General features: G+C 43.0%; 3 protein-coding genes across 3 annotated transcripts; all 3 read left to right on the top strand.

Moving 5' to 3' along the window:
* The first annotated feature begins 21257 nt into the window (after positions 1-21257).
* Positions 21258-32674, top strand: TMED7 (transmembrane p24 trafficking protein 7). Its single transcript, XM_006927554.5, has 3 exons — positions 21258-21752; positions 27102-27347; positions 31255-32674. Exons 1-3 carry the CDS (start codon positions 21561-21563, stop codon positions 31489-31491), a joined length of 675 nt encoding a protein of 224 aa, XP_006927616.3. The 5' UTR covers positions 21258-21560; the 3' UTR covers positions 31492-32674.
* A 16283-nt stretch (positions 32675-48957) lies between these two features.
* Positions 48958-66075, top strand: LOC101090324 (TIR domain-containing adapter molecule 2). Its single transcript, XM_006927535.3, has 3 exons — positions 48958-49120; positions 53053-53177; positions 63393-66075. The coding sequence occupies exon 3, from the start codon at positions 63442-63444 to the stop codon at positions 64153-64155; it is 714 nt and encodes a 237-aa protein (XP_006927597.1). The 5' UTR covers positions 48958-49120; positions 53053-53177; positions 63393-63441; the 3' UTR covers positions 64156-66075.
* A 26901-nt stretch (positions 66076-92976) lies between these two features.
* On the top strand, positions 92977-120531 carry FEM1C (fem-1 homolog C). Its single transcript, XM_023254280.2, has 3 exons — positions 92977-93311; positions 94165-94904; positions 115815-120531. The coding sequence occupies exons 2-3, from the start codon at positions 94361-94363 to the stop codon at positions 117122-117124; spliced, it is 1854 nt and encodes a 617-aa protein (XP_023110048.1). The 5' UTR covers positions 92977-93311; positions 94165-94360; the 3' UTR covers positions 117125-120531.
* The last annotated feature ends 23648 nt before the right edge of the window (positions 120532-144179 follow it).

Below are 144179 nucleotides of genomic sequence, written 5' to 3'. Positions count from 1 at the left end.
TATTTTTTAAATGTTTATTTATTTTTGAGAGAGAGCTGGGGAGGGACAGAGAGAGGGGGAACAGGGGATCTGAAGTGGGCTCTGCACTGAGAGCACAGAGCCCAATGTGGGGCTCAAACTCACAAAACGTGAGACCAGGACCTGAGCCAGAGTCAGATGACTGACCAATTGAACCACCCAGGCACCCTTCTATTTACATATTTTAATTAACTGTTATATTTACCAATGAAATAGGAGGGAAAAAAGAGAATTGTTATTTCTATTGAAAACTAAATGCAATCTTTTAGAAAGATTCAATGAAGACAAGTCACTAAAAAATTGGTTTTGAAAGAGCGAGCTGAGTAGTAAACATCCACTGATTTGCCCTCAGTCTGCTTCACCAAAGCCTTTGAGTGTTCATTCCACTTCAAATCTGGAGATTATCAAAAATGGATGGTTTTAGGTGAGAAATATGAAGCAGAACACCAAGCAATGATTCTACATATTTTTTAAAGAGGCCCTGGACCAGGGAGCCTGGGTGGCTCAGTAGGTTAAGCGTCCGACTTTGGCTCACGTCACGATCTCACGGTTTGTGGGTTCGAGCCCCGCATCGGCTCTGTGCTGACAGTTCGGAGCCTGGAGTCTGCTTCAGATTCTGTGTCTCCCTCTCTCTGCTCCTCCCCTGTTCATGCTCTGTCTCAATCTCTCTCTCTTAAAAATAAACATTAAAAAAATTTTAAAAAGGCCTTGGACCCACATCAAAAGATTTGCAGATAAAAATACAGTGATGTGATTTAAGTTAAAATAAAATGTACATGGTACGTATGTACTGTTTTTTGTAATTTCCCATGTAACTAATATTTTGCCTCCATTAATTGGCAAATTTTTGGCCCGCATTCTGTGGGCGAGAGAGCTTCTCTTGGATACAATTTTTTAAATCAAGTTTATTTATTTATTTTAAGAGGGAGAGAGAAGGAATCCTAAGCCAGCTCTGTGCTATCAGCATAGAGCCCATTGCGGGACTCCATCTCACAAAGCACAAGATCATGACCTGAGCCCAACTCAACAGTCAGACACTTAACCATCCGAACCACCTGGTGCCTCGTCCCTTGGATACAATTTAAACCCTGATCGAAGATTACCATCTAGAGCGTGGGATCTGGCATAGTATCTCCTGATTGCTGTTTCTCTCAGTCTCGACTCATTAAAGAAGGTTGGGTCTGTCCTCTTCGCTTCTACTCTTCTGTTTCTAAACCAAGATGACACCATGGTTAAACGTCTATGCCCTTGAGCAGTTGTTGCTAGGGGCATGATTAATGGTAATACCTGGGACATGTCCTGGAGTCCATTTATTAAGCCCAGTGGCAGATCAGTGTGTAGCTTGGACTTTAGCCAGAAAATTATTGTCCTCCCAAGGGGTACAGAAGCTCAAAGGACAGAGTAGGCAAAAGGAAGTGGTGGCAGGAAACCTTTCACCCCCACGCCATCAGAGAAACCATTCGCCCCAGAGAGAGAAGCCATTGTTCTCCCCATCCCAAGGCTCCTCCTCAAAGAACCTTCCCTCACCTCCTTCTCAGATATTTGGCCCCCATGTTGGCCCGCTCCGATGTAAATACATTAGACTGGGGGTGGAAACCTAATTTCCACTGATCAGTCTCTTCACTTTCCTGCAAATATGGAGGAAATATTTGTCATGTACAGCATTAAATCGTCGCCAACTGAATGAATTGGAAGGGATGTACAACTTGGGCTGGTGAGGTGGCAGTATTCTCCCGTGTGCTGGAAGAAGCAGAAAGAGCAATCCCAGAAGAGAGAGAAGGAAGCACGTGCACAAAGAGAAGCAGCAACGAGCGATCATGTAAACATGGACAGAATACTCTTGGCTGGAGACTTTCCATCTCCTGCTTCCAGTCCAAGTCAAGAACCCCGGCTGTACTCCTGTACTTCGCGATCATCAACTACCCTGCTTCTTTCTACTAAACTGCCTCGTTTTCTTCCCTGAAGCTCATTTCAGTAGGCCTCTGGGCCTTGCCTGATTCTCCTCCTGGAGCAAAAAGTACTTGATGTCTGGCATCTTCATGAGCACATTGAAAACAAACATTGGCAACTCCATGATGATGACTCTGTTGTTTAAAATCTGAACTTTAAGCAATTAGAGATAGAGGTAGTTTACTGATTAGTAATAAGGGCCCTGACACAGAAACATGACATTCCGGTATGAAATGGGAACAGCCTGAGTATCATAAAAAAAAAAAAAAAGATAAGCAGACTTTGGTCAACATATTACGGAAGAGACATTTGGACTAGAGCTGAAGAGAAGCTATTCTGTCTGCCATTCCCAGCCAAGGCATTTTTATTCATTCTATTTATTTTTAAGTTTTTAAAAAATGTTTGTTTACTTTTGAGAGAGAGAAACAGCACAAGCAGGGGAGGAGAGAGAGAGAGGGAGACATGGAATCCAAAGCAGGCTCCAGGCTCTGAGCTGTCAGGACAGAGCCCAACACGGGGCTCGAACTCACCAACCGTGAGATCATGACCTGAGCAGAAGTTGGACGCTCAACCGACTGAGCCACCCAGGCGCCCCTATTTAATTTATTTTTTAAAGTTTTATTTATTTATTTATTTTGAGAGAGGGACAGTGCAAGTGGGGAAGGAGCAGAGAGAGAGAGAATCTTAAGCAGGCTCTGTGCTGTCAGCACAGGACCTTGACGCAGGGCTCGAACCCACAAAACCATGGGATCATGACCTGAGCTGAGGCCAAGAGTCAGACAATTAACTGACTGAGCCACCCAGGCGCCCCACCAAAGGCACTTTTAAAACAATTCTTTATTGATAGAGGAATTAGAAATTAATATCAGAAGCATTGTATAGCGTTTGTGTATTGCACATAATTATGGTTAAATTAGTTCTTATTCTGCAGTGTGGATTCAGTAGGTTCTCACAGACCCTGCTGGTATTTTAATGAAATCTTGAGTTAGAGAACCTTCCCACCCTTTTCACCCCCTCACCCCAGAGGACTATGGAATATGGACATAGTCACGGGCCCTACCTGCCTAATATGGTCAAGACTCAGGTGCCCAGAATGGCAATATCAGGTGAACAGCCCCTCTCGCTGAATACTCCCTTTTTTTTCCAGTTTATTTATTTTGAGAGAGAGAGAGAGAGCATGCATGCACGAAGGGGGGCAGAAAGAGAGGTAGAGAGAGAATCCAAAGCACGCTCCATGCTGTCAGCACAGAGCCCGACTCTGGGCTCAATCTCATGAACCATAAGATCATGACCTGAGCTGAAAACAAGTCAGAGGCTGAACCGACTGAGCCACCCAGGCGCCGCTTGCTGAAAACTCTTTCAACAAGACGTATTTCTATCTGGGAGTGTGACATACTCTTGAGATCCTTCTAAATGTAGCAAAGGTTTCCTCCTGCACCCCTTTCCTTGTGTTCCTTCCTAACCTCTTTAGGAAAAGAAAACAGATGACGAAGGTATGCCCGGAAGGACCCAAAGGAAGAGAGAGGGTAGGCTACAATTCAGAAGAAAACAACACTAAGATTCCTCTGGGCGTCTCTGACTATGGGCTGGAGAGGGGCTTTGGGAAGGACGCAAGAAGGCTGCTGGGGAGACAAGGATCCCCAGATACAGATAAATGGGTGCATGACCTGATGGCAGGGGGCAGAGGAAGGCTCTTTTCTCTTACCCCCACCGCCATCACTGGGGGCTTTGTCTTTGGGAAAGGAGAGGAGTAAGAGTGGGGTTCAGGTGAAAGGGGTGTGAGTAGCTGAGCTGAGGCAGAACCTGATGGAAGGGAAGTAAAGGAAAACACACAATAAAAGGGAAAAGATAAAGAATTCACTCCTAGTTTGATGTGGTGGATGTGTACACAAGTCAGTAAGAGCCAGGTGTGTGTGTGTGTGTGTGTGTGTGTGTGTGTATGTGTGCGTGTACATACACCAAGGAATAGACTTTTAGTGTAACGGTTTCAGTGGAAACAGAGCACCTCCATTTCGCCTTCTTGTTTGCTTTCTAAGAAGACATTTCACAAAAAATTAAATTAAAAAAAAGAAAACATTTAAAAATTTTAAAAAGATGTAAAGGTTGTGTAAAATCTGGTGTTAGATGTGGTTACAAAAAGAGGCTTTGCCACTAATTAGCTGCATGACCTCAGTTAACTTGGTTAATTTACTTAACCTCTCTATTAATAGAGGTTTATTAATAGTAAATCACAGTAACGCCCATGTAATAGAACTGCCCTGAGAAAGAAACAAGATAATGTACGTAAAGCAATTGATCGTGTATTGAGACCTGTTTTTTGCCAGCTCCTGTTCACATCTTTAATGTTTGTTTGTTTATTTATTTATTTATTTATTTATTTATTTATTTTCAACGTTTTTATTTATTTCTGGGACAGAGAGAGACAGAGCATGAACGGGGGAGGGGCAGAGAGAGAGGGAGACACAGAATCAGAAACAGGCTCCAGGCTCCGAGCCATCAGCCCAGAGCCTGACGCGGGGCTCGAACTCATGGACCGCGAGATCGTGACCTGGCTGAAGTCGGAGGCTTAACCAACTGCGCCACCCAGGCGCCCCAATGTTTATTTATTTTTGAGAGAGACAGAGAGTGAGTAGGGGAGGGGCAGAGAGAGGGGGAGACACAGAATCTTTTTTTAAAATTTTTTTTAATGTTTATTTATTTATTTATTTATTTATTTATTTATTTTTGAGAGAGAGAGACGGAGTGTGAGAGGGGGAGGGGCAGAGAGAGAGAGGGAGACACAGAATCCAAAGCAGGCTCCAGGCTCCGAGCTGTCAGTACAGAGCCTGATGCGGGGCCTGAACTCACAAGCTGTGAGATCACGACCTGAGCTGAAGTCAGACGCTTAACCAACTGAGCCACCCAGGCTCCCCTCCTGTTCACATCTTTCATACCTTGATGCATTTAAAGCTACCATTAATTATGGTGTTGACACCAAGATTTATACTTACCCCCTGTATTCTGTTTCCTTAGGATTTTTTTTTTTAATGTTTATTTATTTTTGAGACAGAGAGAGACAGAGCATGAATAGGGAAGGGACATAGAGAGAGGGAGACACAGAATCCGAAGCAGGCTCCAGGCTCTGAGCTGTCAACACAGAGCTAGACGCAGGGCTCGAACCCATGAACTGCAAGATGGTGACCTGAGCCAAAGTCGGACGCTCAACCGACTGAGCCCCTGTTTCCTTAGGAATTTTAATCATCTTCAGAGTTGACGTGAATACCATGGATGTATTCTGTATGAATCGAGTGCATAAAGTCTGTAGTCCAAATTGAAATTAGTTACATTTCCTGTTTGAAGAACAACTTGGTTATGCTACATAAATGTTTGAGTAGATGTGCATGCCACACGGAAACATACATAGATGAGTCATATAATGTAATTATTTTTTATGCTCACCACAAATGTAGCCACCACCTGTCAGCATACAACACTGTTAGAATACCATTGACTGTATTCCCTATGCTATACAATGTAATTATTTTCAGAGAAATTTGTCAGGGGCGCCTGGGTTGCTCAGTTGGTTAAGCGTCCCATTCTCAGTTTTGGCTCATAGTTCTGTGAGTTCAAGCCTTGCTTCCGGCTTTGTGCTGACAGTGTGGAGTCCGCTTGGGATTCTGTCTCCCTCTCTTTCTGCCTGTCTCTTGCTCTCTCTCTCAAAATAAATAAACATTAAAAAAGAAAAGAAAAGAAATGTTCCAAAAGGTGCAAGAAAATAAGTTTCATTATTTTATAATCTCCTTTCCTTTTCCCCTTCTTCCAAAAAAAAAAAAAAAAAAAGGTAATACCTACCTCAATTATTCACATCCCATTCCAATGATATTTGGTTATTTCTTAAAATAATCTCCTTCCTTAAACTTAAAAGTTTTTCCTGCCAGGATAGTCATTAAGACCATGATATGGGCAATAACAAAGAAGCAAAGGCGGAGCCCAAGAGAATCTTTTGTACCCTAGAGCTCTGGCTCTTTCGGCCACAACCTTGAGGGTGGAGAGGACCACACTTACGTTTGGCACATGAGTTAAATCTGGCAAGGCCACTTCAAGGTTGCTCTTCATTCATATTCTTTGGTTTGCCTTCCATACCCAAACCGAATTCTCCAGTCCGCCTTCCCCAAAGGTTTACAATTCTCTTTGCTCTTTGTAGTTCTGTGTCGTTTTTGTGGCAGGACCACACATGGTGACGGAAATTCCTCAGAAAGAGTTTCCTGGTTTGGTTTCTATAACCCAGCTCATCTACCTACTGTAGTATTTATTCTTGCATTTAGACCCTGGAAACATGTTTTTTGTTTTTTGTTTTTTGTTTTAGAAATAAGTATAAAGTATCATTATGGGTGGGCTTGGGGGAGACACGGTACTGAATAGTACCATAGAGAGACAGCAGTACATTGTCTAGCCCAGAGCTATATAAAAACAATATATTGTCTTATATTGTTGCATAATAAGAAAGCTCATGGGAGATTACTATCCGGACCCTAGGCTTTTCTCTTGTATCTTCGCCTTTGACACATTATCTTGCTTCTGCTGTTGTTTTCTCCCTTGTCCTATTTCTGAAGTGAATATTGGAACAAAATATATGCTCATGTATGGTAGAGCCTAATTCAGAAACTGCATCCTATTCTATTTTAAGAGCCATTTGAGGAGTGCTTGGCTGGCTCAGTTGGTGGAGGGTGCGACTCTTGATCTTGGGGCTGTGAGTTTGAGCCCCATGTTGGGTATAGAGACTATTTGTAAAATAAAATCTTTAGGGGCGCCTGGGTGGTTCAGTCAGTGAAGTGTCCAACTTTGGCTCATGTCCTGATCTCACCACCCTGAGTTTGAGCCCTGCATCGGGCTCTGTGCTGACAGCTCAGAGCCTGGAGCCTGCTTTGGATTTTGTGTCTCCCTCTCTCTTTGCCCCTCTCCTGCTTGCTCTTTGTCTCTCTCTCAAATAAATAAATAAATAAACATTAAAAAATAAAATCTCAAAAAAAAAAAAACACCTCACTATGGCTTAGCATTAGGGAAGCTCAGTAAATTCACCCACTCTCAAGATTAACATCATCACATGTAACCAGTGAGTGAGGAATGAGGATTGAGTTAATTTTCATCACAGATAATATAACTTCAGAATAAAACTTTACCCTATTCTCCATCCAGATTAAGAAAATATATAAAATATGAAACATGAACTCAATATTATGTGTAACATTTGTGAAACTACTGCTGTATATTTTTCTTCTTCTTGCTTAGTCAACTGTCAGGTGAAGAATTTCTGTATTGGACACATAGCCATTGTTTGCCATCCGGGCATGACCAAAAAGCGAATTGTTTTGTTTTGTTTCGTTTTGTTTTATCTCTGTAGAAAGGTCAGTGTGCAATTTGTTTAATCATATTTACCTTCTGAATGTGATTATGTGACGTACGTTACATAACCCTTCTGTGCCTTTTCATGATGGGGATCAGACTCTACATCACACAAGTCACAGAAATTGAATAAGCTATCCAGTGTAAAGCTAAAAGTAACAAAAGTATGAGTCATGAGTTATCAGAGTTCTTTTTAACTCATGAGAGTCATACTCTAAGGTGAAATGAATATCCACTTCCCAGTACATGTTATCACATGGCCTAATGAGCAATATTCTCAGAGGGGTGGCCTGTTATCGTTTCTCGTTAAGACCTTTGGAGACAAGTTCAAGAGCTCACATATAATCAGCATGAACATCAAAATGGCCAATAATATGTTATTTTATTCATCTGTATGTGTATTTTTTTAAGAATGCTTCACACCCAGCCCAACATGGGGCTTGAGCTCACAACCCTGGGCTCAAGACCTGAGCTGAGATTAAGAGTCGGGTGTTTAACCAGCTGAGCCACCCCGGTGCTCTCTGTTCATTTGTTTTCAATCATAAGCTACAGCCAACCCAAATGATTACTAAAGTATATTTCATACATATTTCCTAAAAAGTCCCACTGAATAAATGACAAAAGTTCAGATTCCAGGGTATGAGGCCAATCACCCATGGAATGCAGTGGTGAGATGACTAATCTTTGGGGCAGATCTTTGGGGTACCAGGAAGTAGAATTAATTGTTCCTGAAAGCACCAGATAACAAAGCTGGGAGTGGCATTCACATCTCGAAATGTTTTCCTCAAAGCACCACGTGAAACTCTAAACTCTTCCAGTGACTGATGAAACCTGAAATCTCTGAAAACCAAACCCAGAGATTAATTCTTGGGCTGCCTCATTATGATGTTAGTGGAAACTAGAAAACCAATTATCAGGATGCGCTTAGGACCTGGAGAATCCAGAACCCCCAAAATCTTCTGAAACATTCAGCCCTGCTTGCTTTTGCTGGGGAAGCTCATCTTGGTTGCTAGAGAAACCTTCCGACATCCGCTGGAAGTCTCACTGTGGCCTGGCTGGCGGCCAGAATGCAAACTCAAATGTAGTGAAATATAGAACCAGAGTAGGGAAAACGAGAATGACGTTACAAAGAATGGTAGGAATTTGCTAACTCACGTCATCAAAAGTTTGGAGACTATTAGTGGAAATGGCTTTTGAAGGTGATCAGTTGAGGAGGTAATGTTTTCCGATACCATATATATATATATATATATATATATTTGTTTTAATTTTTTAATGTTTATTTCTTTTTGAGAGAGAGAGTGTGAGCGGGGGAGGGGGAGAGAGAGAGGGAGACACAGAATCCGAAGCAGGCTCCAGGCTCTGAGCTGTCAGCATAGAACCCCATGTGCGGCTTGAACTCACGAACCGTGAGATCATGACCTGAGCTGCAGTCGGATGCTTAACCGACTGAGCCACCCAGGTGCCCCTCCGCTCCTCCCCCATAGTTTATATTTTGATGTAGGTGTTACCCTTCTTTGAACTGGCTCAGGAAATCAAATGTGACTCTGAAAATGTGCTGGCTGGACCAGCAGCTTCCAGCCTGCAACAAATGAATGTGTTAAACTCCATCAAAGGCAACATATTCCTTTACACGCGGCTGTGGAATGAATTCAGAGATTTCAGAGGACCTCCATGTTGGATTCGATATGAAAGCATCCCTCCAAAATATCCTGTTACCACTGCAGACTTGAAGATTTTCGCCTCTGCCGTGATGGATCGGGGAGATCCATCGTGATGGTCGGGGAGAAGAGTGTCAGCCCCATTAAAGCATGTTTTAGTGGCTATCCTTAGTCAGCTGGGAAGGCTGGTAGGAAGAGCTGAGTGAAAGTGAGCTCCCTAAGCTCAGTGAGGTCAGGACGATCCCGAAAGACAGTGCCCTACAGAAAACGGTTCTGCTCATTGTAATAGCCACCACATGGCTCAGTCGGTTGAGCTTACGACTCGATGTCGGTTCAGGTCATGATCTCATGGTTCATGGGTTTGAGGCTTACATCGGGTTCTGTGCTGCGAGCGCAGAGCCTGCTTCAGATTCTCTCTCTCTCCCTCTCTCTCTCTCTCTCTGTGCCCCTGCTCTGCTTGTGCACGTGCTCTCTCAAAATAATTAAATTGGAAACAAAATTTACAAAAAAAAAAAAGTAAAAGAAAAAAAATAATAGCCACCAGTTTGTTGATCACACTTAAAGTAGTGTGTAATATGCACAGATTTCTGGTGTGGTTAATTCATGGGGTCCACAGGGGACCTGAGTCTGTTCCTACCCCTAGAATGTTTTGAGTAAGATGTTGGATAGCCTTAACAAGGTTCCTTTCCATGATCATATTCCTGGGACCTTGGCCATTAACCTTGCATAAACATACACTTGGAGAAATCATTTTAATTTTGAGGATTATTAAATGCTAGCGAGCTAACATTAATTCTGGGGACTCCAGACATCACTATGATTCATCACTCAGAGCAGGGGGTTATGGGACCAGGTAATATAGGATTTTGATTCAAGGGTGCCTTGCTCTAAGCCCATTTGGGTCCAAGATACATTCCACAGTCATTTTCTCAGGTCCCAATTATAGGGTTGGTGAAGCAGTAACAGTTGATAACATTTCCAGGCTGGCTCATCCTCAGAGTAAGGAGTATTGGTGACATGGTAAGAAGCATCAGATGGAAGTTATCAGAGCTCCTTTTCAATGTCGAAACACTAAATCAAAGCAATACCGTGGAAAACAGGGAAACCACGGATCATTCCTAGAGTTGTACATAAATAGACATGACAACAATAGGATGAGACTATTGCTCAGGGACGGACCAGCATTCTTTTTTCTATTTAATGTATTTTATATGGCAGTATAATCCAGAATAATTTGTAGTTTATAGGCTCATAGAGGGTGACCTTATCAAAAGATATTCTGACAAGGCTCTTCTCATTTAATACTGTGTTGTCTGCCTCATTCAGCAAGGCCTTGGCCAATGCTGCTTTCCAAGTGCCAACGTTAAGCTAAATGACATTGTTTTATTTTTAGTTCTTTATATAGAACTAATGATATAATATGATATAAAGGACATTGCATGTTGTAAGCCTCGCCAGTTAAGCACGATGCAAATGAACAAAGATTCTCTCCAATTGCTTCCTGCCCTAACCACCCATCTGGAACAGTTCCTTTGCATTTGTCAATGTAACTTTGTTTCCAACCATGATATTCCCCTGAATGAAAAAGATGCTCATATCTGATGAATGATAACCCAGTGAATATAGTTGTTTGAAAATGTCATGCTCTAGAATCCTAGTACTTTCCAGTAGTTAAAACAAGATTGCCATAAGTAACAATACAAAAGGAAAGAACTGGGCTCTGAATCGTGGGTGCTGTACATCCAAACACTTACCATTCTTATTCTCCATCCATCCATCCATCCATCCATCCATCCTTTAACACCTGTTACATACCTAATAACCGCAGCAAAGACAAGACAGTTCTCTGTATCGTGATGTGCTTTTTTAAAGAAGGAAATTATAATAACAATAAGGATGCTTGACTTCTTGGTATTTCAAACCAGTATTTCCCTACTCTGTGGGTCAGGAGCCAACTGGAAATGTTATCAGTTGTTGCTCTAGCAACCCTATAATCAGGCACCTAGCACAGTGTCTAGAAAACAGAGGTTCTCATGCACAGGACGCCACCTTGCAGATTTCTCAGAAATGTTTGCTGTCTGCTCTCTACTGCCAGGCTGCTTTTAGCATCATCAGGATGTCTCTGAATACCTGAGTAAGTTGGCTTCAGTGAGGGGGAACATTTCCTCAACTTCAGGAAAAGTCAATCAATCAAATCTCTCTCTCAGTCAATCTCCCTCCCTCTCTCCTTCCCTCTCCCCTCCCCTTCCATTTTTGTCCCACAGTATCTTCTTTATATTTTGTTTATTTATTCTGAAAGAGAGAGAGAGCAGGGGAGGGGCAGAGAGAGAGAGACTCCCAAGCAGGCTCTGCACTATCAGAGCAGAGCCCGAGGCAGGGCTCGAACCCACGAACCGGGAGATGGTAACCTGAGCTAAAATCAAGAGTCAGACGCTCAACCGACTGAGCCGCCCAGACACCCTTGTCCCCATAGTATCTTCTATATTCTACTCAGTCATTACTGACCAGTATCTTTTCACCTCCTACCGTATTGACTCATATCCTCTCCCATCCTAAACCCCTCCCAACGGATGCTAGTGAGCCATCAGAGGACATACTATTTTATTTCTGGTCGTCACCATCTTTTTTTTCCGGGATACTGTAACGGTCTTTCAGTTGGTGATATTTTCATCTCCCTAATCCAGTCTTCATATGGCAACCAGATGTTCTTTTACAATACAACCCTCATGGCATTCTCTCATGCTTAAAACTTTTTCAACCATTCTGTGCTGCCCTGGGAAAAGGTCCAAATCTATTTTTAAAAAATTTTTAATGTTTATTTTTGAGCGAGAGACAGAGACACAGCACGAGTGGGGGAGGGGCGGAGAGAGAGGGAGACCCAGAATCTGAAGCAGGGTCCAGGCTCTGAGCTGTCAGCACAGGGCCCGAGGCGGGCTCGAACCCATCAACCGCCAGATCAGGACCTGAGCTGAAGCCAGCCGCTTAACCGACTGAGCCACCCAGGTGCTGCTGTCCAAACCTATTAACATGACTTTCCAGAAGCTTTGTGATCCATTCACTAAGCACTTTTCATCCTAATCTCCATTTTGTTATCCTGGTCCTTTACCAAAGTTTAGCTTAAATATTTCAGCTGTGCTGCTGCTGCAAATCCCCCATGAAAAAGGAACAATTTTGGTGGTTTGTGCCCGGGCAGAAATATTAGAAAGCCAGCAGCACCCCCTAGTGGCCAGGATGGTGTTAGTGGGGCCGAATAAAAAGAGAGAAAGGGAAGACCCGAAACCGAAAGCCTAGTGTGTTCACAGCGCCACCTGCCCACTTAACAGGTAGGGCCTCTTCCTCCGCTGCTTCCTGCATTTTGGAGAAGGCAAAATTGACCTTCTCAGGGAAGGTGGTGTGTTTGTTACCGTCTCCAACTTCATTTTTTAAAAACACGGTAACATTTTTCATGTGTACGTAAAATAATGGGGCGCCTGGGGGCTCAGTGGCTTCACTGTCCAACTTCGGCTCAGGTCATGATCAGTACATGATCAGTCAGTACATGAATTCGAGCCCGGCCTCGAGCTCTTTGCTGACAGCTCCGAGCCCGGAGCCTGCTTCGGATTCTGTGTCTCCCTCTCTCTCTGCCTCTCTCCAACACACACACACACACACACACACACACACTCTCTCTCTCTCTCTCTCTCTCTCTCAAAAATAAATGAAACACAGAGAGAGACCGAGACAGAGCATGCGCAGGGGAGGGACAGAGAGAGACGGAAACAGAGAATTTGAAGTGGGCTCCAGGCTCTGAGCTGTCAACACAGAGCCTGCCTGGGGGCTCGAACTCATGAACCATGAGATCATGACCTGAGCCAAAGTCGGATGCTTAACCAACTGAGCCACCCAGGCTCCCCAAAACGTAAATAAATAAATAAATAAATAAATAAATAAATAAATAATGCACCTTAATATTATGCTCAAAACCTCAAATAGTAAGTCCACCATGTGTAGAAATTTATTTGGAGAGGGGAAAACAGTGCCTTATGAACAGGGACAGTGGGGTGGAGTGGATCCCTGGCTTCCACAGAGTTCGTGTTTCCATTTCCACTGGTGAGTGGCTTCTGAATATCTGTCCTTTCCTTGAGACACACATGTGATTGCATGAACTTGCATAATTGATTGGTCAACGTCAGGGTTGTTCCCCTGTGGCTTTGTCCTTTGCTCACTATCAAGTAGGCAGTCACACCCAGCAACTTTCTGAAGAGGTCACATCAATTTTTGAACTTCAAATTTAGCACCACTTTGGAAAAAGGATACGCCGCCATGAGTCCTGACAGACTCGGATACTCCCAAGGGTCTGAATATGTGTCCTTTGTGCATACCTGTGGCTATCTCTTCAAATAGATTAGGAACTGTAAAGAATAACGAGTCAGTGTGCCCATTTGACTTTTTCTTAAATAACAGAGATAGCAGATAAGCCTTTACCAGGGAGCCCTCTGTGGGGGCTGGGCAAAAAAATGCGGGTATCCCTCACCTCCCGAATTTTCACTATCTGAAGACTGCAAACCGTTTTACTCCAAATTCACTCTAAATCAAAACTCACCTAACAGATCTGTAGGGATCTGTCACCCGAAATATGTATGTTAGCTTACACATCTGGAGGAGAGGATGCACAGTGGTCTGCAGACCCGGCTCAGAACCCTTCCGGATATAACGGTGTTTATGTTACGTTTATGTGGACTATACATTATAGACATCATCTTCACATTATTCAGTGCTATAATCTGAATGTTTCTGTCTCCCCCTTTCAAAAAATATTCTTACCTTGGGGCCCCTGGGTGGCTCAGTCGGTTAAGCATCAGACTTTGGCTCAGGTCATGATCTTATGGTTTGTGAGTTTGAGCCCCACGTCGGGCTCTGTGCTGACAGCTCAGAGCCTGGAGCCTGCTTGAGATTCTCTCTCTCTCTCTCTCTCTCTCTCTCTGCCCCCCCCCACTCGTGCTCTCTCTTTCTCTCAAAAATAAATAAATGTAAAAAAAATTTTTTTTAAACTCTTATGTTGAAATCCTAAGCTCCAAAAGTGATGGTATTAATGGAAATTGAAATTCTAACCTCTAAAAGTGGTGGTATTAGGAAGTCGGGGCTTTGGGAAATGATTAGGTCATGAGGGGTGGAGTCAGCATGAATGACATTAGTACTCTCATAAAACAGACCCCACAGAGCTCCCTCCTTCACCCCTTCCACCTTGTTGAGGACAAAGTGAGAAAGCACGGGCTATAAACAGGAAAAGGGCCTCCACCAGAAGGCAACTGTGCTATATACTTGATCTTGGACTTCCCACCCTCCAGAACTGTGAGAAATAAATTTCTTGTATTTTGTGGTAGCAACCCAACGACTAAGACATTAAATAAGAAATGTCTTCTAGGAAACTGATCCTGCCATTTCGTTGGGGGAAGGGATCATCTCAAAGCAAAAAGTCACAGATGGGGGCACCTGGGCGGCTCAGTCGGTTAAACATCTGACTTCAACTCAAGTCATGGTCTTACAGCTACTGGGTTCGAGCCCCATGTCAGGCTCTATGCTGACAGCTCAGAGCCTGGAGCCTGCTTCAGATTCTGTGTCTCCCTCTCTCTCTGCCTCTCCCCCACTCATGTTCTGTCTCTTTCTCTCTCAAAAATAAATAAACATTAAACAAAAAATTTTTTTAAAGTCACAGATGTTGCTAAGGTTATAGTCCTGTGAATTCAAACATAAATGTAAATATAGACATGGCTATAATTACATAGGGAAAATGTTGAAGAATCTAAAGAGAAACCTGTTCACAGCGACGCTCACTGTTGCTCAGAAGAAGAGGAAGAAGAGTACATCTGAATACTCAATGCCAAGTGTTTAAAAGGTATTTTCGGTCATGCACGGGAAGTGATCGTTGGTATAAACAACAGCGATTATGACATGAGCAGAAGTATCACATTCAAAACTGCATTTCCAGGTGCCATTTTATTACTGGGCGCTATAGAGCAGCAAGGTAAGGGAATGCTCTTGGTTTTGAGGAGCTGTTACTTTTTTTTTAATTTTTTTTAAATTTTTAATGTTTATTTATTATCGAGAGACAGAGACAGAGTGCAAGTGTGGGAGGGGCAGAGAGAGAGAGGGAGACACAGAATCCAAGGCAGGCTCCGAGAGAGAGAGAGAGAGAGAGAGAGAGAGAGAGAAAGAGAGAGAGAGGGAGACACAGAATCCAAGGCAGGCTCTGAGAGAGAGAGAGAGAGAGAGAGAGAGAGAGAGAGAGAGAGAGAGAGAATCCAAGGCAGGCTCCAGGCTCTGAGCCGTCAGCATGGAGCCCAACACTGGGCTGGAACTCATGAACCATGAGATTATAACCTGAGCCGAAGTCGGACACTGAGCCCCCTGGGGAACTGTTTCATTGGCTGTTTTGGGTTTTGTCCTCTTGTTTCAAGTGGGGCTTCTCAGTCACTGACTGAGCCTTGATTGCCAAGTTGAGAAGAATGTCTATCCATTCCTTGATTTTAGACCTGGACAAATCTCCGGCAGGTCCTGAGTCAACTGACATTTCACTAGTTCATTCTCCCTCAAACCCCACCAGTTGCCAAACATCTACCAAGCCCACGGTCCTCCTCCCCTCCCACCCCACTCATCCTGGGGGCAATTAGAAAGTAACCATTTTTTAACTGCCTCTCTTTACCAAATTTTAGTTTCCTAAGTGTCGTTATGTATCCTCAGCAGGGTATGGCCTTTATTTACCCTGCACAGCATGTTCATTGCAGTGGAAAAAGAAACCATAATTCATATCTCATGGTGTATAGTCAGTCTCCTTGAGGCTGTGCAGAAACATACTGTTGGTGAGCTCAGGAAGTTGTCAAATAACTGAATGATAAGTATTTTAAATGCTTAAATCGTGCACTAAAAAATTGTTACAGGAGTCAAAGAGCAACGTTCATGACATTTGGGAAAATTGGCTGGATTTTTTGTAGGAATATAGAATGCATGATTATTTTCCCCATTTAAAATACTAGCATGTAGACCACCTCTAAAAATACTAAGAAAGAGTCTAACTCTAGCGCCTAAATTGTTACCCGTCGTGTTTTCGGGAATAGCTTAGACTTAGATAAAGAGGCATTGCAGCGAAGATGCTGACATTTCTGGTCCCCACTGCCTTGTGTCAGGGGCTGCCCAAACCATCTTGAGCTCTGCATGGGCAAATGCTTCGTTTCAGAGCTTCCCTGATCCGCATGTGATGCTGACACCATGCGGTCACAGCAGTGTCTCCCCACCCCCATTCCTGAGCCCCTCAGTATGAAACTGCTTTGATTCTATATTTACATTAATTTTAATCTGATTACTTAATCTGAATCTCCTACTGTAACATAAGGAAGTGAAGAGGCAACCCCATATCAATAAGGACTCATAAGGGGGTCCTGGGTGGCTCAGTCAACTAAGTTTCTACCTCTTGATCTCAGCTCAGGTCTTGATCTCAGGGTCTTGAGTTCAAGTTCCGCGTTGGGGTCTGTGCTGGGCATGAAGCCTGATTAAAAAAAAAAAAGACTCATAAGAAATATAACTTTAAACAAAATAGTGGTCTTTGGGTTTTTTTTTCAATACTTATTTCTTCATTTTGAGAGAGGGGAGAGAGAGAGAGAACGAGTGTGTGTGTGTGTGTGTGTGTGTGTGTGTGCGTGTGCTGAAGAGGGGCAGAGAGAGAAGGAGACAGAGAATCCCAAGTAAGCTCTGAGCTGTCAGCACAGAACCTGATGCGGGGCTTGATCCCACAAATTGTGAGATCATGACCTGAGCTGAAACCAAGTCTGAGGCTTAACCAACTGAGCCACCCAGACACCATACCCCCCCCAAAATAGTAGTCTTTTGAAGGAGAATTACAGAGTTTCTACTGCATTCTGAGCAGTTTCAAGTGTGCTATTTGGATCTTATGTATTTCAATCCTCTCAGCCACCTTCAAAACAGGTATTATTATTTCCCTCTTATAGCTGAAGAAACTGGGCTTCAGAAAGGTTTAAGTAACTTGTCCCACATTACACCATACGTCCTCCATTAGGAAGGAATTTAAGACTACCGAGGCTCAAAGACGGTTCGGGTCAAAATTTCCATTGCTGTGTTCACTACAAGCTGAGCAGATCACAGTTTATTTGTTCCTTGTTATATTTTGTAGTCTCTAGGAAGAGTGTGTACCTGACATAGAGATCATATCAATTTGTGTATTTTGTAAAGATATTTCACATATGCCTTCACTGATTCTTATAATAATTCTGAGAAATGAGGGGAAAACTCAAAATATGGAACAAAATTAAATGGATATTTTCTAGATTATGAACACTCCAAGGGCAAGAATCTGGTTTTATTCATTTTCTGCTTTTATTTAGAGGGGTAGATTGATTGGCAAAAATAAACACAATTCTTCCCCATATACCCACTTCCCACTTTTGCTATTAATCTTTTCTTCTTTGATTGTGAAATATAATTTACAGAAAAGTATATAAAATATATAAGTTTAACAAGGAATTATAAAATGCAAATACTAAAATAAAATGAAAATACAGGTCAGGGCTGCCTGGGTGACTCAGGTTAAGCGGCTGACTTTTTTATTTTTTTTAACGTTTATTTATTTTTGAGACAGAGAGAGACAGAGCATGAACAGGGGAGGGTCAGAGAGAGGGAGACACAGAATCTGAAACAGGCTCCAGGCTCTGAACTGTCAGCACAGAGCCCGACACGGGGCTCGAACTCACGGACCGCGAAATCATGACCTGAGTCGAAGTCAGCCGCTTAACCGACTCAGCCACCCAGGTGCCCCAGCATCCGACTTTTGATTTTGGCTCAGATCATGATCTCAAGGTTGGTGAGATCAAGCCCGGAGTCGTGCTCTGAGCTGACAGCACAGAGTCTGCTTGGGATTCTCTGTCTCCCTCTCTCTCTGCCTCTCCCTTGCTCACTCTCTTTTTCTCAAAATAAATAAACATTAGAAAAAGCCACCCCCTACATCAAGGAAAAGAGTATTGCCAGCACAGAGGAAGCCCCCCACCTTCCCCATCTAATGTTGCTTCCCACTTACCACCCCCTGACTATCTATCCTGACATTTGAGATAATCATTCCCTTGATACCTTGGATAGCTTCACCATATATCAGGGAAAGCCATATCCTTCAGTCTTGACTATTGTCAGCCTTTATATTGCGTATGATTTTCTTTTAGCCTAGCTTATTTTGCATTATGTTTATAAGATCTCCCCCCCCCATACCCCCTTATTGTCCTAGGTAACTATAATCTGTTCACTTTTATTGTTACATAATGTCTCATCTTATGAATATACCCCAGATTAAGGATATTTGGAGTATTTCCAGTTTAGAACTATGACTAGGCTTTGATTTCATTCTTATATAAGTATCCTAGTATACTTGTGCGGGAATTTCTCTAAAGCAACTCTGGATCCCGAAATCTTACAATTTAAAAAGTAAATAAATTACATTTAATTAATTAATTAATTTTTTAAAATTTTAAATTTTAAATTACTGAGATCCAAGACACTTACAAATTCATATTGAATAATTCATTTAAAATAACAATAAAAGGGGCACCTGGGTGGCTCAGTCGGTTAAGCATCAGGCTTCAGCTCAGGTCATGATCTCACAGTTTGTGAGTTCAAGCCCCATGTCCAGCTCTGTGCTGACAGCTCAGAGCCTGGGGCCTGCTTCTGATTCTGTGTCTCCCTCTCTCTCTGGCCCTCCCCCCTCTCAAAAGTAAATAAACATTTTAAAAAGTAAGTAAAATAACAATAACAATAATAAACCCATTACATGTTCTATTTGTTTCCTGAGACCACCATGACAAGTTGCCACAAATGTGGTGGACTAAAACAATAGAAATTTGTTCTCTCAGAGTTGTGGAGGCCAGAAGTTCCTTCTGGAGGCTCTGAGGGAGAATGTTCCAGGCTTTTCTCCTAGCTGCTGGTGGCTGTGGGTGATCCTTGGCATCCTTAGCTTGTAGACATATCACTCCAATCTCTGCTTTTGACTTCACGTGACATCTTCCCTATATGTCTGTGTTTGTGTGTTTCTATGTACCTCTCTTTTCTAAGGACACCAGTCACTGGATTTAGGGACCAGCCTAGATCCAGGGTGATCTCAAGTCAAGATCCTTAACTTAATTACTTCTGCAAAAAACCCTATTTCCGAGTAAGGTCTCATTCACTGGGATGTGGAGTGAGGACTTGGACAAGTTTTTTGGGGGGACACAATTCAACCCATTATACATGTCAACATAACATTCTAAATGAAAAAGAGCTTTGTATTTATTTATATTATATATTTTATTTATATATATTAAATATGTAGTTATTTACATATAACTATATTTACATATTAGAAAATTTATATTTTCCAAATAAAAATTTAGTGATGAGTGACGTTGCTATACGTTTTTGTAAATCTCTTTAAAAATTTTTTTTTCAACGTTTTTATTTATTTTGGGGACAGAGAGAGATAGAGCATGAACGGGGGAGGGGCAGAGAGAGAGGGAGACACAGGATCTGAAACAGGCTCCAGGCTCTGAGCCATCAGCCCAGAGCCCGACGCGGGGCTCGAACTCCCGGACCGCGAGATCGTGACCTGGCTGAAGTCGGACGCTTAACCGACTGCACCACCCTAGGCGCCCCTGTAAATCTCTTTAATATCTCGATTCATACAAGAAGCTGGGTGCTCATCTGCTTTTACATTCAATCCATTATTTGTTGTTTTGGTTGGAAAATATGATGAATAAAAGCCTCTTGCAGGTAATCTCAGACCCCCTGGGAGGGGTTGGGGGGTGGTTCTTTGGAGAACACTCTGAGAAGCACTGCTCTAAAGTATACATTGTAAAGTAGAAGCAAAGTGGAATTTCTAGGCATATGTATGTATCTTCTGCTTTATTAGATAATGCCACACTGTTTTTTAGTGGTTTGTATCACGTCACATGGTGTGTACGTGTGCAAACTCACGAGTCAGAAAATAGAACCCACCTTTCCTACTTTGAAATTCATTCCTCCTTCCACTCACAGACACAAATAAGCTTTCTGTTTCTGGCCCAGTTCTCAGGAAAGTGCAGTCTCCCCCAGATCTTATCTCCTTAGAGCTCCTTTTCCGCATGCGGAGGGTTTGGGCCCCCAAAGGCCCCAGGAGTTACTGCGTCCTCCCCTCACCCCTTAACAATATCCCTCACCCCTACCTGACCTCCGCACCCACCTCCCTCACTTCCCCGCCTGGCTCCTACCACCGAATCTGTATTTACTTCTCATCAAACCCTCTACCACCCTCTGCTGATCATCTTAAAGTGCACGAGCCTCACCATGGTCACTTATTAAAAAATGGAATGATACCTAATTTGTGTTTTTATGCACAAGAAAATGTATAATTTAAGAAATCAACACCTGTTAATTACCTACTATTTTTTTAAGCACTCCAACACAAACCAGTGTGTGATCTTAGGTAAGTTACTCAACTTTTTGGATCTTCGATTTCCTTACCGGTAAAACAGGAGTCATAATACACGGGAGAAGGATCAAAAGACCTGGGTAATAGGCTTAGCATAGTGCCTACTGATAATGAAGCCTCAGCTGATGTTTATTTTTATTTAACAAAAGCTTACTGAGTGCCTACTATATGATGATCATTCTCCTGGGTACTCTTTGCAAATATTAAGGTCTTGTAATAATCGTCTGGGTTAGGTAGTATTATCCTCACTTTACAGTTGCGAAGACTGAATTAGAGAGGTTAAGCAACTGGCCCAAGGTCACACAGCCAGTAAGTAGCAGAACAGGGATTAAAAGTCCTGTAGGGTAGTGGTCCCAGTATTCAAGCTCCTGGCTAAACGGCTTCCCCCAAATATTTGTTATTATTTATGAGAAAACTCTCAGCAAGTTGCAAAGTGCTCTACTACCAGTTATTAGCCCCGTAGGGTAAAATGAGCTCCTCATAACTCCTTCGGAGACCCCCCCCCCAGCGATCAGTTCTCACAGGAACAAGAAAAACTGTAGTTTATGCTCGCTGAGCTGTACCAGCCGGCCACAAGCCCTATCTAGACACCGGTTGGACACACCCTTTTTTCTGGGCCCGCCCTGCCACGCTCATTACGCTGGCCCCGCCCCTCGCCTCTGGCGCCGACGGAGACCACGCAGACGTCTCGCGAGCTTCCACGTACACACTCCAAGGCCTCTCCCCACTGCCCGGGCCGAGCACATCCGGGTTGCTGGAGCAGGTGCCTCAAGCCCCGCCCCCTTTTGCCAGGCGCTAGCCCCACTTCCGGCCATCTCAGGCCTTTTCCGCCAGTGCTGTGCCGGCTTTATCTCTGCTCTGTAGGTCGTTCCCGGCCCCAGTCCCGGGTCTCTCGCGCCCTTCCCTCGCTCCCAGCGGCTCGTCGCTCATCGCGAATCTCTCCGTGGCCCGGAGCGACTCCCGTGCGTCTTCGCGGGCGGCCCGGACCGAGGCCTGCCGCTCGTGGTGAGTCCGCGCAGACGTGACCCCGAGTCTCCCCGCAGCTCGGTTGAGGCCGCCTCCGTCGCCTCGGGATGCCGGGGCCGGGGTCCGCGCAGCGCTGGGCGGCCGCCGCGGGCCGTTGGAGCTGCAGGCTGCTCGCGCTGCTGCTGCTGGTGCCGGGGCCCGGCGGCGCCTCCGAGATCACCTTCGAGCTGCCGGACAATGCCAAGCAGTGTTTCTACGAGGACATCACGCAGGGCACCAAGTGCACCCTCGAGTTCCAGGTACGACGAGCTCTGAAAGTCCAGGGGCCCCAGCTCACGGTTCTGGGGTCGGGGGCTGCATCCTGCTTGGTGACTCGTTCCTGTCTGGGTTTCTCCACTCTTGGGCTGAGTCAAGAATCACCTCTAGGTAGCTGATGCAGGGCATTTGCCTTTCCTGTTATACATCTTGGGCGAGAGCCATTTTAGACGAAATATGAAGATACAGGAGTTCCAGAAATGGTTCCTGTGACTTTTCCTTCTATGCTCCAAAATGTTCTTCGTTTTAAGGCCTATTGAACTTTCCCCCTTAAAGCACTTCTTTTAAACAGAACTTCTTCCTGTTGTATAGTGCTCAGTGACCGGTCCCCTGCTCTCTGATTGACACCTCCACTTGAATCAGTTTTGAAGTCCTGCCAATATCTAATTCCGTTGTTTTTCAGTTTTTCCATTGATGTTAGGACTTTTGGTTAATGCTGTCCCTGTCACAGGAGGAACTCCTTTCGAGGCTAGAAGACCATCTGCCAAAGGCATTGAACGAATAGCTGTGATAAATGAGAGGACCCTTTTCATCTTTGGGATCTTAATAGGAAAGAAACTTTATTTAACAGAATGTACTTTCTTAAGTTTGCTACAGCAATCTTTATTTCTTTTTTTTTTTTTTTACTTTATTTATTTTGACAGAGAGAGGGGGAGAAAGCAGATGTGTGGGGGGAGGGGCAGAGAGAGAGACTCCCAAGCAGGCTCCATGTGGTCAGCACAGAGCCCGTCATGGGGCTCAGTCCCACCAGCCATGAAATCATGACCTGAGCAGAGATCAAGGGTCAGACCTTAATCAACTGAGCTACCCAGGCACCCCAACAGTCTTTATTTCTGTTTTGTTGGTAGACTCGTTTAGCTTATTTGAGCAGCTATTGAGTGCTAGGTGCTGGTGATAGGAAGTGGTACAAATAGATTGTTTCGCTTACATCATTCTCGATTCCTTCTGCATCCAACCCTTTTCTTAATTAGTACCTGCTCATTCATCAAAACTACCTTAAGAGCAGAAAATCTGGGTGTCTCAGTCGGTTGAGTGTCTGTCTGACTCTTGATCCCGGCTCCAGTCGTGATCTTACGGTTCGTAGTTCAAGCCCCCTTATCAGGCTCCTCGCTGACAGTGCAGGGTCTGCTGTGGATTCTGTGTCTCACTCTTTCTGCTTCTCTCCTGCTTCCGCTCTCAAAATAAAGAAATAATTTTTTTTTAATTTTTTTTTAACATTTATTTATTTTTGAGACAGAGAGAGACAGAGCATGAACGGGGGAGGGTCAGAGAGAGAGGGAGACACAGAATCTGAAACAGGCTCCAGGCTCTGAGCAGCACAGCACAGAGCCCAACGCGGGGCTCGAACTCACGGACCGCGAGATCGTGACCTGAGCCGAAGTCGGACGCTTAACCGACTGAGCCAGCCAGGCGCCCCAGAAATAATTTTTTTAAAAAGGCAGAAAATAGGGGATAAACGGTCTAATCTTTGGGATCTATGAGAGCTTCCTTTAGGAAGTGATTTTAGGCTGAACTGTAAAGGATTAGTTGTACATACTTTGGTAAGGGGAGTGGTGAGGGAATAGAATAGCCTTTGCAAAAGCGTTAAGAGTGGCTGGGAATTTGAGGTCTATCGTGAGATCCAATGTACTTGGGAATAAGGAGCCAGAGGAAGAGAGGTCAGGGGTGAGACCATGTGCCTTGCTGGCCTAGTTAAGGATTTTAGTTTTTCCTCAGAGTATGGGAAAGCCATCAGAGCGTTGTGAGCAGTGCAGTGATATGATTCACGCAGTTTTGGTAACTGTATGTTCACTTGTGCAGGTAGAGAAAGTATTAGGGTGTTGGAGAGATGGCTATAGGAGACTATTATAGTGGTCCAGGCTTCAAGGGTGGTAGCTGTAGAGGAGGAGACAAGTGAAAGGATTGGAGAGAAGCCAGTAGGTGAAATCAACAGGACTTGATGATGTTTGGCTACCGCGAGTAAGGGAAGGGAGGCTAAGGATCACCCTTTGGTTTGTTTAACTTCATGGGTTAGAACGAGGGGACTGAAAAGAAGATAGCAGGAATCGTAATATAAAAATGTCTGTGTATTTCAGGTATCAGCGTCAGACACCGTGCTTGGTGCCGAGAATACCACCACTACTGTTATGGGCTGTTATGTCTGTTAGGTAGCAGACAGCACGCCAAGCATTTCAGGCGTGTTACTTAATTCTCAGGATACCTCCATAGGAAATGGGTAGAGTTCTTACTTCTTCCTTACTTAGGAAGCTAAGGCTTTGAAAGCTTTAAGCCCAAGGTTGCAAAACGTAGCACGTGGCAGAATGAGTATGCAGTTCCAGGTTAAGTTCTTAACTCCTATACACTGCCTCCCAAAGGTCAGTGAGACTGACCTTGACCTCAGGGAGCTTACATGGATACATGCAGTCATACAGTGTTAAATGCAACAGTGAAGGTACACACTAGGTACAGTGCTGGGCAGAAGGAGAGGGCTCATCCAGGGAAATGTCACCGGAGGGGCTGATGTTTGAATTGTGTCTAGGAGAAAGAGGAGCTACTCTACAAGATGGCATAGGGGAACGGACATCCTAGGCAGGTAGATTGTGTTTGTGAGACTCAGTTCCTGAAATTAGCTTGAGCCCACACTGAAGTACAGTGAGTAATAGTGTTGCTTTGTAACTGTGGGTCCAAGGGCTTCAGGGGTGATTTGTCCCAGTTTGTCAGCATTGTTTGTTGGTAATAGTGGGATTGATGATTTGTACCTGGTCTTGGTGAGATATCCCCCAGCCCCCCAAAAGGCTGTGCTGTTGAGACTGGTAATATAGCAGGGATGTGCCTGTGTGACCAGTGACAGGCCTCTTTTTGGGACTCACTGGTTGCAAGGTGTTCCTTGCACACTTGTGTGGTTCCTAGTCGAGAGTCCTTGTTTGGCTACAGTCCTCACAGAGGGAGGGCAAAGGAGCCCATGCCTCACCTCACCGACCCCCTTCTGGTGGACACTTTGACTGTGATGTTTTATATTCTGTTCTTTCCCCGTAATAAGCCGTAGATCTGTAAGTATCGTCGTTTTGGGTCCTGTGATTGTTGAGCAAACAGGACCTGTTTAACTCACCACTGTTTGAGCAGATGTAAAACAAAGATCTGTTCAGAGAACTTCTGGCAGTCTGCTATTTTTGGAACACAGAGAAAGGGTTGTTGAGGCCACCTTGACGAGACACAGAGGAGTGGTATGGCACTGTTAACAGGTTGGGATTTTTCTGAATTTATCACAAGGTTTTAAGCGAACGGGTGATGGGGAGGCCAGGAGACGTGGGAGGGGCGACTCTACTGGCGTCTGGTGAACGGAAACCAGAGATGGTTGTAAACATGCCACGGTGCCCCGGGCAACGCAACCCCCTGCCACAAACAATTATCCATCCCTAAACCAACTGAGACTGAGAACCCCTGGGTTTCGAGGGAAGAGAGATTGGGTTACGGGAAGACCTTTTAGGAAGTTGTGGCTTCAGTCCTGTCTAGACTCTGGATTAGGAGTGGAAGAGGCCGGATGAATTTGAGGGAGGAAGCAACGTCAAGAAATTTGTGTGACTAACCGGACAAGTAGGGAGACTTCGTTTGGGATGATTCCCAGTTTCTACATTATGTGACCGGACAGATTCTAAAGGGGTATTTTTTATCTGAAATAAGATGATTTGTTTGGAAGTTTGCTGGAGGAAGAGTGGCATGGTGATCTGTTCTGGTCCTGTTCAGTTTTGTTGTATTTGACCATTCACAGCACAACGGCCAAGTACGAATAATCAGGTACATAAAAATGAAGTCATGACTTTCACCTGGAGGAAAAGTTGTTGACATTGGAGAGGCAGTAAATGCCCAGTTGATAAGACACTTTTTAAGTCGAAACATCGTACCTGTATGTTAATATTTACATATTAACAGTTTCCTTAGCAGTTTCCTCAGTACATAGTTATATTACATTTATTTGTCAAAGTGATCTTGTAACATAGTTCAGTTATTCATCGTATTTCCTAAGTGACAAAAGGTCACATTAGCAGCTGATCCTTCTTTGAAGTGCGAGGTTTGATCTCTGTTCTGCAGATCTAGAATGGCAACATTGTGCTCACCGGGAGAGTTCACACTTGAAAGTACAGGCTTGTGTCACCTGCTCTCATGGGGGTTGGGAACCCTCAAACCCGCATCTCTTCTTCCTCACTTCTTTCCCATTCTTTCAGCCTGCACCCTTTGTTTCTTACATCTCCCCTCCCTCTTTCTTCCTACTTAATTCTTTGTCCTCTAAGGAGGCCTTTCTCCTCTTTAATCCTTTTCTCCTTTTCCTCTCTCATTATGCTTGTCTACTTACCTCAGGAAGAATCTCCCTCCCCTTCATTTGTACGACCCAAATGGGCCTTTAAATTGTAACTGATGAAGCACAAGCCCTTGAAAATAACTCCAAAGTCCTCTTCAGAACTTTTCATTTACCCCCCTGGCTTTCCTTTCAAATATGCTTGCCCTTTAATACGGGCTTCCAGATAAGCAGAAGATTTGTTTGCTTTTGTTTTGTTTTTGCTTTAATCACAAGTGTATAAACAGGATAGTTTAATCATTGATATTTCTCTGGGAAACAAATTTGCAAAATGAGGCTATACTGTTAGAATCAGTAGCCCACGGGTCTGTTCAGTCCATAATGCTGTTCAAAACAAAAGGTGTATCAAATTCCATATAACTGATGTAGAGAAGCACTTAAGAAACAAACCTAAATTTGGCATTAAAGTGAATTTAAGTTCTATAATAGATACATGCTTGGGGTGTTACGCTAAGGACTGGTCTACTTTCCTCCTGCACTACACTATCCGTGTGTGTGCTTGGATGGTGCACATAGGAAATGAGGGGAGAACATTTAGGGAAGGAAAATACTACATGGCAGTGAGCTTAACGGTCAAGAGTGTGACTTTGGGGTTCAGATTCTGTCTCTGCCTTTTACTAGATGAGCAATCTTGGGTAGGTTGCTTATCTTAACTCAGTTTCTCAGTTTGTCAAATGGAGGGCAGAAACCCCCTCTTGTAGGTTTGTTGGGAGATTCAAATGATTTAAGAGGCCTGCGTTAATTAGAATGGTTATTTGGCTGGTTAGGTAGTTGCTCTCTCCCATCATGGGGAAATTTGTTCAGTGTCTGTAAAGCTTTGGTTGAACTGAAATCTGCCTCCCAAATTCCATCCACTGCTGGGAATTAAAAAATGTGAAATTGCCCTTGATAGTAAAAGTCCACTGCCAGGAGTCTTATCCTTTTAACAGGAAGTCTGGTTGCTTTGTCAGACTTGTGAGTTGCAGTGATATCTTTCTTCCCTTTTTCTCTGTCTTCGTAGGTGATTACTGGTGGACACTATGATGTAGACTGTCGATTAGAAGATCCTGATGGTAACGTGTTATACAAAGAGATGAAGAAACAGTATGATAGTTTTACCTTCACCGCCTCCAAAAACGGGACATACAAGTTTTGTTTCAGCAATGAATTTTCCACGTTCACACACAAAACCGTGTATTTTGATTTTCAAGTTGGAGAAGACCCGCCTTTGTTTCCTAGTGAGAACCGAGTCAGTGCTCTTACCCAGGTAAATGAAAAGCAACAGAATGGTGTGTTGATGGAGGGAAAGCATAATTTCACACGCATTCACCCACTGATGAACACGGAGTTTGAGACTTTCACACAGTCTTTCAGATCCATCTTAATTCTTATAGTAGATTAGACATTTCAGGGAACTTCAGACATTTTTGGTGGAGACCACTGTGAAAGGATTTGATGAACTTTGAAGTGTAAGGAGGAGGATCCCTTCAGTGGGAAAGGAAATTTAGGAAGACTGGACAGTGCTCCAGCATTCGGAAGCATTTTTTGTGGTTCATGAGGAATATGGCTTCCATAACCCGGCAGGTTGGTATAACTGGAAACAAAATGATGCCTTCGTTAATCTATAATCAATATGCCACCTGGTAGTGTTCTCCCAGTGTTTAGTGTTCATTCAGGCTGCTCTTAGAATGTTTGCTAGAACTTAGGGCAAAATATTAAAGATCAGTGGTAAGCCATCTAACAAAAATAGTTAAGGAAGGCAGGTTGGACTTTATGTTGAAGAAGAGCTTAACGAGAGACAGAGAAGGAAAGAGATTTAAAGTCTGTGAACAGATGCGGCTCAGGTGGTGAGAAGGGCCATTTTCGTTCCAGCTTGAACAGAATGTGAGCTTAGATCTTATCTAAAAGGTACTCAATTAGGTATCCGAAGGAATTATTTGTTAATTCTACTTGTTAAGCCCTTAAAGTGGTATTTCATTGTTCCCAGGTTCTAGTTAGGTTGTTGGCCCAAGTCATGTGGTGACAGAAGCCATTTTTATTTGTTACTTATTATTTTTTAAATTTTTTGAAATGTTTATTTATTTTTAATGTATATTTATTTTATCTTTATTTTTTAGTATAATTTATTGTGAAATTGGCTAACATACGGTGTGTAAAGAGTGCTTTTGGTTTTTGGGGTAGATTCCCGTGATTCCTCACTTACATCCAACACCCAGTGCTCATGCCAACAAGTGCCCTCCTCAATAATAACGTACAGGAGCCTTAACTCATAATCCTACTGTGAGCATTAACAGGATGTATTCATACACTCTTACTTTTAGAAATGTTCTCTTATTTTACCATGCCGTGTGAATGCGCTTTGCTTTGTAAAAAGGTTTTTCTCTGGGGCCCTTGTTTGTAACATAAGCTTCATGAATTCTAATTTGTATAAGGTAGCTTGCTCTACAAGCCAGATACATAAATATAACACGTGAGTGGTAATAAAGCAGTTCATAGTTGTTAATCTCCTTTATTTGTATCACATTTTTTATCTTAATCTTATTTTTCTACTTTTGAAAAGCTAATGAGTCCCTCATACCTCCTACGGTTGGTGACACTCACAACGCAGTTGTTCACATCTTAGAATAGAAAAATGTACCAGCTGGTAAATGCAGAATAAGTTACCGAGTTGTAGTAAATCACCATTTTTCACCTATTAGTAAAATGATGGATCTGGAGTAGACAGTGTTACCAGTCACTGCTAAAGCCAGTGGTGGAAAGCTGTGGGGGAATTGTACCATGGCTCGATCACACTGATAGCACCAAATCCAATGGCCATTTCCAGATGGAGAGGTAACTGGGCATTGTGTGTCTTCTGATAATATGCGTTAATGAAGTGCACAACATTGGAAGTTAGAAGGAAGTTGGAAATGCTGCAGGACAGAGAACCCAGTTTCTTCAAGTGGGAAGGGAAGACAGGAAGAGAACCAAAAGATTCAAGAACCCTTGAAGGACACATCAGCCAGACGATTGGGGTCGGAGCTGTTTGGATTCTGATTTGGAAACAACTTTTGAGATATTTAGGGAAATTTGAATACCGAGTTTATATTGAAAACTCTAAGGAACCATTTTTCAATTGTTTTACGTGTGCTAATGTTACCAGCGTTGTAGCTTTTAGTGTAGTGTTGCCTTGCAGAAATGAATATAAAGTATAAAAGTATAGTTAAAATGATAACAGCTAAGGGATTTGCCTCAAATTAATTGGAGTGGGGAGAAAAATAGGTGAGGAATACGTACATATTGGTGAAGCAAGATTAGCCACGTGTTAATGATTGACCTGGGGGCTCACTGTACCACGTTCTTTGGAATATGAACTTTTTGAACATGGACTTAGATCTGAACACTTCTCCTTATTAGAAGAGGTAGGGAAAAAAGGGAAACCTCTCAAAAATTATACGAATCCGTGCGGTTAGTCCCTTTATTTCTGTGATGTTCTTTCATCCAGCGCTTCTTAACCCTTACTCCGTGTCAGGCTTCCAGGAATCCTTAAACATTCTGAATTTGTATCAGATCCTCGCTTTTGTGCATGCTTCCCAGGATTAGCCTCCATCCCGCTTTGAGAACGCCTGAGAAGGAGAGAGAGTCTAGAAGCGCCTCCGGAGCCTCCTACCACAGATCAGAACATGTGATTATTCATTTTAGCACCGTTTTGCTAATCTTTGATTCTTAGGGCCCTCGACAAAACAGGAACAGGAAAAACGTTTGAGTGTCCATCTAACAGGTACATGCAATTTGTGGACCATGTAATCTCTCGTACATCGTGGACCACGTAATTTCTCGTACTTTGTAGAAGCACCTTTAATGGAATATTTTTATAAGTGATTTCTTTCATCTTACTTTGGCGAAAACTTTATTAAATGTTTGAATTCTTTTCTAGTTCTCTATTCCTTCACAAAAAGTAAGACCGGAAAAAAGAAATCCCAGAATCTTTTGAGAGATTCTGTGGATTTATTAGTGAAAGGAGGGAAGAAGTTATACAAGTCGTAAACACTGTAGTAGAGAGGAGCCCAAATAACTTTGTGACATGGGGGTATTCTAGTGACTGAGTTAGCTTGACAGTTTTGGGGTCTAAAGGAGAGAGAGAAGCAGAAAGGAAAATGGGAAGGTTGCTAAGATAAACTTCATTTATTGGAGAATTTTCCAGAATACAGGAAGGTAGTAATGTTCGCCATCTTCCTCCCTCTGCTTCCCATACTCTGTGGCCCTCATCACTGTCCTATATCATAAAGATATTTTTCCTTTGTGTGGCTGTGCACAGTATATATCAACAGTTCCTTCCTTAGCAATAAGGGCGAGAAAACCCTCAGATTGTTTGTAACATTCTTAATACATGGTTTGTGATGTAGAATAAGTATAATAATAACGCAGGTATTTCATCACTAGGGTTAAGTTTTCAGCAGTAGAAAAATATTAAACTCTGCTGTACAAACAAAAAATTTAGACACTTACCCTTTCTCAAAGCAGATAGTGTGATGAATGTATAGAAAGGTAAGGTGTCATCAGATGAAGGCTGGCAAATGGATTACACAGTGGAACTGAAACTTCCTCCCACTGAGAACGTATGTGTTGGTTGACTGGCAGGAGGGAGGACACATGTTTAGCAAATTGATAAATTAAAGAAAGACACTGACGCCCTGACCTATCACTTTCAGACTCACCTGCTTTTAAGATGGTTAACTTTGTCTGGTGTTTGGTTTATTTTTGTATCTATTTGGACTTTGTACTCATTATTGATCAAATTTTCTGCCCTGCCATTCTCTTCCTCCTAATTCATCCTCCTGGGGGAGCCTGAACTTGAAATTCTGTAACCACGCACTGTCACTGATAAGTATTTCTGCTGCTGTCAGCTTAGCATTCTGTCTAGCACATGGCAGGTACCATCGCTGTGACTTTCCAATTTGGGGCAAGCCGCTGCCTCACCGAATCTCCGGCCTCACCAGTTGTCCTAGTGGGGATGAAGGGAAGGGCCGGTTGCATTGCCGGAACCAGTGGCGTAAATGAGCGGGTGAATGAGTGAGTGCCAGTTCAGTGGTGTGTTAATCAGATGAGGAATTGAGATCTAACTGGAAGATGAATATATTAGATGGATAGGGCAGAAGGTGTCCCACCTACTAACTGCACCTGTCTCTCTTTAGATGGAATCTGCCTGTGTTTCAATTCACGAAGCTCTAAAGTCTGTCATCGACTATCAGACTCATTTCCGCTTGAGAGAAGCCCAAGGCCGAAGCCGAGCAGAAGATCTAAATACGAGAGTGGCCTATTGGTCAGTAGGAGAAGCCCTCATTCTTCTGGTGGTTAGCATAGGGCAGGTATTTCTTCTGAAAAGCTTTTTCTCAGATAAAAGAACCACCACAACTCGTGTTGGATCGTAACTACGTTTTGAGAATTGCTGCACCATTGCCACCATTAATATTGCTGTCCTCTGGTTAATTTTAGGTACCGAAGAACTTACTATTGGCAACATTTTTAAACCTTACTCATACACTTGTTGGGGGGGATTTACAGCACATATCCCCAAACTGTGGAAAGGACACCTTTTTTAATTTGTAAAGGTAGACAAAACTTCGGAACTTATTTTGGGCTATTCATGTTCAATATTCAGCACCAATGATCTTTTCTTGGTTGTTTATATCTTCGCATACTAAACTTTGGTATTTTGATTCCTTTTAGCCATTTAAAAGTACTTTTCTTATAGGTAGTGGATATTTTAAAAACCTTCCATTTAATGTCTGTGTGTTGTGGAGGAAGAAAATTGCCTTTTAATTGTTTATAGTATAGTAAAGTTTTGTTTTCCAGAAAACCAAATGTGATTCACTGTACCAGGCCCTAGTCTGCACTGTTTAATTTGAGCATGGGGGAGCCACCCTGGAAATGTTAGTTAATATTGATATAATTTTAAATCGATGGATCATGGTATAATTTATTTCTTACTAGCTTGGAAACTGTCAGTCTTTTGTTTTTTGTCTCCATTCTGTGATTTTTTGGCCGATACATTCTTTTTTCCACGAAGACGTTCTCACCACAGAGAAAAAAGTAGGTTTCAGCAACATAACAGCATTTATACAGGCCTTAAAAATCAGTCTGTTAAAACAAGTAGAATAATTACAGAATAACTTAAGATCCTACATCGGGAGGCAAATGAAATGAGAAAAGTTTTAGTGAGTTGTCTGCGCCATATTACATTTTCAGTGCTTTTACAGAGAAAAAAGTTCATCTGTTTTACTTTAACATTTTGATGGGCTGGCTCTTGCCCTAATGTGGCTTCACTGTCTGAGTCATTCCCGGCTTAAATTGACCGCTGTAATATTCATATTGTAAAAGTGCCATATCCTGAGGGGGGTGCTGCACTGAGAAGTTGGTTTCTTTGGATTTTATCCTTTCTTTTTTGTGTGTGTTTTGGTTTTTGTTTGTTTTTTGTCTTGCACATGTAATTTGTACATTTCTGGTCAGTGACCCGAAGATGATCTAAAACTTCAGAATGCCGTGTGTTTCTTATTTGATAATCTTCATCAATTGTACTGCATTTAATGAATATTAAACAGCACATATCCTGTACGCTATAGGGTTTAGACTGTGTTTGTATTTTATAACTTGTATAGATCGAGCTGATTGAAATAAGATTTTGTTCAGGTGTTCCAGAATAGAATACAAGACACATGCAAAACTCTGTAGGTGTTTCAAGCTTTTCTGCTGTTAAAAAAAAAAAAAAAAAGAATTGCACCTGCTTTTTGCCATGCCTCCCACCCCCACCCCAGAGTGAGGAGTGCTGAACAAGACTGTCCCGTAGAATGCTAATGGGATGGCAGTTCTAGTCACTTAACCACTGTGGACTAGAAGTTAACTCAGTGCAAAGCTATCTTTAAATGTCTTCAAAAAGTAGAACCGGTTCTGCACGTAAGAGCAAAACAAATTCAAAGGTGTTGTGCTTGCTCATTTCAGATGCTACAGTGCAGTGAGGGATGAACACGTTTCCACCCCTTTCATTCTCAAATCCCCGAAGACCAAATAGCTACTCTTTAAGCTATTCAGCAGCAGACTAGGAACTGAAGTTGACCATTTTGCAGGTTTATCTCTGGGTTTTTGTATCGGGATTGTCCTGCAGCTTTTATAAGTGTCCCTGTACATTTAGATTTGAAACACTAGCGTTAACGTGATTGATCCGCATGGGTGTACGTTATACGTCCTTCTCCGCTTGCCTGTCTGCTCTGTTGTGTTCTGATACTTTCCACCATAATTAATCCCCGTCAGGCAGCATCAGTGCACCTGGTTTGGCTTAGGTGATGCGGTCATTCAGTCTGCACCTCCCAGAACTACACGATACTAGACGATTACTACAAATAACTTCTGATGAAACTATCGAGCTGTCTTGAAATTTTTGAAGTCACCGTTGTTTCCTGTTGTACAAAATAGTACAGGCTTAGTCGACACTCTCTGTAACTGGTTGAAGTTTGACAGCTGTCTATTCTCAACTGGGTATGTATATTGAAATCAGAAAATACCTATCTATCCAGACCTAAATGTTTAAGAACTTTTTTTTCTTCCTCCTGCTGTATAATTTGTAGCTCCTCTCGTTTCTTTAATCCTTTCGTAACTTGTTGGAAGAGTTTGAATTTCCCAAATATTTATGTTTAGACATATGGCTCAGAATATATATTTAACATCCTTAGCTGTATATATTTTTAAAGTAAAATAAATAATGGAAAGGGCCTTGATATACAGGTTTACTACTAAAATATCAACTGTGTGAAGATCCATTTTAAGATCCTACTTTGCTAATTAATCTAAACATGGTTTTTTCTATTAAAGACACAAACGGTTTGTGGTTCACAGCTCTCATCCTGGTTTGATGATAATCAACTTTGAAAATACAGTGGACCGAGGAGCGGTCTTGTTCTTTGGAAGGTTTCATTTAAATCTCTGTACATCCATTTTTGCTTCAGTTTGTGTAACATTTATAGTTCTATAGGACAAAGCAGACCCTATGACTATTGTTTTCAGAAGTTAATATATAAATAATTCAAAGGGGGTTTTCATTTACTTTTGAAAAGAAAAATTTCTCTAAACACATGTGGGTCCTGCAGGATTGCACCAATCAATTCTTGTAGAATAAAAAAAAAATCTTTCAACAAACTGACTTCACTTGTTTCTGTCAGGATTTGTCTTTTTACAGCTTCTTAAAAACTTGCAGCTTGGAGTACAGTTTGTAGCGAGAGAGTGGTTTTTATTGGGTGTTTCATCTAGACATCTCAGGGACTGGCCAAGAAAGAATGATAAAGAAGAAGAATACCACCTCTAAACTACCTCATTTTAAACCTTTTTGCATTTTCTCGCTGGAAGTTTTGGGTGAAAGGGAGTAAAGTCCTCAGTTCCCTAAAAAGCTCTTTGTTTTTAAGTAAATTAGCCTTAGGTTGTATAATGCCAAGTTTCCTCAATTGTTTTCTTACCCTTCATGATGTACTCACAGGGGACATTTGGGTTCCGGGGCGAAATTCTACAAAAGTAGCAGAGACCTAGCAGTAAATACAGGTTGATATGTGCAGTCAGGTGCCGCGCTAAGTATTTTACTTGCATGGACACATTTCATCTTGGCGATAATCCTGTGCACTGAGGATATTCTTCCCATTTCACAGACAAGGAGATGAAGAAGGCATTGAGAGGTTAAGAAACCCCCCTGTATCTCAGTATCATTAGCACAGTCTGAGTGTGAAGCACGGCGCTCTGGCTCCCGAGGCCTCTCCCGCGACCACAGTGCAGTCAGTACTGCCTTACAGACACCAACCAAGGAGAGATCTCAGAAGGCTTAGCTCTCTTGGTTTCCCTATAGCTCAGCAGCAGTTCAGGGCTTTAGCTTTGGAGTCACCGCCAAGTGCAAATTATAGTTGTGTGCCCTCACACAAGTGATTGTGTTAACTTTATTTGTGTCTTCACCTGTCGCTAAGGTAATAGCTGCTATAAAGAGAATAAAATGAGATGTTCACGAAACACTTAGGATCAGTAGCCACCCTATACAAGCCCTTAATAAATGCTGTATTTTCCTCATTGGTCCAGTTCTAGTCTCTTGATCTGTCTGGAGTTTCTGAAGTTTTTACCGCAGCCTGTATTCTTATGGCTCTTAAGTAAATACATAACACGAATATGAAAGTATTTATCATGTGCATGAATGATCTAGAATTCTGGTTTCAGAAATGAGTACGGTACTCTGACCACCAGGAACGTAACTTAGATGGAGAGACAGGATAATGTTGGGGAGCAGCTAATGTTATGTAAATAGTGAAGTGGAATGGACTCAAAGAGGCTTAAGACCTTTCAGGGTGCTAGAAGTAAAAGAATATGTAGGTCAAAAGATTTACTCCCCGAGGAGTTTTAACTTTGTCTCCCCACAGGGGAAGCTCATGGTTGTCTAGGAAGGCCAGTGGTTAAGTGGATTAATCTCTAATTCAGAGATCGGTGGACTATTGGCCAGTCCCCATTGCTGCATATTGAAAAAAACACTTTGTTAACAATAGAAGCGATGTTTTGTCTGACTTCTCTGTCATGGTTGTTTCCGAATCCAGGAAGAAAATACAAGGATGTTATCCCTAACCACCAAATGTGCTGTCTTTCATTCTACATTTCTCCATTTTATCCATAAGATATTATTAGAAATAATCCTATATTACTCGCTGAAATCAAGATCTAGAAGTAACGCTGGTCTGGCACAATCTTTTTAATTAAAGAGAAAAGGCAGCACAAGAATGTGAGAAATAACAATTAGAAGAATAAAGTCCACTCATCCCACTGTCCACTTAGATGTATTTCAGGTGTGTGTGTGTGTGTGTGTATGTGTGTGTGTGTGTGTGTGTGTGTGTGTGTGTGTGTGTGTGTTTAAATGTTTATTTTTGAGAGAGGCACAGAGGGGGACAGAGGATCCAAAGGCGGCTTTGCACTGACAGCAAACTGCAAGGTTATGACCTGAGCCAAAGTTGGACGCTCAACCAACTGAACCACCCAGGTGTCCCTATATTTTAAGAACTGGTATTCTATCGTCTGTAACAAAATTTTAAACTTAAAATGGTAAATAAAAGTGGACATAATAGCAGAAGTTATTAAGGGCGCCTGGGTAGCACAGTAGGTTAAGTGTCTGACTTGATTTTGGCTCAGGTCGTGATCTTGTAAATCATGGGGTCGAGCCCTGCATTGGGCTCAGTGCTGACAGTGCAGAGCCTGCTGGGAATTCTCTCTCTGCCTCTCTCTCCCCTCTCTCTCTCAAAATAAACAAACTTAAAAAAAATAAGCCTGAAAAAAAGTTATTAGATGTATATAAAGAGGAATAATGTAACACACATTCATATCACCAATGCTCAGGTTAAATGCCACCTTGCCAGCACCCTGGAAGGCTTTTGGGTATCCTTTCCTGATCACATCCCTGAATTTCCCCACTAGAGATCAGCAATGTTCTGGTAATGAAAATAATTTCCGAAGCACCTGGGTGGCTCAGTTGGTTGAGTGTCCCGACTGGATTGCAGCTCAGGTCATGATCCCAAGGTCATGGGATCAAGCCCCACATTGGGCTCCATGCTGAGCCTGGAGCCTGCTTAAGCTTCTGCCCTTCTCCCCGACTCGTATTCTCTCTCTCTCTCTCATAAAAAGAAAAAATTCTTGATGTTAGGTAAAGCATCTTTATAACCTTTTTCTCCAAGATTTGGGCTGTCATCTTTGTCATCTATGCTTTGCATTTAAAAAAAATTTTTTTTAATGTTTATTTTTGAGAGAGAGAAAGAGCACGAGCGGGGGAAGGGCAGAGAGAGAGGGAGACAGAATCTGAAGCAGGGCCCAGGCTCCGAACTGTCAGCACAGAGCCCGACGTGGGTCTCAAACCCACAGACCATGAGATCATGACCTGAGCCGAAGTCAGACCCTCAACCACCGAGCCACACAGGTGCCCCTATCCTTTGCATTTTTGTACGAAGTTTGGAATTTGCCCAAGTTTCAACAAAACAAGTCTTAGGATTTTTGTTGGAATTATACTTAATTAATTAATCCTCTCTGTAATAGTGCATTTTCCATTGAATGAACATCTCTCCATTGATAAGGACTTCTTAGATCTTTTGACAACAGTTTTGTGATTTTCTTCATAAAGCATTCCATAAATTTTGTTACATTAATAATTGTTTTCTTTATATTTTAGATGCTATTGTAAATGATGTCTTTAAATTTTGTTTGTTGCTGGTGCACAGAAATTGAAAAAAATTCAATATATATTTGTTTTGAAAGAGAGAGTGAGCAGGGAAGGGGCAGGAGAGAATCCCAAGCAGGCTCCGCACCGTCAGTGCGGAGCCCGATGTGGGGCTCGAAACAATGAACCTTGAGATCATGACCTGAGCTGAAACCAAGAGTTGGACGCTTAACTGACTGAGCCGCTCAGATGCCCCAGAAATAAAATTTTTAAACAGATTTTTCTGTTTGGTAACCTTGCTGCAATTCGCTTATCAATTCTAGTAATTTCTCTATAGATTCATTTGAACTTTCTAAATATGCAAATACATCACCTACAAGTCAGAACAGATTTGCTTTTCTTTCCATTCCTCATAACTTTTGTGGTTTTCTTTCTTTTTCTTGTCTAATTACATTGGCAGACCCCCAGTACGCTGTTGAAGAGACATGGTCATAATAGGCATGCTTGTTTTGGGAATGCACTCCAGGTGTTCTGTAAGCAGTTTATGGTATTTTTATTAAATTGAGAAATATCTATTCTTAGTTTGTGAAGAGCTTTTCATAATCACAGATGTTGCTGAATTTTATCAAAAGCTCTTTCTGGAGGCACCTGGGTGACTCAGGTCATGATCTCACAGTTCGTGAGTTCTAGCCCCACATCAGGCTCACCACTGTCAGTGCAGAGTCTGCTTCAGGTCCTCTGTCCCTATCTCTGCTCCTCCCCTGCTTGTGCTCTCTCTGTTTCAAAAATAAATAAGAAAAAAAAAATTTTTTTTTAAAAAGCTCTTTCTGTATTGCAAAAAATTGTTGTTTTTCCACCCTTAATCATTAACATGATTCGTTACATGGATTGGTTTCGTATTGTTAAAGCAACCTTCCTTTCCTGAAGTAAAACCAACCTGGCCATGATTTGATTGGTTTCTTTTTGATTTGGCTTATTTTAAGATTTTTGCTTAATATCACAATGATATAGCCTTGTAAAATGAGTTGGAGAGTGGCTTTCTTTCCCTGTTTCCTGGAGGAGTGTCTCTAAGATGTGCATTACTCCTGTCATAAATGTTTATTAGAAATCTTAGGTGAAGTATATGTGGGGCCTGGCATCTTTGTGGGATACCAATTCAAATTTCTTTCTGTTTTTTTAAAATAGTTTTTTTTTTTTTTAAGTTTATTTATTTGTCTTGAGAGAGAGAGCACATGAACAGGGGAGGAGCAGAGGGAGAGAGGGAAAGAGAGAAACCCAAGCAGGTTCCACGCTGTCAGCCCAGAGCCTGATGCGGGGCTGCATCCCACAAACCACGAGATCATGACCTGAGCCAGGTCATGGAGATCAGGAGTCAGACGCTTAACCGAGTGAGTCACCCAGGCACTGAAATTTTCTTTCTATTAATAAGAGTATTTCTTCATGTAGAATATTGGCAAATTGAATGTTCCCGAGAATTTGTCCACTTCATCTACATTTTCAAATTTATTAGCACAGTGTTATTCCTGCCCTCTTTTTAACATAGGCCAGATCGGTAATGATGTACCCCCCCCCTTGTCATTCCTGATACTATTATTTGTGGCATACAAATTTATACTATTTCTTTCATCATCTTTCATTTTTACTTGCCCAGCCTTTTTTCAGAGGGGTGTCATCTGTATTATTTTTTTTTCAAAGAACCAATATTTTGGTTTCTTGTTGTTGTCATTGTTTCATTGATTCCAGCTTTTTATGATTTCCTTTTTTCTAGGTTGAGTTTGTCACTTTTCTGTAGTACTGTAATGGATATTTAGCTCAAATGTTCACCTTTCTAGTCAACTATATATTTAAAACTGTAGATCTCCTTCTAAATGCTACTTCAGCTGTATGTTCATTTTCTATGCCCTGTGTCAAGTGACCACGAATTTTCCCATCTAAAACAGCATACCTTTGGGGCACCTGCGTGGCTCAGTCGATTCAGCCTCTGACTCTTGATTTTGGCTCAGGTCTTGAACTCAGAGTCGTGGGATCAAGCCCCACATCAGGCTCCATGCTGGGCGCGGAGCCTGCTTGGGATTCTCTCTCTCCCTCTCCCTCCGCCCCTCCCCTGCTCATGCACAAGCACAGATACGCACGCACTCTCAAAAAAATAAAAATAAAACAGCATACTTTTATTATCTCACAGTATCTATGGGCCAAGAGTCTATGCACAGCTTAGATGGGTCCTCTGTTCAGGGGTTCACAAGGCTGCATCAGTTTCTACCCTGGACTGTGTTCTCAGCTGGAGCTTGCGGTCCTCTTCCAAACTCCTCAGATTGTTGACCACATTCAGTTCCTCGCAGCCCTCTGCCACTAGAGGCTGCCTCTCCAGACCATGTCTCCACTGTATGCTTCGTCAGGGCCAGTAAGAGAGACTCTGCTACTTTGAGTCTTTTTCAGAAAAGGCCAGATGGGATTCACCAGATTAGGTCAAAACTACCCAGAATAAGCTCCCTTTTGACTAACTCTGAGCCAACAGTATAAGAACATTAATTGCATTTCCAAAATCCTTTTACCTGTGCCCTATTCTGTTGGTAAGAAGCAAGTTATATGTTCTGCCCTCACAAGGGTATGGATCTGGGGATGGGGAAGGAATGTAGAGGCTGTTCTGGAGCTGTGCAAACCACAACCTCCATTCTCCAAGCGGAGATATCTAGTTTAGTTACTCGATAATTTCAAAGAATACTCTGCTCTCATTATTACTTATAATTTGACCCACAGATATTATTTGGAGCTATAGTTCTTCATGTTCAAACATAGCTATTTAAGTTATAATTGAACTGTTATTAGAGAATATGTTCTCTGTGTGATTTAAATTATTTGACATTGGATAACAATTGCCTCATGACTCCATTTACCTCCTTCTCAACTTACATGTTGTCATGTATTTTGTATCTCTTTAAAGACAAGTCTTTATTGTCTTGTATAGTCACCATTCATTTAGATTTACCTATATTTGCCATCATTTTTGCTCTCTGTTCCTTGCTGTGTCTTTGAACTACCATCTGGGATAATTTAGTGCAGTTCAGCTGGAGGCAGATTCACTTTTTTTTTTTTTTCCGAAATGTCTTTATGGGGCGCCTGGGTGGTTCAGTTGCTTAAGCGTTTGACTTTGGCTCAGGTCATGATCTTGTGTTCGTGAGTTTAGCTTTGTGTCGAGCTCTGTGCTGATAGCTCAGAGCCTGGAGCCTGCTTCGGATTCTGTGTCTCCCTCTGTCTGTCTCTGTCTCAAAAATAGATTACCCTTGAAAAAAAATTGTTTTAGATATGTATTTATTTGGCCTTCATTTTTAAAGGCGATCAATTTTTTCTGGACATAGAATTCTCTTTGGGTGATGATCTTGAAGATAACCTTCCCATTGTCTTCTGGCTTCCCTATCATTGCCATGAAGAAATCAACTGTTAGTTTCTTACTCCATTGAAACTAGTGGAGTCTTTTTCCTCCGGCTGTTTTCAGGGCTTTTTTCTTTGTATTTGCTTTTCCGCAGTTTTATTATGCTGTGTCTAAGTGAGGATTTCATTTTATTTTTCCACTTGGGTTTTGTTTGGCATCTTAGATATGTGGATTGATACATCAGTTCTGGAAAACTCTCAATTATATTCTTTAGGTATTTCCTCTGCCCAGTATTCTCTGTCCTTGACTTCTGGGTTTCTAAGTAACACATGTTAGACCTTCTTGGTATGTTTCCTCTGTCTTCATTTTTCTGTGTGTATTGTGTTTATTTTTTCTGTGTCATCCTAGATAGTTTCTTCTTATATAGCCTGTAAATCATGAAGTCACTTTTCAGCTATTTTTAGTTTGCCAGGAGACTCATTCACTGAGTTCATAATTTCTGTTTATATATATTTTTTTTATTTTTTTAATGTTTATTTTTGAGAGAGAGAGAGAGAGAGAGCAAGCAGGGGAGGAGCAGAGAGAGAGGGAGACACAGAATCCAAAGCAGGCTGCAGGCTCTGAGCTATCAGCAGAGAGCCCGATGCGGGGCTCAAACTCACGAACAGTGAGATCATGACCTGAGCTGAAGTCAGACGCTCAACTGCCTGAGCCACCTAGCTGCCCCTCTGTTTTTATATTTTTTAATTCTGTTTTTTTGGCAAGGTTCTTTTCCTTAATCTGCACTGGTATGCTATCTGGTTCCTTGCTGCATTTTTTAAATGAGGATTTTATTTCCATGGATTATCCTTTGTGTCTGTTAATTCCACTATCTACAGCCTGCTCCAGTTCTGTTCCTGTCATCTGTAGTTCATGTTGCTTGTAGTTCATGTTGTCTGGCATTATCTTTGATGGTTTGCTTGAAAAACCTGGAAAAGAATACAGAAATAATTTAAGATCTGAGATGATTTCATCTTCCTTAAGAGGTTTTTGTTTCTTGCTGCCAAGTGCCTGAGGTCACTAGCAGTCTGGAACTTAGGGTTTAGATGTTCTGTTCTCCTCCACATGATCCACTGCACCATGTATCCCCACTCCAGGTTACAGCCCTTGGGCTCCAGTCTTTGGGTGGATACCAAACGCAACCTTTGTCTCTCCAACTCTAATTGTTGATGAAAATACAACTCTGCCTCTCCACTGACTCCTCTAGATTGGCAATTCAGCACAAGGACAAACGCAGCACTGGCACTATTTCCTGAACTCTAATCCTCCTTCCTTAGTTTGACCTGGTAGATTCCATCTTTTACATCTTCGAGAGGATGCTTATTGTGTTTCCTCAGTTTTATCTTCGGTGAGAACACTGATCCAAGTGACCTCTTTTCTGGGGCACCTGGGTGGCTCAGTCAGTTAAGTGTCTGACTTCAGTTCAGGTCATGATCTCATGGCTGGTGAGTTCGAGCCCCGCATCGGGTTCTCTGCTGTCAGTGCAGAGTCCTCTTTGGATCCTCTGTCTCCCTTTCTCTCTACCCCTCCCCCATCCCCCTCTCTCAAAAACATACAAAAAGCCCTTTAAAAAAAAAAATGACCTCTTTTCTCATCACCACCTCCAGAAATCCAAGGTTACATCTTGGTCATGAATAAAATGTGCAACATCTGTACTTTGGTTCTCCACCTCACCCCTGGGTCACTCAAGGAGTTTCAGATGACCCTAGATGATATCTTTTTATCCATGAATCACTCATTTATTCATTCAACCAGTATTTATTCAGTGCCAACTATGTTCTATGCTTTTTTTCTTAGAACTAGAGACTCAGTGGTAAACAAGAACTTACTGTTCTGTTCTAGGAGATAGACAAGTCAGTTTTCATATGAGAGGATTTTAACTTGGGGTAAACCCCTTAAAATTATTTGGAAGATTTTACATGTATCTTCAGTCTTCGGGAGGGTTTGTAGTTTTCTTCACATGCTGGAAAGAGTCTGTGACTCAAAGGGTTTTAAAGAATCGGTGCTCTATATGATATTACAGTAAGTTTAGCTTTCTCATATTAATAAAAAGATTTAAATTCTATGTCCAATTTGTTATTTGTTCTACCTTGTAGGACTTGGAGGGTTGGAGGTTGATTAGCTTTAAATAAAATTCTACCACTCAATAGATGTTTGACTACATGTCTACTGTGTGCTAGGCAATGGAGGTACTGATATAAATATGATAGTTTCAGTCCTCAAGGCATCTTGACACAGACACTATACGGAAAATTATAACCTCTTACCCGAAAGTAGTAGTTCTCAAACATTGGTGATATATAAGAATCAACTGATCTATTGTAAAGTATTCCTCTTTCTCAGGTTCCTTCCCCTGACCCTGAGATTTTTATTCCATAGATCTGGAGTGAATCCTGGAAATCTCCCTAAGGATTCTGGCCAAGTGTTATACCCCATTTCAAGAAATGATAATGTAAACTCTTTTGTAATACTATACGCTTGCTCTTCTATGTTCTATATTTATGCTACCGAATCTACTTACTCCTCTTAATACTTTTTTGTCCCATCATATAGATGAAGAAACCAAAGCACAGAGCAGTTAAGTTGACTTGCCCACAGTCACATGGTGCTAGAACCAGGGTTCAAATGCAAAATATCTACAGGGGCAGGCTGTGTCTCCCCTGTGTATACATATATGTAGCCTCCTAGTCATGCAGAGATATGTGAAGAGCTTATCTTGAGCCACTGAAGGTCTCCCTGTTAACTTTCTGGCTAGTCCACTGGTCTGCTGCTTACCTCATATGAGAGCACAAACTTCAGGCTCACAGAGCTATGGGCTTTCCCCATTTATTTCCTCCCAGGTTTGCAATTTTTACTGCCAGCACTGTTAGGTATGGCCTTTATGTCATCCACTCCAACTCAAGTTAGCTCCCTCTAGCAGTGGAGCTCCTGGCTTTGAATGTTGACCTCACCCTGGTGGCAACGTTGCACCAACCCATTTGGGGAGTCTGCTTCTGGCAAGAATGCCACAGACTCCCACTACTCTGGCCCGAAATTCGCAGAGTTTGAAAAAATGAATAAATGATTCGCAATTTGTTTGCCTTCGGTCAATTTCCAGAGCCCTCAAATGATTATTTTGACAAATTTTTCCAGATTACTTTTTTGCGGCAGGGATAGAGTGTGGATTTGATATCTTTACCATCACTAGAATCCTACCTAAGTGCCATCTACACATTTTGTCAAGTCTTGGGTTTGATTTTACCCCACTTACAATCTAATCAATTAACCTGTTACTGTTTCATGGATGCTGGCAGAAAACACAAAACTCCTGGAACAGAGACAAAGGACTTTGTTACCCAATGGCACAGCAACAAGTGCTACTGTCAGCATATTTGCAGGGGTTCTTCTTGCTCACAAGTCCCACGAGGGGTGACACGAAGAGGCTTAGGTAGATGCTACACATGCAGTGGGTTTATGTCATGTCTGAGGAACACTGAACTTGAGGAATCCACCACTTTTATAGCAAGCAGTAAGCAAGCCTGTTCTTTTTCCTGGAGGGAGGCATCACCTCATATCTCAAGGTTACTCACTTGAGATAAACAGGTTAAACGCCAGCCTGGGAAATGGCTCAGGGAAAGAGTAGGCACTGTCTTGCATTTTTGGCATACCCGTCAAGTATTGGAGGAACACAAGAGACACATGACCAATGTGTCTTTCCAGCTCATTTTACCTAGTTTGCTGGAATGAAGTTACCAATAATACCTTCCATCTTTTAGATTTCTTATGACCTGTAGCAATGTTTCCTTTTCACTTCTAGTATTATTTGTGGCTTCTATCCTATTTTTCCAGAGTAGTTTTACCAGTTTATTAATTTTATTAGTCTTTTTGAAGAACCATCGTTTGCTTTTGTTCATCCTCACTTTTTTCTATTTTTCTGGCTTTGTTTTGTGATGTATACTTTTTTTTTTTTTTTTTTGAAAGAGAGACAGACAGACAGAGCCTGAGTGGGGGAGGGGCAGGGAGAGAGGAAAACACAGAATCCAAAGCAGGTTTCAGGCTCTGAGCTGTCAGGACAGAGCCCAACGCAGGGCTTGAACTTGTGAACCGTGAGATCATGACCTGAGCCAAAGGTGGATGCTTAACCGACTGAGCCACCCAGGTACTCCTCTAATATGTACTTTTAAGACTAGAAATTCCCCTCTAGTTATGTTTTTAGTTATGTCCCACAAGTTTTGATATATAGTACTTTTAGTAACAGATCAAAATATTTTATGATTTCTGTTTGTTTTTTGACCCATGGGTTATTTTGAAATGTTTTTTAATTTCCAAATATAGGGGTTTTTCTAGTTATCTTTTTATTTTGTTTTTCACACTAATACCTAGGTTAGAGAACATAGTCTGTATTTCACTCTTGATTTTTTTTATTTTTCTTTGTTGAAATGTGCTCTATGGCCAAAAATATGGTCTAATTTTGTTAATGTTCCACGTGTACTTGATGTCTATGTATGTCGATCAGGTCAGGTTCACTAATCATGTTCATTATTTATATCCTTACTGAGTTATGTGTGTCTGTGCATATGTTAGTTATCCAGGAAAGTTGTAGAGCAAACTAAAAAGGTCAGAGGCCCAAGACCTTGAACATACCAGTATTTAATGCCAAGCGTTTCAGGGGTGTTAAGCCACAGGAAAATATTTTACATGTTGGAAAAGCCATCTCTTCTCTGACTTAATTAGCACTCCTCCCCACTTTGCTTATTTCATTCATTCGTCACCAATGAATATTCTTTAAAAAATTTTTTTTAATGTTTATCTTTGATAGAGCAAGCAAGTGGGGGAGGGACAGAGAGAAAGGAAGACACAGAACCTGAAGCAGGCTCCAGGCTCTGAGCTGTCAGCACAGAGCCCAACGCAGGGCTGGAACCCAGGAACAGTGAGTGAGCTCATGACCTGAGCAGAAGTCAGAGGCTTAACTCACTGAGCCACCCAGGAGCCCCAACAATGAATATTCCTAGTTGTCTTGCTTGTTTACATATCTATTGTGTGTCTTTTGGACTAGACTACAAAATCTCGATGAGGACAGGGACCATGTGTCTTCTTGACAGTATATCCCTCGTGCCTGTACATACATGATACTAAATATTTGTAGCATAAATGGTGCACTTTCTTGAAATGTAACTTTAGATAATTTGGAGAGAAATTTCAAATTATTAAACTCGTGACCAATTAAAAATGTTTTCTTACTACACCACGTGAATATTCGTGAAGAAGAATGCAAAATTTGGAGCAATTTAAAATATAAAATGGGAACAATTCAAGTAAGTTTGACATCGGTGACTCCGGGCTGATTTATGCATGCCTCGTGGATGGTGAATGGGGGAAATCAATGTTTATCTCACTTGTCATCGGTGTTTTTCCGATGAAACATTAAAAAGCAGGGATTGGAAGGGTTGTCAGACGAAGTACAGGCAGGAAACTTTGGGCAGGGAATAGGAATTGACTGAGAATTAAAAGAAATGGAGGTGGAGAGAATTTCTGAACTGGGTTGATAGGGTTATGACTAGGATTGGGAGCTTGAGGAGGACAGAGTGGGATTAGGCATTTGGCTGTATAAGGCTTTTTATGCTTCTTCTTCTTTGCTTTTTTTCTTTTCTCTTCATATTCAGCGTTGTTTCAGTCTGTTTCCGTTGTGGCCAAGGGACCGTAGAGAGGAAACTTTGTGAGGGTGGCTTCTTCGAGGAGGGGGTGATGCGCCGCGCACGGATATAGCTGAAAACAGCACTAGTCAGTGAAAGGGCCCTAAAGGCAAAGGAGAAGCCAGGGGGACCGCGGGAACAGCTGGATATCGGCAAGTTCTAGGGTTTGGGTAAGCCCAGGGTTTCCTTCCTTCTGAGTTTAGGGGCTCCTCCTGTCTGGGAGGCGTGGAGGCAGCGGCTGCGCCCCTCATCCCAGCACCCAGGTCTGTACGGAGCAAACACAACAGCGTCACCCGCATCTAAGCCTCCAAGCCCGGGCGTCCGGGGACATTACAAAGCAGCGCAGAGAACGTGCCCGTTCGCCTCGGTGACATTCCCCCCGCGCCACTGCCGGTCCTCTGCCCGGCTCTTCCTTCTGCGCAGAGACCCAGAAAGGTTCCCGGGACTTGTTCCCGCGGGGCTGACCTCTAGGGACTAGCATCCCAGCGCCTCTGGGGAGAGAAGCTGGCGCGCCGGACACGGACACCTCCCCTTCCCAGAGTCAAGCGGGAACGGTGGGCGTGGGCTCGCGAGGGGCGGAGCCTGCGCGCCTGGCCGGGCACCCTCCCTCCGCGGCGAGTGGGGCCGGTGGGCGTGGACACGCGAGGGGCGGGGCCTGCGCTCCTGGCCGCACACCCTCCTCCCTGCGGCGCGTGGGGAAGTCGCCGCCGGCGGGGTCGCCTAGAGGGAGAGGAAGACTAGGGAGTCGCAGGGCCCCGCGCGGGTCGCCCCCCACATCCAGGCGAGTAGCGGGCGTCCGGGCGGGAGCGGCATCGGGGCGCGGGGCGAGCTTGGGGCTGGCCGGCGCGGCGCCGTCCCTTCGGTGGGTGCTTGCCTACCCTTGCAGGGAGAATCCGCGCAGCCTTCTGCCTTGCTTATAGGTTTCCCTTTGACCAGAAAACCTGTTTCTGGGAAAAACCTCAGAATATAACCAAGTGGCCGAGAGGTTCTCCGTGAGCCTCAACTGGACACACACGGAACCAATGCTGAAGCTTTCGGTTTTGGTTTTCGTATTTGGCTAAAAGCTAATTTGGATAAAAGCAATTTGGGCTGGCAACTGTGATCTAGTTTTTAGGCAGTAAACTAAAAAAATATATATATTTTTACATATATTTTTAAAGAGATATATTTTTATATATATATAAATATATATTTACAGATCTGATACATTTTAACACTTGAAGTAGTGTGTTGATTCCAAAGCTCTCCAACTCCGTATATCTCATTTAAATCGGAAAGTAGATGAGCAGGTATAGAAAACCACCTTATCTCCTTTGAAACACAGTAAATGTCACTCATGTGTCCAGCTATATGGAACTTGAAGTATAAACTGCGTTTAGACTGTTGAATCATTGGCACCTCCTGTCTTGTCATTTGTTCCTCGTGGTGTTATTTATTTATTTAACAAACATCTGCAGATAAATCTCATCCTTAACACCCCCTAGACCGAACATCCCCATTCTAGGTCCTACCCATTTCTCTGCTCCCTTTTTTTAAAGAAAAAAACAAAAAACCAGCTTTTTGAATGAAAGACTTGCTTCCCAAGTTTCTAGGTCCACTCCTGTTTTCCTCCAACCCCCTGTCATCTCAGTCAGGCTGTCTCCCCACCCGTCCTCGGGAAATCTAGGGTCTGTGCCAGTTTTCACCTTATACGGCACAGTTGATTGCTCCCTTCTCCACGTTTTTCCTTCCATTGACTTCTAGGTCACCACATTTTCCTGCATTTCCTCCCATCTCACTGGCCACTCCTTCTGTGTCTCTAGGTTTCTTTTTCCCAACCACTGAGTGTTCAGAGTGCTACAGCACTCAGTACTGGCCATATTCTCTTTCTAGGCATACTTTCTCCCAAGGCAGTTTCTTTCTTTTTATTTAAAAACAATTTTTTTTAAATCTTTATTTATTTTTTGAGAGAGAGAGAGACAGAGCACGAACCAGGGAGGGGCAGAGAGAGACGGAGACACAGAATCTGAAGCAGGCTCCAGGCTCTGAGCTGTTATGACAGTACAGAGCCCGGTGCAGGGTTCAAACCCACCGACCGTGAGATCATGACCTGAGCTGCAGCCCCAGGCTTAACCCACTGAACCACCCAGGCACCCCTCCCAAGGGGCAGTCCATGGCTATAAATAACATCTCTAAGCTGACAACTTCCAAATGTTTATCTTTAACTTTTCTGTCCTGAGTTCCAGATGCTTATCTCCGACTGTTTACTCAGCATCTCCACTTGGAAGTCAGATGGGCATTTAAATGTGTGTCCAGGGGTGTCTGAGTGGCTGAATCGGTTAAGGGTCTGACTTCAGCTCAGGTCATGATCTGCCGGTTCATGAGTTTGAGCCCTGTGTCCGGATCTGTGCTGACAATTCAGAGCCTGGAGCCGGCTTCGGTGTTTCCCTCTCTCTCTGCCCGTCTCCTGCTTGTTCTCTCTCTCTCTTTAAATAAAACGTTAAAAAAAATAAATGTAGTGTGTCCAAACAGAATTGGTAATACCGCACCCACCCAGCCCTCCCTTTAGTTTTTCCCTCATTTACCTTCCTCATCACGGTAAATGTTACTGTCTTTCATCTAGGCTAAAACTCTAGGAATCGTCCTGGACTCATCCTTTTAGTTCTGACCCAACATCCAAGCATCCAGCACATTCTGTCAACTCTACCTTGAAAAGATATCTCAAGTCTGACCATGTATCCCGCCCTCTCTAACAAAAACTACAGTGCCTTCTTGCTTAGATAACTGTAAGTCTCTGATTTGGTCTTCCTGGTTCTGCCCTGGCTCCCCTACAGCCTTTCTCCCAACAGCAGTGATTACAGAAAACCAAAAAACATGTAATCAGAACTTTCACTTCCCTTCAAAACCTGGTAGCTTCTCATCAAAAGCAGAAAAACCGAACTCTTATGATGGCTTCAGCGCCCTATGTGATCTAACCTCTCTCTCTCACCGTTTCCCTCTCACCTTTTCCCTTGCTGATCTCTCTCACCTTTTCCCTTGCTTACTCCGCTAGTGACACTGATCACGCTGCTGTTTTTGCCTGTGGTCGGCCTTGGCTTGACCCTCACAAGCTGTTGCACCTTCACCTTCTCTTGCCTCCCTGTTGAAATACTGTCCCAGGGGTTACTGCCTTTTTTTTTGCTTTTTGAACAGCCCTTTGCTCCTGACCTTTTGTGTGGGTTGCTGTTGGATACTGAATGTTATTCTCCACAATTCCACAAAGCCTGTGGTGGCTCTTAAATCATTGCTGGTTTCGAGGCTCTCTAATATTAAAAACATACCCCCGTGCTTGCCTTGAGCCTCATTTTGATAAGATGTGCAGTTTGCTGTTTTTACATTCAGCAGTTTTAGAAAACGTTCTTCCTGGTTTGGAGAAGATTTGCCCGTTAAGGCCAGTTCTCATTTTTAAATATAGAAAATGAAAGAAAAATAGTTCGTGTATCAAAAAGAATGTACAGTAATTTTTTTTTTTTTGGAACGTCCCTGGTTATCATTAGGAAACAACAGTCCCTCACTTGGAGAGTTTTTGAATGGTACCAGGAATAGGTAGTTTTAATGGGAAGAAGAAACGTGTGGGAACAGGTTCAGAGAATATTACACAAGTTTTTAAGTTGTGTGGTGAGTAAACCACTATCAGAATGTCAAGATTTTATAGCAACATTCTGTTCTCTTTTTACAATAGGTGGGGATGGGAGTGAAAAATAATATTTTTATCTTTATGAAAAGCTGTTGGGGGATAAAAGACTGTTTATAATGTTTATTTCTCATTTTTATCCCAAGGAACTAGTTCTGTGATGTTATCAGTAACAGGTGTACTTATTACCTTCCCCTCTTTCAAAAGAGAAGGAAAAAAATGTTCCATTTCAGCATTGGGATTTCAGATGCGTGAATAAATACGTACAGTAGACGATGAAATAACATTTTAAAATGAGGGCGTTTGGAATAAGGAACAGGGAGAAGATGAGAGTAGGTGAGTTAAGGAGAAGCCAAGAGTGAAGAGGTTAAAACCAGAACACCTGGGGCACCTGGGTGGCTCAGTCGGTTAAGCATCCAGGTCATGGTCTCAGGGTTCATGAGTTCGAGCCCTGCGTCGGGCTCTGTGCTGACAGCTTGGAGCCTGGAGCCTGCTTTGGATTCTATGTGTCTCTCTCTCTGCTCCTCCCCCGCTCCCATTCTGTCTCTCTCTCTGTCAGTCTGTGTCTCCCATAAATAGACATTAAAAAAAAAAGACTCCCAATGTAAAGAAGTCAAAGAAAAGTACACATGTTCCTCACCTGGCTGGCATAGGTCTGTTCTTTTGTATGATGGAGCCTGATGGAGCTTGGCACCCCCGTGTTGTAGTTCAGGGAATTGCTGTAGTTCGGCCAGTTTTTTCCGGAAAGGGCCAGACAGTAAATATCATAGGCTCTACAGGCCATACGGTTTCTGTTGGGACTACTCAACTCTGCCTCTCTAGCATGCAGTCAGCCAGAGACATCACATCAGTGAATGTGCATGGCTTTCTTTCAATAAAACTTTATTTACAAAAACAGGCGGCCGGTTGTGTTTTGCTGCTTACCTCTGCAGTAGCGCTTGGTCGTGAATGTGGATGTCGTGTCCCTCACAGTTTAGTTGCCCAGAACACAACTTACTCCGGCTGGTTGAAGCAGAAAGGCGTGCATTGGAGGCCGTTACAGGATTTACAGTATTGTTGGGAAAGTTGAAGAACTAGACTGTAGGTTGAGTTTCTAAGAACCCCTCATAGCACCGCTGAGCAGAGCTGGTCTGGTGCAACTGGGCTCTTGCCAAATCAGCTGGCTGCCAGCTCCTGAATCACAGCAGCTCTGCCGGAGCCTTAAGCAGCAAAACAGCCCCCTTGTGCTCCGCCTCTGCCTACTTCCCTCCGACGCGTAAGTGCATCTGATCGGCAGAACTTAAGTTACACCTGGAATCTTACCTTGAAGGGAGTCTAGGAAATACAGCTTTTAGCCCTTGTGGTACAGGAAGTACGGAAGGTCCACTAAAAGGAGGTGGGAGGAAATGTTGGATGCGCGCATCTGCAGAGTCTGCTACGGAACACCCCTCTGGCTGCTTATCATCCACACTCTCTGCTGTGTTTCCACACTTGAGCTTCCAGACAGCACTAGCGAAAGCGGCCCGCTGCCTCCAGTGCAATGCAGCTACCCCCTCATGGAAACAAAAGGGCACTTGCTTTGTCCCCACAGGTTCCGTAAGTCACGACATCTTCTGCAGTGTTCATCACGGACGTTGTGCTGGGACCTAGCAGACTCAGGCGTTGGGTGGCCTCTCTCCTTTCCTAGAGCAGGAGGGGGTAGGTAGACGAGGTCAAGCTGCCCAGTGACCAAGAGGCTATCAGGAAGCTCACACCCCTGTTTTTCATCCTTTGTCTCTCTACTAGCACATTCCCTCTATTTGTAAACGTTCCAAGTTTTCTTTATTGAGAGATCTCATTAGAAATCCCCTCTGGACCCTGGGTTCCCTTGTAACTCCTGGCCCCTCCTCTCCTTCTTGGCCAGGCTTGCCCTCACATCCCATATACTCTTGTCTCCTTTGGTGATGCCACCGTGTGTCTGTAATTGCCCCAGTGGACCTCGAGGTGCTAGATGCTGTGGACACTGACCGGATGGTCCCACTCCTGGCACCATCACATGTCTGATTTTTCCGTTCCTCTGTTGCCATTTTCCCCCCTCCTTTTTTTTTTTTTTAAGTTTATTTATTTTGAAGGAGAGTGCATGCGAATGGGGGAGGGGCAGAGCAAGAATCCCAAGCAGGCTCCGTGCTGTCAGCACAGAGCCCGGTGCGAGGCTCAGTCCCATGAAGCGTGAGATCATGACCTGAACCAGAATCGGGAGTCGGAGGCTTAACCATCCCAGCCAGCCAGGTGGCCCTCCTCCCTCTCCGTTACGGCCCCTCCTCCTCCGGATGCCCCTCCCGGCACTGGTTGTGTCTTCAGCTCTCTGCTCTCCTCTTTCTAGCTGTTCTCAGACGCTCAAGATTTGATCTCCTGAGCCTCCTACACGTGTGAGTGCCTGATGGCCAGCTGCTCTTCCAGGTCCCGGGACAAGCTCCCTGTGTCCCAGACTAGATGAATAGGTCATACCCCACCCTCTCCCCCGCCCTGTTCACGACAGCAAATGGCAGCATGACCCGCCCAGTTCCACAGGGCACCCGCTTTGGGGGCATACCTGGTTCTTTCTCTGTGAGCCCCCGTGACTCCCTGCATATCTTCGCGTCCCCTGTCACTTCCTTAGTACAGGGCTCTGCTCCCTCACCTAGGTTATGGCAGCAGCCTCTCAGCTCATCGTTCTCCCAGTCTAGAGCCTTACACATCCCAGCCTGGTCTCCATACCTGCAGCTGTTTTAACCTGTCCTGCACAAGTCAGATCATGTCTCTCCTACTTACCACCTTCCAAGGGCTCTCTGTCTGCCAACACGATCGCATTCAAAGTCCGGAACAGAATGTATTAGGTAGCTCCCTCATTAATCCTGTGTATTTCCATCCCTACCTCTTGCTGGTACTGCTCCCCCCGCCTCCTCCTACTCAGACTCGAGGCATATAAACACCTAGTGCGAAATGATCCTAATGTACTTGGCTCTGTGTTTTTGCACATGCTGTTCCCCCTGCCTGGTAAGTGTCCACGTCCCTCAGCCTTACTCATGCAAGTGTTGTCCGATGCAGGTGTCCCTCCTGAGCGCTTTCGTAGCACGTGGTGTCTTGGACAAAGCAGCAGTGCAGTGATTGTCTACTTATCGTCTACTCATCCCGGCTTCACATCCCGAAAACCCAGTAGGTCTTGGTACAGAGTAAGTTTTCCACAGTACTTATTTGTTAATACCGATGAAACGTAGTAATTGAATGAGGGAAGATTCTATGCGTATTTTATGCGTATTTGCCACAAGATGGTGCTGTTCAGATAGGGAAAACCTTCAGGGCTGAAGGAGTCAAGCACTAGGGGCCTTAATTTTAAATGTATTACATTTCAGGGGCAGTAATCTCAGTAACAAGCTTTTTCTGGGGTAAATACATGGACACCCTGAAAACTGTATATGTTCTCGTATTTTATCAAATTATTGCTGATCATTATTTCACTTATTGCTGTTTTGGGACCCTCTTCCCAGGTGGTCAAACATGGGGGGGAAAATAGTTACAAACAGAGAGGGAGGGAGGCAAACCGTAAGAGACTCTTAAGTACAGAGAACAAACTGAGGGGGGGTGGGGGGTGGGGGAGAGGGGAATGTGGGTGATGGGCATTGAGGAGGGCACTTGTTGGGATGAGCACTGGGTGTTGTATGTAAATGATGAATCATGGGGATCTACCCCTAAAACCAAGAGCACACTTTACACACTGTATGTTAGCCAGTTTGACAATAAATTATATTTTAAAAATAAATAAAAATAAAAAAGGAAAAAAATGCAAAGATGAACTCCTAACTCTAGGGCAACACACCTTTAAGGAAGGTTATGGTAGGGTTCTCTAGAGAAGAAGGACCGGTAGGTTGTATAGAGGGCGGAGGGTGGGGGGCAGGGTGCATTTATTTTAAGGAATTGGCTTGCATGGTTGTGGGGCTCCAGCGCCTGAAGTCTGCAGCGCTGGAAACCCAGGCAGGAGCTGGTGTTGCATCTTGAGTCCAAGGCTGGAAACTCAGGCACAATTTCTGCGTCGCCCATGGAGGCAGAACTCCTTCTTGGTGGAACCTGAGTCCACATCTTCCTGGACTGAACGATCTCGCGTTGCATCCTGATGAACCGATCGTCAGTTGAACGTCTCCTAAGTCAAAAGTGCATTTAATACACCCCACGTACCGAACATCGCAGCTTAGCACGGCCACCCTCTGCATGCTGAGAACACGTACATCAGCCTACAGTTGTGAAAAATCAACTCACACGAAGCCTGTTTCTTTCTCTTTTTTTCTAATTTTTTTTTAATGTTTATCTTTATTTTTGACACAGAGAGAGATAGAGCATGAGCGGGGGAGAGGCAGACAGAGAGGGAGACACAGAATCAGAAGCAGGCTCCAGGCTCTGAGCTGTCAGCACAGAGTCTGACGCGGGGCTCGAACTCACAAACTGTGAGATCGTGACATGAGCTGAAGTCAGATGCTCACCCGACTGAGCCACTTAGGCACCCCTCTTTTTTTGTTGTTGTTTTTAATTTCTTTTTTAAGTTTATGCATTTATTTTGAGAGAGAGAGCACCTGCAAGCGGGGAAGGGGCAGGGAGACAGAGAATCCCAAGCAGGCTCTGCCTTGTCAGCGCAGAGCCCGATGCGGAGCTCGAACTCAGGAACCGCGAGATCGTGACCTGAGCCAATATCAAGATTCTTAACTGGCATTGGAGGCCACCCCCGCCTCGCCTACATGGGTCTTCCCTCATTTTTTTCCCTCCTTCCCTCCGGCATCACCAAACTGTACCTCCGCTAGCTCGCTCTCTGGAGCAGTCATCTTTGTAGCAAATCCTCTTAGGGCTCCAGGCCCCCTCCCCCCAGCTCTTACTCCCTTTTCTCCTTTATGGCAGAACTCTTCCACGTCACGCTCTATACTCAGCCTCGAACTTCTTTTCTTTTGTTTTCAACCCTGTCCGGTGAGGCTTCCCCTCCCTCATGTTTGACACAAGCCCACCGAAGCCACTGTTACCGAATCAGTAGGTCCTGCATCCGTGGCTCCTCCGGCAGCCTGTCCCATCTTGCCTTTGGAAGCTCTGGAAGACAGCTGCACGCTGTCTTTCCTTGAACCGCTTCCTCCCCTTAGCTTCTGAGTTAGCGCCACACTCTCCTAGGACTCCTCTGGCCTTCCTAAATGCTCACTTTCTGTCTTTGCTGGTCCTTTCTGTTCTTGACCTTACACTGTTGGAGTGCCCTAGGGCTCGGCCCTTGGACCGTTTCCTTTTTCTATCTCTACTCCTTCCCTTAACCATCTCCTACAGTCTTTAGGTTTTGTTTTTTTTTTAATTTTTTTTAACGTTTATTTATTATGGAGAGACAGAGCATGAGCGGGGGAGGGGCAGAGAGAGAGAGGGAAGCACAGAATCTGAAGCAGGCTCCAGGCTCCCAGCTGTCAGCACAGCATCACCCAAGGCTCAAACACATGAACCAAGAGATCATGACCTGAGCCGAAGTCAGATGCTTAACTGACTCAGCCACCCAGGCGCCTCCCTTCCATTCTTTTCAATGTTTAATTATTTTTTTAGAGAAAGAGACAGAGCACAAGTGGGGGAGGCAGACAGAGAGGGAGACACAGAATCCGAAGCAGGCTCCAGGCTCCACGCTGTCAGCACAGAGCCCAACACGGGGCTCGAACTCACAAACCGAGAGATCCTGACCTGAGCTGAAGTCGGATGCTTAACCGACAGAGCCACCCAGGTGCCCCTACAGTCTTTAGGTTTTAAAAACAGTCTGTATACGTTGGGGCGCCTGGCTGGCTCCGTCGGTTAAGCGTCCAGCTTGATTTCATCCCAGGTCATGATCTCATGGTTTGTGAGTTCAAGCCCCACATCGGGCTCTGCACTGACAGTGTGGAGCCTGCTTGGGATTCTCTCTCCCCCTCTCCCCGCCCCTCCCCAGCTTGTGCTCTCTGTGTCTCTCTCAAATAAATAAATGTACAAACTTCAGATATAGTCAATACACTGATAAAAGCCAAATACACAACTCCTGGCTGGGCCTGTCCCCCAAACTCCTAACTCTGTATTCTCTGCCCACTCAGCATCGTGAGCAAACCCTGCCAGTTCTGCAAAATATACCCCAGATCCAGCACCTGCCCACCACTTCCACTCTGCGCTGGTCCCAGCCACCACCGTTTTCCTCCTGGGTCCTGCAACAGCTTCTGAACAAGTGGTCTTGCTTCTCTCTGTTCTGTTCTCAGAGCAGCAGAGCCGCCCTACAAACACCAAAGTCCGGCCGTGGCATCCCTCTGCTCAAAACCCTCCTCTGACATCCTCTCCCCATTATCTCCTCCTTCTCTACGCTGCACTCTCGAGCCCCACTGTACCCCACCTGCCGTTGCTCATCAGTCATTAGGCACCCTCTGGCCTCAGGGCCAGGATGCTCTTCCTCCACGTACCTGCATGGCTTACTTCCCTCACCGATGTCTTTATTTATTTATTATTATTTTTAAAATATTTATTTATTTATTTTGAGAAAGAGAGCACACACGCATGAGGTGGAGGGACAGAGAGAGAGGGAGACACAGAATCGGAAGCAGGCTCCAGGCTCCGAGCTGTCAGCACAGAGCCTGACGCGGGGCTCGAACTCACAGACTGTGAGATCATGACCTGAGCCGAAGTCGGAGGCTCAACCGACTGAGCCACCCAGGCGCCCCTGTTTGTATTGTTTAGATTCTGCCTCAGCGTATCCTCAAATTATAAATCCTTACTCCACGGTCGTGAGAGGATGGACCCAAGTCTAGTGAGAGGGCAGCCTGACTTGTAACTCATAACTATCTAGAACAGAGCTGTATAAGTACTGTGGATTTTTGAAAACAGAGGGCAAAGCATTTCTCAAGAATGCCATGTGGGACAAGGACTAAATACTATAGGGAAGAGAAGTGTCAAAGCTCCCTCTCCCCTAAGCAGGTCAGAAAGGAATGTTCTCTGTCTCTATAGATCAATTTGAATTCTCTCGATTTTGATATAAATGGAATAAAAATCTGTACTTGTGTTTGGTCTGGCTTCCTTCATACAACATAATTAGTCTGGGATTCATCCACATCCGTGCGTTTATCAGTAGTTCTTCCCTACATGTTGCTGACTGGTATTCTGTGATAATGGGCATGAAACAATTTTTTCTCCATTCCCCTCTTGGTGGACATTTTTCACATCCTCCTTATTTCTGTAAACTGGTAATTATATCCAAAGACTTGGCTAGAGTCGGGCTAAACGTTTTTGGCAAGACTGCTTCATGCATTATGCTGTGTACATCATATGGAATTACACTGGAAGGCACATAATGTCTGATTGGGCTCAGTAAGGCTGAGCGTTTGATTGAGGCTGGTGAATCTGTTACATCTTTGAATTTTGTGTTGACATTCATCGAATTTTCTATTTCAGATGCATTGGTTTTCATTCCATTTGCTTTTTTTTTTTTTCTTTTTCAAATCTCCATAGCTATATCTTTTTTCCTATTGCTTTACTGTCAATGGTCTTTTTTCCATTCTGCATTCTTGGATTTTTTTTTCTTCACACCTTTCCACCACGTTTAACTGATTTGGTTTTGATCCTGTTTATTCCATTTGCCGCCTTTTTTCTGTTTTTTTGTAATGGTGTCAGACCCTTGATTTGTCTGCAGTCTCTCTTTTCAGGGAATTCTGTTCTCTCAGCTTTGATACTTTTGTTTCATTGGTTACCCTTCTCTTTAGCATCTCCTGAGGCAGCACTATTCAGAACGCTGGTCTGGTAATAGAAGAAGCAGGCACTGAAGGTAAACCGTGTGGCTCTCTGCATTGAAAATGTCTTGCTATGAAAAAATGTTAGCTGAACCGAAAAGCATACCTACCTGATGTGGTTGATTTACATCCTGGCACGGTGTCCCCATCTTGAGGTGGACTGGCACCAGACATTTCAGAGACGGCCAGCTTGTCCATGGACTGCTCTTGGAGTAGCCCTGCCCCAGAGCGTAAGCACTGGTTGTGTAAATGAAATGTTCCTTCAGCTTCTTTGTTATGTATGTCATAACCATAATGGCCACTAACACGTAAGGAGTGCTGTGCTCAGCCATTGTGATCTTCATAGAAACCCAAAAGGTGGGTTCTGTGATTATCACCACTCTGCACATGATGAAATTAAAGCACAGAGTTATCAAGTAACTTGTACTAAAGTCACATGGCTTTTTTTATAGCAGGGTGTTGGGATTTACATTTAGGCAGATTCAAGAGCACATAGTCTTTTTTTTTTTTTTTAGTTTATTTATTTTGAGAGAGAGACAGGAGGGGGGAGGGGCAGAGAGAGAGGGAGGGAGAGAGAGAGAATCTCAAGCAGGCTCCACACTGTCAGTGCAGAGCCTGATGCAGGGCTTGAACCCATGAACCATGCGATCATGACTTGAGCCAAAATTGGATGCTTAACCAACTGAGCCACCTAGGCGCCCATCCAGAGCACCTCGTCTTCATGAAAATGGAATTTTTTGCCTTTTAATGTTTATTTATTTTTGAGAGAGAGACAGAGCGTGAGAGGCGGAAGGGCAGAGAGAAAAGGAGTCACAGAATCCGAAGCAGGCTCCAGGCTCTGAGCTGTCAGCACAGAGCCCGATGTGGGGCTCGAACTCACGGACTGTGAGGTCATGACCTGAGCTGAAGTCAGAGGCTTAACCGACCGAGCCACCCAGGCGCCCTGGAATTTTCTGTCTTTTGCCTGCTGTCTTTATATTCTTTTTCACTTTCTGTAGATCTGTATGCCTACTTGCCAAGAAAGCATATTCGTCATTTTGCCCTTTTCACTGTACTCCTGTTTAATGTGGAGGATCCTTTTGGGACCCTCTTTTGCTGGGTACGAGGTGGGTATACTCTGGACCCTCCTTCCTTCTTATCTAGGACCCCCTGATCTCCCCTTCAGAACCTCAGCTTCCCTTCCATTCTGAAGGGTTGAGTTTTTCCACGTAATTGTTGCCCTGAGGGGATGTAATGAGCCCAGTTGGGCTGTTGTCAATGGTAACTGTAGCTTTGATCTTGGATCTTTCATGGGACTAGGGGTGGGGGTAGGGATGTTATTCTATCAGGTTAAAAGCAGACACACAGAAGTTTCCATCTTAGAGTAATTCGGCCAAACTTATTCTTATTACAAATGCATTTGTCCTTTGACAGAGAAATCCCATTTGGGGAAATGATTCTGCAGATGAACTTGCACACATTATGAAATGACTTTTATTCAGAGCTGTTCTCTGCAGCATTGTCCATAATAGGAGCCAACTGGAAACAACTCGCATATCCAAGAACAGAGAACGATTATGGTATATACATGTGGTCAAAAATTTTGTTGTAAACAAGAGTGAGAAATTATGTGCTACGTGTCTCTGCTGCTGTTTTTCAGTGTGTGTGTGTGTGTGTGTGTGTGTGTGTGTTATATACATACATATGCATAAGTGATGACACTTTTTTGTGAAAAGGAAAGAAAAAAAGGATATATATTCATAGAGAAATAATGTGGGAATGCAAACTGGTGCAGCCACTCTGGAAAACAGGATGGAGGTTCCTCAAAAAACTAAAAATAGAACTACTCTACGACCCAGCAATTGCACTAGTAGGTATTTATCCAAGGGATACAGGTATGCTGTTTCGAAGGGACACGTGCACCCCCATGTTTAGAGCAGCACTATCCACAATAGCCAAAGTATGGAAAGAGCCCAAATGTTCATCGATGGATGAATGGATAAAGAAGATGTGGTATATACATGCAATGGAGTATTACTTGGCAATCAAAAAGAAGGAGATCTTGCCATTTGCAACTACGTGACTGGAACTGGAGGGTATGATGCTAAGTGAAATTAGTCAGAGAAAGACAAAAATCATATGACTTCACTCAGATGAGGACTTTAAGAGACAAAACAGATGAACATAAAGGGAAGGGAAACAAAAATAATCTAAAAACAGGGAGGGGGACAAAACAGAAGAGACTCATAAATATGAAGAACAAACTGAGGGTTACTGGAAGGGTTGTGGGGGGGGGGTGGGCTAACTGGGTAAGGGGTACAAAGGAATCTACTCCTGAAATCATTGTTGCAGTATATGCTAACTAACTTGGGTGTAAATTTTAAAAAGTAAAAAACAACAACAACAACAACAATAACAACAAAGAAACAATGGAAGGGTACCGGAGAAACTAATAAAAGTGGTCACCAGTAGGAGGCCATGGGGGGAACAGGATGGATGGGGAAGATAAGGATGAAAGTGAGACTTTTCACTATAAAAACGTCCTCAGAGTCGTCATGTATTTCAGCTACTACCTTTTCTTTAAAAAAGCACAAGTGAAAAAAATGTACACACGGGCATTTTTATTCCTGTGACCGGTGATTTCGTGTGCTTCTCCCCCACGGCTGCCTTCATTCGCCTTCCGTTTCACTGAGGGGAGGAAAATGTTTTCACCCTGTATCTGTCTGTAGCCGATGGGAAGGGGACCTACAAAGGCTTCCCCGGGTTCTTTACCCCACACCTGCCTTGTGTTGTGGGAAGGCCCTCTTATAGGTGGAGTTTGTTGGCTTGGCAAGAGCACAGTCGTGTTCCATCCTTCTTCCTTGAGAACCACAGTCCTGGATGGAGACCATTTGCCTGTCTAGGAATCACTGGGTGGTAGGAAAGGTAGATCTCCCATCTCTCCTCCTGGGCTTTCTCCTTACACCCACCCTCCAGATTAGAAGGTCCCAGTGAAGTTTTCCAGACAGTGTCCCTCGCTTTCTTCTCTCTGGGCTGCTTAGGGTGGGGCTGGGTAGGAGGGCTTGGATGTTGAAACAGCGCCATCATAGATTTCTGGAGGCTTTCCTCTTTTCTGCTGACCGATGTTTAAGAAAACTAAGATACAAAGTCACAGTTCTTGTGTTACTTACTTTTGTTTATGCCAAGAGATTTTTTTGACTCTGGCTTGGCATACCATTTTACCCTAGTTATTTTAGAAGCATTTTATGAATATCTCTTCTGTTCCTCCAAGTGCACTTCTCTGCAGCCACTAGTGATTAAGATAACGGTGTTAAGTTGGTTTCACAAACTTATCTCAGTGAACATAAGTGAAGCTCACTTTGACACCATAAGTAGATTCTTCTAAATGGTTAACAGTTTTTTGAAATTGTAGTGTAATGGGGCACCTGGGTGGCAGTTAAGCATCTGACTCTTGGTTTCGGTCAGGTCGTGATCTCACAGTTCTTGAGTTCAAGCCCCGTGTCTGGCTGTGTGCTGACAGTGCAGACCCTCCTTGGGATTCTCTCTCTCCCTCTCCCTCTGCCCCTCCCGAGAGCTTGATCTCTCTCTGAATGAAATTGCAGTGTAGTTAACCTACAGTCTTGTGTCAGTTTCAGTCAGTTTCAGACTGTATTGATGATATATATACTCAATATAGCAATTCAACAATTATGTACATCACTCAACAATTTTTTTTTTTATACAGGAGAAGCTTTTTGCTGCAACTTTGCAGGGAAACACCTTTTGTTTTTCATTACACAACAACAAAGTCAGCAGTTAATTCTAACCAGCGAAGAGATTCCCAATTCATGTGGTTTTGCTATTTGGGATGGATGCGTGTAGCGTTTTGGAGTTATGCCGTGGAGTACCTCTTGGTAGCTGCCATAACATACTGCCGAGTAGAAGCTAAAGGGTAGACAAAATAAAGGAGAAGCTGTAGCTCGCAATTCCCTCAATTCCCTCACTATTCAGAGACAGTAGCAAACCCTTTCTCTCTTTAAGTACATGAAAAATTTTTCTGTTTTCCCTTATCTTTTCTTCCCAGAACAGTTTTCCACCATTTTTGCTGAATGTTTTTTTTTCTAAACCTAAATTATCTTGGTATATGTTATTTATGTCATTATTATTATAAACGTAATTGCTTTCTTGATTTGAACTCTGGTCTTTGTTCATGAACAATACATTGAAAAGCTTTGGAATAGAGGGGCACCTGGGTGGCTCACTCGGTTAAGCGGCCGACTCTTGATTTCGTCTCAGGTCACGATCTCATGGTTGCTGAGATCAAGCCCCACGTCAGGCTCTGTGCTGACAGTACAGAGCCTGCTTGGGTTGGTCTCTCTCTCTCAAAATAAATACACTTAAAAATATGTATTATTTTTTTTTAACGTTTATTTATTTTTGAGACAGAGAGAGACAGAGCATGAACAGGGGAGGGGCAGAGAGAGAGGGAGACACAGAATCTGAAACAGGCTCCAGGCTCTGAGCAGCCAGCACAGAGCCTGACGCGGGGCTCGAACTCACGGACTGTGAGATCATGACCTGAGCCGAAGTTGGACGCTTCACTGACTGAGCCACCCAGGCACCCCTAAAAATATATATTAAAAAAACCTCTGTAATAGAGCCTCTGGGCCCCTATTTGAAAATATGGAACCTCTATTTATCTGTTGTAAATTTTCTATCTTTTGATAAAAGAATCCTTGAAACTGCCTGTTTGGGAGTCCTGTTCACCACATTGCCAATGTTATCGGAAGATTTGTTTAAACTAGACTCACGTGAAGTACTTTTCTTTTCACAGCTGATCTAATTCTTCCACTCTGAATTTAGAATTTTTAAAACAACAGAATGAGGATGAGACTGTAATGATTCTTTGTTGATTTCACTGGAGAAAATCACTAGGCTTTGTTTCCATATCCCACGCCAAACTGAGATGTTAATTTTTCCCTAGATGAACACTGAGTTTTCAAAGTATTCCCAGGATTAGCTAGAAAAAGGTATTCCTTACTTTTCACAACCTTACTGCAATTTCCCCGCCGGCCCCAACACCAATGCCTGACCCCAGACAGAAAAGTTCCCAGCCGGTGAACCTTAGCCATCACTTCATTTGACGTTTCAGATCTTCTCTTTGTGCCGAGTTAGAGCTGCTGGCTAGTGATCTTTGGGAAATTTGTGTTCTGTTTTGTATTTGTATTTGATGCAAAAATAAGCTTTATATTTAATATTTGAGTATTCTGTTGCTTTCCACTTCTCTGTTTCTAGTTTACACAGTAAGTGGATAATGAAGAAGTTGGATTTAAACTCCATATGGGTAGAGTGGTATGGTACCATCTCAGTAAAACACCAAAGCCATTGACTTTATTCTGGAGGTTTACAGTGCGAACGTAAAACCGTTTAAGATTTCCAAATGTCTCCTGTTACATAAACTGACTATTGAACTTGCCCTTGGCTTAACCTGTGGCGGCCCTCGTGACGCTCATCAAAGACAGGGGGTCTCCTTGCCCCAAGAGCTGTTTGGCATTTCTTTCTCAGGGTCCACGTGTTGTGGTCTTTTTCAGGTTTTCTGGTAGAATGAAGAACATAGTTTCCATTTTTTGTGTTTTGATCACCTTTACAACCTTTCATCTGCTTTGTTGTTTCTTCTCTCTTTAGATGAAAAGAGATGTTGAGGAAGAAGTGAAGCCCTCCTCTCCTGACCTGGATGTTGATAATGGGTGTCGGGAAGTCTAAAATAGACCCCTGCCCTCTCTCTCTGCCCTGGGGTAAAAGTCCCAGTGTGGATATGAGTCAGAGACCTCATGAGGCAGATTCCAAGAAATCCGACGACATCTCCCTGCGTGACATTGCCGAGCATAGCCACGGTGCCCTGACACCCTCTGGAGAGCAGGAGGGCACTGAGGCCACAGAAGAGGTGCCCGAAGAGGATGAAGAGGAGGTGTTCCTCAAGTTTGTGATACTGCACGCAGAAGATGACACAGATGAGGCCCTCAGAGTCCAGAATCTGCTACAAAATGACTTTGGCATCAAACCCGGAATAATCTTCGCCGAGATGCCGTGCGGCAGACAGCACCTGCAGAACCTAGACGACGCCGTAAATGGGTCTGCCTGGACCATCTTACTGTTGACCGAAAACTTTTTAAGAGACACCTGGTGTAAATTCCAGTTCTACACGTCCCTCATGAACTCCGTGAACAGGCAGCACAAGTACAACTCCGTCATACCCCTGCGGCCCCTGAATAATCCCCTGCCCCGAGAAAGGACTCCCTTTGCTCTGCGAACCATCAATGCCCTAGAGGAAGAAAGCCGTGGCTTTCCTACACAAGTGGAAAGGATTTTCCAGGAGTCTGTGTATAAGATACAACAATCTATATGGAAAGAGACCAGAACTACCCTGCAGAGGCAATCGATCGCCTGAGATGGAGCTCCCCACCCACGGCTGGCTCTTGTTTTCTAGAGCAAATGATTCGCCTTCCCTTGAGAAAGCACATTCCTGGCAAGAACGTAAATAAAAGAGAACCTGGCTCTTCCAGAAACCTAGGAGCACCAAGAAAGCCAAGTTTCTGCGGGACCCTGCGCAGACTTGAGGTCCTTTGCGATGTTGTTTTGATAAACCAGAGATCATCAGTTTTAAGAACATTCCCGTCGAGGTTCTCCTAGTTCATGAACATCACAGAGGATTATCCTTAATTCACATTCCTTGCAGCAACCCTTGAACCCAAACTTACAGGGTAGACACTGTAAAAATATGGTAACGCCTGCATTTTGTTCTCCAAGGACACGCAGAAGAAGACGTCCCCGGGAGATGTGAGCACCCTCACTCTTGAGGCACGTCTCAGAAATGTTGCAGCCCAGCCTTACTGGTATCGCCACCCAGAAGGATAGAGAGCCCCTCGAGAACATTTAGAATGTTGAGTGGTGATAAATAGGAAATTAAAAGCAGATATGAGAACGGTGGGGCTTTTTAAAAGAATCCAATCGAATGTATTTTTTCTTTCTGCTGGAATTTGTGGATTTGGACACAGTGCCTACCACTGACTAGTAACGCCATTCGATGGCATCCTGGTTGGGGACTCCAGGGAGCCGTGTCTCCATGTCCCCTGGAGTGTCTTCTGCCAGATGTTCTCCTTAATCTCTCTTAAGGCAGCCTTTAAAAATTCCTGTTGGGGAGCCTGGGTGGCTCAGTCGGTTGAACGTCCGACTTCGGCTCAGGTCATGATCTCATGGTTTGTGGGTTGAGCCCCGTGTGCTGACAGCACAGAGCCTACTTCGGATACGCTGTCTGTCTGTCTCTCTCTCTCTGCCCTTCCCCTGCTCGTGCTGTCTCTCTCTCAAAAATAAATAAACATGAAAAATAATTAAAAAAGAAATTCCTATCACAGTGCTCTACGCAGGAAATATTTCTCAGCTGGGTGTTCAGAGTAGCCATCTGAACAAGAGCCATCGGGTACAGACTGGGGACAGGGTGGAGTGCGAATCACGTCATGTCGTAACGGGGAAGGCACCCCACCTGATTCTAGTCCAGTCTCTGCCACTGAGGCCGAATGTGACCTTACCCTCCTTTATCTGTGAAATGAAAGCGTTGAATTGATGGCTCTCTAAAGGCCTTTGTCCTCTCCCAGAATGTGAACAACTAGGAACCAGAAAAGCGAACAAGCAAAAAAACCCAAAAAACAAAAAACCAACAACACAATTTTGTAATGCGATGTGCAATAATTTGCAGGAGGCTTTAGATACACTTACAGTGAAAGGCTATTCTGATGTGTTGACAGCATAATTGATTTCTAATGCTATCTGTTAACACTTTTATGGTCGCCAAAGAATGACAATCCACGCTTGCTCAGATTCTTTTAAAATACATTTTTTATGGGGACCGTTGAGCAAAGACATTCTGCTCGATTTTTCTTTCTCCTTATCCTCACTTCCCTGTATCTCTTATGAGTACAAGGGGTCTGCCCACATCTTTCTGTTTCCACCTCTTCGTAGCCATGACTGAATGTTCCATGAGGAGCTTTTCCCATAATTCTGCAAGGAAGTCAAACCTGCTTTGCTAGTACTTATTGAGGAAGAGATTGTCTTCATTGCACGGTGCTGTTTTCTTTACTTGAGGCCCCTTTCTTTCATAGTAGCTTGCTTACTCACTTTTTCAGTTTAATTATATATATATATATATGTATATATATATATATATATATATGGATTTTTAACCATGCAGCCTCGTGTATCACCAATTTCATCCACTAAAAAAACCATTAACCACCCACCCTTCATGCTTATTACCAAAGTTGGAGCTCCTGATGCTGGATGGCGTTTTTTAAATAAATGCTTTTATTTTTTACCCATGACTACACTTGATTATTTCCAACTCCAGGGAGGATTGTGGAAAAGTGTTTTGAAGAGAGCCATCAATCTGTGCTCCTCCTCAGAGCACCAGGTACCATGTCTCATTCAGTTTGGAGTTACATATATTTTTTATGGTGAAGGAGAATGTTAAGTACTGAATAACTGTTGAAATTAACAGCTGTAAAAAGAATTACTGGGCACCTGGCTGGCTCAGTCAGTTAGGCACCCAACTCTTGATTTTGACTCAGGTCATGATCTCGAAGTTGTGGGATCAAGCCCCGTGCACACAGCTTGCTTGGGAGTCTCTCCCTCTATCTCTGCCCCTCCCCCACTGGCATGGGAGCGCACACTCTCAAAATAAACTTAAAAAAAAAAAAAGTCATCGAAATAGCTAAAGGGAGAATGAAAAGAATGAAAGATGTGCCCTTAGTTGTACATTCGTGCGTGTGTGTATGTAAATATAGGTTAGATGTACGCACATGCAGGCGCATGCAAAAATTCCGTAACATTTTGCCACATGCTGGAGGGCTTCCGTTTAAGGACTCTCTGGGCCTCATTGCCCACCCTGGAGCTTCACAGAAGAACCTGAATTGTACCTTATAGGCCAATTAGAATTGTTTCAGCTGTAAGACACAGAAAACCCAATGCCCGTGACCTACACCGTAAGGTAAACTTCTTGAACTTAAGAAAGTCCCTTAAGGTACAGTGTCTCCAAGGTGTCTTTAAAAACCCAAGTTCTTGAGTACAATGGAATATTACTCCACCTTAAAAAATTCTGAGGTGCCTGGGTGGCTCAGTTGGTTAAGTGTCCGGCTCTTGATTTAGGCTCGGGTCATGATCCCAGGGTCATGGGATCTAGCCCTGCATCAGGCTGTGTGCTGAGTGTGAAGCCTGCTTAGGATTCTCTCCTTCCACCCCCCGCCTTGCCCCTCCCCTGCTTGTGCTCTCTCTCAAAATAAGTAAATAAACATTTTTTTTAACTTAAAAAAAAAAAAAAAGCCATCCGACTTCTAGTTGGTTTTATTATATTTTAAAGTTTCTCCTTACCTACACCCGGGTGGATGCCATCCCCGCTTCCCCTCCCTCAAGCTGTGGAGTCAGACCACTTGGATGTGAACCCCACCCCTGCCCTGTATATATTATGATTTTAAGCAAGACCCCTAACCTTCCTGGATCGCCGTGTTCTCATCCAAAAATTAAGATAGTAATATCTCCCTGGTAGGATCATTGTGAGGATTAAATGAAATAAAGCCCTTGAAGCCCACAGGAAGTACCTCCCACATAACTGCACCACGACAGCTTTGTTGTTGCTACACGTGTTTAGTCTGTAACATGAAAGGGGAGAGAGGGCAAATGCCATTAGCCACAACCCGACTTTTGGGACCCTTGCAACTTGTAGGGAACAGGTTTTAAAGAGAAAGAAAGAAAGTGAGTCTTGTCTCCCTGTACAGTACGGTTCCCATCCAGGCACTGGAAACTGAGGACAGCCGCTGATGGGAAAGGTGTGTGAGCTGTTCATGGCCGCGGTGGCTGTGGACCAGCTGGTACGGGTTCTGGCAACGTGGGGGGAATAGGGCCATCAATGAGGAGAGCAGGGAAGCTGAGTCTGGGAGTGCCAGTCCTGAAGCCAGTTCAGGGGAATGGATGGCCCAGGGGATGCCAGCCTCTAGCAGAAGAGGGGGATCAATTCCTACACTCCTCTGCCTTGCTACTTCCTGTCCTGACACTATTTCTACCCTGAATTTAAGGCTGCTGGCTGGGCTTACTCCCTTCCAGTGCCAATCAGAGCCATTTCCCACTTCAGTCCTTCATTTTCACAGATCCTAAAGCACTGGGTGAGCCTTGGAAGGCACCCCAACCTCTCATCAAGCACCCCCTCCCCCACTTCATGTATAGGGAAGGGATCCGTACAACTAGCTAACAGGAGTTTCGGAAACCTTCCTTGCGTCTTCTCATGAGCTGAAGCCCGCTCCTAACCCCCAAGGCTGGTTGCTGAGGGTGGGCATGGTTCCAGAGCCTGAACAAGCCCAGTCACTTCATCTTCAAGTAGTAAATGCTAAATTCACATGCAGAGGACATTTTGCCAAGCTATCTCCCCAGCGGAGGACCCCATAAGAGAGGGGTCAAAGTGCTTTTCACAGACTCGTGGAGAAATGGGAGTTGGGATCCAAGGTGTTGAGGATGTAGGGTGGGTCCGTATAAACATCCAGTTCAGTGGCATCGTCGTGGTGCAGGTGAAGAAACCACTGGTCACAGTTCACTGTTGAGTCTGGCTGTTTCTGACTTTAGGCAAAGTCTGTTGACCCACAACTGGGGTGGGGCTGGCCCACGTCATGTGAGCAGGGTGTGCACTGAGGGCAAGGTGGGGTTTAGTGTTGTTGTCCCTGGGCGGCCAGTGCTGCGTCTGTGTCCTTCCTCCTCAGCACAGTCTTGCGTAGCCTGGTCTTACGCCACCTGCTGCTGGGCTGTCCCAGGATGTGACCGTCCCTCTGAATTTGCAGGAAGGGCAGAAGGTCATGGAGGAAATTTCAGAAAGCTGCGGAGCACTTGACGAAATGAAACCATAGCATCTGAAAATCGACATCCTTAAGCCAACAACTAACAGGAATGAACTAACACCAGAGAATCACAGATGTTGCCCTTGAACCTGACGTCCCTGAATCTTGAACCTTGAATCTTCTTGCGAGATTCCAAGCAGAAAACAGCTTTTGATTTTGAGCTTTCGGCGGCTGGATGAGAACAATTTTCTTCTATAAATTTGTACTCCAAGTCGTTGTTAATACATGAAGTTTGAGTTGGAGTAAATAGTTCTTGAAAGTGCCATTAGTTAAAAACTCAGAGCACAGAAAAGTATTTGATCAAAAGGTCAAGTGAAGCTGTAAGGGGGAAATAAAAGATGGTTGCTCTCTTCTCTGCCAGTGCACCGGCTGTCACAACTATTTACTCCAAACTCCATACTCGATTCACACCTCCTTCCCTTTCTGGCAGGAGCAAGAATTGTTCTGGCAGGAAGGTGGGAAATAACTCCTTCATTTGATACAGCACTCCTCCCCTTGTCTTCAAATAGAGTTAGTTCTGAGTCACTTTACTCGAGGTGAATAAATAGGAATGCTTTTTTTAGCAAATAACAGGAAGCTGCATTTAAAGATTTTTTTTTCCTCCCCATAATCTAATTAGGAATGTTCCTTCCAGCTACCTCCTCAAACAGGTTTAAAACAAGGAAATCCGTACCGACTAGTCCCTCCCAAGGGATTCTTGTGGCTACATTGGCCAGGACACATAACCAGCTTTACAGATTTCTTAACTATATTTATAAATAAAAACACTGTCCCATGAATCTAAAATTATATTGTGACGGTTGCACAGTTGTGCAAATATACTAAAGCTGTTGGGTTGTACGCTTTAAATGGGTAGGTTCTACGGTGTGTAAGGTCTAGCTCAATGAAGAAACGAAAAGCAAACCAAGAAACCCCACACAAGCTGCAGCAATCAAACGCGATAGCAATCTGGAACACAACTTGGTAATAGCTAGTGATGATGAAAATGGAGCTATCTCATGAACCTGGCAATTTTTCCCCTGGGGCTGTGAGTTGTACCCTAGTCTATCGCAGTATTCTCTGCAATGGTGAAAGGCTGGAAACAATGTAAATGTCCAACAGCAGGAGAATCCAATTGAATACTACAATTGAATTGAATACTACAGAGCATTTGAAACAACTAACAAAGCCACGTATATCAGCATGTGTAAATCCCCAAAACAGTGCTGGGGAGGGTGCAGCAATCTATAGGATAATACGGGCAAGGGGCGTCTGGGTGGGTCAGGCCGTTAAGCATCTGACTCTTGACTTGGCTCAGGTCATGATCTCATGGTTGTGAGACAGAACCCCACATCGGGCTCTGCGCTGAGCATGGAGACTCCTTAAGATTCTCTCTCTCTCCCTCTGCTCCTCTCCCCTACTCGCGCATGCTCTCTCTAAAGAAAATAAACATTAAACAAGAGAATAATATAGACAAACTGATACCATTTATGTAAAATTTTAAAACACACAAGATGGCACTCTTTGTTAATAGATACATCGGTGACGGTATGTTATTTCCATGCTTTTCTGTATTTTTAAAACATTTTTATTTATTTATTTTGAGAGAGTGTGTGTGTGAGTGCAGGAGAGGGGCAGAGAGAGAGGGAGACAGAGAATCCCAAGCAGGCTCCACACTGCCAGTGCAGAGCCCGATGTGGGGCTCAAAATCAGGAACCATGAGATCATGACCTAAGCAGAAACCAAGAGTCTGATGCTTAACCCACTGAGCCACCCAAGCACCCCAAGGCATTTCTGTATGTTTGAGATAATGATCATTTCTTTGAGATAGCACACACCGTAATTGTGTTAAGCGCTGTGGAATTTCCCTAACACATACAATGATTTGAGGAATGAAAAAAGAAGAGGAAGACTCAACAGATAAACTAGAAAAAAAATACGCTGGTAATAATAGGTTTCATTTTTTATCACCTGTGTCAGGCACTTAACGTACATTATGTGCACTATTCCCTAGATTCTATTTGGTTAGCCCGATCATGTCCTATATGAGTCCCAGGAAACTGAAGCTGGAGACGTAAGTCATAAGCCCCAGAAGCACAGGCTGGAAGATGGTGGCATTAGGATGTCACATGGCCTGGCTCCAAAGCCTTGTGGTTCTTAGGCTCCATCATGCTGTTCTCACAACGGATCTGCCTGCTTTCTCATAGCAGAGAATCTTAGGAGAGGTCAGTAGTGCAAAGAGAAAACCATAGTAATTTCTAGGTTGAAACCCTGTGTCTATGCCCCGTGAGGTTGCCCTATTTTTAGCCTTCTTTGCCTACTGTGAATAACTCATGACTGGGAGTCGGGAAGTACGTGTCTTGACTCCGCGAATCTGTTATGTCGTGAACATTTTCAGTCTTCGGTCTTCATCAGACTGAAGTTTTGCCCTACGTTTTGCTCAGGGCTCGTGTTTTATTTTGCTTTGTTGTATTTGCTTCCTCGGCACATGCTAGATGTTATCAATGGTAAATGAAACAGATTTAGAGAGAGGAAGATAAATGAAAGGAACAGGATAAGTGGAAATCGTGTTCATTTCAGGAAAATTAGTGTTGCAATGCTCCTGGAGCCGTACAACTGCGTGGGTGGTTTCTGTGTATCTTTAGAAGAAAAAGGTGGTTTCACAGTGTTACCAAACATTGACTAAGGGAACGAATACAGACAGTTCACGTGCACTGTCATCTGTGAGTTTCAGGAGGGGCTAGTTCTAACATAAACGCTTGTCTCTCGTGCGTAGATCTTACTATAGATCCAATTACTCTGATGTAGAATGCCATACGTTTTGGTGACAGGACAGGTGCTGCCGCGTTACCTAGGTTCACGTGTAGCTCCACCATTTACTCCTTTGGTGACTGTGGGCAAATGAGTTAAACCTTCCTCGCTTCAGACACCTCATCTGTATGATGGGTAACATTGTCACGAATACCTCTTAGAGTTGCTGTGAAAAGGAAATGAGTTAACACAGGCAAAGTGCTTAAGACAGGGTGGGTAAGGCGGTTTAGGAAGTCCCTTTCATCTTGACCTAGCCCATTATTCATGGCTGACTGCTAAGTGATTAGCTAAGCAGTTAGATCCAGATCTTGGTAGTTGCCCTATTTTTTTCCCTTCCAGACCATATGGGTTCACTTTGCTCTGCAAAGTTTGCCAAAAGCCAAGAAACAATCCATCTGCCGCTTAAACAAGAACAGATTTATTGCTTTTAACTTAAAAAAAAAAAAAAAGATGTCTGTCAAGATGTGCTCCCCCTTATGGTGGGGGCCTCGTCTATCCTACCACGTCTGGGTGGCTGGTGCAGTTGGACATCCAGTCATTGGAGCAGAGCCAAGGGACTCCAATACTTTCTTTGTTTCCCTGGATTTTGTATTCGCTAAAGTCCCGGAAGGCTCCCGGCCATTCATGCATGGGTCAGGCTAAAAGTGTGCTATAGTGGCTTCTCCAGTGCCAGCAAGCAAAGGAGAGGAATGCCAAGGCGGCCCCACGCCTCATTTCAGCTGCCAGGGACCTCCAGGCGTTGGTCAGTGCTGGGCTGTGTGCTTGGCACAGGGAGGAGAGAACTCACACTACCCGACAGTTGGGAACTGAGGGGAACTTTTGGGGCACCTGGCTGGCTCAGTTGGTTGAGAATCCCCTTCTGCCTCTGTTATGGTCTCACAGTTCTCGAGTTCAAGCCCCGCATCAGGCCTGGAGCCCATTTCGGATCCTCTGTCTCCCTCTCTCTGTGTACCTCCCTCACTCGTGCTCTCTGTCTCTCAAAAATAAATAAACATTTTTTTAAAAGGCACATGTACATATCTACATATATTGTGCAGGTATCTATCCATACCTATCAATTAATCTATCTCAGAGGTCATCTCCTATCAATACATGAAGAGCTTCCTCATTCTTTTCTTTTTTATTGACTGTCTAATATTTCATTGTTTCAATGTATCAGCATTTATTTTAGACGGGCCTTATTTTGGGGACTTAAAAAAGCATTTTTTTTATTGTTTATTTATTTTTGAGAGAGAGAGAGACAGAGCATGAACAGGGGAGGAGCAGAGAGAGAAGGAGACAAAGAATCAGAAGCAAGCTCCAGGCTCTGAGCTGTCAGCCCAGAGCCCGAAATGGGGCTCGAATTCACAAACTGTGAGATCATGACCTGAGTTGAAGTCGGACACTTAACCGACTGAGCCACCCAGATGCCCCAGCTTTTATTTTTGTAAGTTTATTTATTTTGAGAGAGGGAGAGAGAGCGTGAGTGGGGGAAGGGCAGAGAGAGAGAGAAAGAGAGAGAGAGAGGATCCCAGGCACTGTCAGCGCAGAGCCCAACTCTGGGGTCGAACCCACGAACTATGGGCTTTTATATTATTTCCAGTCTTTTGCTATTATGATGCCCCTGTAACAACCTTATACGTATAAATTTTGCACATGTATGAATGACTATATCAGTAAGATAAAGGCCTAATAGTAGACTTGCTGAGTTAATGGGCCTGTGCGTGTGATATTTGTATAGATGATGCCAAAGTGCTCTTCACAAAGACTGCATCAATTTATACTCCAACCAACATTATGTGAGAAGGTCTGTTTTTCCAGCTCCTTCTGAGAATGTCCACAAACTTGGATCTTTGCAATCCAATGGATAAAAAACAAAACAAAAACAAAAACAAAAAAAAAAGACTCTTGTCAAAGTGTTAATTGTTTTTTTTTTTAATTTAAAAGTTTTCACTTATTTATTTTGAGAGAGAGAGAGAGAGAACAGGCTTGGGAGGAGCAGAGAGAGAGAATCCCAAGCAGGCTCTGCACAGTCAATGCAGAACCCCACGTGGAACTCAAACTCATGAACCGTGAGATCATGACATGTGCCGAAATCAAGAGTCAGACATTTAACTGAGTCACTCAGGCGCCCCGTTTTGGTATTAAAAAAAAAAAATTTGGCTGGGGACACCTGGGTGGCTCAGTCGGTTAAACATCCGGCTCTTGACTTCGGCTCAGGTCATGATCTCACAGTTCGTGGGACTGAGCCCCTCATTGGGGTTCTTTCTCCCTCTCTCTCTGCCCCTCCACCCCCACACTCTCAAAATTAAAAAAATACAAAAAAATAACTTTAAGAAAGTGTGGCTGAACATCTTTTCATGTTTAAGAGTCTTTGGTATTCCCTTTTCTGTGGACTACCTGTGTAGACCCTCTGCCCAAGTTTCTACTGGATTCTTGGTCTTTCATACAGATTTGTAGAGGCCCTTCATGTGTTGGCTAAATTAGCACTTGCCTGTGATTTAAGTTGAAAATATTTTTCCCCATGTTGGGGCGCCTGGGTGGCTCAGTCGGTTAAGCATTCGACTTTGACTCAGGTCATGATCTCTCAGTCCATGGGTTTGAGCCCCATGTCGGGCTCTGTGCTGACAGCTCAGAGCCTGGACCCTGCTTTGGATTCTGTTTCCCTCTCTCCTTCTGCCCCTCCCCTGCTCACACTGTCTCTCTCTCTCTCAAAAATAAATAAACATTAAAAAGAATTAAAAAAAAATATTTTCCCCATGTAAACATTTTTTACTTGTTACTAATAGAATTTATCAATTTTTTTCTTTTATCTGAGTTTTTTTTCTTCCTAAGTTTTTAATTTTATTTTTTCATTCTTAGGAAGAACTTACCCATGTGAAGGTTATTAAAATTATCTTTTTAACCCACTGTCCTTTGTGGGTATCTGCCTGGCTGGCTCCCTCAGTAGAATGTGTGACTCTTAATCTTGGGGTTGTAAGATTGAGCCCCTACAATGGGTGTAGAAATTACTTAAAAATAAAGTCTTTAAAAAATAAATAAAATAGAATAATCCTTCCTCTGGTTTCTTGTAGTCCCTTTATGGTTTTATCATTCACATTGAAGTCTTTGACCCTTGTGAAATTTATTTTGGTGTAAAGTGTGAAATGTTGGTGTAATAACATTTATGCTGGTTGCTCTAATATTCTTTTGTGGTAATATGTCTTTTCCCAATGGTTTTATTTATTTTTTTAAGGTTTTATTTTTTAGTAATCTCTACACCCAACATGGGGCTCGAACCTACAACCCTAAGATCAAGAGTCCCGTTCTCCACTGACTGAGTCAGCTGGATGCCCCAGTTTCTCCAATAGTTTTAAATGCCACCCGTTTACCTACTAAGTGCTCACAGGTATGTTGTGGGCCTATTCCTAGTCTCCATAGTATTTCTTGTTAATCTGTCAATTTATTCATTCGTACTTATCACAGTCTTTTTATTACCGTCACCTTATAATATGCTTTAACATCTGAGAAAGCTAACCCACCCTTATTGGTTTTCATGTTCAGAATTTTCTCCTACACTTCCTTGTTTACTATTTCATATGAGCATGAAACATCAATTTTAACAGATTACTGTTAACATATGCCTATATTGCTGCAAAATTCCCTTTGTTACTTTTACTGGGACCACCTTACATCTATGGCTTAGCTTAAGGAGATTTGATATCTTAATGATGTGTATCTTCCCATCTAAGAACATCTTATGCCAAGGAGCAACACAGGTGTGGCTTCATGAGAGCTTTTAACAAAAACGCCAAGGATTTGTATGTACTTTGTGTGCCAAGGGTTTATTTAAAAAAATTTTTTTTAATGTTTTTTAATTTATTTTTGAGACAGAGAGAGACAGAGCATGAACGGGGGAGGGTCAGAGAGAGAGGGAGACACAGAATCCGAAGCAGGCTCCAGGCTCTGAGCTGACAGCACAGAGCCCGACGCGGGGCTCGAACTCACGGACCGCGAGATCGTGACCTGAGCCGAAGTTGGACGCTCAACCGACTGAGCCACCCAGGCGCCCCATGTGCCAAGGGTTTAAAGCAGGTCTGGTCTGGCACTAGTGAACCAAACATTTTTACCTTAGGACTTGGGCACAGCATTTCAAATCCACGTTTTGTAGTTATGTCTCTAAAATTAATAATGATCATTAAAATTTTTTTAATGTTTATTCATTTTTGAGAGAGAGAGGGAGAGAGTGGGGGAGGGGCAAAGAGAGAGAGGGATACACAGTATTTGAAGCAGGCTCCAGGCTCTGAGCTGTCAGCACAGAGCCCAATGCAGGGCTGGAACCCACGAACTGCAAGATCATGACCTGAGCCAAAGTTGGATGCTTAACCCACTGAGCCACCCAGGTGCCCCAATAGTAATTATTTTAATTTAAAAATGTGTATTCGGGACCTCAAAATCTCACATTCTAATAATTATGTCCCAAAGCAAGAAAATAGAGATATATAGAAAACATTGTGTATAAGAACACTTATTACAGTATTTTTATAGTAACAAAAATTAGAAATTATGTAAATGCACATCGGTAGAGGTTTGATTAAATTATGGTAATTCTTATCTTGAAAATCCATTCAGTGATTCAAAAATTTTTCTTCTCATAAATATTTATTAACATAAAAATCCCAGTTATAATTTTAAGTGAAAAAGCAAGAAACCAAAGTATATTTAGTATGGTTCCAATTTGTTCCAAAAAGTTGACTGTGGGGGAAAAATATGTTGACTGTGTATATATTATGTGTACTTTGAAAAAAGACAAGAATTTAGTAAACCAAATGTTAACATGAGCCATCTACAAGGTTGGATTGTGGGTAGTTTTAATTTTTTTCTTTGTGTTTTGTTGTATTTTCTACAAGAGGCAGTGTAATTTTATACATGATGTAATTCTTTTTTTTTTTTAATGTTTTTAAATGTTTGCTTATTTGAGAGAGAGACAGAGCACAAGCGGGGGAGGGGCAGACAGAAAGGGAGAAACAGAATCCGAAGCAGGCTCCGGGCTCCAGCCTGACACGGGGCTCGAACTCATGAGCTGCAAGATCATGACCTGAGCTGAAGTCGGACACTTAATCGACTGAGCCACCCAGGCACCCCGTGATGGTACTTTAATACAAAGGGAAAAAAAATGCTGTTTTTTTTTCTATTAATTGTTCATGTTGGGGAAATTCTAGAATTCTTGTTGGCTGATTTAAGGAGGTTAGATTCGGAATACACCAAAAAGAGCAGACCCCCCAAAATAGCAGAAAAGTATTTCCTCTGATGGGTACAGTCTCAGGCCATATCCTTCATCTTGGTACAAAAAATAAAAAAGGAATTTCTATTTTGTGCTTTATTCATCCACACTTATTTTTTGGCAGTTGAATCTCAGTTGTCATTCTTAGTAAAAAAAAAAAAATCCAGTATTAATTTTCTGAAAAAATTTTGACCCTCCTTGGTTTCTCTTCGTATATTTATTCTTATTTATATATTTAACAGAAGATGACAAAAGATCACAGGAATAGCTTGTTAATTAATGTACAGGGAATGGTATTATAAGTTACAGACAAGCTTCAGTTAATGTGGATTCAGTTCTCAGTTCTAGAAATATTCACATGGCCAGTTGCAAATGGATGATAAACCATAAAGACATAGGGGTAATAATAATAATAAAAGTTGCAATTTGATTCTGGATTGCAAGTTAGGAAATACATTCCGTAGGAAATATTCACCCTTAATAAAAGCATTTTAGTAAATGTCACTTCTGAAAAAAATTTTTAAGATCGTGCTTAGATAATTAAGGGAAATTGCTGAATAAATGTTTACAAAGTAGGCACCAAACAGTCTGTCTCACACACATACAACACTCCTAATATATGTGATTTTAACTTAAACAGGATTTCATTTATGTTGCAAAAACCATTCTGAAGAACCAAGCACTCGTATTATAAATGTTTTTTGTTTTTCGTGCGAGAGATCTCCAGGGTAAGGATTACCTTCGAGCCTTCTCATGGCTTTGCTTTTTTGTTGTGTACCTGGCTATAGTACATTACTAATTGCTCATTTTCTCCCCCTCTCTTCTGGATCGTATTCTACTTAGACTTGTTCCTGCAGTAATAATTTGTAATCCCTTAGAAACCTGTCTTGAATTAATATGCATACATGCAGCTTGGCACCGATCTGCTTTAGGCCATGCCCAAGATGACAAGCAAAATGAATAGCATTTGACTGCTGCCTTCCCCTTCCACAGGTCCTGGCAGAAGGGCTTTGGTGGGTAAACAGAGGAAGCCAGCGAATGAGGAAAGAGGAAGCTAGGCTAATGGCTTGGCTCTGTGGACCTCAAGTTAATTGTCGCCGAAGACACTGTCATCGTGTCTTTCTCAAACTTTACTGAGCATCTAAATGCCCCAGGGGGTATGTTAAAATGCCCAATGGGGAGCCCTACACCCAAGAGCTTCTGATTCCTTAGGTCTCAGGTAGCCCTGGAGAATGTGCATTTCCAACCTGTTCCCCAGTGATGCTGAGACCTGCTAAGACAGGAACCACCCTTTAAAAACCTTCACTCTCATGGGGCGTCTAGTTGCTTCAGTGAGTTGAGTGTCCAGCTCTCGATTTCGGCTCAGGTCATGATCTCACGGTTCATGAATTCGAGCCCCTCATCGGGCTCTGTGCTGACAGTGCGGCATCAGCTTGGAGTTCTCTCTCTCTCCCTCTCTCTCTGCCTTTTCCCTACTCGCTCTCTTGCGCTCTCTGTCAAAATAAATAAATAAGCATTTAAAAAAACCCTTCACTCTCTTGGTAAATCTTTATCTCTTGAAACCCCCAGCTGGGTGGGCTAGATGTTCCTCCTTTCAGATCTAACCTTCCACCGTGATGAGATCACTTCAGGATGGCTCCATCTCAAGTCTCCTCTTGTGGCAGTCAGCTTCCTGGACCTCCTGTCTAGAGCCTGAGTCTTGGATCCCATTCTTCATAGGCTCATTCCTGACCAGTTTTGCAGGCTCTTTGTTCATGTCCCTGACCCTTTGTTTCTCTAATCTCTTGGATGGGGCTCTGGATCCCCAAAGCATCTTCTCTTGGCCTTACCTCTACCCTGCCTCCCGCACCCACGTGACTTGCACTGCCTGCCACCCCTCTTCTGTTGGTATCAACCATTCATGGCCTGCTGTGTTCTGTTATCACCCAAGTCCTTCTCGAAACTTCTCACCTCTTGGAGTGCCCAGATGGCTCAGTCGGTTAAGCGTCCGACTTCGGCTCAGGTGGCTCGTGAGTTTGAGCCCGGCGTCGGGCTCTGTGCTGACAGCCCAGAGCCTGGAGCCTGCTTCGGATTCTGTGTCTCCCTCTCCCTCTGTCCCTCCCCTGCTCATGCGCTCTCTCTCTCTCTCTCTCTCTCTCTCAAAAATAAATAAACATTTAAAAAATATAGGAAAAGAAACTTGTCATCTCTAGAATTCTGACTCAGTTCAGCTCTACTGCTGGGATTAATATCATGAGTTAGAATTTCCTTTGGGGATAGAAGGCAAATAGTTGTGTGATTTGATTGAGTTTGGAAATGGGGACATGTGATTGTTAGCTGTCGAATCACCATAACCGCAGGACAATGAGCAATGGGTGATCTGAGCAAGCACTGACTTCAGTTCCACAAAGGCAAATTTACTTACACTGAATAGAGTCAAGGCTCATTGAAGAATTGTATTAGTTTTCTCTTGCTGCCTAATAAATGGCCACAAACTTAGTGTCTTAAAGTAACACCCACCTGGGGCACCTGGGAAGCTCAGTCGATTAATGTCTGACTTCAGCTTAGGTCACGATCTCGAGGTTTGTGAGTTCAGGCCCCGCGTCAGACTCTGTGCTGACAGCTCAGAGCCTGGGACCTGCTTCAGATCTCCCTCTCTCTCTGCCCCCTCCCCACTCATGCTCTGACTCTCTCTCAAAAATAAATAAATATTAAAAAAAATTTTAAAAAGAACACAGATACAGTGATAAACATAATACAACCCAAATGTTTATAGAGCGAATAGAATGATGGTATCCCAGTTTTTTAAGCACAGGGTTATTAACCACCACGTGTCAGATTCTGAGTCATTCCCCCAGCAGTGAGCTCACACTCCTAAGATGATAACTTTTTGAAGTATCCACTGGATACTTTGGATGTCCAAAGGAGCATCCATTGGGGATGGTCATTAGATAGATGATTATCTCAATAATGAAAGATGAGGAAATCAAAGAACTTAGAAAAAAAGATTACAATAAATGCTTTAAACAAAGTTCACTTGCATTTCCTTAACCCAAGATTTCTCAAGAACAGTCAAATCCCATCAGTAAAAAAAAGCCAACTGTGGGTGCCTGGGTGGCTCAGTCGGTCAAGCGTCTGACTTTGGCTCCGGTCATGATCTCATGGTTCATGGGTTCGAGCCCCGCATTGGGCTGTCTGCTGTCAGCACAGTGCCCAGATCTTCTGTACCCCTCTCTCTGCCCCAATTTACACATTCTCTCTCTCAAAATATAAACATTAAAAAAAGAAAAGGCCAAATGAATCTCATTTGCATTTGGGTAGTTAACATTTTTTTTTTTTTTTTATGCTTGTTTTTGAGAGAAAGACAGAGTGTGAGCAGGAGAGGGGCAGAGAGAGAGGGAGACACAGAATCCGAAGCAGGCTCTAGGCTCCCGGCTCCAAGCTGTCATCACAGAACCTGATGCAGGGCTTGAACTCATGAACTGCAAGATCGCAACCTGAGCCGAGGTCTGACACTTGACCCACTGAGCCACCCAGATGCCCTTAGGTAGTTAACTTCTTAATATAAAAGAAGTCACCAAGACCTGAACTAGGCACAGCGTCTAGTACATGGAAGGCATTAATTTAAAACCTGTGAGGTTGGAGACCACTTCCATGCAAAGCTGCCTTGAGCGGGACCCTTGGACAAAGTCCCGAGAACTTTGGGCAAAAAAGAGAGAAGATCGTTAGTCTCATGATTTGGAGCAGAGTAAAGGTAAGGAGCACCTAGTAAATGAAACCTAGAACTTAATTATGAGTCTGATTCTGATTCAGAGGGAATCTTTGAGATTCCTAAACAGAGGAAGTAGACGGGTTAATGGCATTGAAACAGCAGCCCAGAGATAGCAATAAAGCAGAACGTGAACTAGTGGACAGAGTGAGGCCAGGATGGGGGAGAAGTTACAGCGATAATGTGGACATTTCGTTCTTCGCTTGTTGAAACAATGGTCTGGGTCCAAGGTCAGCACAGAATGTTCTCTGAAGCATCTCTTGAGTAGCAGTCGTGGACTGGTGTTAACATAACCATCATTTCTGGTCCAGTCTGTCCTGTGAACAGAGACAAGTATTAGAGTGGGTGATTGTTGCAGTTAGGACAGTGCGTAAGGCTCTGTGAAGTTTCAGTGTGTGGCTGGAGACGCACACATATTTAGCCAACACAGACAGAACAGGAACTCTGGGTCTGGCCTCAGTAGATAATCGAATGGATGCTATTTATTGTGTCTCTCCTGTGTGCAAAACGTTGTGTTTTGCATCTCATTCAGTTTTCAAAGCAATCCTTTGGCAGTGGGACCTTCGGACCCATTGTACAGTTGAGGAAACTGAGGCTCCGAGAGAGGTTGCTGTTTGATTTGGGATGGTTGTCTCTGTATACTTTTCCCATAGCTTCTCCGTTAAATTCAAATCATCTGTGTATGTGTCTGTCACCCATCCCAGACTGTCAGGTCACGAGAAGAGGGCCTCTGTCTTATTTTGCACCCAGTACAGGCAATACATGCTGTTGAACTGGATTGCCTGCCTGCAAAGCATGTGCTCCTGATGTCCAGCAGGTGTGCTAACTTCCCAAACTTAGTAGCCATAAGAACATTGGAAAAATGTGGCAGGGACACAGTTAGGGCCTGGAGGCAAGGACAGTGCTGAATTTTAGAAGGCCTTCTAGAGATGACCTATGTTGACTTCAGAAGAAGTCATTCTTAAAATTCTCCATTCATGCAAATTCTTTTTTTATGTTTATTTATTTTTGAGAGTGAGAAAGAGTGTGAGTGAGGGGCACAGAAAGAGGGGTACAGATGATCTGAAGTGGACTCTGCTGAAAGCAGAGAGCCCGATGCAGGGTCTCGAACCCACAAGCTGAGATCATGACTTGAACCAAAGTTGGATGCTTAACTGACTAAGCCACCCAGGCACCCCTCTTTTTTTTAAACTTTATTTATTTATTTTGAGGTGGGGGTGCGTGTGGTCAGGGGAGGGGCAGAGAGAGAGAGACAGAGCAGGAGAGAGAGAATCCCAAGCAGGCTCCGAGCTCCCATAGCAGAGCCCGACACAGGACTCGAACTCACCAACCGTGAGGTCACGACCTGAGCCAAAATCAAGAGTCAGACTCTCAACCAACTGAGCCACCCAGGCACTGATTCATGCAACTTCTTGTTGATGGTGAGAAGCTGGACTCCATGAACAACACTATTGTTACAAAGACACTGGTCTAGAAATTCTTTCTCTAACTTCCTCTCCCCTCCACCTCCCAGAGCCCGCAGAATAACAAGGGAAACTGGGCAATTTGTTATCACACATATCCTGTGTTCCTGGTGTTACTGCTTGGCACCAGGTAACAGATAGCGATGGGGCACAGGCCCATGGAACTCACAGATTAGCCGACAGTAACGGAAGGCGTGACAACAGTGAGGAATGGGGGCTACATGCTCCAAATTAGTCTTTCAAGTTGGAGAAAGTACAAAGGACATTTAAGAGGCCTAAAGGCAGCGTGGTGAGGCAGGCTTCCACTGGGAAAGGATTGTGTGTGAGGCCTGAAGCCAAGTGCTGAGCAAGAGCGTGGCAGAGAGGCAGGGTCGCACACCCAAGATGGCAGGGAGGAAGACGCGGAGGAGGAGAACGGTAAGAACCAAGGATGTGGGGCGGGTGGAGGCCTTGTAAACCATATTAACATCCGTAGCCTTCTCCCTAAGGGCAGCGAGAAGCCCTGAGAGTAGAGGAGCAGCAGGATAGCCATGCCTGCCTCTCTGGGCAGCGGAGTGGACCGTGAACTGAAGGAGGCAAGAGCAGTTGTAGGGAGACCAATTAGGAGATGAACGCCCCGGTCTGGGAGGGTTAACGAGACCATCCCGGGAAGCACCACTGTCACATTCGTCACCAGGTTGACTCTCTGCCGAGTGGAAGCTACTTGGCGTCCGTCCCAAGTCTGGACACCCCCTGAGAGCAGAGAGAGGTGGACGGTGGTCTGGCCTTGACTCCCCTTGAAGCTTATCTGGTCAGACTGTCTCCTCCACTGCATTGCACTCATGTTGGCTTTCTTTCACCTTCATGAGTGCCTTGAGTTCTTTTCCTTTTTTTTCCCCCTTGCAACAGGACCTTAATAAATGAGTGTACTTCTACCCAGACCACCCTTTCTTCCTGCTCTGCTCACTCCCCCTCGTTAGCTGTCCTGCCTCCAGCTTTCTCGTCAAATGTCATTTCCTCAGAGCAGCCCGCCCTGTCCCCCAAGAATAGGTCAGGCCCCTGTCATGCTTGTTCAAAGACATCCTGTGTTTCTCCTTCCTTATGTGTATCTCTGTTTTCACATACAGTAAAAGACTGGGAGTAACTTGTTCTGTGAGGGTTCTGCAAGACGAGCAAACATTTCTAATAAATTTGAACCTGATAAATGAGCGATATCTTGCAATATGAGTAGTAGATGATGCCGAATATCACGTGATCACAAGTGAGCCAATGGTTCTCTCTCTCTCTCACTGTGGCATTGTGGGTGATCGTCTCTCATCCTCGGATGCTCCGTCTCAGGCCACAGTGTTTGGCAGAAATCAGTGATTTTTCAGAAGGCTGGAAGGTGCCCACAACTGGCCCTAGTGTATTTTTTGTCACTTCAAAGCACCTATGGACAGTCCTTTGCTTTTCCATACAAGAGCAAGCTCAGGAATGCTTTGCTTCATTCTAGGTCATTGGACAGGTTCCTTGTTAAAGTTGCACGAAGAGAAAAAGATTCCATTGAGCCAATAGATAGTAATGATTCCATTAGGGATAGTGAAAGTCTTCCTACGTAATAACCCTCCTCTCTCTTGTCTCCCTCATAACAGCCACGAAGGTTTTCAAAGGTAATTACAGGTTAATTTGTTTATTTTTCTTTGTATTTTGTATTTTCTTTATTCTTTTGTATTATATCACAGTATTGTAATCACTTTCATATGAATTTTTTTGGGTTGTGGAATGAATCATCTGAGTTCCCATTATTTCTTATGGGGAAATTCACTTTGATATACAAGTGCTTTGGATTAGAAGCATATTTCTGGAACGAATGATGCTTGCAAACCAGGGTTTTACTGTATTATGTTTATTTGTTGCTATATTTCAAAAAAATCTTTCAGTAGCAAATGAATGAGACGCTACTCAAGTTAGCTTGAGCACAAAACAAAAGAGGTAGCAGGAGGGACGCAATGGTTCACATAACAGAGAGGCTGGCACAGGGTCAGCATGAGCAGGACCAAGAGGGCAGGCACATTCTCACTGGTGTGAGAGTGGCAGAGGGGCAGGTCCCAGAGAGAGGAAAGGGGGAAGCCCAGGACCTGAGGACCTAGGGGGACAGTGGTAACTTGGGGAGAAAACCCCTGTGACTGAGGACATTAACTGAGGGGGCAATGTAACACCATGGTTAAGATCTTGAGTTCTGGAGGCAGATTGTCCAGATATCAATTCCACTTGCCTCTGATTGCCCATGTGATTTTGTTCAAGTTACCCCACCTCCCCATGCCTCAGTTTTCCCATTTGTGTCACAGTCCTTGCAATGTTAGGAAAATCAAATAAAGCAACAAGCCTGAAGCTTTTCTACACAGCCCCTTACACAGAGAAACAATAAATGAATGCTCACGGCAGCCGCAGCAAATCATAGCACTAATCAGCAACAGAGGAAACGGAGGCACAAATGCCTGGTTCCATACGCCTGGAACCTCTTCTCCGTCCTCTACATGCAGCTAGAACTTCCACGCCTCCTTCAGGTCTCAGCTCACACATCCCTTCCTCGAGGTGGGGACTCCCCCTCTTCTGATAAGTAGGCAAATGACGACATTTGGTCTGGGAACTAAGGGCAGAGGCTGAGTCTTCCTGCCGGCAGTTCAGCTTGGAGCCTCACGTAGAAATAGACTCAGAGGGAAGTTACATTACCGTCACTAAGGGACCCAGGCCGGTGGTGTCACCAAAAGAACACACCCTGAACACGGTTGTCTGTTCTAAGGTCCCACGAGGTGGTTTTAACAGGCTAGGGCTCTTCTGAGCAGGAATGGTGTGGGATCCCAGCACCAGAACCTACTGAATAGATACACTGGGATTGAGTTTGGGTAAGTGCTTGCCTTTGCTTGTTGTCGTTTGAGAGGAAAGTGGAATGTGGACAAATGTTTTGTTGTTGTTGTTGTTGTTTTTTCCCACTCACTAATCCAGAAGGCATATTTTTTTTTTTAAGTGTATTTATTTATTTTGAGAGAGAGAGAGGGAGAGAAAGCACGAGTGGGGGAGGGGCAGAGAGAGAGGGAGAGAGAGAATCCCAATGGTTCTGAGCTGTTGTTTTCAGCATCATGTCCTGCTTGCTCTCAGTAAAAACAGAAGTTGAATTTTACTTGGCACTCTTGAGGCTAGCTTTGTTCCCAGGGCTGGGAGAGGGGGTAGGAGTGCCCTAGACCCAGGGTGGGGTGGCCATAGGGGACGGACGTGGACTACTGGATTAGCAGTGCTCTGACTCCTCCCTCTAATCAAGTGTGGCTCCTGAGACTTTGGGTGGAGTCACATGTGTTTGCAACTGACAAGAACCTGGCCTATCTGACATCAGTCTGGGCAGTGACAGAATTCAACACCAGGGTTTCTCACTGAAGGTGTGGCTTATCAGGCTGTCAACCAGGCTGGTAAATCCCCCAATATGCAATTCTTACAGCATCGGTGGGGTCATCTGTCAGTCATATAGCCACATCGTTGGGCCCGGGCTGAATTCACTCTCAGCTAATAGCTGTCTTGGATTTTTCTGTCCAATGAGTCCTACTGAGCAGACGCTAAGGTAATGCTAAGGTAAACAGGGCTGGGAGGCACACCGGGGATGTCACATTCTCTTTCCAAAGTTGGAGGACGAGAGCCCATAAGACCAAGTTCTCAAACTTCGTGGATGTAAGCATCATCTCTAGGATTTGTTAAAAATGGAGATGCTTGGGTTTCTCGTCGAAACTAGTGAATCTGAATTTCTGAGGATGTGGTCCAGGAATCTTCCTTTTAAATAACTTTCCTAGGTGGTCCGTATTCTTAAGATCTGGGCACCCTATTCTAAGAAACAATAATGTAGAGGCCTTTCTGCTGCAGCAAGTGGAAATGGATTTCTCATCTTACGGCAATTGGATGAAATCTTCTACTGTTGGGCTCACTCGTGATGGCCTGGAGGTGGCCATAAAGAGTTTGGGAGAGATGTGGTCAGCAGATTGTGCAATAATTGATAAAAATGAGCGGGGTGGGGTGGCGTAGCAGTCAGGTAAAGCACGCCAGAGGCCCCAGGCACCTCTGCTGCCATTGGTGAGCGAGCTGTCAGCACACAGGCCCCGGTACAGTGCCCTAGCCGTACCTGTGTCAGCGTGTTAGGACGCTGTCTCGTACCGACCTGGATGCTGGAATCCCCAATAGTAAAGTGAAATACTCAAGGCTCTCCAGCAAAGACGATGGCGACATTGACCTTCATTTTAAGTAAAGCCCTCCTGGGACACCCGGATGGCTCAGTTGGTTGAGCGTCTGACTCTTCATTTTGACTCAGGTCATGATCTCACAATTTGTGGATTCAAGCCCCGCATCAGGCTCTGTGCTGACTGCATGGAGCCTGCTTAGGATTCATCCTCTCTCCCTCTCTCTCTCTCTCTCCCCTGTCCTCTCTGCTCCTCTACGACTCATACTGAGTCTCTCTCTCAAAATAAATAGACTTAAAAAATAAAAATAAATGTAAAAAAAAGAAACAAAAGGACTAACCATAAAAGAACATTATAAAAAAAAAAGTAAAAAAGAAAAATCCTCCTAAGATCCCGTATAAGTCCATTGCTCTTGCTACAGTGCTATGTTTGATTGACGCCTTTCTCATAATCATGAGATTGTGAGATCCCTCCTGCTGGCCCGCTAGATCAACAAAGAGGGGCAGACTCAGCATTGCTGTTCACATCAGTGGTATCTTGGTGTTCCTGCCAGGATTTTACCACCTGTGCGTTGCCTACTATGCATCCAGAAGCTACCGGGGTTATCCCTAGGATGACATTCCAGATTTTGAGGACTAGCACCCATCTTCAATCCTGCAGAGAAGAGTCACAGATGGGACTGAGCCCAGCTTTAAGATATTGAGCAGAAACTGTGGCAAAGGGCTAAGGAGTTCTACCATTTGAAGATGTTAAACAAAAGAATGGCCAGATTTTATAGGTCCATCCTCCAGATGTGAACTGGGCTTATAATTACAAATCAACTCATTATTAGGACATGCTGTATTTTTCATCTCCTGGCCCTGGCAAAAGCTGAGAAATTTTTCCACATGAATATGTATCTTGGAAGAGTAGCAGAGTTAGTGGTATGGGAAAGCAGGAGGTAAATCTGTAGTGGAAAGTGGAAAATAGAGGAAACTGCTACCATCCTTTTTAGAGTTGAGCCTTTCTTTTACACAGTCCTTATAGTCAGTTTGTCCTAGTAGCAAATGGAAGAATTCAGTATGTCAAACTTCATATTCCTAGTAATTTATTTCGAAAATGTCAGAGTATCTTAACCTCTGCATTCACCTCTAACTTTGTGTTCCGATGGAGGACCTGGGCAAAATCGAGTGTCAGCATGGGGGCATCTGTAAGATGTTTTTTACCTGCTCTCTTATTAACAGCAATCAGCAACTTTTTAAAATTTTTATTTCATTTATTTTTCTAAGAATTAAAAAATTAATTTTTTTAATGTTTATTTACCTTTGAGAGAGAGACAGAGAGAGATAGAGACAGAGCGTGAGTGGGGAGGGAGCAGAGAGAGAGGGAGACACAGAATCCGAAGCAGGCTCCAGGCTCTGAGCTGTCAGCACAGAGCCTGATGCTGGGCTCAAACCCACGAACCACGAGATCATGACCCGAGCCGAGGTCGGACACTTACCCAACTGAGCCACCCAGCACCCCAGAATTTAAAAAAATTTTAATGTTTTAAATTTTTTTTGGAGAGAGAGACACAGAGAGAGAGTGGGAGAGGGACAGAGAGAGGGAGAGAGACGGAATCTGAAGCAGGCTCCAGGCTCTGGGCTGTCAGCACAGAGACCGAAGTGGGGCTTGAACTCATGAACCACAAGATCATGACCTGAGCTGAAGTCGGATGCTTAACTGACAGCAACCCAGGCGCCCCAATTTTTTTTAAGAATTAAAAAAAAAATGTTTGTTTATTTATTTTGTGTGAGAGAGAGAGTGGGGTAGGGGCTAAGAGAGACGGAGAGAGAGAATCCCAATCAGGTTCCACACTGTCAGCACAGAGCCCAAAATGGGGCTCACTGCCACAAACTGTGAGATCATGACCTGAGCAGAAATCAAGAGTCAGATGCTTAACCTACTGAGCCACTCAGGTGCCCCCAGGACTTTTTTAAACCTCAGAGTAAAGTTTCCAATAGGTAAACACTGTCTGTTCACCATTCCTTGGACAGCTTTGCTGTGGCCCACCAGTAAGTAGGCCAGCATATAATTTGGGTCATTTTGTTCTTTGTAGATCAAGGTGTTCTGTATATCATGACTTTAAGGACTGAACTTATGGCCATTTCCTAAGGAAAAAAAAAAACATAGGGGCGCCTGGGTGGCTCAGTCGGTTAAGCGTCCGATTTCGGCTCAGGTCATGATCTCACAATTCGGTTCATGCTTGGGTTCAAGCCTCGCATTGGGCTGTATGCTGACAGCTCAGAGCCTGGAGCCTGCTTCAGATTCTGTGTCCTCTCTCCCTCTGCCCCTCCCCTGCTCCCCTCCTCTGACTCTCTCTGTCTTTCAATAATAAATAAACGTTAAAAAAAATTTTAAATATGGATAAGTGGTTATTATTTAGAGATGATAAAAGCCCGTTGTTAGCACCTTGTATTACGATGTCACTGCTGAAGTTCGCAAGACTCAGCCCGGATCCCCTGGAGGACCAGTCTGCCTTAGTTTAATTCTGTTTCCTGGCTTGTAGAAAGTGGCATATTCAAATATTCAAAAGAAATTAAAATGTCAGACTCTAAAAAGAGAGGGATAAGATGGATAAATGCTCAGGGTGGATAATTGCTGGACTCGTCAGACAGACAGGGGCTGAGGTCAATGAATTACTGGTGAGTTGCAGCTATTATCCTGGTTGATCAATGGCCACCCACACAGGCATGGGCAGCCAGTCAGGGACAGGGACAGAGGTCAGGACAGGAAGAAGGGCTGACACTGAAGGTCATGAACACATAGGGATGATGTCCAGCAGCCCTTGATATGCCGACAGGACTGTGCTTCTCAGAGGTGGCCTCATATCTGGGGTGACTCTGGCCACTTTATCTGTCCACACCTGGGAGACTCCTGTAAGCTATTAAAGATCCTCAGAAGAGGGACACCTGGGTAACTCAGTCGCTTAAGCATCCGACTTCGACTCAGGTCACGATCTCATGGTCTTTGTGAGTCTGAGCCCCTCATCGGGCTCTGTGCTAACAGCTCTGAGCCTGAAGCCTGCTTTGGATTTTGTGTCTCCCTCTCTCTCTGCCCCTTCCTCCCTCACACTCTGTCTCTTTCTCTCTCAAAATAAATAAACATTTTAAAAAATTTAAAAAAGAAAAGATCCTCAGAACAGATTTCCTGCTCGGAGTTACCAATTACATCCTCAGCATTTTGAGAAATATCGGTTTCTGTGCCAGAATTGCTGTACGTTATCTGGGTGGGCTGGTTTGGGATGTACAGGGGGAGACTGTCAGTGGGTGGAAGCCAGTTCTTAAGAATCTTCAGAATCTTTCTCATCTCTTGCTCCTAGACAGCTAAGGGTCGGGGCCCTGACAAGTTCAGGAAATGGGATAACAAAGGAAAGAAACAGATACTTTTACAATGACCCAAGATTTCTGACTTGTGATAAGGTGATGAGTAAAATGATGGCACCATACCAGCGAGGGAGACTGTGCCAAGAGAAAATGATCAGAATTTGGTGACCGAGTTGCTGCCTTCTCCTTTGCATTGTTCAGGGAAGTAAAGAGAGGCTAGACCGAAAAAATACACAGTGGGAGGATCTGGAAATCTCCCGGCTAAAAGAATTCTCTTCTGCATACTTGTATGATTTTGAGATGCTTTTGAGCTCACAAGTTTCCTTTGTATAATGGGAGTACCCCAAGAATGTGTTCTTGCTCTATGTAGATTACTTCCACCAGTCCCACCCCTCCTAAAATCTCCAAGAGAGCGGCTGACTGACAGAATGTGAACGCCGGGTGAGTTGCACAAACAGGCAATGGTGGCTTATGATGCATTTTGAGGGAGGGGTATGGAGAATTTGCAAATTCAGAAGGTTGCCTAGGGTGCCAGCCTGTGTCTGGGGGGCAAGTGGGGAAGAAGGAAGGGGCCATCTGCCTGTGTTCTGGCAGCTCCCTGCTTTCTCCATAGGGCTCCCTCCCTTCTCCCACTGCCTTTTGGCTGAGCCTACTCCCACTCATTCTTTAGGATCCAGTTTAACCACACCTCCTTCCCAGACTCGCCCAAGGAGACTTGGCAGCTCCATCCTTTGGGTCCTTGTGGTTGTTTATATACATATTTCACTCTGATCTGTTTATAGCTACATTTCTCCCACAGACCATGAATTCTTTGAAAGCAGGGATCATATATTCATTTAGCATCTCACATAGTACACAATAGGATTCAATAACTATTGACATGACGGGTGCCTGGGTACCTCGATCGGTTAAGTGTCCTACTCTTGATTTCCGAGCAGGTCATGATCTCACGGTTCTCTCTTCTCTCTGCCCCTCCCTCGCTTGTGCTCTCTCTCTCAAAAATAAGTAAACATTAAAAATAAATACATAAAATGACACACTCTTTTATTCCAAAAAAAATCTAAACACATGGCGATTATAGTGATTATGCCTATTATCCACCATTTTAAAAAGATACAGAAAAACTCTTCTTTATCTATAGTATATTTTACTTAATTTAGTTTTCTCTTCACACTTATAAGTCCATTCCACATTCTCACCCCTCAGGATTATATCCTAATTTCATGTATTTCTTCTCTCCTCCTCCTCTTCTTCTCCTTCTTCTTCTCCTCTTTTTTTTTTTTTTTAATTTTAGAGACAGAGAGAGCACAAATGGGGGAGAGGGGCAGAGAGGGGGGCGTGGAGGGAGAGAATCTTAAGCAGGCTCCACACTCAGCATGGAGCCTGAAGCAGGGCTGGAGCCCTGCACCCTGGGATCGTGACCTGCGCCGAAATCAAGAGTCACACACTCAAGCGACTGAACCACCTAGGAGCCCCCTAAGAATGTTTTTGCCAGTAATAAGTAGATGGGTTAGAAGGTGTTTTGAACTTTTCAGTTCTTTGAACTCCTTCTAATTTATAACCTCATTTAGTGATCTTAAGTTCATACTTTATTGAAAGCAATTATTTGGAAATCATCTGACTTGCGAAAGAATTCATTACACAGCCAATTAGAAGTATACACTTTCACAATACAGCCCGGTATTTGAAAATGATAAAAAACTGACAGAGATTCCCTGAAGTTTCTACACCCTGGAATAGTGTACCTTTTAAGGGATCTCAGTCAGTGAGAGTTATGCCCTTTCTTTTGCAATGTGGAAAATATGTGGCTATTCTGACGCAGTTCAGAAATGAAACAGAGAGACCCCTTGACCGCATTCCCTCACCAGTAAGTCAGCTTCAGGACACAATAGATGCAAGTTGAAGATTCTTGAAATATGTGGGCTTAAAACGATCTAAGTGTGTACCTAGCCCTCGAAAATTCCCTGGGGGATACACATCTTAGTTTGCAGGCCACTGATAAACATTTTTACATAGTCTTATTGAAATTGGTATGAGAGACAAGTCCGCTCAGACTAGGCTTTTGTTGGGACTCTGTACCATCTACACCCCCTGGGGGGTCTAGAACTGTAACCTGTATGGTAAGAACAAAACAGCTAGTCCTCTTGGTTGGTTGATTATTGTAGATGGCTGCTCTGATCCTTTATATTCTCTTCTTCCATATTTTCTTCACAGTGGTGGCAACCTTAATGTCAGTTTTGGGGTACAGATGTGGAGCCTGTATACTGACTAAGGGAAATATGCCCCACTTAAAAATAATGAGTAAGACTGGAAAAACATGAGAGATCTTTAGAGTATGGTAAAGGAAAAAAGCAAAATACGTAGTTGTATGAAAATTATGATTTCAATTATACAAACCCACATAAACTTCTGGACAACGCTGTAAGTAAACAAGCAAAAATGAAGTTGTGATGTGTGTGTGTGTGGGAGGGGTGTGTGTGTGTGAAATGACTGTCTTTTAAAATAACGATTACAGGGGCACCCAGGTGGCTCAGTCAGTTAAGCATCTGACTTCAGCTCAGGTCATGATCTCATGGTCCATGGGTTCGAACCCCACGTGGGTTTGGCTCTGTGCTGGCAGCTCCGAGCCTGGAGCCTGCTTCCGATTCTGTGTCTCCCTCTCTCTGCTCATCCCCTGCTTGCACTCTTGTCTGTCTTTCAAAATAAATAAACATTAAAAAATAAATAAATAAATAAAATACTGATTACATTTGTGAGGCTGGGGTCAGAGAATCTGTCTAATCTAATTCACTTTCCCCCAGTGGTACCTGAGGAATTGGGTGCGAGTTTTAAGTTCCCCAAAACAAAGTGTTCAAGAGACGGATGGTCAGTTTTTCAAACACGAGTTCCGCATCGCGATTCACTATGGGTGCTAGTCCCCAAACACACTTCCACTCTTCCTCAACCTAGTTTAATACATCCCAGGTCTTAACGTCACAAATTTGACAAGTTTACTTCCTGGTGTATGATATATGAACTCTTCATACCAACTTTTTAGCTTCCCTTCATTTCCTGGTTTTAGTGTTCCAAGAGTTGAAGAGCTCGACCTCGTTGACTTAACAGTGCTCTGAAATCTTACCCCCTTCGTAACTTTTTATTTTTTAGAGCCCATATTTTAAAAAAAGAATAACTTATGATTGGCAGGTCCCCAAACCAATCTTTTTCTCAAATTTGCGTTTCCTGCGTTATTTTGTTTTTCCGAGATCTAACTACGAGCTCGGTGTATTTCCACCAAGAGTATTTATGGGTGTGAGAGGGTAGTAATAGTCACCACCCTTCTGGAAATTCTGTCCGTGGGACCCAAAGATCCCTCGCGCCTCCACCCCCGGCGACCTAGCGAGCGGAGGACCCAGCGACCTCGCCGCACCACCCCCACCGACCGGGACACCTTGGCCTCGCCCCCTCGTGGCGCCCCGCCCACTTCGGCGTGCCTCACGCTGGTGCGTCCTCCGCCGGGTCGCGGCCCCGCCCCCTCCGCGCCGCCCCGCCCCGCCCCGCCCCTACGCGGCTGCTCGCGGCGGCCGCCGCCCTCCCCCGGCCCAATGGCGCGGCTGCCGCGTCAGTGATGTGAAACCTGGCTCAGGCTCGTCCGGCCCCCGGCCCGCAGCCCATTACACCATCCGCCGCGGCATCCGCTGCAGCTGCTGTAGCCCGCGCAGCCAGGGAGGGCGGGAGGCGGCTCGGCGTGGCGGGGCGGGGCGAACGGCGCGGCCGGATTCATTCCTGTGGGGCGCGGGGCATGGAGGAGCTGTGCGGCTGCAGGCGGAGCAGGCCGGCCCGGGCGGCGGCGCGGACAACGGTTTCAATTTAAGGGGGGCGGCCCGAGCCCGAGCGGCCAGCGGCGGTGGGGAGGACCAGCCCCCGGGCAGGTAGCGGTGGCGGCGGGGGCCTGCCGGAGCCCGGGCTGCGGCCTGAGGCGCCCGCGGGGAGGCCTGGGCGGGAAGGGGAAGGAGGGCGCCCCCGGCAGCGGGCGGCGGGCCGGAGGCCCCCAGCTTCGGTGGCCCGGCGGGCGAGGGTCGTGGTCGCTCGGGGAAGGGGCGGCCGGGGTCCGGAGAAGGTGGCGGTGAAGGTTACGGAGGGGCACGGGGTCTGGGGGAACCTGCGATCCCTTGCGGGGTGGGGGGGGGGATCAAAATGGGGCGGGCGAAGTTAGAGAGAAGGCGGCCGGATTTCCTGAGAGCTTCGAGTAGTTTTAAAGGAAAGCGAACCTTGTCGGGCGAGGGCTTTGGCGTTGGCTGGCCGCGGTTTGTCGTGGCCGACCTTTTTGTTCCTTCTCGAAACCCATTCTGGCCATAGCGAGGCCTTCAGTCTCGCGCCCTTGGCTCGCTCCCCTCTGCAGATGTGAGGAAGAGAAACATTTCTGAACCCGCGTCCCTCGCCGCTTTCGGGTGCACTCTCCCTGGGCGTGTGCAAAGCAAAAACTAGAACAATGCTGGGCTGCTCTGGAGGCGACAAAACCCGGTCGCCTGTAGTGTTTCAGCTTACCGTATATAGAAAAGAAACTGCCTCCCACCAAACCAAAACATTTGGGTCTGTGTGTAACCTTTTTGTAGTCTTTCCCACCGTGTTTTGGTGGCTTGAGTTGTCCCTTAAGTATGGGACTATCCGGCCCCCTCCCTCCCCCTAGGAGTAGAAATTAAGAAAACCTAAACTGTTTTTGCCTTTACCTATGGAAAACTCACAAATCCTCCCCCCCCCCCTTTTTGTCCCTTCTTTTCCTAGTTTGGTGCTCTGGTTTTCAGATGTTGGAAGGCAGTAAGACAGAACACACTCTCCGTGGTTTTATATCCGTTTGGAGTGCCGTGATTAACATTGAACTTTGGTTCCTGTAACTCTTGCCTGTGTCCGTAGAGTTAGGCTGGGGCTTTGCTTTGAAGGATAAAAAAAAAAAAAGCGCAGCCAGCTCCACCGGACATAAATGGATCTAAAGACCGCAGTGTTTAACGCAGCTCGGGATGGCAAACTCCGGCTTCTCACCAAGTTGTTGGCAAGCAAATCCAAAGAGGAGGTTTCCTCCTTGATCTCCGAAAAAACGAATGGGGCCACGCCACTCCTGATGGCCGCCAGGTACGGGCACCTTGACATGGTGGAATTCCTCCTAGAGCAGTGCAGTGCCTGCATAGAGGTCGGGGGCTCCGTCAATTTTGATGGCGAAACCATCGAGGGGGCCCCGCCGTTGTGGGCCGCCTCTGCCGCGGGACATCTGAAGGTGGTTCAGTCTTTGTTAAATCATGGAGCGTCCGTCAACAACACCACTTTGACCAATTCAACCCCTCTCCGAGCCGCCTGTTTCGATGGCCATTTGGAAATAGTAAAGTACCTTGTGGAACACAAAGCCGATTTGGAAGTATCAAACCGCCACGGGCATACGTGCCTGATGATTTCCTGTTACAAAGGACACAAAGAGATTGCGCAGTATTTACTCGAAAAGGGGGCAGACGTTAATAGAAAAAGTGTCAAAGGTGAGTGCAGCCTCTTCGTTTCTGTGTTTTAAGTGTTTACCATCGTTTTCAGGAAGCTGGATGCATCACTGTAAACAGTGGGCGTTGAGTCAGCCCACATTGACAGACCTGTTCCGGCTAGGTGTCCCTTCCAGCATAACCTTGTTGGTTGTTTCTCTGATGTTTGAGAATACGCTGAATGAGTGTGATAACAAGCCCTCTGTCGCTGTGTTAAGTAGCATTTTCCATCTCTTGTTTGGAGTACTCTCCAATTCCCGGGTTCCCCAGACTTACAGGGGATGTTAGTGACAGTTGACCTGAGCCTTTAGGCTTGTGTTCAGTCTACTTGAGAATATACTTCAAGGTAACGTATTCTTTTTTAGCCTAGATTGTTTTGTTTTTTGTTTTCTGTTTTTGTTTTTTAAAGAACGCCGGTGTAGTAGAAACTACTATATTTAGTGACTCATTGTCTTGTGTCTTGGGTAGGCATTTCATTTGTTATTTTGTCAGGGAAGGCCAGGCCACACTGACCTGGAAGGATTAATGTCAGTGGAAAAAGAAAATCTGTCCCCTTCTTCTCTTAATTTATTGTTGGCCAATAGAAAACCCTTTCACGTCGATCATGTATTAAATATAGCGAGAGAGAAAACAGATTTTAAAATATGCTACAAAACTGAGCACAAAACAAGGCGTGGATTTGTTGGCTAGCAACAGTGTCAACACCTTTGTGGAAAAGAAGGGCTCAGGTTCACAACTGTGTGTAATTTTCAGGGATGTAATAAACCTAAAGCAGCAAATGATAGTTGCGAAACTTTTTTTTCCCTAAACTCTCCAAGACAGCTGTTTTGATAGCGTATTTTGATGCTTGGAACCTTTTTTTTTTTCCCCTTCAGCATGTTTGTTTATACAATAGCAAAGTGATTCACAGCCCAATTTAAAAAAAAAAAAAAACTATTAAAACTTAAAAGGAGACTACACACATGGAACGAAAAATTCAAACAATTCAAATTGATTTCCAGTGTTTACAATGAGAAAGAAGTCTGATTTCTAGACCTCCAGCCCCCTGCAGCCTCTGTTTGTAAGCACTCTCCCTGTTTTTGTGTGTTCTAGAGATAGTCTGTGCGATGACAGTATACTTGTCTGTGTCTCTTCCTCCCTCTTTCCCTTCTGTTAGTTGATGCATATTATTTTGTTGTTGTTGTTGTTGTTGTTTTTAAACCTTAAATTATCTTGGACGTCATTCAGCTCCAACACACAGAACTGCCTCATTCTGTTTCATGGCTACACAGTATTTCATTGTATCAATATACATAATTTATCTAGGCCCTGTTGATGGACAGTTAGGTCACATCCAATATAAGCAGAGCTTCTGTGAATATTCTTAAACAAAAGTGTGGCTTTGCACACTGTGTGAGAATAGCTGTATTATAAATACTTATAAATGGAATTGCTGAATCAAAGGGTGCATTTATCATTGTGGGAGCCTCTGATTGCCTTTTGGAGAGCCTACACCACACAATTAAGGGACACTACATAGTTATTGGACATAATTCACTGAAATTAGTATGATCTTTTTAAAAAAGGCAGGCTCACTGATTTTCTGTAAATTTTTTTTTGTCAGAGAAAATATAAAAATCTCACAAAATTCCACTTATAGACAATCCTTTCGAAAAATATTTCTGAATTTATCATAGAGATACATGTATGTAATTTTATTATATATGCTCTTGTTCTGTAACCCTTTTTTTAGCTTAATAAATAATATCTGTAATGTCACTAATTACAACCTTTTAATTTCAGTAGCTGCATACTCTCCTAATGGAGGGTTATCTTGCTTCTGTCTTTTCAGTAGGATAAAAAATGTTCCTGTAGACATTCTTTCTTACACATTTTTTCATTTGTTCTTGCTTGCCTTTGAGGTGGGTTGTTGGCTCAAATGACAGCATGACATTTTTGTTTGTTTTCAACACTCATTCTTTTAAAGAAAGGCTGTTTTAAGAGGACAGTTACTGCTTACGTGACCAGGTTACCATGGGAAATGCTTTGAAATCGTAAGTAGCTGAGAGAGGGTTAAAAGGTATGGCTGCTTGGGGCGCCTGGGTGGCTCAGTTGGTTGGGCCACCCGACTTCTGTTCAGGCCATGGTCTCACTGTGAGTTCGAGCCCCACAGCTCAGAGCCTGGAGCGTACTTCTGATTTTGTGTCTCCCTCTCTCTGCCCAGCCCCTCCCCCCCCCCCAATAAATAAAATAAATAAACATCAAAAACAAAAAACAAAAGGTATGGCTGCTTGTTTAGGCTTGTTGGATTTGTTGTTTCTTTCGTTTGGGTTTTTTATTCATTAGCCTAATAATACACAGTTTGTTAAACTTACATATTTAAGTAAAATTGTTTTAAACCCTTAGGTCATTGGAGAGATGAGTCCTGGTACTGTTTCTCTTATGGTTTTCAGAGGTTCTTTGTCTACTTCTGGAGACAGAATGTGTGAGACACCTGTGCCCTAAGCAGATCACATTTGTGTGAGCATTTTCCCCTAGTAAACTGTGAGTGGTATCTCCCTCGATTACCTTTGCTCTTTCGGAAGAAGGTTCCTTTTATCACCATCATCACATAGCTTTGCATGTGAGGACATGTATGCTGCCTCTTTTGGTCAAATGATCTAATTCTAGAGTTGTTTTTTCCTGCTGTATCAGTATCTACCACTTGTGGCTTTTACAAAAAATTACACTTACCATGAGAAAATAATTTTGTACCAAAAATTATTTTCAGATAGCCTCCTTTATACATATATATGTACATATGTGTGTATACATGTATGTATACACACATATGTGTACATATACATATATACGTATATACATATATACATATATGTATATATATATATACACACATATACATACAAATATAGTATTTTAAAAATATATATAACATGTATCACTTTGTGTGCATTGCTTTTACCTGTCATGGTGTCTTTTAATTTCAACAGTGATTTTTTTTTAAGTTTACTTATTTATTTTGAGAGAGAGAGAGAGAGAGCGTGAAATGGCGTAAGTGGGGGAGGGTCAGAGGGAGAGAGAGAATCTCAAGCAGACTCTACACTGTCACATGGAGCCCGATGCGCGGCCTCAACTCATGAAACTGAGCCGAAACCAAGTCAGATGCTTAATCTGCTGAGCCACCCACGCACCCCTTGACAGCGATTCTTAATGAAAATTGGGGGCTGATTAAAGTATATATGTACCCTCCCCCACTCTGATCCTGAAGCTTCCATTCCTTGATAATCACTCTCTTACTGACTCTAGATTGTTTTATGGGTTAATGCATAATAAAAAAGCAGGAACCAGTTGAATCTAAGGGGAACATTGGAGAAGGATCTATGCGATAGAACATCAAGAAAGAATTCTGCCCCCCTCCCCCCATTTTTCCTCCTGTCCAAAAAGTGGAAAAGACTGGTGAGACTAGGGATAAAATAGAATAATTTCTTAGGAAATTGTGTGTGTTCACTGTTGGAAATGGTTCTGAAGAAAGAAGACACTGGCAGATTATGCTTGGTCTGCCTAAATACAAAAAGCACATGACCTCTACGTTCCATTGTATTCCATTGTTTTTTTGCAGTCACGCTGTCTTCTATTCGATACATGGTAATATTCTATTGGCAACCAACCACTTACCTCTGGAGACAGTGGGTTCTTTCTTTTCCCCTGGCATTCAGAAAGGAGAAAAACTTTGAAATATTTAGAAATACTTCTCCATTTTAACACAGCATTTGATGTTTGAAACAGGAGAGCGGGTTGCCATGTAGAGCTGTAGACCACAAATCAGAAGTGATTGAACAAGCCCGTGTCAGAGTGATCACATTTCAGCCCTTCACGGTTATGGTCATCTTTGGCTTGCTTTGTTTTTCCTTTTTTTTTTTTTTTTTATGTTCTCGTTGTTCAGAATAGGGTCTGTAGTACAGTTAGGTGCGCCCTTCAGTTCTGCTTTTACACCCTGATTTGATTGGGGAATTGAGCAGCTGAAAGTGATTGGAATGCCTCAGAGCAGAAGAGCTTCTCTGAGTCGGGACTGGGGACACTGGTCCTAGCAGGATCCTCATGCTATCCTCATGCATGGCTTAATCTTTTTAAATACCCAAGGTAAGTAGGTTAATTGGTAATAAGATAACCACTGAGTTTTCTGTAGGCAAGGCATTGTGCTGGACATTGTGGGAGGCTCTGAGAAGACACAGGATGTCACATTTGCCAACTGCTAACGGGTTAGTGTAAGTCCACGCTGGTGGATTTTAGAAGAATGGGATCTTCATGGAGACGCCGAACTGGGCCTTGAAAGGATTGTTGGGGTTCATATCTCTAGAATGCATTTGGTACAGTTTTATGGTGTGAGGAAGGGCACATTGAGAGATCTGCTTGGAGGGTCCAAGAATTGGAAAAGGCATATTTGGACCAAAGGGCGCTCAGGGCTAGATTGAAGTCTAGATAAAGGAGTTTGATTTTATTCTTTATGTAGAGGTAAGGCAGTGAAAGTTTGCGGCTGGTGTTTGTATCCATGTGTTAGAAAGAGAGCCTGGCCTGTAGTGGGTATTTGGTAAATGAGTTTGTTGAATGACTGTGCTGGATGTAAGAGAAAAAGGATTGTACGCTCCTTGTTGTCAGGGACTGTTGTGTTTTTCTTTCACTATGGAAATAAATACACACATGGAGACATGAAAGAAGAAATGAAGACCGTAATTGTGAAAAAAGAGCAGTACAGGTGGGACTCCAGGGGATTTCTTTCTCCTCTCCTTTGTTTTCTGCAGTAGTTTAAAGCAAACCCTAGGCATATTATATTAGTTCTGTCCCATAGGATAGGCATTTTGGGGTCTAGGTGTATTTCAGTCAAGAAAATCTGAAAAAAAGAAATCTTACTGTTTTTTTTCTTGTTTTTTTTTTTTTTTTCACCCACTGTAGCTGCAAAATTATTTTAGATAAGAAAATCTGCCCCGTAAATTAAGAGCTGTTGATACTAAGGTAAAGGACCAAGAGGATACCCCTTGTCACCTAGGTAGTTTATTTCCCTGTACTTCAGGACTCTCTGAGACTGTTGGAAGTAGTTCTGTTTTCTTTCTTGACTTTGAATATTCTTCTCAGCTATTGGTTCACCTCAACACACCTACTTCCAGAGAAGAGGTGAAGAGAGGGACATCAAATTTCATTCTGTTTTCTGGCGTTTCTGTGTTAATTCTGATTTCATAATAATGAAAAACAACAACTTACTAGTTGAATTCATTCACATTCGAATCCCAGAGCATCAAGTTGCTCCCTTGAGTGGTTCCACGTTCATTCTTGCCCTCTTGTGTCCCTGAGCGTACGTCTCTGTATCCCCAGGGAGACTTGATATCCTCCTTGGAGAAGCGAAGCTGCAGAAAAATGTGTAGATGGAGCCCAGTGGGGAGATAGCCATCGTGTTCCTCTGCGCCTGGAGATTGGATTTTGAACTGTGAATCCTTACAAGTGAACCGAAGTTGGAGAAAATAAGTAGATCCTGAACACTACTGCTCTTTTAGGGCTATTGGCAGCAACTTGGGCTTAAGGCTGAGGTTAAGTTTTACTTCTTGACCTTTGGGTACAAGTGGGACTGTCACCAAGTCTGTCTGTATCAGATTTTCCTAGATTAAAAAGTGTTTAAAACAAAATTCAGGAAGCCTCTGGCATTCTAGAGACGTATGCTCCTGAGACATTAGGAAGGTATGTGATGGAAGATAGAGGTGGGGACCGGCCCAGGTAAAGAAGCCATGTGGGTGCAAATCTGAGGAAGACATGTCTCTTCCTTTTGTCCCCCACCGTTAGGAAGAATGGCCAGGAAAGGGAGTTTGAATGAGTCTCAATTGTAATGTTGATGTTTTCATCAACTGACATTGTGTAATTTTCATCACATTACACTACTGTTGATTGCTTTTAGTCTGGATTCCTAAACTCAGGTCGTCTTAGCCTTGAAATTGCACCTGTTGTCAAGACCCGTCTCCTAGGCACTTCTGATTGCCTTTCAGTCATAAGAATTCATCTTACTTCTGGATGCAGATGTTTTTAGCATTGAACTTTGTTGGAAGCTCAAGGACCTGTGTCGTTAAATTTCTATATGCTTCGAACTCAGCGCCTTATACACAGGATTAATGAAGGGAGGGCACATGGTAACCTTGGCACAGTTTGTCCTTGATTCTGTTTTGATTCCTTTTTTTTTTTTTCCTTCAAACTCCTGTTCTCAGGTATCTCTGGTGTTAGCATAAACATGGGGAAGGGAAACATCCTGAGCAGAGGAACTTTCTAGTGCCCCTTAGATACCCTGAAGTGTTTCTCTCTACTCCTTCTTACCTCTGCCCTTAACACATACCATTTAGTTATTCCAGGAATAAAATACTTGGAATCAGCCTTGTTCTGCAGCTGAATCGCAGGCCCCCCTCCCCTCCTTTGCAAGTGAGCCTCTCACGGTCCCAGCCACAGAACTGAAGAAGAGTGGATGGCAGGCACAGTAGGCTAAAGAGCAGTGGTGAGAATTGTTCTTGTGCATTTCCAGTAAGTCTTTTACAGTTAGAGACCCTTTAATTGCTGTTTCTAAAAGTCAAAAGTTTTTACCAAAAACGTAAGTACTTTGATCTTAAGACAGCTTTGAGACATACTGTTCGCCCATTTAAGTGTGTGAATCAGTGTGTATTCACAGAGTTGTGTGGTCATCACCACAACTACCTTTTCATCCCCCACCCGCCAAAACCCATATCCAGTCATACTCACTGCATCCCCTCTTCTCTCCCACCCCAAGTACAGAAACCTTAGGCAGTCACTAATCCTTCTGTCCTCTAGGGACATAGGCCTGCTACGGACATTTCATATAAATGGAGTCCTAATATGTGGTCTTTTATGATTTGCTTCTTTCCCTTAGCATATTGTTTTCAAGGCTTGTCCATTTTGTAGCATGTTCTTTTTATTGCTGGATAATCCCTTGTGTAGATAGACCACATTTCTCCATTTATCAGTTAATGGGCATTTGAACTGGTTCTGCTTTTTAGCTATTAGGATAAGAATGCTGATAAGAATATTCATGTACAAGTTTTTGTGTGGATGTATGCTTTCATTTCTCTTAGGCATATGTGGAGGAGTGGAATTGCTGGATCACATGGCAACTCTGTTAACCTTTTAAGGAACAGCTAAACTATTGTCCAAGTGGCTGTACCGTTTTACATTCCTGTCAACAGCCTAGGAGAGTTCCAGTTGTCCACACCCTCTCCAACGTTTGTTACTACTATTTTTTCTTTTGGAGGGGGGAATAGCCATCTCAGTGGGTGTGAAGTGGTATCTCATTGTGGTTTTGATTTTGATTTCACGTGATGATGTTCACCATTGTGTGCTTTTCATGTGCTTATTGGCCATTTGTTTATCTTCTTTGGACAGGTGTCTTTTTGTTTGCACGTTTTAAAATTGGGTTATCTTTTTATTACTGAGTTGTAAGAGTAATTTATGTATTATGAACGCAAGTCTTTTATCAGATATTTGATTTGCAAATATTTTCTCCTATTCTGTAGGTTGTTTTTTCACTTTGTTCTTTTTCTTTTTTTTTTTTTTAAACTTTTAACGTTTATTTATTTTTTTGAGACAGAGACAGAGCATGAACGAGGGAGGGTCAAAGAGAGAGGGAGACACAGAATCCGAAACAGGCTCCAGGCTCTGAGCTGTCGGCACAGAGCCTGACACGCGGGGCTCGAACTCACAGACCGTGAGATCATGACCTGAGCCAAAGTTGATGCTTAACTAAGCCACCCAGGCGCCCCATCACTTTGTTATTTTTCTAAGTAAATTTAATTTTTTAAAGAAAATGAGAGAAGTTAAGAGTAACGGAAAGGGAGTCAGGTATACCATTAAAATAAGAGGAACAAGTGAAATGAGTACTTATAACAAACTTAATTTTTTTTTTTTTTGTAAAAACTGAAGTGATTATAAAATGTCTCTCCCTCCCATTCCTTTTTCCTTCCTTCCTTACTTTTTATTGAAGTATAGTTGACAGAACATTGTATTTGTTTCAGGTGTACAACATAGTGATTTGAGTAATAATGTACGCAGTGTTCATCATAGTGAGTGTGGTTACCATCTTGTCACCACGCCATGTTACTACAGTATTATCGGCTGTATTCCCTGTGCTGTACTCTGTATCCCCATGACTTACTTATTTTATAACTGGAAGTTTACCTATTAATCCCCCTTAGCTATCTTGCCCATCCCCCCCTTGCACCCTCCCTCTGGAAACCACCTATATTTATGAGTTGCTGTTTTGGTTTGTTCATTTTGTTTTTTAGATTCCACGTACAAGTGAAATCATATAATCTGTGTCTTTTGCTGTCTCACTTATTTCACTTACCATCCCTTTTGTCCCATCCATGTTGTCACAGATGGCAAGATTTCATTCTTTTTTGTAGTTGAATATTACTCCATTGTGTGTGTGTGTGTGTGTGTGTGTGTGTGTGCATGTGTGCGTGTGTATACACACAGATGCACACGCACCATGTCGTCTTTATCTGTTTATCTGTCGATGGATGCTCAGGTTGTTTCCATATCTTGGCTGTTGTAAACAGTGCTGCCATAAACATAGGGGTTTATGTATCTTTTTGAATTAGTGTTTTTGTTTCCACAGTGGCTGTACCAGTTTACGTTGGTGTTTTCACTCTTCTGATAGGTATTATTCACAGCAATTTGGATTTTATTTTACAAACTGATTTCTTAAATATTCACCTTGTAGATCACTTAGATTTGACTTAAACTAGAAAATTGTTAAGAATACACTGCAGGGTTTACTGATATCCTTTATTACAAAGGAAAGTTTCTGAGGGTCAAACGGTGTAATCTAGTCATAGAACACACCCTTTTCCTGCTGTGGCATAGAATTTTCTCATTCACGCATAAGGTGGAGTGGAGATACTCGTTTTTCTGTGTGGTGTGAAATAAGGCTGTGACCTAACCCTCCTTTTCAACTTCTCTTCATGTGTCTTTTTTTTTTTTTAATGTTTATTTATTTTTGAGAGACAGAGACCAAGTGCGAGTGGGGGAGGGGCAGAGAGAGAGGGAGACAGAATGTGAAGCAGGCTTTAGGCTCCGAACTGTCAGCACAGAGCCCGATGCGGAGGTCGAACTTGTGAACTGTGAAATCATCACTTGAGCTGAAGTCGGATGCTGAACCGACTAAGCCACCCAGGAACTCCCCTTTTTATTTTTTAATGTTTATTTATTTTGAGAGAGAGCACAGTGTGGGAGGTGTAGAGAGAGAAGGAAAGAGAGACTCTCAAGCAGGCTCTGTGCTGCTAGTGCAGAACCCATCACGGGGCTTGAACCTATCAACCGTGAGATCATGACCTGATCTGAAATCAAGAGTTGGATGCTTAACCGTCTGAGCCACCAAGGTGCCCCTTCTCTTTGTATTTCTTGATATCATTATTAGATGTGTTAGTTTAATGGCAGACACCTATATGACAAACAGGAAAATAAGATTTCTCTTCTGTTTTGAAAATAAGATTCCTCCTCTGTTTCCCTGGTGCTCATAGTAGCAAAGACCAGCAGCGTAGGCATCACTTAGATCCACCCTGGATCACCTGAATCAGAATCTGCATTTTACTGCGATCCAGTGGTGATTGTGCACATTAAAGCTTGAGAAGCACAACTTTATTTGACTAAAACACATACACACAAAACTTGAACTGTGTGAGAACTTTACAAAACAGCAAAATCCCTTCAATTGATATTGTTAGAAAAAGCAGTTTATAGTAGACATTTTGTATTTGTAAAACATTGTATAGCCCTTACGAGAACATTTTTGTTTCAATAAAAATAGAAATTGGGAGTGGTTTAGGAACTGACTTAATTCTGGTCCTGGAGAGCCTAAGTAATCTTATTCAAATGGAGATAGTTATAAATTCTGCGTTGAAGTTCTTGTATGATTTAAGTCGTTAGTTGATTGGTAACAATCTCATGCAGACAATCACTTATTTATTGTTTAGTCAAGCCCAAAACATCTGGTGTGGAGCCAGGGAACTGTTAGGGCTCCAACTAGTTATTACTCAAAATACTAGTTTGTTTTTGGATTACTTTTTTTAGGAAAATCTTGACCCCTTCGGTAGGCACCTCAGCTTTCACAGTGGAGTGTAGTCTCATGTGCCTGCTATCACAAGATTACAGGTCTCTAGAATTAACAGCAGCCAAGATTGGCGCTTGTAGAAAGGTATTCTTGAGAAATACTGCCATGATTTTTGTTTGTTTTTTGTTTAATTAAGTTTTTATTTTAATTCCAGTATAGCTAACATACAGTGTTACGTTAGTGTCGGGTGTACAACATAATAGTGATTCAGCGCTTCCACACATTACCCCGCCCCGGTGCTCCTCACGGCAAGTGTGCCCCTCAGTCCCCATCACCTATTTCACCCATCCCCCGAGCCCACCTCCCTTTGGTGACCAAGTGTGCGCACCTCCGTCTCCTTCCCTTAGTGTCCATCCCAGAAGCCTCTCAACGAGTAGGGCTACCTTTTATTCTTCCAGATTCTTCGCACTGTTTCTATGTTCAGTTATAGGGTTGAAAAGTAATATATTTAAGATCATACTGTGTTAGCTTTCTGCATAAATACTTTAACTGAATTAACACTTGGACCGTTAGCTTGATTTTTAAGAAATGGCCTTTTAACAGACATGCCTTTTGAGAAATCATAAGCATTTTCCATAATGAATTCAGTGTCAGAAGTTTTATTTTTTCTTCAAATGAATATGTTCTGAGTCAGGCATTGAGAATTATATAATACAATGTTTATATTCTTTCTTTTTTTTTTTTTCTTTAGTTAAAGGTAAATTAAATTTCAATGCTAAATATCCCTAATTTCATCTAAGGTGCCTGGTAATATTAGTATTTATTTTTGAACCTTGTGTTCTATTTTTAATTGGCTTTCTTACTCTGAGGACACAAAATTAAGACCTTATGAGGTAGAGATCGCGAATCTTGTGTATTATGGAAGCATTTTTTTTTAAGTTTATTTTTGAGAGAGAGCATGTGTGCATGAATGGGGCGGGGGGGGGGGGGGAGAGAATTCCCAAGCAGGCTGCATACTGCACACTGTCAGCATGGAGCTCGACTCAGGGCTTGAACTCACAAACCGTGAGATCCTGACCGAAGCTGAAATCAAGATCAGATGTGTAATCGACTGAGCCATCCAGATGTCCCTGGAAACACTTTTAAGAGGCACATAACCCAGGGAAAATGCTTCAGTTGAATACTTAGTAGTGCTTGGCACATGATGTTATACACCAAGAGTTTAAGTCATTAATAAACCTAGCAAAAATTAAATACAATTTTATTGGTCTTTGATGTATAATTTAGCAGAGGTTAGTCATTAGGACATAGTTAACTTGATTTTTAAATTCAACTTGTTAGATATTTTTCACAAGAACTTGCGTTTAATACTAAAAGCATCTCTCTCGAACGAAACAATAGAGCAAGATATATACCATAAATATAGTAGATAACTGATCAACATTTTATAAAATGCATAGAGAAAGTCAGACTAATAGTCCCAGAAACTGGAACATAAATAGACTTGTCATAAAAGAAAATAAAGTTTGTGAACAGACATGGGAAAATGCTCTGTGTCTCTAGGTATAGAAGTAATATAAATCAAAATTCGAAAATTCATTCTAGTACCAGAAAGAATACTATAAAAGTGGAACTTTTATTTTATTAAAAAAAAAAAGTTTTTTTTTTCAATGTTTATTTTTGAGAGAGAGAGAGAGAGAGCGAGAGAGAGACAGAATCTGAAGCAGGCTCCAGGCTGTGAGCTGTCAGCACAGAGCCTGACCTGAGGCTCGAACCCACAAACCGTGAGATCATATCCTGAGCCGAAGTCAGACGCTTAACCAACTGAGCCACCCAGGCGCCTCCTATAAAAGTAGAACTTTTAAAAGATTGTCTAATTACTTTGGAATGAATTAAAGATGTATTTTAAGCTTTCACACATTTGTGATTCTATTTTAAATTAGACATTACTTTTTTTGTCATTTAGTTATCGAGGTATAATTTTATACAATAAAACTCATCTTTTTTAGCAAATAGTTCCGTAAGTTTTGATACACATACACTGTAGCTTGCCCACCAGTATAGTAAAGGTAGAACAAGGGTTCCTTCATGCCCCTTTGCAGTTAGCCCCTCTCAGTCTGGCCCCTGGCAGTCACTGGTCTGTTATCTGTCCTTACAGGCTTTTAGGCACTAATTGTAATAGTGAAAATCCTGAAGCTCTGCAGACATCCATTGACGGGAGGTGTTTGTGTTAACTTGGTTCATGCCTCCTTGCTTGAACTCACCATAGAGCCATTAATAATGATCGCGTAGTATCCATGGAGTTCATGTGGACCATGTACCTACTGGTAGCCCGTCGTGACAAAATGACAGATGTAGGAGAAAAGCAGGAAACAGTTGTAAATAGACTGATTAGAACTTTATCAAAACATCTATGTAGAAAGACTTGGAGACTTCAGACAAAAATTATAGTTGCTTTAAAATTACGCTTTTTTTTTTTTTGCCTCCCTTTTCTAAACTTTTGAGTCAAGGTCTAGACTATAATTCAGAAACATTTTTTCAGGGCTTTTAGGACATGAAGCTGTGGTGGTCATATACATAACTTGTTAGAGTAATTAAGATTTCTCTCCTGAGATTTTACTTTTTAAGCTTACTTTATCCCAAGTTTGAATCACTTTTTGTGATACCAGCTATTAAAAATTTAAGAATCTTTGGGGCGCCTGGGTGGCTCAGTCAGTTAAATGTTCAACTCTTAATTCTGGCTCAGGTCATGGCCCCAGGGTCATGGGATTGAGCCCCGTGTTGGGCTCCACGCTGAGTGTGGAGTTGCTTAAGATCCTCTCCCCCTCTCCCCTTCCCTCCTTCCTCCCTTCCCTCCTTCCTCCCTTCCCTCCTTCCTCCCTTCCCTTTCCCCCACTTGTGCACTCTCTATCCCAAAATAAATAATAAATATTTTTTAAATGTTCGTTTATTTTTAAGAGGGATAGAGTGTGAGCGGGGGAGGGGTAGAGAGAGAAGGAGACACAGAATCTGAAGCAGGCTCCAGGCTCTGAGCTGTCATCACAGAGCTCGACGCAGGGCTTGAACCCACCAACTGCGAGATGGTGACCTGAGCCAAAGTTGGATGCTTAACAACTGAGCCACCCAGGAGCCCCAATAAATAAACATTTTTCAAAAATTTAAGAATCTTACCTTAGCCTTAGCAGTGTGCTAACTGCTAGCTGGGATACAAAGGAAATATTACATGGGGTCTGTATACTTTAGGAATAGACTGTTAAGGTAAGAAAACCGGTTTGTGTGGCAGTAATACTGTACTATTAGAAGATATGACATAATATTCTAATAGCCCATGTAGTAGGGTTACCTACCAGGATAAGTGATACATTTATTCACTAGGCATTCTCAAAATGACAAATCGATGTGGTATAAACAAGATGGCCTCTTTGGGCAGCTGAAGTTTCTGTTGAAACTTGAAGGACAAGAAGTTAAAATGGTAAAGAAGGAAGAGTGTATTACAGGGAAATGAAAAGCCAACGCGTGGACACGAGTGGGATTGTCCCCCGTGCTGGGAGGGACACTTAGGACAGAGTGACAGGAAGCAGAAGTGGGGTCTCTGCCATGTGAATGATTGATAATGTCTTTTGAATGAGAGTGTTGACCAACTATGGCCCGGGGGTCAAATCCTGCCCACCTCCTGTTTTTGCACTGCCTGAGAGCTAAGATGTTTTACCTTTTAATGGTTGGAAACAAATTTAATGAAGAAGAATTTTTTATGACTCATGACAATGCCATGAAAGTCATATTTCAGTGCCCATAAGTACATTTTTGTTGGAAACCAGCCGTCCCCATTCATGTAACGTATGGTCCCTGGATACTTCTTGACATGGCAGAGTCGAGTGGCTACAACAGAGACCTTACAGCTTGTAAAACCTAAAAATAACTGTCGAGCCCTTTATAGAAGAAGTTTGCCAGCTCCTGGCAAGATTCACAGTGCAGCATTCGTATTGGACGTGCTGATAAATGAGGCTGGAGAAGTAGGGTAGGGTAAAATCCACTCCTCATAGTGTGTCTTACGTGTGTTACCACTAACCAAGATTCAGCTTTACTTCACATGTTTTTTCTAAAACTATGGATTTCTTCCTTGTTGTCCTCCCACCCTGCACAGATAGTGCCTTGAGAATCAGTGCTGTGGGATTCTTCAAGCCATCTTAAAGATTTTCAGCTGTTTCTTTAGAGGAGGCATGAAGGGTGTTGAGTTGGAAAGTAACATGATCAGTGGAGTTTCGTTAGGAGGTTTGGCTTGTATTAGATAAAACTTACTCATCAGATTTGAGGACGACTAGCATTTAAAATATGACCCCAGGAATGAGCAGAGCACTACGGTGGTGATTGGGCGGCATGGGTGTGTGTTCTATTACTAATGTCTCTGTTTTCTATTTGTAGAATAAGTGTTTTCTCTGCCTGCATAGTTATGGATGTAAGATGACAAGGGGGCAACAGTTGATACATAACATTTAGGAAAATAAAAAATGCTGTGCTGCTGTATGGATACTGTTTTCTTCTCTGATGTCTGCTTTTTATTATTTGCTTCTGCTTTCTCTGGGTTTAATTTACTGTTTTTCTCCTTTACTTTCTTGAGATGGAAGTGTGGCCATCTTTTTAAAGCCTTTCTTCTTTTCTAACATGTACCTTTGAGCACAATTTCAGCCATATCCCACCAGATCAATTACTTAAGGTTTTTGTTCTCATCCAGTTACAAATATTTTCAGTTTTTCCATTGGGATTTCTTCCTTGATCTGTAGGTTATTTAGAAGTATATATTTAAAATTTCAAATACATGGAGATTTTTCTAGCGTTTTGTTGGTGTTGGGGTGTGTGTGTGTGTGTGTGTGTGTGTGTGTGTGTTTGATATCTAACTTGCATTGTGAACTTAGAACATAATCAGGGATATCAGTCCCTTGACATTTCTGTGTGACTCTCTTTATGGCCAGAATGTGGTTGGTATTTCTATTTTTCCCTATATCCTTGGAAGAAAATGGTATTCTACAGGTGTTGAGTCCAGTGTTCATTTATGTATGTCTGTTAAATCATGTTTGTTAATTGTGTTCAAAATCTTCTATATCCTTACCGGTTTTGGTCTTCTGTACTGACTGAGAAGTGTGTTCAGGTGTACTTGCCCGATTGTGCATTTGCCCGATTCTCCTTGGAGTTCTGTTGATTCTTTGCTCTATATAATTCAAACCTATGTTCTTAACTCAAAAGAAGTTTAGAATTACAGTATCTTTATGTTGTTTTGAATTTTATATCCTTATAAAATATTTCCCTTTATCTCTAATTAGCCATGCTTTTTGCCTTAACGTCTGCTTAGTTAGCATCTACTTAGTCCTTTATTTTATTTATTTTTTTAACATTTATTTATTTTTTGAGAGAGTGTGAGTGGTAGAAGGGCAGAGAGAGAGGGAGTCACAGATTCAGAAGAAAGCTCCAGGCTCTGAGCTTTCAGCACAGAACCTGATGCAGGGCTCGAACTCAATGAACCGCGAGATCACAACCTGAGCCAAAGTCGGCTGCTTAACTGACTGAGCAGGCACCCCAGTCCTGTATTTTAATATCACACAGCTTCCTTATAGTTACTTTTTGCATAGGGTATACATTTTTTTCCCTTTTTTTCCTCTTTAGCCTTTTTCTGCCCTTGTATTGAAGGTTGTGTCTCCTGTAAGCAGCATGTAGTTGAGTTTCATGTATTTGTATTTTCAGTCTGACATTTTATGTCTTTTAATGGGAACATTTCGTTTGCTTGCTTTTAATGTAATTACTAACATATTTGGATTTTAATCTCTATTTTCTGATTTTTATTTGTCCTATCTGGTTTGTGTTCTTTGTTTCTCATTTTTTTGTCTGAATTCTTTTTTTCTTACTTCATTTTCTTTCTCTATATTAGAGACTACATAATAATGACATGCTGCATATCCGCTGTTATTTTATGGATTACTGTACTACCTTGACTTACCAAAGGAATAACATAAATTTCTTTTTTATTTTATTTATTTCTTTTTTCATTTTTCAAATTTACATCCAAGTTGGTTAGCACATTGTGCAATAATGATTTCAGGAGTAGAATCCAGTGATTCATCCATTAACGTATAACACCCAGTGTTCATCCCAACAAGTGTCCTCCTTAATGCCCCTTGCCCATTTAGCTCATGGGCCCCCCCACAACCCCTCCAGCAAACCTTAGTTTGTTCTCTATATTTAAGAGTCTCTTCTGTTTTGTCCTCCTCCCTGTATTTATATTATTTTTGCTTCTCTTTCCCTTATGTTCATCTGTTTTGTATCTTAAATTCCACATATGAGTGAAGTCCTATGCTATTTGTCTTTCTCTGACTAATTTCCCTTAGCATAATACCCTCTAGTTCCATCCACGTAGCTGCAAATGGCAAGATTTCATTCTTTATGATTGCTAAGTAATAACTCCATTGAATATATATACACTGCATTTTTATCCATTCATCCATCGATGGACATTTGGGCTCTTCCCATGCTTTGGCTATTGTCAGTAGTGCTGCTATAAACATGGGGGTGCATATGCCCCTTCGAAACATCACACCTGTATCCCTTGGATGAATACCTAGTAGTACAATTGCTGGGTCGTAGGGTAGTTCTGTTTTTAATTTTTTGAGGAACCTCCATCCTGTTTTCCACAGTGGCTGCACCAATTTACATTCCCACCAAACAGTCCACGAGAGTTCCTTTTTTTCACCGAAGCTTGTTATTTCTTGTCTTTTTGATACTAGCCATTCTCACAGATGTGATGTGGTATCTCAGTGTGGTTTTGATTTGTATTTCTCTGATGATGAGTGATGTCGAGCTTTTTTTCATGTGTCTGTTAGCCATCTTGATGCCTTTAGAAAAGTGTCTATTCAAGGAATAACATAAATTTCTGATTTTACCTCTGTCCGAGCCTTGCAAACATGTTTAGAATAGTTGAACTCCGCTTACCCTCCTTTTATGCTGTTGCTGTGAAGCATTTCATTGCTCTGTATGCATTTCAAGCCCTACAAAGCACTGTTCTTTCCAAAGTCTCTATTTCTTACGTATTTATCCCTTTTATTGATGCTTCTGTCCATATCTCGATGCTTCCATGTGGCTCATCTTTCTTTTGCCTAGAGAGAACACCCCGTAGTATTTAGGTCTGCTGGTCATAAGTACCTTGGTTTTTCTCTTTTCGTTCTTGCCTGAGTGCTTCATTTCACATTTATTCTTGGTGTGGGTGTAAAATTCGAGTTGGCGCTTCCCTTCCTTCAGTGCTTTTAAGATACCATTCTGTTGACTCCCAAGTTCCTATTCCCCAGGAGGGCTTGGCTCTCAGCCTAGCGGCTCTTTTGCAGGTGGTTTCCACCTGTGCTCTGGTTGTAACGTTTCTCTCTTTGCCTTCGCACTGGGCAGTTTTGCTGTAGTGAGCCGGGAGGTGATATTCTTCATATTTCTCTGTCTTGGTATTTGTAAGACTTCCTAAATTTGTGGTTAGTACTTCATCAGCTTCAGGAAATTCTCAGACTTTAGCTGTTTAAGTATTGCTTTGGGCCCATTTTCTTCCTCTAGAATTCTGGCTTTTAGGTTGTTAACCCTCTGACATCGTCTCCACTGTCCTTGCTTTGCCAGCCTGTCCCCTCCATGCTGCTTTCTGTATATTTTCACCTCACTTATTGTCCAGTCCCTCAGTCTCTCTTCAGCTGTATGTAATCTGCTTTTAAAGCCACCCACTGAGGTTTTCAGTTCTAGAACATCCGTTTTGTTCCTTTTTTGTAGTTTCCACTTTTCTAATTCTCAGAAATGTTTTTTAATCTCTCATACTTTGCGAAGCATAATTATTACTCTGAGGTCTGTGTCTGATAACTGTATTATCTGGATCTTCTGTTGGGCCTATCAGCTCTTATTTGTCTTGGTTTTGTGTTGCAGTTCCTTTGATTGGATACTTAACATTATATATAAAGAGTATAAAAAAAATAATTTGAGCTATAGCAAATAGACAATATCTTCTCTAATTACTATTTGTATTTGCTTCTGGCTTTTGACTAGTTTAACTAGCAATCCCGAATTTCCTTAATTCAGTATCAACACGATCTTAAATTGGATTTAGGTTCCTCCAGTACCTGGTTTGTTTGCAGTTTGCCTTAACTGCTAGGGTGCAGCCCTTCAGAGCTATGACTCAGAGTGTACGGTGAGGGGGGAGGGGGTGCAGGGAGCAGTTCAAAGTTCCCTTCTTAGTGGGTTCTGGACTCTGGTTTTCTCCCCTGGCTCTGCCAAGTTGTCAGAAGCTCCACTCAGTTTTTTACTAGCTGCTGCTTCCAGAATTGGTAGAGGCCACTGGGGGAAGCTTCCCCAAATCCTGGACTTGTCTAATTTTCTTTCTGCTCCCGGATGTTGTCCACTTTTTAGCTCTTTGTTAAATCAAACAGATTTTTAAAAATAAATTTTTCAGCTTTTCTAGTTCTTACCGGGAAGATTGATCATACTCTGCCATTACTACATGTGAAACTCTTCTGTATGTTTTTTATTTTTAAAAGTCATCTTTTTCAGTCTATGGTGTATTTCAGTACAGCAATTCAGTTAATTAAGAAAATGACTTCTCACAATCTGAAATTCTGATCAAGAATATGTCAATATGTTTTAAAAGAACACAGTAAAATTCTAAGTCAATTCAGACAAAAAAAAAAAAAGAAAATGACTTCTCTTGCATTGTTTATTTTTTTTAAGTTTATTTATTTTGAGAGAGACACATATGGCACGAGTAGGGGAGGGGCAGAGAGAGAAGGAGACAGAGAATCCCAAGCAGGCTGTGGGCTGTCCACAGGGAGCCCAACACAGCACCTGAACTCACGAAACCGAGAGACCATGACCTGAGCCTAAACCAAGAGTTGGATGCTTAACTGACTGAGCCACCTGGTGCCCCTCTTGCATTCTTATTCTTGATTTTATATGACTCTGAATGGAGAAGAATGCCATTGAAACCTTATATTTCCCTTATATTGTCTCTTTCTTAGAGGAAAAAAGTACTATTAGGGATTTTTAATTTTAAAAGTTTTAAAAATACATTTAGTAGTAGCTGTGTTTTTTAATGGAAATTATTTTGAACAAATGAACGTTAGTAGTCAGAACCTCTGGGCTCTCTGAGTGCTTGGTTATATACACATTGCTAAAACATGCCATCAGACACCATTCCATTGTGGACCTTTGAAATCTTGAGTCAGAATAAATATGTGCAGATAATCATGTAATTCCTGTAGGTATCATGGAAGAATAAACAGGATAAGCCTGTGGAAAGATTAAAGTCCTAATGTGTCATAACTTGCTTTTTGGAATTTTAGTTAATAGATCTGTTATGTGAAGTATTCAAGTTTAAACCAGTGTTTAGTACACCTGCTGTGTCAGCATTCCCCCACCCCGAGCCGGCCTCCCCCCCATGTCTGGAGGTGAGTCAGCATACCATTATAATCATGGCTAAGATGTATTGCGGTGACGTAATGAAGGGTGTGCAGCTGGATCCTAAGGGGGGGGAGGCACAGGTGGGGTCGAGAGGAATCTTTGCAGGCTTTTTTCGCTGTCTCCTTGTCGTAAGAGGTCACACACAGCAGTTTTCTGCCCAGGGAACCCCATTAGAGACTCAGAGCCCAGGGGTTTTCTTGGAGGCTAGTCACATAGGCACCCTTTGCGGAAATACCCCAAATTCCAGGCTCTCAGAAGGAAAGCAGGTATTCAGCATAAACTATATTATCAATACAAACAGAAAGCCACTCTTATCATTTAAGGAGGGTTTTCTGAACTCTTCACCAGACGAGGTCTCAGGTGTCAGCTGAGGGCTGTCCCTTAGCAAGCAGCTGGCTCTTTCTGAGGATAACCAGTCTCTGCCAGCTATGTTAACTCTTTTCTGCACATGTGCCTGAAATGACTCACTGTTGAAATTTTTTGCAAACACCGTGTAGAAATACCAAAGGTCTGTGTGATAATTTTTGTTATGATAACTGGTAAAATGTTTGGCATTGAACTCGGGCAACTGAAATACTTTGGTGGTTGTATTGTCTTAATACGTTGCGTACAGGCTTTTACGGCATGTGCCTGTTGTCCGTTTTAATCCACGTGTGGGAAGAACAAGACCGCGTCAGAACATTTAGTACATCTGAAAAAAATGTTTAAAAAATTAAATTACCATGGGAAGTAATCCATCATGAAAGGATACTTCAGATGTCTCTTTTAAACTTCATATTGAACCACCCACATATTTTTTTCAGATTTTAGTGGACTTGTTTTTCTTACGGGAGCTGAGGAAAGTACTTTGTCACCGAGGATTTTGACTAAGACAGCTTACCTCCCCATTTGACAATCAAATATTGAAAGACATAATTTCTGACTACTATTAGAATCAAACTAGAGGATCTTAGATATCATGGATTCAGTTTCTTGTTTTTAAATGTGGAAGCTGACCCAGAAAGTTAAGTGACTACAGAGTTGAATAGCTGGTTAATTTCATTTCATCACTTTTGAGTCAAAGAATATGCACTTGAAAACATTATTTAAAAAACCCAAGAGGCCATGGATTAATTTTGAATTTCATTTAGTGACTTGGATGATCCTTTCATGCCTAATTTGGTCATATAGTCACCAAACTTAACAAGTGTTTATTTAACTTCCTCTGTGTGTCAGACACTAGTTTTAGGTGCCGGGATAATTTTTTCTCATGTGTAGTCAAATTAATGTCCCACAAAGGGCAGCCTGGGACTGCCTGCTTCTCTTTAGGTTCGTCATGTGTTCCGTTGTACCCTGGTCCCTCAAAATCTGTTATCTCTTTCTTTCTTCTCCTTAAGGTAATACTGCATTGCACGATTGCGCGGAATCTGGAAGTTTGGACATCATGAAGATGCTTCTCATGTATTGTGCCAAGATGGAAAAGGATGGTTATGGAATGACTCCCCTTCTCTCAGCAAGTGTTACTGGTCACACAAATATTGTGGATTTTCTGACTCACCATGCACAGACGAGCAAGACAGAACGGATCAATGCTCTGGAGCTTCTGGGAGCTACATTTGTAGACAAAAAAAGAGATCTGCTTGGGGCCTTGAAATACTGGAAAAAGGCCATGAACATGAGGTACAGTGATAGGACTAATATAATTAGCAAGCCAGTACCACAGACACTGATAATGGCTTACGATTATGCCAAGGAGGTAAACAGTACAGAGGAACTAGAAGGTCTTATTGCTGACCCCGATGAGATGAGAATGCAGGCACTATTGATTAGAGAGCGCATTCTTGGCCCTTCGCATCCCGATACCTCTTACTATATTAGATACAGAGGCGCAGTCTATGCGGACTCTGGAAACTTCAAACGATGCATCAACCTGTGGAAGTATGCTTTGGATATGCAGCAGAACAATTTGGACCCTTTAAGCCCAATGACCGCCAGCAGCTTGTTATCTTTTGCAGAACTGTTCTCTTTTATGCTGCAGGATCGGGCTAAAGGCCTGCTGGGCACCACTGTTACATTTGACGATCTTATGGGCATACTGTGCAAAAGTGTCCTTGAAATAGAGCGAGCCATCAAACAAACTCAGTGTCCGGCCGACCCATTACAGTTAAATAAGGCTCTTTCCATTATTTTGCACTTGATTTGCTTATTAGAAAAAGTTCCTTGTACTCTAGAACAGGACCATTTCAAAAAGCAGACGATATACAGGTTTCTGAAGCTGCATCCGAGGGGAAAGAATAACTTTAGCCCTCTTCATCTGGCCGTGGACAAGAATACCACGTGTGTGGGGCGGTACCCTGTTTGTAAATTCCCATCTCTGCAAGTGACTGCCATACTGATCGAATGCGGTGCTGATGTGAACGTCAGAGACTCCGACGACAACAGTCCCCTGCACATCGCTGCTCTCAACAACCATCCAGACATCATGAATCTCCTTATTAAATCAGGTGCACATTTTGATGCCACAAACCTGCACAAACAAACTGCTAGCGACTTGCTGGACGAGAAGGAAATAGCTAAAAATTTGATTCAGCCCATAAACCATACCACCCTGCAGTGTCTCGCTGCTCGTGTCATAGTGAATCATAGAATATATTACAAAGGGCACATTCCAGAGAAGCTGGAGACCTTTGTTTCGCTTCATAGATGATGACCGGACTGTATGTTCTGCACTGTCAAAGCACGAATTGGTAACAGTTGTTTCATAAACGAGCACTGTTGTGATGACACCAGCATTCACTTAGCTTGATCTCCTCGTGCTCTCATTGGCTAAAGCATTAGAAGCATCCGATTGACAGGATTGGTTTCCCAGTATTTAATATAAATATACCATATAATATATTGTTGGTGAATTATTGAGAAATGTAATGTCCTCTTCAAATTTCTAAAATTGTCTGCCAAAGGCTTACCTGTTCTGGTTTTGTTTGCTGTCGGGTGTTTGGGACAGAGTTCACCGTTTTTCAGTGGTGTCTTTATACTTTACTGGTTTGTGAATTTTATACAATCGAAAAATCTTTCTTTTTCCTGCTTCTTCCTTCTCTTCTCCAAGCTTCTTCCCCGTTTCCGCTTCCTTTGTTTTCCTAACCATTTCTACTTCAGAGTTTTTTCCCCCCTTACGGACCCATGCTAGGTCGTACACCCTCTCCGGACCTGTTAACCATTTGCAGTTACCATAAGTGCTTTATCTTCTCTATGCACCGGCTTAAACTTGACTGTTGTATGTTAGCACATTTTCTATGCAGCAGTTGGTCAACTTCGACTCAAAACACTGTTAAGTTTCGTTACAAAGTTCATTTTATGAAAGTGGTACTCTCTGTAGCATGAGTTTTTAGAGCTACAGGTTAGCTACCCGAGCTCAAGCTCTTTTGTTTCTTTGTTTTTTTTTTTCTCTTTTTCTTCACTTCTGAGGTTTCTCTCTCTACTCCACTGAAATTATCGTGTGCTAAATTTGGGAAACAAATCTATTCTAACTCATTAACCCAGTTGAAATTTAGGTCTGTCATCTTAATATATCATGCAGTACAAGGAAGAATCTTTATAAAGCGACCCACCTTTCATGCTGCGCCAGCATTGGCCCGCTTGTGCTGATGATGTGATTAGGTGTAGAGCTATTTGCTTAAATTTAACCTCAAAGTTTATCATACAGCTTTAATGAGTCACATTGACATAATTCAGCACTTGAACTGCAGATCACTTTTAGTTACCAAAAGAGCTAAAGCATGTCAGTGGCATGATGCTTGCCAAGCCAGATCTAGGCATCTAGGATAATTAAGGTATTTTAGTATGCAATTTACTGCCCTAGTATCAGAGGTCAGTAGAGTGTCCATTCTTTCTTTCTTCCAGCCTAAGTATACCTTTAAAGATACCTTGCATGAATTACTTTGGTCTCAGTTATTTGTCACTGTAGTTAAACACAAAGGTTGCAGTGCTTTCTATATTCCCTTACTGAAAGTTAGCTTCGCTCTGCTTTTCTTTTTTTATGTGTCGTTTTTTTTGTTCGTTTGTTTTCTGCGAACAGCTTTGCTAACACCACCACACACAGAAAGGGCTCTTTTAAGAAACGATAAGTGAAAAGTATTAAAAAAAAAAAAAAAGATTCAGGTAATTCTCATTCAGCACTTTATTGTTATTCAGAATGAAATTTATGATGGCACATTTGCCCTGCAAATGTCTTAATGAAATTGTTCTGAATAAAAAAGCTCCTCATTTGTTGGAGAAAAACTCAAGTTTACCTGTGAGTCGAATGAGCTGGATCACTTGGGTTTTTGCTTCCATTTTATTCTGAGGGTTTGATGTAATGGTATTTAAGGAGTCATCACTGCAAAGAATCACATTAGGTTTATTTCATCTTTATTCAGTACCAAACTCATAATGAACAGTAGTAAGTAAAAAAGCATTAGACTTTCTGATTAAATAATTGAGGTTTAATTTTTTTTTTTTTAAGATATCTTTACTAGGTTGTGAATTGAATTTCACCATTGAAAAGGGTGAATGGGATATAAATGGTCACTCTCTAGCCTTTCGATGAAGAGATTTTAAAACCATATTTACCACGGACAAATTTGATGGGATATTTGAGCTGCCATATGTATTAGTAATTTATGATTTAGACAAATATGCTAGAACTCTCAGACATCAGTATTTTGAAATCATTTGCCTCTGACCTTGTGGTATAAGAATTATATATGCATGAGCTACTTTTTTTAAAAAGGGAAACTTTGTAAGTACAGTAAATCTACACCAGTAGATCTCAGTAATTTGGGGGTAAATGATGAGCAATTGGATTTTTAAGTGATTTAACATTTTCCCCTCTTTTTTGGGAGGGGATAAGAGGGCTTACGTGCTCGTATAGTAACACACACCTCACTGTACTTTATAGGTGAACTTGAATCATACAACTTTAGTGGAACTAAGGATTTCTTGACGTAGCCTTTTCCACCACTAAATATTGATCACTTAGAACAGTTCTTCGGCTTTGAGAACTGAAATGCCTTATTTCAGTTTAGGGTACAGTTCTCTGTTCGCCATCTAATGCTGTTCGGAGCTCTTGAAAAATCCGTTAGTTTGATAGCTGAGAATGGTCCATGATTTCATTCTGGAGGAGGTTGGTTAAGAAACGTGACCTTGGACACCGTTAAGGCCTTTGTCTGAAAGTATTCTCACAGTCGTTCTTGACTGAATTAAAAAAATTCTTAAATTTGTGTTCCTTTTTTTTAACACAAATGAGTACTTTAATACTTGATGAGCTAATTGTACTCGTGGGATTCGAACTAAACTATACTGTAACATGGTGATGTTGGCTGGGGTTTGTAAGTTTTGGTGACATTTCTGTACAAATGCCCTGTAAGGCCTGCTGAATTTCCAATGTTCCGCTCTTGATCATTCCTGGAAGAGAAATGGTCATTTTACTCAGATTATTAGATACCAGTCTACTTTATAAAGACAAGTGGATTATAGGTTTAAAAAAGAGTCATTTTCTTACCCATAAATCTGACATGGGCATAAAACCCAAATCAGCAAAAACTAACATGGTGCCCATGACGACTTTGAAGTTAAGCAATTGCTCACTGACAAAGTGACTACCTTAACGTGTAATATCTTAGAGACCCCACAGCTACTGTGACTTGGGAAAATTCTTTAAATTTGTATGTGAAAAAGTAGCTCTTTAAAATCATTTTGCCCAGCTGAAACCTTAGGTTGAATTTTACAGGTAAAATAATCCTTGTAATTATCAGAATTGTGGGAACCAGATGAGATAATAACCATTTTCTCGCGTAATGCGACGGCAGCATTCTTGCATGGAACTTTAACCATTTTAGAGTTAGATCCTAGAGAAACTAATTGGTCGTCATCCTTTCTCTTCTTTTTTCTTCTCTTTTTTTTCTTTTTGCCCTCATATATCACTAAACAACTAGTTTCTCCCTTTTGTCACTTCCCATTGCATATTTTTCAGAAGAAGTACTGTATTCAGATGCCAGCCAATAAGTTGTCACATAATGGAAAATGATATGCCACAACATTCATTGTAAGGTTTAATAAAATTAAATTTGCACCAAATACAAGCGTATTCTTATTAACTCTTAAGACTGGATGCTTTGATAGTGTACTTGTGTTTCCAAACATACCACCTCGGTAATTTATGGTCAGAACTGTTAGAGATAGCATTATTGTTCATACTTCTGTGTAAAAAACAAGGATGGATTTGTACAGTTTGTTCTAATTTCTTTTCTAGTGAAAACCACAGAAACGAAGATAGGAAAAGACGTTCAGTGCATGGGAGAGGGGCTGCTTTTAACTCTTAGCCTTGTATTTTAATGAGTTTGGTATTAGGTATCAGAAGTATGTCATAAATATATTACTGTGAAGGTAAATCCCATCAATTTATTTCCATCACTTTTTTTTTAATCTTTTTTTTTTGAGAGAGAGAGAGAGAGCGAGAGAGAGAGAGAGCGCGCGTGCTAGTGAGGGAGACAGAATCTGAAGCAGGCTCCAGGCTCCAAGCTGTCAGCACAGAGCCCGATGCGGGGCTTGAACTCAAACTGTGAGATCACGACCTGAGCTGAAGTCAAACGCTTAACTGACTGAGCCACCCAGGCACCTCTATTTCCATCACTTTTAAGTCATAAAATCTAAGCAGTCCTTGTCTTTTTCTTATTTGTAAGTTTCCTAATGACAAAAACTTTTAATAGGTCCAGAAAATGCTCTGGGCTGTAATTTCTAAACTCTAACCATAAATTGAAATATCTGATTGTATAGGTGTTTTTCCCTTCTTGAACCATTAATCTTCCTTACCAGTAGTAACAAGGACCCTTTTAAACCTTAGTTGTCCTTAACCTTGGTTCTATGCTTTTCTCCTGACGAGTGCCACCAAAATGTAAGAGGAAATCTTAGCAAATTTATAAGGATATGAAAATTATATTGTTAAGGATTGGAACAAAAAAAGGCTTATGTCCCTAGGATACTCTGTTTCTTCAAGATGCTTTTTATGCTTTTTTTCCATATCTTTACTATCAGAACATTCTTTCTTTCTTCTTAATCTCCTTGATCTATTCTGCCCTTCCCCCTACTCGGGTCCCCTCTGGCAAACACGTTTGTCCTCTGCATTTAAGAACCTTGTGCTTAGATTTCACACGGAAGTGAAATCATATGGTATTTATCTCCCTCTGACTTATTTCACTTACCACAATACCCCCCAGAATGTTCTTTCTTAAGTAATTTTGGGTTGTGGGATTTGTAAAATAATTGGCTCCTGGGTGTCGCCGTGTTACCTTACATTTTATTGTGAAGATACATTTAAATAAGATTTTCTCTTCCAAAAATTAACTCAGCTTTATAGAACTATTTCAGTTTCATTTTCCTAGTCTAATATTTATGTCTGATTTCAAAAGTGAATAATTTCTCTGCCTTAAAAGACAATTTAAACTTATAAGAGGATACATTTAAGACATTCATATGGAAGAATGATTTGATGAGGGGTCATTCCGCTAAGACATTAACCACTGTATACTTTGGTGTAAGTCAGGGAATGGAATGGTTTAAAGTATTTGACATTATTGCCAAAAGTAAAAATGGAAAAAAAGTGATAAAGTCTGTTACAGAAAAACTATGTCCAAACCTTCCCAATAATCAGTCTCTTATAATGTGAGGTCTGCTTGGTTATTTTAGACGTATTTGATCCTTATTAATTTACTCTCTTCCTTTTCTGAAAGACCAAATATAACTTTGTTAATGGCAGGTTTCCTTTGTTTACATAATAGATAACCAGGACTAATTGATCCTAGGAGTGATATTTATTTTTAAAGTCTTTTCATCCTTGTAATTGAATGTCTTTGTAGATGATAGTATCACTTATAATAATACTTAGCTCTAAAACTTAGCAGGCACCTTGATTCCCTGTTTTTAAAAACGTGCTTATTTAATATATTCATTACAAGGACTCAACTGGAGACTTAGGAAATCAAAAAGAAAACAAAAGTTAAACCACAGCTTGAAATAACAGAGTCGTTTACAGACCATCCAGGAAAAAAGAAAAAGACAGCACAGGGAGTGAGGCCAGACAGCCAGGGTCAGGGCTCTTACCGGGGACACCTGCTCTGGGGACATTTCTTACAGGTACTTGGAGGTTGTGGGTGTTTACAGAGTTGAGCAACATGTGTTCACAGAGGGCTGCCAATGTTGGATCCTCGTAGCAGGCTCTGCTCTGAGAGCTGGATGGTCCTGACATCACACAGGGCAGGGTCCTTGTCCTCCGGGATGTCCAGGCAGCCATGGCCATGGTGTGCATGGGCCTGAGGGGGCTTCCTCACAGGCATGCTGTGACGGGAGCCACAGGGGAACCCCAGGGAGAGCTGCTACCTCAGGTCTTCCCAGACTCTTCCATGGATGGTCCCCACCCATTTGGAAAGGTGGTCTGATGGAGGGACTGGCAGAAATTCCCTGGTTGCCGGAATTCGTGAGGATCCTCAGCGCCTGCTGGAAACTCTGGTCCCCAGGGCCCTGATGGCACCCGCACCGGGCCCTGTCCTTTATGTCTGGATGGTTCTGGGAGCCATCCCCACCTAGATTCTTTAATAGCACCAGTAATAGCAGTTTATTGTTGAGCTGGTCCTACCGAATTTCTGCTGTGCCAGACACTGTGCCAAATGACGATTACTGTGTCCGCTTGCTGTCAAAGACTTGGGGAAACCAGCCAAAAGAAAACCACCAGTCTTTCTTCCCAGTTACACACAACTGATGCAAAGGTGTGTTTTCTACTGTTTGTTGTTTGAAATCTTAAATTCTCTCGGGACAAGCAAGTTCTTAAAATAGTGGGTGGCATCTAAAATTCAGGAAATGCTGAAAATAGAATTAGGTCAAGAATGAATGTAAATGAGTGGGGCCTGTTTATACTGGAGTGTTAAGGGGGAAGTGCGCTTCTTCCCCATGCCCTTTCAGGGTCCTGATGTAGATATGAATTCTAAATATTGTTTATTTTACAGATGAAACGTACAAGTCAGGAAGAGTTTTAGAATATTTTTCTTTGAATACTCGCAACGTAACTTGTAAAAATTTTGGAGTAATTTTGTATTTACAGAAAAGTCGCAAAGGTGGAACATAGAGGAGTTCTGCAGCCCCATCCTGTAGCTTCCGCTAATATTAACACCTGACGTTACGTGGTACCTGTTTATGAAAATATAGTTTGTCAAAGCTAAGGTAACATTGGTACAATATAGTGAGCCCAATCTATGCACTCGATTGGCATTTCACAGTTTTCCCACTAAAGTCCTTTTTCTGTTCCTAGACCCGACCTAAGATAATCAACATTGCATCCGGTCATCATGTCTCCTTACTCTGTAATCGTTTTTCCATCTTTCATTGTTTTCCTAGACCTTAACATGTTTTAGGAGTACTGGTCAGATATTTTGTTAGAAAGTCCCATCAATTTTGATCCGATATTTTCTTACGTTTTATCAGGATTGCCATCTTCTGGGGATGACGTACTGAGGTCACCACTGAGGTGACGTACCCTCCTCGTTACTTCACATCGGGGGTACGTGATGCCGACGCAACTTACCCACTGGTGATCTTAAGCTTGAACCTTGGGTTGAGATTGTGTCTGCCAGGTTCATTTTTCTGTTGTAGAGTTACCATTTTTGCATTCCATATGCCGTTATTTGGAAGTGAGTCACTAAGCCCAAGTCTTGCTCAAGGAGAAGACCAATTAAGCTCCACATTCTAGAGGGGGGGCAGCTGCATATATTATTTGGAATTCTTAATCGAGCAGAGATTTGTCCCTTCTCAGTCATTCATTCGTGTCGGTATAGGCTAATGGATATGTATTTCATTTGTGTGTGTTACAATTAAATACTGTAATTAATGTTTCATTGCTCAGATGGTTCCAGCTTTGGCCATTGGAAGCCATTTCTTTTTGAGTTTTTTCTCTTTAGGCTTCCTTACTTTCTGGTACTACAAAATGCTGTAGGTTTGTCTTGTGTTTCTCTGCCCCAGCCCTCGAATCAGCCATTTCTCCAAAGAGCTCTGTTCCTTTTATTGGGGAATGGTATTTATTGATTTTTAAGTTTTATTTATTTATTTATTTATTTATTTATTTATTTATTTGAGAGTTACAGAGACAGAGTGAGCAAGTAAGGGACAGACAGAGAGGGAAAGAGAGAATCCTAAGCAGGCTCCGTGCTGCCAGCACAGAGCCCGACGCGGGGCTCCAACCCACAAAACAGTGAGATTATGACCGAAACCAAGAGTCAGACGCTTTATCACCCAGGCTCCCCAGAGAATGGTATTTAGAACCTAAGACTTGATGGTTGGATGTGCTCCTTGAATGTATAGTGACCCCAGTACAGACACATCTCTACAGTTACTTCTGTCTGTAGTGTTTAAAATAAACCTGGGTTCATCCTTCTGTCTCCCAACTTCTCATCCAGCACTTTAGAGGATTCATTCCAGCTTTCTCCCTTTGCTTATTTGCACCTACTTCTCTGTAGCAAGAAACCTAACTCCTATTATCTATATTTTATTTACTTACGTTTTTCAACACTGGCATGCATGTAAAGTAGTTTCAGAATTGCTAACCAGTACCCTTGCGAGAAATTTACCTCCTGGAATACAGTGCTTATATACATTTCTTTTTTTCTGTTCCATTTTATCCTTAGCCTTACAGGTATGCAGTCAAATTACCATTTCCCAAAGTTACTTAAGGTGACACCTTTTGTCCTCCACAAAACTTGCGTGTGATACAAGATTCTGACTGCAAGCTGTGGCTCACCATCAAAAAACGAGGAAATGTTTAAGAGACATCATGTAGAAAGTGTTCAAGTAGAAACATATACATGTAACCTAAATGTATACATTTAACTAAAACTGTTCTCCCCGTCTCAGCTGACTGTTCGGCAGATCTGGCTCCAGTATCTTTTCACTGCTTTTGCTGATTGTCTAGCATTTTAATGTCAGATTTAGAAGTTGCGATTACTGAAATAGAATCACAAGTTCCATTGGCGAAATTGGTCTTCCTGCCATTTTGAGTAGGCCTTAAAAGTGGAAGTGGCTGATGTCCGTGGGTTGTTTGGAGTAGGTGGGGAGCAAGGTTAGGAGAGAGTCTTTCTTTTCATTATCTTTTCAGGGGTATTTATTAAAATGATGTTATGCTCCGTGATTACATTGCTCAACCACCTTGATCAATGTGTGCTGAAAGCCAAAATAAGAGAATTGCTAGTAACCCTCATGACACCTCGTGGTGTGCTGTGTATTGACTCCACTGGCTTTTCTTCAAGCCCCACCTGTGTATACCATGTACACACCGTGACATGAAGGGATACTGTTGGGTTCAACTATCAGAATTTCAACTCCATGGGGTGCCTGGGTGGTTCAGTCGGATACGTGTCTGACTCTTGGTTTCAGCTCAGGTCATGATCTCATGGTCCGTGGGTTTGAGCCCCACGTCGGGCTCTGCGCTGACAGCTCAGAGCCTGCCGGGGATTCTCTCTCTCCCTCTCTGCCCCTCCCCCACTCATGCTGTCTCTCTCTCTCTCTCTCTTTCTCTCTCTCTCTCTCTAAGTAAATTTTAACAACTTAAAATAGAAAAACTCCTCTAGCCTGCCAATGCACTTGAAAGGTTAAGGGAAAGTCTTCGTGGCCGAAGAAAAATAAATTGGTGGCGGGGTGGAATTTATCACATGCGTTCACACAGTAAATTTGTTGACCATCAAGTGCTATGCAGTGAGCTGGGGATAGAAACATTACTAATACAGCCCTGCCATTGAAGGGTGAGCAGTATTTTTGGGGAGGCAAACAAAGCTAATTTTCGACTGTTCTGGTGGAGGGCAGAGCGTTTTTTCTGACTTTTAGGTTTAATAAGAATTGAGATCTTGAATTAAAATTGCTTCCCAATTACATTGTGCACCTCCCCTCACCTCTCCCCCCTTCAAACCATAGTTCGCATTGTTAGCACTGGCTGTCTATTTCATCTTTTTTTTTTTTTTTTTTAATGTTTATTTTTGAGAGAGAGCGAGCAAGCAGGGGAGGGGCAGAGAGAGAGGGAGACAGAGGATGGGAAGTGGGCTCTGGGCTGACAGTGGCAAGCTGGATACGGAGCTTGAACTCAGGAACTGTGAGATCCTGACCAGAGCTGAAGTCAGTGGCTTAGCCAGCTGAGCCACCCAGGTGCCCCTGTGTTCAGCTTTTTATCGAAAAGAGGTTTAGAGGAAAAGTACATAGTTCACTGATAGAATTCTCTTCATCTTTTGACATCTTTATTTGTGCTAAAATTTGTACTTTATATCTTATTTGAAATGTGTACTTTTTCTTACATAAAACTGTAGGAGCTACCGTGTGTGTGTGTGTGTGTGTGTGTGTGTGTGTATGTGTTCACATGCATGCAAGTGACCTTTTTTGTATTCTGAACTTGTTACATCTGGCCCATACTGAGCATTCAGAATGTGTGCTCACTGTGATTGAAAATCAGTCTTAACCAGGTTTGGTAAAAGATCTGTTCTCTGTAGTCTGGAATTTCAGAGAAAAAAAAAATTTTTTTAAACTAAGATGTAGAATTGGAAGAAGAATAAAGATGAGTGAGGGATCAAAAAATACATCTCACAGTTTTAACCTTTCATTAATCTTTTAAGCCACTACAACTACTTTTTAAAAAAATCTTGAGGTGTTCCTGGGTGGCTCAGTCGGTTGAGCATCCAACTTTGGCTCAGGTCATGATCTCATGGTTCATGAGTTCGAGCCCCACGTCGGGCTCTGTGCTGACAGCTCAGAGCCAGGAACCTGCTTCAGATTCTGTGTCTCCCTCTCTCTCTGCCCCACACCCCAGCTCATGCTTTGTCTCTCTCTCTCTCTCTCTCTCTCTCTCTCTCTCTCTCTCTCAAAAAATAAACATTAAAAATTAAAAAAAAAAATCTTGAAACTAATACAGAAAAATTAGCTTCTTAGCTACCTTTAGAATGGGGGAAATTTGGTTGGAAAGCGGTGTTTTCCCTTTTTTCCTGTTCTGTAGCGTCTGTTGACAGTCTGGTCTTAATGTCGCCAGTGGAAAGGATTTCAAAACATCAATCCAGTGAGAATGTAGTTCTTCTGCCTGGCGAAGCTACGGCACTGAGGAAGATTAGTAAAGGCAATGCTACCCACGTCTGTAAATATTTTCATCAGCAATGGAGTATGATGGTTTGGATTTGTTTCATTTTTAATCTAATCTGAATCTGGTTTTTAACAATTCTATTTTAACTTATTTACATTTTGTAAAAAAAAATTTCAAGTAATAATTTATTTTTGAGACAAAGACAGTGTGAGCAGGGGAGGTGCAGAGAGAGGGGGGGACAGAGGATCCGAAGCAGGTTGCGTGCTGACAGCGGAGACCCCCGTGAGGGCTCGAACTCATGAACCATGAGGTCATGACTTGCGCTGAAGGTGGATGCTCAACTGACTGAGCCACCCACCCCGTTAACTTATTTACATTTAAAGCGATTTCTGATTCATTTGGATTTCTACCATGTCATTTTACCAAGCTTTTGCTTAGCTTTTGTCTCCTTTCCTACCTTCAGGGATATTGTTCTGTTTCTTTTTCCCATCATTTGTTTAGAATTTTTATCTTCCACTTAAAAAAAAACAAAACAAAACTTTGTTAATAAAGTTTTTTACACTTTTTTTACATTTACAGCTACTCTTACATTTTTTTTAAACATGTATAGTGGGTTGAATTGTAGTCTCAAAACATGTCCACCCAGAACCTCAGAATGTGACTTTGTTTGGAATAAGGGTCTTGGCAGATATATTTACGGTAAGGATGTCCAGGTAAGGTCCTCCTGGAGTAGGATGGGCTCTAAATCCAATGAAGAGTGTCCTTATAAGAGACAGGAAGGGAGAAGGCCAGGTGAAGATGGGGACAGAAACCAGAGGGTTGTGGCTACAGGTCTCTGAAGAATGCCAAGGGCTCCCATCTGGCTGGGAGAGAGGCACACGACAGATTCCTCCTTAGAACCTCCAGAAGGAGCTCATCCTGTTGACGATTTGCTTTTGGACTTTGCCTGCCTTGACTGTGGGAGGATACATTGCTGTTGTTTGAAGCCAAGTCTGTGGTAAATGGTCATAGCAGCCCTAGATGATGAATACAAGGTGCATGCTGGCTTAGCAGAGCTGTGCACACCTTGGGATGTTGGCACTCCTATATGCTCTCGAATTTCAGTTGTCGCACCCCTAAGAAAATGCCCCACCTCGGATCTAACACTTCTCCCACACAAGGGAATCATTTTCTTGTTTTACACTGTGCCCCAACGTACTTCTTTTACCAGTTTTGTTAGCAGCACTATTCATCATTTGTGCCCCACGTTTTTCCTTTGGGGAAAAATTCTCTTCTTTTAAACTTGCAGACGATACATTAAAGATGTATAATGGGATGCCTGGGTGGCTCAGTCAGTTAAGCATCCGGTTTCGGCTCAGGTTATGATCTCACGGTCCGTGAGTTCGAGCCCCACTCCAGCTTCAGCTCAGGTCACGATCTCACGGTCCATGAGTTCGAGCCCCGCCTCGGGCCCTGTGCTGACAGCTCAGAGCCTGGAGCCTGCTTCGGATTCTGTGTCTCCCTCTCTTTCTGCCCCTCCTCTGCTCACACACTCTATCTCTCTCTCTCTCAAAAATAAATAAATGTTAAAAAATAATTTAAAGATGTATATATTAATAGCTCTTATACGGACAGCGTTCCCCCTCAGCATTTTGAAGACACTGTTCCATAGTCTTCAGGCCTCTAATGTTGCTGAGAAGTTCTGTCATTCTTTGTTCCATTGTGGGTGATGGGTTTGGGTTTTTTTCTTCTTCTCTCATTTGAGATGTTCCGTCTGCAACGTTTTGCAGTTTCTTTATGATGTGAGTAGGTTGGAATTTATTTCTTTATCCCGCTTATGACTCAGTAGGATTTTTTAATCTGTGGACTCATGTCTTTCTTCAGTTCCAGAAAATCATCACCATTGTATCTTTGTGTGTTGTTTCTTCCTCATTCTCTGTCTTCTTTCCTTGCGGAACTCCTGACGGACATATTGTTAGACTTTTCTGATTTCTTCTTTGCCTCTTAACTTTTCTTACCTCTTCACTGTCTCTGTCCCAGACTCTGTAGTCCTCCTGAAGCATTCCTCCAGTCTCTAATTATCTTATCTCCTAGGTAAATCTGCTCTCCTACCTATTAAGTTTTTAAATTCCACTGCCTCTGTTTTTATTTCCAGAAGTTTCTTTTGTTCAAGTCTTCCTGTTCCCTATTCAATTTCTCCCAATCATCACACTAACATTCCTACTTTATGATTCCTTTTAGTTAGACTGTCTTCAAGTTCATGGGGTGCTAATTCTCCTGTGCATGGTGCTTTCTCTTGGTCATGCCTCCTTTCCTCCTAGAGGTTGTCATTTTATTTTCATAGCTGTCCTCAGCAGGTTGGTGCCAGACCTGTGCATCCAGGAAATATCCCTACGGAGCAACCAGGGCCCCAGGAGTTCCAGAACTCGTTTTTACATTAAAGTTTCAGCTTGAGCCTTCTATAAGAAGAGGGCGAAATTAATTTGGATTCTATGCACAACATGTGGGCCTCAAGTTAGTTTCACAGGAGAACATTTTGTTATTTAGCCTGATGTGGAGGAAGGGGCGGCCAACAAATCAGGAGCCTAGGAGGCTGAAGTTTTCTTGGCCCCTATCCTTAATGAAGAGTCTTCCCAGGGTTCCTGTCATTGTGGGTAGAATTCTGTTCCAGCTCGTGGTCTGAGACTCAAGGAGATGCCCTTCTGTAGATGCTGAACCCTTAGTCCTTGGCCATTAGACACCCCTACCCCCATCCATGTCTGGTAGTAGCTTATACACTGACACTCTGGCTTTGAATTCTCCTCTTCGTTTCTGAAACTTAAAGAGTTTTTCTTTCTTTCAAGCTTGGCTATATAATTTAAAAGCTTTCTCTCAAGCTTGGTAGATTTATCTTCCATCTCCATGGGTCTGTCATTAGAGAGCTCTAGGAGAGACCACCAGCCTCATTTCAAACTGATGGGTCACAAGTCCAAGAGCAATATTAAAGGGTTTTCAGTTTTATAAGAGGTGACTCAAGGTTATTCTTATATTGATATTCTCCTTAGTTATACTTGTTAATGGATCAGAAAAGCATAGAATTCTAATTGTGCTGAGAGTCCTATACGACCTTGGAAATGCCCATGGGATTTGCTTCTGAATGTGGACCCTGTTTTTCCTCTGCCACAATAGAAAACAAAGTTGCTCAGAGCAACCTGTAACGAGGCCAAGATTTGAGGCTGAGAGTCTTTTGAGCCACAGAGAGGTCTGCATTTTGTAGTCACAGACTGTAGAAGACCTAGCTCCAGGAAACTTTCCTGCAGCGTCCAGGGTAAAAGAGAGGGTGAAGATTTATCTAGTGTACTTTCCCCACTAGAAAAACTCACTCATGGGTTATGTTGGTGTAAAAGTTTTATTTTTATTCTTTTTAAAAAAATGTTTATTTTTGAGAAAGAGTAAGAGCAGGGGAGGGGCAGAGAGAGAGGGAGACGCAGAACCCGAAGCAGGCTCCAGGCTCCGAGCTGTCAGCACAGAGCCCCACGCGGGACTCAAACCCACCAACTGTGAGATCATGACCTGAGCCAAAGTCGGATGCTTAACCGACAGAGCCACCCAGGGGCCCCAAGTGTTATTTTTATTCCGATTTACATGTTTGTGAAACATTGAGTGTCTAATGATTTTTTAAGGCAATGTCATACACCTCTAACAATGGACTGGTATCTCAAGGAAGCTAAAAGAAGAAATGCATACTCTTTCATCCTTCCATTTAGGCTGGAATGCTGCAATTCTAGCATTCCATTTAATATATACGTATATATACACATACACGGACATATGTTTTGTATAGAGAGAGTGAGAGCTACAGATACATCTATATAGATACACACGTACACACACACACAGAGACAGAGAGATCCCTCTGGAGACACTATTCAGTGTAGAGCTAAATGGTAATGCACTTTGTTGGATTGTGTCAACGGCATCCCAGATAGTGTATTTGCTGGAGTGCTCGTGCTGAAGTTAAGGAATGGCTTATTAAATTATAATGACAAGGCTGTTTTTAGTCATAGAATAGGATAGTCATTCAAATGTCAGATGTCTGAGAAAAAATGAGACCCATCAGCTGGGAACACACTTTAAATAATCGTGACCGCATTTGTTTTGCTTGCTAGTTTCCTAGTTACGCACAGGACACAACAGAATCGCAGACACACCAAGAAGACGTCGTAGATGGCCCTGATTATCAAACAGCTGAAAAAATAGTTTGGCTCTGGTGGTTGAGACACGGATCTCTTCAGAAAATAAGTCAAAGCCCTTTGGAGTTTTTTTGTTTGGTTGGTTGGATTTTCTGACTGCGTTGGATTCATTCAGTATATCTTCTCTGTAGCATACAATTACAGTGTTAAAGGATTTAGTATTAATTGTAAATATGTTCACGTGTCTTAGGTAACTACTGAATACTGCCTTTTCTGGAAATGTAAAATTGCGTGTGGCTTTATGTATTCACTCAGTTAGATTCAGCAAACGAGGTCAAAGGCAGTGATGAGCAGAACACAGAATAACAAAGGGAACTAATCAGTAAAATATTAGAGACTAAAGATTAATGTATTACTTAAGTGCACGAGTCTATTATTCGCTGTGTGACCTTGAGGTGGTTACTTACCTCTTTTGAAGCCTCCGTTCTACACTTAATGAGAATTAATAATACCTATCTTACAAGGATTTTATGAGGGGTGAAAAAAAGGACTTAACATGCTAAGTGGATCACCTGGCCCATAATAATTTCTTAATAAATGTAGTAGCTTGTATTAGTATCTGGTGGAATAGATGAGAAGATAAATACTAGATTTACTTGGATTTCACCTTTGACGTGCACACTGAGCTTATGGTATCCTTGATCAAAAAATGTGAAATTTTTATTTTCTGAAATTGAGATTATAAAACTGAAGAGGGCAGCTGGTATTGGAAACTAGTAAGTTGTTATACTTCCCTGAAAGGTGAACTTGGAGGTAGTAACAGGAAAGAGCTCAGCATCAGAAAAACTTCATTCTTAATTTTGGATCAGGCAGAGCAAGCTTGGGAGACCGACTACATTAAAATTTCGCAACACCTTTAAAAATAAGCCCCATGACAGCAGGTGCTGGCATGAGAAATGTGCTAAACTTTTTAAACGCTTTACTTTGAAGGGTCTCGATTGTATTGTCTTTCAGAGGTAGAGAACTGATTTCTAATTCTGCCTCTATGGGGAAATTGGCCGCATTTTCCGTATTATGAGCAGGCCCCTAATGCCCAAAGGGAATTGTGTTCTGTCTTTTATTGCCTGTGGGAGGGGTGTTGCTAAGAAACAGAATTCCTGATACATTCTCAGGAAAGCAGCCTGTCATTTTAGTGATGCACCGAGAATAAAATGCAGCACAGGCAATGTGTTTGAAAAATCTAAAGCTGTTACTATCCAAATAAGACCATATCTCTGGCTGATTAGCCATAACTCATCCGATTATGTGAGGCTAAGAAAACACACCTCAAAAGCCTATATATTGATGCTGGAAAAGCATATATGGCATGTGGAATCTTTTTTTTTTTTTTTTTTGTAATTTATTTATTTATTTTGAGAGAGCGAGAGAGGGAGACAGAATCCCAAGCAGGCTCCGCAGTGTCAGCCCGGAGCTGCATGCGGGGCTCGAACTCACAAACCATGAGATCGTGACCTGAGCGGAAACCAAGAGTTGTACGCTTAACCAACTGAACCACCCAGGCGCCCCTGCATATGCAATCCTTTCCTGACTGCCTGAAGGACAAGGGGAAAAGAGCCACAGAGTTTGCAGGATGGGAAGAAACTAACATGCACTGAACTCTTCAGTGCCCGGAGGGGAGCCCTAGCTTGCCTGCCCACTCCCCAAGCAGAACCTGTGAGGTAGGCAGCCTTATCTCTCCTGTACAGACAGATAAGGCAATCAGTTCATCGGAAACTGGACCCAAGTCCCCAGGCTGTGAAGCGGCCGCACTCTTAACTTCAAACCTACCTTTTCTGACTCAGAATGCAGACTTCCCGCCGTCGCACTTAGGACTGATCGCCACCCCAGGCTGTCTTTAGAGGTTAGTAGGCTCAGCATTAGGCCACAGCAGCTGAGGAGAGTGGGGAGATTCTGTACAGTTAAGACACAGGCCCGGATTTTTCAGACAGCCTTGAGCTCTGGTTACTAACTCTGCTAAAGAACAGGGGCGTCCTATCACGTCCTCCAGTGACCATGTGTTCCTGCCAAAGACCTTTAAAGTACAGACAGGAGGGAGTCACTGCCAGTCTTTCAGTGACCGGGCGGTGTGGTGCGATGGAGGAGCCCACGTGAAACGATCGAGGCTCCAGGGACCCTTCCAACTGCGCTTCTGTTACTGTACCACATTGTCACACATCCCTTCTGCAGGAATCTCCCCTGTTAGGAGAACTGGGTCCATAACTAGCTCATGGGAGGGGCGCCCTGGGGGGAAAGGTCGGTTGAGCCACCGACTTCGGCTCAGGTCATGATCTCATGGTTCGTGGGTTCAAGCCCCACGTTGGGCTCTGTGCTGACAGCTCGGAGCCTGGAGCCTGCAGCCTGCTTCGGGTTCTGTCTCTCTCTCAATCTCTCTCTCTCTCTCTCTCTCTGCCCCTCCCTCACTCACGCTCTGTCTCTCATAAAAAAAATAAACATTAAAAAAAATAAATAGCTCATGGGGAAACAACAACAACATTGTATTCCCGAGAATTCATTCCTCCAACAAGTCTTGATGGAGAGCTTACCGTGTGATGGGTGAGGAGTTAGAGGAGGGGCAGCAGGGGCACACAAATTTCCCATTGTCACGGCTCTTACCTTCCAGTGGAAGACTGACCTCCATAAAATAATTTCAGATAGGAATACATGTCCTGAAGGAGAAACATACAAGCAATGTGGAGGAGTGGAGAAGGAGTAGGAATGGGACCGTGGTGGCAGTTTAGGGTGGGCGATCGATCCCTACAGCTGCTCCAAGGATCTGCCATCTGCACTGAGACAGGAGAGGGAGAGAGAGAGGAGAGAGAAGGGGGAGCTGTCCAGCCTTAGGAAGACAGACAGATTGACAAGGCCCTGAGGCAGGGCTCCGGCTTGCTTATTTAAGGAATGGCAAGGACACGTAGCTGAGGAGTGGGACAGGTTGTCAGGTGCATCGCATCAGGCCTTGGTGGCTGTCGGCTGGGGTAAGTTTGGATTTTATTCTGGGTGTGATGGGATACCATTAGAGGGGGCTGACCTCCAGTTGATATGCAGTATGTTACTGAAAGATAACTCTGGCTGCTGCCTGGAGAAACGGTGGTTGGTTTTTTATTTTATTTTATTTTTTATTTGAAAGAGGGAGAGAGAGAGACAGACAGAGAGAGCAAGCTGGGGAGAGGGGCAGAGGGAGAGAGAGAGAGAATCCCAAGCAGGTGCAGAGCCAATGTGGGGCTCGGTCATGGGATCATGACCTGGGCTGAAATAAAGAGTCAGGTGCTCAACAGACTGAGCCACCCAGGCACCTGGAGAAGGGGTGGTTGTGAGTGGGGACTGGGAGATTTTTTTTTTTTTTTAGGTTTATTTATTTTGAGAGAGAGAGGGGGGCGGGCAGGGGCAGAGAGAGAATCCCAAGCAGGTTCCACACTGTCAGTGCAGAGGCTGATGCAGGGCTCGAACTCACAAAACCATGAGATCGTGACCTGAACCGAAACCAAGAGTGGGACCCTCAACTGATTGAGCCACCCAGGCGTCCGGAGAGGAGAAGGGGTGGCTGTGAGTGGGGACTGAAGAACTTGAGGAGGCTCTTACTGTCGTCCAGCTGAGAGACAGTGGTGGCTGCCCCCAGGGCTCGGGTAACAGAGACAGAAGTAGAGGGGTGCAGACTCGAGTTCAGAGGCGGTTCCTGAAGGATGGCTGATGGGTCGGATGATGCGTGGGAGGGCGGAACGACTCGGGGACTCTAAACATAGTGCTTGGCAACTTGTCACTTCCTCAGCAGTTACGAAACAAAACCCACCCTGGCTGATGGCCCCTTGTCATTTCTGCCACACAGGGAAACACAGCAGCCTCAGTGACTGACAGTCCCCGGTGCACTTGTGAGGGAACGATGGGATTTGAAAAACTGAAGCTTTACAATGTTTTCTTTTAGATTACCATGGTAATTTTGTCTCACAAAGGGAAGAGCAAATATTCCCTTAGCTGTCAGGATCTTTAAAAGGAAAGAAAGAAAAAAAAAATGCAAAGGCAGAAATAGATGAACTCTGCAAATGGCAGTGGTTCAGACAGAAAATAAAAACCAAACCCACAATGCAAAAGCCAACTTAAAAAATGTTAGCCTATTGAGAGACTCAGGGGAGGAAACAGTTAAGACAGTCTATCCATCCGTGTTCGGAGTACCTGTTTCTCCCTAAAATAACGATAGTGCAGCAGGGGGTGGCGAGTAACAATATGCAGCCTATGTGTCCCTAAGGAGTGTGAATGTTCAGTGGCACACAGAATATTCCCTCCTGTGAGAATTCAAGACAACCCCTGTGCAGAGTCAGCGTTTTGATGGCTAAGTCAATGCAGAGTGCAAGAAGCTTTTTTTTTTTTTAATGTTTATTTAATTTTGAGAGACAGAGAGAGAGACAGTATGGGCGGGGGGAGGGACAGAGAGAGAGGGAGGCATAGAATCCGAAGCAGCCTCCAGGCTCTGAGCTGTCAGCACAGAGCCCGACGCTGGGCTCGAACTTGTGAACTGTGAGATTGTGACCTGAGCTGAAGTCAGAGGCTGAACCGACTGAGCCACCCAGGCGCCCCAAGAGGCTTTTCTTAATGTATTAAATTAGTCACTGTCATCAAATTAACACTTCAAAGTAAGTTGAAAACACCTTCCATCAGTATCCACCCGGTGCCACCCCCACCCCCCAACACCATCCGCTCTTGTCTTCTGGTAGCAGCTTCGTGATTCTCTTGGGTAGACTCACCCCTCTTCCACGGGGTTTCGCCCTTAGTGGGACTGCTCTGCAAACATTCAGTAAAGTAGGGCAATCAGATGCTGTCTCTGTGGATTGAGTACAGAGAAAAAAAAATGACTGAAACCTGTTAAACTCAGTGTCATCGTGAAGAGACTCCCTCTTGATTTCAACTACTTAGATCCCCAGAGTAGCCTAATTCCTGTCCCTGGTGAGACCTGGTACTTCAGCTGTTTCTTTGTGAGTATCAGCTACCATATCCTCTCAAGAAATCCCTTTTCTTGCTGAGTTGGCTGGTGTTAGTTTCTATGGCTTGTGATGGAGGAATCCTAGCTGAGACACAGTTAAATTGTATCGTTTTAGTAACAAACCCTGGCTTTAGTAAAACTCCCGCTTGCCTATTCAGCAAAAGAAAGCCTTAGAAATGGGGTGCCTGGGTGGCTCAGTCTGTTACGCATCTGATTTCAGCGCAGGTCATGATCTCACGGTCTGTGGGTTTGAGCCCCGCATCGGGCTCTGTGCTGACAGCTTGGAGACTGGAGACTGCCTTGGATTCTGTGTATTTCTCTCTTAGCCCCTTCCCCACTTGCACTTTGTCTCTGTGTCTCAAAAATAAACATTAAAAATAAAATAAATGTGCCAAGGGACTCTGAAAATTAACCATCCACTTAAAAAAAAAAAAGGACATTAGATGGGAAATGGTTCCCATGACTTTCTCAGGCAGATGCTTGATGTGACACAGATACTCATTCAAGGTCACACTGCTCCTTTCTGTACACATTTTACACATTTTCTTTGCATATGCTTTAAAATAACACCTACACATCTTGTGCACTTTTTTGAAGGCCCATATTCAGTTCATGCTGCTCTTTCTGTCTTCCAAAGTGTTCACGGTTCACTGAAATTGTGCCGCCCTTCGACCTGTGATTTGACGTCAGGAGAAATGATGGAAGTCCAGATCAAACACAAGGCACCCATCCAGCCAAGGGGGCCAGGCTGACAGAGTCCCTGAGCAGGGTCTGGCCTCACGTTTGACACACGGAGATTGATCGGGGTGCATTTGGGAGGGTAGGAAAAGAAGGAGAGGGTGTCCTGTTTTCTTCTTTTTCCTATCTTTTTTTTTTTTTTTTTTTTAGCACCTCCAACATGGTACTTGCACAGTAAGTCTCTTGCCTCCTTGGTTGAAATCAGAACCCACAATTTAAGCAAGATATTCACAGAGATGCAGAAGGCTAAGAAAGCCATGGAAGAGAGAGGCAAGTGAATTTGTAAGTGACGTGAAAGACAGGACAAGTAGGAAGATTGTCAAGTTGTGTAACCAAATTCACGTAAAAGAAATCTTGGGGGCGAAGGGAGGGCAGTGTGCCCTTCAATCGTGACGGGTAAGGTCCCAGTGAGTGTGAGCAAGGCTCCCTGTGAAATAATTAAGGTGTGGAACACCAGTGTGGAGTCGTGATCGACATAGGGTCTTCTTTTTTTGCTGGTTTTTTTTTTTTTTTGAGAGTTTATTTATTTATTTTGAGAGAGAGAGAGATAAGGGGAAGGGCAGAGAGGGTGTGGTGGGGGAATCCCGAGAATCCCAAGCAGGCTCCACAGTGTCAGCACAGAGCCCCACGTGGGGCTCGAACCCACGAACCTCGAGATCATGACCTGAGCCGAAGTCCGATGCTCAACCCACGGAGCCACCCAGGCGCCTTGAGCCCACTTTTTAGCTAGAAGCATAGAACCCTGGAAGGGAACCTTAGAGGCTGGTCAGACTGCTCTCCATCCAGCATTGGAGATGCTTAACTCCTTCCAGTGCTGGGGGGGGGGGGGGGGGGCTTATTGTGAGAAATAAGCCCACTGTCCCCAGTCGAAGGAGGGACGCGGACACCCGGAGCACAGTGAAGCGAGGCTTTAATCAACCTTTTTACAAGATCAGGTGTCTGGACAGGCAGACTCAGGGGCAGTCACAGCAGACCATGTATCTCCTAGCATGAAGTCCCTCCCCTGCTTCTTCATTGGCTGAGTTCTACCACGTTGCAGCCTTACCTGGAGGTCCTATGCCCACGGAAGGGGCAACAAACAAACATTCCCAGAGCTGACGCAGAAACTTTCAGTCCCTCCTCCCTTTATTCTCTGGCGCATGCTCATTGCAAAGCCCGTGAAAATAAGCCCTGGAAACGGAGAGGGGAAAGAAGAAGAACCAGGAAGTGAAGTGTCTAAAGGTTTAGGACTCCACTTGGGGGCGGGGGGGAATGGTTTGTTCACATTTCCAGTAGGTTATAAACCAAAAAGTCATCCTTATATTGAACAAAAGTCTTCCCCAGGATGCTTGACTATCTCTCAGCTCCCACCTTTGTGTAGTAAGAATGCTAACGCGGGCCACACCACCCTCTGCACAGAGGACTGTGTCGGTTCTGGAGCAGGGTTTGCGGGGAGCTCTATCAGTCCCAGAATACAAGGCTTTTTCTCCCCAGGACACAGAAATGCCACCCAAGTAGCTGGATCAGGAGGGATTCTCTGCAACCACTTATCTCTGACCCTACAAGCTGGCTTCCGTCAAAGCCTGAGGGCTATCAGCCTGTCTGTGTATGTCTGAAGCCAACAGTAAACATGCTTCCTCTTTTTTTGTTTTGTTTTGTTTTGTTTTTTCGGTCAGCCTACATTTAGGTCAGTAGATATAAACTCCACTTAATATTAAGTCAGTAATTTCATGGGATTAAGCTGCAACGCAGCCAGAGATAAACGGAACTACTTCCTTGTAAATGAATCTCCTGAATGTAAACCACATCCCAGAGGCTGCCAACAAGTGTTCCCAGTGTTGGTGGAGAGGCAGGTCTCAGAACGCAGTGTAGACGCCACTCTGCTAAGAATCTTTGATTGGAAATTGACCACAAGTCTAGGAGAGAATGTTCCCATTCATCAAAAGAAAGAGGATTTTTGTGTGGCTAGTCCTAACCTCTAAAGGGTGCAATGCTTAATAGAAATAGTTCTTGGGGTGCCTGGGTGGCTCAGTCGGTTAAGCCTCCGACTTTGGCTCAGGTCATGATCTCATGGTTTGTAAGTTCGAGCCCCACGTTGGGCTTGGGGCTAACAGCTCAGAGTCTGGAGCCTGCTTCGGATTCTGTGTCTCCCTCTCTCTCTGCCCCTACCTGGCTCACGCACTGTCTCTCTCTGTCTCTAAAAAATAGATACAAACATTAAAAAATTAGAAAGAAAAAGCAGGTTTTTTTGGGGGGGGGACTGGCTCTGATATTCAGAACATGGCTAGGCACCCCCCTAACTTTTTAGCCTGCTGTTTACAAATACTAGGACATAACACTATAGACTGAATGTTTGTATCCCTCTAAAATTCCCATGTTGAAACCTAATCCCCACTGTGATGATATTGGGAGGTGGGGACTTTGGAAAGTGGATAGGTCTTGAGGGCGGAGCCTCAGGAATGGGATTATTGTGTTTGTAAAGAAACCTCAGAGAGTTTGCTCATCCCTTCTGCCAAGTGAGGACACTGGGAGGAGACGGCCATCAGTCTGTCAACCAGGAAGTGGGCTCTCACCAGATGCTGAATGTGCTGATGCCTTGCCCTTGGACTTGCAGCCTCCAGAAATGTGAGGAATGAATTTCTACTGTTTATAAGCCACCCAGCCTGGTGGTGTTTCGTGATTGCAGCCCAAATGGACTGGTAACACATAACGTCGTTCATCCTGATTTGTTTCATTAGAAAATTCAGTGGTTGTGACTTTTTTGATGTGTTTTAATCCTAAGGAGGACTTTGTTACACAAATATGCACGAGTGATATTTTTGGTCCCTGGGTTATATATTAAGAAATTGAGGACACCACTGAACTGAGATTATCAACAAACTTTAACCACTCGGTGGGTACATCTTTGTTTTTCTTCCCTCTGATGCAATGTGCTTCCTTCACCTCTTCCTCAACCGCTCACCCCTCTCACAACAACAAATTTCATGCATCCAAGAATCACAAGTGCTGGGCACTTGGGTGGCTCAGTCAGTTAAGACTTGGCTTCAGCTCAGGTCATTATCTAAGGGTTGTGAGATTGAGCCCCGAGTTGGGCTCCTTGTGGGGTGGGGAGTCTGCTTAAGATTCTCTCTCTCTCCCCCCATCTCTCTCTCTCTGCCCCTCCCTCCCACACACTCTCTCCCTCTCTCTCTCTTAAAAAAAAATCATGTGTGTACATTGGCATTCACATTTCTTTCCTCACAAAATGAGTAGTTTCTCTCAACATACATACCTCTAACAACACTTTATGCCTTTTGTAGTATTTGTAATGACATCATTTGTTGCTAAATGTTGTTCATTCAGTTGTGCACTTCTTGAGGAAAGGATCATATCTCAGGCATCTTTTTGGACTCCTGTGTCTTAGATATCATCTTGTGCCTAATGAACTGTAAATATTTACTGAAGGGGTGAACATTTTAAATGCATTAAAAAGAAATATCTATATACTGATATATCATTTGAGAGTAAATTTTTCTGCCTTTAAAAAGGATTAAATACATAGTGTATGCATAATTTTGAAGATTTGGAAAGAATGAGCATCATTACTATTGCACTATCCAGACGTAACAACTACTGACATTTTGGTGTGTTTACTTGGGTCTCTGATTCCTGGAACTATCTCATCAAACAACTTTTATTTAAATCTAACTTTCTTTATGCTGTTTCCAGCTCTTATCTCACACTAATGATCTTTTAATAGACAAAAAGAAGCGAATGCAATTTTTTTTTTTAGTTTTTTTTTCATGTTTATTTATTTATTTTGAGAGACAGAGCAAGCAAGGGAGGGGCAGAGAAAGAAGGAGACAAAGAATCCCAAGCAGGCTCTGTGCTGTCAACGCAGAGCCTGACATGGGGCTCGATCCCACAAACCATGAGATCATGACCTGAGCCAAAAATCAAGAGTCGGACGCTTAACCAATGGAGCCACCCAGGCACCCCTGATGTGATTCTTTATTTTGTTTAAATAGAATCCTCTCTCTATTCAGGGTCAGTTGCTTCATTGACACTAGTGCTTGGGTCTGATAGCTGCATGCAGTAGCCACTGTGCTTTGCTTAGAAGAAGTAACCCCCAGCCCCATCCTCCTTGACTCCAGGGTTTAAATATGTCTGCACATTCAGGAAACCTGGGTGGCTCAGTTGGTTAAGCGACTGACTTCGGCTCAGGTCATGATCTTATGGTTTGTGGGTTTGAGCCCCATGTTGGGTTCTGTGCTGATGGCTCAGAGCTTGCAGCCTGCTTTGGATTCTGTGCTTCCCTCTCTCTTTGCCCCTCCCCCACTTGTGATCTGTCTCTCTCTCTCTTTCTCTCTCAAAAATAAGTAAACATTAAAAAAAATTTAAATAGGTCTGCACATGCAAAAAATGACTAAAACAATTGTTTGAATTGTGTAAAGGTCTTTGTTTCTTACCTTTTGCCTTAGTGGTCAGGCAAAGTTGTTTTGAGATCTGAGTTATCTGGATAATTACAGCCCAGTCCTTCACTTTTCTGTTTTCACCAACAGGCTGAAGATGTTTCAGGGTGGTGTCAGCCCCCTAGGTAACCTTTCGGGATGCTGCTTTTCTTCCAAAAACTGTAGTTATGCCAAGACAGTTACACAGGGTGGGGTAGCTTTCTCCTGGTGCTTAGTTCTCTGTCCCTCCCTGGATTCTGTCCACTTCTAAAGTCTCCTGCACACCTGAGATAGAAAGGGCTCTCTTGACTGTAAATGAGGACCAGGCTGTAGAATGAGATGGGTGTACGGGACAGTGCTGCGGTGGTCCTCAGTGGCTCGAGTTGCCTGGATAGGAAGAATGTCCAAAATATACCTTGGCACTTCACGAATGGTGCTCACTTCTGTTGTTCCAAGGATATTGACAATGTTAACAACTCAAAATGAATTTGTTATCACCATAGTTGATCTGAAGAAATATATTTTTTTAAGTTTATTTATTTTGAGAGAGAGAGGGCAGGAGGGGCAGAGAGAGAGGGAGAGAGAGAATCCCAAGCAGGCTCTGCACTATCAGCACAGGGCCCAACGTGGAGCTCGAACCCAGGAACTGTGAGATCATGACCTGAGCCGGCATCAAGAGTCGGATGCTTAACCGACTGAGCGACCCAGGCACCCCGATCTGAAGAAATATTTTGATGATCAAAACACTAAGAAGGACAGATAGTCAGAAAAAACAAAAAAAAATGTTTTTTAAGTTGAAAACATGAAGCTTGATGAAAAACTTCAGAGTAACATCCTTATATTTTCCTTTAATTGCCCTTGGTAAATGTGTTCTTAGAAAGCCACTGGGATGCTGTGGGTATGAAAGCGGTCAGCAGATTTCAGCCCATCACTGACCATTATTTATTTTTTTTCCTGGTTCTCAACTTCCTTTTATTTATTTATTTATTTATTTATTTATTTATTTATTTATATTGTTGAAGTATAGTTGACTAATAGTTATATTAGTTTCAGGTGTACAAGACACGGATTTTACAATTCTATACATTACTCCGTGTTCACCATGATAAGTAGTCACCACGCTACTTATAATATGTTATTACAATATTATTGGCTATATTCCCTATGCTTGTACTCTTCGTCTCTGTGACTTACTTAGTTTATAACTGGAAGTGCGTTCCCCCTCACCCTTCATCTATTTCGAGCATCCCCTCACCTGCCTCCCCTCCAGCAACCACCAGTTTGTTCTCAGTATGTATGAGTCTGTTTGTTTTTGGATTCCACTTATAAGTGAAATCACATGACATTTGTCTTTCTCTGTCTGACTTATTTCACTTAGCCTAATACCCTCTAGATCCAACCATGCTGTCGTAAATGACAGCATCTCATTCTTTTTTATGGCTGAATAATATTCCATTGTGTGTGTGTGTGTGTGTGTGTGTGTGTGTGTACATCCATATATATATATATTCCACATCTTATATACTATATATTTATTTGTATATATATATATATATATATATATATATATATATATATCATATTTTCTTTATCTGTTCATTTATCAGTGGGCACTTAGGCTGCTTCCAAGCTTGCTTACTGTAAATAACGCTACAGGGGTGCCTGGGTGGCGCAGTCGGTTAAGCGTCTGATGTCAGCCAGGTCACGATCTCGCGGTCCGTGAGTTCGAGCCCCGCGTCAGGCTCTGGGCTGATGGCTCGGAGCCTGGAGCCTGTTTCCGATTCTGTGTCTCCCTCTCTCTCTGCCCCTCCCCCGTTCATGCTCTGTCTCTCTCTGTCCCAAAAATAAATAAACGTTGTAAATAACGCTACAATAAACATAGGAGTACAGATATCTTTTCAGATTGCTGTGCTGACCATTTTCGTTCACAAAGCTTTGTTGGAACAGGGCATGCCTGTTCATGTACATGTCTGTCTCTGGCTGCTTCATGCTGCAAAGGCAAACTTGAGTCACCATGGCAGAGACCACGTGGCCCATGAAACCTAAAGTATTTACTGTCCGGTCCTCTAACATAAATTTGCCAACTCTGAATGACCTATGCGATAGAGTCCTTCTATCCAGAAGATTCTAAAGTCCTTGAGTACTCTCGCTAGGGATTCACTTATAGCTCCATTGCATGTACTTTCCAAAGTCATTAGGGCATTCATTCCTTCAGCAAATATTTACTGAATCTCCGTTATGTGCCAGTGTGTCTGTGTGTCTTCTAGGTGGTTGGGACGCAGGAATGAATTAAAAAGACAAGTTTCCTAACATCGTAGAAA

Source organism: Felis catus, chromosome A1 (assembly GCF_018350175.1).
Source record: "Felis catus isolate Fca126 chromosome A1, F.catus_Fca126_mat1.0, whole genome shotgun sequence".
Taxonomy (NCBI): domain Eukaryota; kingdom Metazoa; phylum Chordata; class Mammalia; order Carnivora; family Felidae; genus Felis; species Felis catus.
Note: the sequence above shows the minus strand (reverse complement) of the source record. Positions and strands in the feature narration are given on the sequence as shown.

Excerpts from the sequence above, each read along its gene's own strand:
- TMED7 (XM_006927554.5), top strand. The coding sequence starts at position 21,561 with ATGCCGGGGCCGGGGTCCGCGCAGCGCTGGGCGGCCGCCGCGGGCCGT. Across the intron at positions 21,753-27,101 it reads AGTGCACCCTCGAGTTCCAG|GTGATTACTGGTGGACACTA; the intron begins GTACGACGAGCT and ends CTGTCTTCGTAG. Across the intron at positions 27,348-31,254 it reads GAGTCAGTGCTCTTACCCAG|ATGGAATCTGCCTGTGTTTC; the intron begins GTAAATGAAAAG and ends GTCTCTCTTTAG.
- LOC101090324 (XM_006927535.3), top strand. The coding sequence starts at position 63,442 with ATGTTGATAATGGGTGTCGGGAAGTCTAAAATAGACCCCTGCCCTCTC.
- FEM1C (XM_023254280.2), top strand. The coding sequence starts at position 94,361 with ATGGATCTAAAGACCGCAGTGTTTAACGCAGCTCGGGATGGCAAACTC. Across the intron at positions 94,905-115,814 it reads TAATAGAAAAAGTGTCAAAG|GTAATACTGCATTGCACGAT; the intron begins GTGAGTGCAGCC and ends CTTCTCCTTAAG.